Source organism: Amaranthus tricolor, chromosome 7 (assembly GCF_026212465.1).
Source record: "Amaranthus tricolor cultivar Red isolate AtriRed21 chromosome 7, ASM2621246v1, whole genome shotgun sequence".
In the NCBI taxonomy this organism is placed as follows: domain Eukaryota; kingdom Viridiplantae; phylum Streptophyta; class Magnoliopsida; order Caryophyllales; family Amaranthaceae; genus Amaranthus; species Amaranthus tricolor.
The window spans coordinates 25,780,257-25,924,435 of record NC_080053.1 but is presented as its reverse complement, the minus strand read 5'-3'; the positions used below and the strand labels follow the sequence as shown (position 1 = coordinate 25,924,435).

At 33.4% G+C, this 144,179-nt stretch overlaps 13 protein-coding genes across 14 annotated transcripts in view; 5 read left to right on the top strand and 8 right to left on the bottom strand.

Annotated features, from left to right (window-relative positions):
- Window positions 1-4,045, bottom strand: part of LOC130818654 (uncharacterized) — a 17,056-nt gene extending 13,011 nt beyond the window's left edge. The window contains exons 1-7 of the mRNA XM_057684814.1: window positions 3,995-4,045; window positions 3,868-3,897; window positions 3,038-3,181; window positions 2,776-2,849; window positions 2,557-2,691; window positions 1,840-1,891; window positions 1-3 (exon numbers count right to left, since the gene is read on the bottom strand). The exon at window positions 1-3 is cut by the window's left edge and continues 162 nt beyond it. Of these exons, the coding sequence (XP_057540797.1) occupies window positions 1-3; window positions 1,840-1,891; window positions 2,557-2,691; window positions 2,776-2,849; window positions 3,038-3,181; window positions 3,868-3,897; window positions 3,995-4,045 (489 nt within the window). The remainder of the gene's footprint in view (window positions 4-1,839; window positions 1,892-2,556; window positions 2,692-2,775; window positions 2,850-3,037; window positions 3,182-3,867; window positions 3,898-3,994) is intronic.
- A 2,690-nt stretch (window positions 4,046-6,735) lies between these two features.
- LOC130818653 (uncharacterized) lies at window positions 6,736-8,349 on the bottom strand. The gene has a single exon (XM_057684813.1). The coding sequence runs from the start codon at window positions 8,347-8,349 to the stop codon at window positions 6,736-6,738; it is 1,614 nt and encodes a 537-aa protein (XP_057540796.1).
- Window positions 8,350-17,203: 8,854 nt separating this feature from the next.
- On the top strand, window positions 17,204-27,098 carry LOC130817445 (uncharacterized). Of its 2 annotated transcripts, none has more exons than XM_057683152.1 (8): window positions 17,204-17,780; window positions 22,067-22,459; window positions 22,544-22,827; window positions 22,907-23,208; window positions 23,300-23,476; window positions 23,796-23,875; window positions 25,713-26,102; window positions 26,191-27,098. In XM_057683152.1, the coding sequence occupies exons 3-7, from the start codon at window positions 22,825-22,827 to the stop codon at window positions 25,757-25,759; spliced, it is 609 nt and encodes a 202-aa protein (XP_057539135.1). In that variant the 5' UTR covers window positions 17,204-17,780; window positions 22,067-22,459; window positions 22,544-22,824; the 3' UTR covers window positions 25,760-26,102; window positions 26,191-27,098. The 2 variants fall into 2 exon arrangements, with proteins under 2 accessions (XP_057539135.1, XP_057539136.1); XM_057683153.1 differs by having other exon boundaries at window positions 17,205-17,780; window positions 25,721-26,102.
- An 11,488-nt stretch (window positions 27,099-38,586) lies between these two features.
- LOC130817444 (60S ribosomal protein L35-like) lies at window positions 38,587-42,911 on the bottom strand. The gene is made up of 4 exons (XM_057683151.1): window positions 42,697-42,911; window positions 42,470-42,605; window positions 42,232-42,388; window positions 38,587-38,932 (listed from the first exon to the last, which is right to left on the bottom strand). Exons 1-4 carry the CDS (start codon window positions 42,698-42,700, stop codon window positions 38,858-38,860), a joined length of 372 nt encoding a protein of 123 aa, XP_057539134.1. The 5' UTR covers window positions 42,701-42,911; the 3' UTR covers window positions 38,587-38,857.
- Window positions 42,912-46,587: 3,676 nt separating this feature from the next.
- On the top strand, window positions 46,588-49,514 carry LOC130817443 (phospholipase A1-Igamma3, chloroplastic-like). The gene is made up of 2 exons (XM_057683149.1): window positions 46,588-47,236; window positions 48,088-49,514. The coding sequence occupies exons 1-2, from the start codon at window positions 46,734-46,736 to the stop codon at window positions 49,154-49,156; spliced, it is 1,572 nt and encodes a 523-aa protein (XP_057539132.1). The 5' UTR covers window positions 46,588-46,733; the 3' UTR covers window positions 49,157-49,514.
- Window positions 49,515-60,341: 10,827 nt separating this feature from the next.
- LOC130817441 (protein RETICULATA-RELATED 4, chloroplastic-like) lies at window positions 60,342-67,710 on the top strand. Its single transcript, XM_057683147.1, has 8 exons — window positions 60,342-60,941; window positions 64,269-64,337; window positions 64,967-65,098; window positions 65,215-65,268; window positions 65,384-65,428; window positions 66,125-66,264; window positions 67,093-67,218; window positions 67,324-67,710. Exons 1-8 carry the CDS (start codon window positions 60,405-60,407, stop codon window positions 67,382-67,384), a joined length of 1,164 nt encoding a protein of 387 aa, XP_057539130.1. The 5' UTR covers window positions 60,342-60,404; the 3' UTR covers window positions 67,385-67,710.
- A 1,359-nt stretch (window positions 67,711-69,069) lies between these two features.
- On the bottom strand, window positions 69,070-78,934 carry LOC130817442 (RNA-binding protein Y14-like). The gene is made up of 4 exons (XM_057683148.1): window positions 78,307-78,934; window positions 75,008-75,144; window positions 70,505-70,653; window positions 69,070-69,378 (listed from the first exon to the last, which is right to left on the bottom strand). Exons 1-4 carry the CDS (start codon window positions 78,587-78,589, stop codon window positions 69,333-69,335), a joined length of 615 nt encoding a protein of 204 aa, XP_057539131.1. The 5' UTR covers window positions 78,590-78,934; the 3' UTR covers window positions 69,070-69,332.
- A 7,746-nt stretch (window positions 78,935-86,680) lies between these two features.
- On the bottom strand, window positions 86,681-88,595 carry LOC130817440 (glucan endo-1,3-beta-glucosidase-like). Its single transcript, XM_057683146.1, has 2 exons — window positions 88,488-88,595; window positions 86,681-87,996 (listed from the first exon to the last, which is right to left on the bottom strand). The coding sequence occupies exons 1-2, from the start codon at window positions 88,579-88,581 to the stop codon at window positions 87,041-87,043; spliced, it is 1,050 nt and encodes a 349-aa protein (XP_057539129.1). The 5' UTR covers window positions 88,582-88,595; the 3' UTR covers window positions 86,681-87,040.
- Window positions 88,596-95,457: 6,862 nt separating this feature from the next.
- Window positions 95,458-98,647, bottom strand: LOC130817439 (glucan endo-1,3-beta-glucosidase-like). The gene is made up of 2 exons (XM_057683145.1): window positions 98,521-98,647; window positions 95,458-96,790 (listed from the first exon to the last, which is right to left on the bottom strand). Exons 1-2 carry the CDS (start codon window positions 98,588-98,590, stop codon window positions 95,694-95,696), a joined length of 1,167 nt encoding a protein of 388 aa, XP_057539128.1. The 5' UTR covers window positions 98,591-98,647; the 3' UTR covers window positions 95,458-95,693.
- A 12,876-nt stretch (window positions 98,648-111,523) lies between these two features.
- LOC130818652 (uncharacterized) lies at window positions 111,524-113,256 on the bottom strand. Its single transcript, XM_057684812.1, has 4 exons — window positions 113,225-113,256; window positions 112,888-113,008; window positions 112,277-112,819; window positions 111,524-112,204 (listed from the first exon to the last, which is right to left on the bottom strand). The coding sequence occupies exons 1-4, from the start codon at window positions 113,254-113,256 to the stop codon at window positions 111,524-111,526; spliced, it is 1,377 nt and encodes a 458-aa protein (XP_057540795.1).
- Window positions 113,257-119,830: 6,574 nt separating this feature from the next.
- On the top strand, window positions 119,831-121,506 carry LOC130818651 (uncharacterized). Its single transcript, XM_057684811.1, has 3 exons — window positions 119,831-120,286; window positions 120,367-120,510; window positions 120,589-121,506. The coding sequence occupies exons 1-3, from the start codon at window positions 119,831-119,833 to the stop codon at window positions 121,504-121,506; spliced, it is 1,518 nt and encodes a 505-aa protein (XP_057540794.1).
- A 2,534-nt stretch (window positions 121,507-124,040) lies between these two features.
- On the bottom strand, window positions 124,041-130,605 carry LOC130817438 (uncharacterized). Its single transcript, XM_057683144.1, has 13 exons — window positions 130,246-130,605; window positions 130,072-130,169; window positions 128,636-128,718; window positions 128,355-128,481; window positions 128,007-128,070; window positions 127,745-127,842; window positions 127,562-127,646; window positions 126,952-127,075; window positions 126,493-126,594; window positions 126,250-126,314; window positions 125,569-125,650; window positions 125,386-125,465; window positions 124,041-124,493 (listed from the first exon to the last, which is right to left on the bottom strand). The coding sequence occupies exons 1-13, from the start codon at window positions 130,488-130,490 to the stop codon at window positions 124,436-124,438; spliced, it is 1,311 nt and encodes a 436-aa protein (XP_057539127.1). The 5' UTR covers window positions 130,491-130,605; the 3' UTR covers window positions 124,041-124,435.
- A 4,280-nt stretch (window positions 130,606-134,885) lies between these two features.
- Window positions 134,886-137,724, top strand: LOC130817437 (ubiquitin-conjugating enzyme E2 20-like). The gene is made up of 6 exons (XM_057683143.1): window positions 134,886-135,197; window positions 135,729-135,756; window positions 135,842-136,069; window positions 136,150-136,213; window positions 136,898-136,957; window positions 137,300-137,724. The coding sequence occupies exons 1-6, from the start codon at window positions 135,091-135,093 to the stop codon at window positions 137,344-137,346; spliced, it is 534 nt and encodes a 177-aa protein (XP_057539126.1). The 5' UTR covers window positions 134,886-135,090; the 3' UTR covers window positions 137,347-137,724.
- Window positions 137,725-144,179: the final 6,455 nt, after the last annotated feature.

Below are 144,179 nucleotides of genomic sequence, written 5' to 3'. Positions count from 1 at the left end.
TGGCTAGTATGATAGTGATTGATTTGTTAGCTCATAAAATAACTATGTAAGCCGACTGTTACAAGAATATTAGGTAAAGTTAAATGTTGTATGAAAGCATTTCGTAAAAATCAATCACACATTCTCAAATAAGACGGTCTTAAGGTTATGTATTATCTTTATTTGGCTAGTCTATATACATTTAGTGTATTTAATCGATTACTTACAATTTTAAAATGATCAATTAGACAATTACAAAAATGAGTTAGTTATATGGGCCCATATCATGATAAGACTGGTTCATACAAGACGAACTGAAATTAATTAGGTTAAAAGTCAAAAGTCAATTAAAAAATTTATTTCTATTAGCTTTTCACAAATTATTGTGAGAAACTCTCTTAGAGACGGTCTCAATTGGGCTACCCAATTAGATTTTTTAAAAACACAAAGATAAAAATATAATGTAACTGCATGTTTACTTAATAACGTTTTAAGTTACCTCAAGTAGGAATTTAGGATACGACAAGTAGAAGTTGACATTATATCAATTGTCAAGTTGAAATTATAAGCAATCAAAAAAAATATAGTTGAAATTATGAGACTCAGGGAGTAAAAGAATAATGAACTTGCCTTGTTAGTGAGGTTTTCAATAAGGGAAGATTAAATGCAAGTTGCTTGTAAAAATCAATACAATCAAAACTTTTACTTTTTACATGTAGACAAATAAAATAAAACATAATGATTAATTAATTATTTTGAAGATTAACTGGATCTGAATTAACTCGTATGTAAAAAAGATCATATTATCAAGATTTATACACACATAAGCAAGAATTGATAGTAGTTAACCCAAACAAAGATATTATATTCCAACTCGTCTGAACACCCGAATATACATGCACCTTTAAAGATTGTACATGTGAGGATAAAATTGCTAGTAAAATTATCGTTTAAAAAAATTAACAATTAAAAGGATGTACTCCTATACCTTGATAGTTTTAGTAGCTTTTTGGGTGGCATAGGTTGTGTTATATAAATTAAACCACTCAAAACAAATAAAAATAACACCACTAAAAATATTGGGGAACTGATTATCTTTAAAGCCATATATGACTATGGATCAACCAAAGGGTTCTGCAGAAGAGTTGGCTAAGTATTTATTGGCTAAGCTGATCAAATCAAAACAGATTTCCAAAAAAGTAAATAAATTTATTATGAAATCATATACTAAAATGGTAACATATCAACATTTATTGACTTTCTGTTTTGGATTGGGCAACATGACATATTTCATTAATAATTGGTGTTATTCATGGATGTCTAAGGAGGAAAGAAAAGGATTTTAAATTATTATAAATAAAATTTCAGTTTATTGTTAACTTTAAACTGATGGAAAATTTAATAAAATATAGTCTTATCTAATAATAAGAAGGAAATAATAAGGAAATTCCTTAAAAGTTTAATTCAGTTAAAATTAGTATATTATTAGAAAGTAAACAGATATAAGTAAGTTAAATGCTGTGAAATCGAACTACAATATAGAGAAATGGGGATGGATGAGGGAGGAGAAACAAAGCTGAAATATTTTTTTAACATAAAATATCTTCCAATAAATTTTAACCTTTGGATATAGAAGTAATATATCATTCGACTTTCCAAAACAAGCGCGAACACCATTCTATTCATGATAGTGAGTTAGACACTTGATTCATCATTTTAACTCTTGGGCCCTCTCGAGATAAAATCGGGAATTAATTAACTCTTAATGACAAATATTATTTACAATTTCACATAGATAAAAAGGACAATAAATCATGAGTAATAGTTAATACTGTTAAAATATATAACATATCCTATAACCTCAACCATCAGCTTAAGATGATGATTGAGATCCCAGGATATGTTACATATTCTAACAAATACATATACAAATATCAAACTAAAAACATGATAGTGCTTCAGCTAGTCTCTTAAGAGACCGTATCTTTGAGAGACATATCTCAAACCCAGCCCATTAAAAATTAATGTCCACTTACATTATTCTTAATTCTTACTTATTGTATCCTTAATGCCTACTTTCAATATCTTAAATGTCTACTTACATCATTCTTAATGTCTACTTATAATATTCTAAAAAATATATAATGAACAATTTCAATTAGAGATGTCTCTCAAAGAGACCGTCTCAAACAAAAATATGTGATTGTACTTTGTAGTTCATCTTCCAGAGAATTTATAATACTAAAACAAAATATGGTCTTAATAGTGAGTGCTCCTCTGTCCCATATAAATTGCTATAACTGACTTTTTAAGTGGCAATTTTTTTGAGTCAATTTTAGCAATTTTAAACGGTGTTGCACTAAGATCTTACACCTGCAGTAGTACAGTTACAGACCAACTCATATTTTACAACGCAGGGTCTTTCAATTATAATGAGGCATATCATATTAAGTATATACAGCAATAAGGATCTTAAGGAAGATCTTTCGACATGTATAATCGAATTTCGTAGTTCTCAGAACAATATACGACTCACAATCGAAAGCACTATCGATAAAGACCTTAAACTTGGCTCACAGCTCCATCTTATCAACATTTTGGAGTAGGCACTTGGCATTATTAAGACGATCATTCATTTCCTCATTAGTTGTATCGATCATCCTCAGCTGTTTTATCTCTTCCTGCCATTTCTCCATCTGCTCCTTGTGGATCCTGTAACCATTATAAACACAAGCATAAGCAGAAGGAATTAAGAAACCTTCACAAAGTGAAAGTCAGAATCGGCATCCTGCATACATGAGAACTCGCTCTTCAAAATCCACGCTTAGCTTGTTGAACAGTGATTTGCCCGCTTCCAGCATCTCAGAAACCTGAACGAATAGATAGTCATTTCATTGAGCAATTTTAAATGTCCAATAATATAATTTGCAAAAGAACTCCGATTATCACTCTAAAAGTAGAAACTGTCATTAATTTGAGGAATCAGCAACTACAAATCAGATAAAAATTATTTAGACTAAGCAAGGGGGCACTAGTAAAATTCTGAAAGAATGATTACCAGTTGATTAAATGCCTCAACTTTCTCATGAATGTGAGCAATGCCAAGCCTCATCTCTTCTGACCCAGAGAAGTTCATCTCACTTTCTTCCTCTCCATTTTCTTCATTTATTTCACCTCTGACTTGGCTCATTTCATGCTCCATCTAGTAAAAGTTATTGAGAAATCAGCTGAACGTAAAAGATAAACCACATGACTAAGACTGAATTGTTTCACTACTCTTATTACATCTATCTTGCGCTTCCTTGTTATTTGAGTGTCATTCTCCTCCATGTTGACTGCTATTCTGCATATATATATATGTACATATTTATTAAAGTTCCAGACTTCTATTGCACACATCCCGCATTTTCTTCTTAGAAACTAACAAGGAAAAAAGAATAAACTATAAGGATGGTATATAATATATTGCTAAAAAAAGTTTCCATTAATTTATCCTATATTCAAGATTTTGCCAACATTGATTTTTCATTTAAGAATAGTGGCTCTCTAAGCGCAAATCCAAAGAGAAAAGGTGCCAATGTCTAATGCAATCGTTGAAACTAAACAGGAATTTTTAGAAAAGCAATCCACAATCTAAGGCCATGTAGATGTTCTTATAACAGAACAATAGGCTGATCTTCGGTAACATCATCTGAAACTTATGACCTGACTCATTTACTTAAAATATTTCCGTAACAGTTAACTTAATTACATGTATAGCATTTTTGAAACATGTGTATTGATCAAAACCTATCATAACTAATCAAACACAATCAAAAGACCACAAGAATTCAATAAGGTAATTTAGAATACTCATTACTCATACACTTTTTCACTCGATTATCCTACATTCACATTTCGCACAAACGACCAGCAATTCTATTCAATTCAATTCAAAAACATAATGTTCAAATGTGTATGAAAAATGACATAACCAAGTCTCCTTGACTAGATCTTCAAATTAAATAATCAAAACCAAGACATTTTCGTAAGAAACAAGGTGTATCTCAATATGCATAGGATTCATTAAAGAATCATGGTATTTGTTGGTGTTTTGGTGACTCGACTGAGTCTAAGGCATGAAGATGAATTAAGGATTTGGGGTGCATTCCAACGGCAGAGTCGGCGTGGGTGGTGTCTTGGTGGAAGACGAGTTGCTTTTACTTGCTGGAAATCAGAAACAGTCCAGAAGCAAAAGCCGACTCGACTTTTCTAGAAGGATACAAAACTCCGAGTTGGTGTTATGTTCTGGAAACATGAAAATTTACGTTTTGTCTAGAGTGTAAAGCCGACTCGGCTTGATTTGGTTGACCACAAAAGCCAAGTCAACTTTTTGAGCGTGTTAGCAATTGTCGATCGCTTGTGCGCGGGTTTTCCTTGTTTTGTAACCCTAATTTCTTTCTTTGGGACCCCTCTTGTAATTAGAGTTAGGGTACATAGAAACACAATACTGAAAAGGTGAGCAGCCATTAGAGTTTTCTAAGATTCATATTTGTAATCTTAGCAATTTTATAGTGAAACTTTGGTTCACGGTGCCCGTGGGCGTAGCTACCACATTGACGGTGAACTACGTTAATTGCTTCTGATAATTTGATGAATTCTGGTGTTGGTTTTTGTGGAAAAAATATTCTGATATATTATTTCATTCCTTAGAAGCATATCATATATATACATGAGCATTTGTTCAAAATGTAGTAACTTCTAAGAACATGGGTAACTGCCTAATATGTAACTACCTAAAACAAATTAACTGTAATGAATAAACAAAGTAACTGTAAATAAACTGCTTTCCAATACTCCCCCTCAAGTTAGGTCGTGGGATCACCGATGCCTAACTTGCATAAAGTGCTATTGAAGATCTGTGATGAGACTGCTTTTGTGAGAATATCAGCTAGTTGGTCTGTAGATCTAACAAATGGAAGGCAGATGACCTTGCTTTCTAGTTTCTCCTTGATAAAGTGTCGATCAATCTCTACGTGTTTCGTTCGGTCATGTTGGACTGGATTTTCGGAAATGCTTATTGCTGCTTTGTTATCACAATATAAAGGGCTTGCCTGTGCCTGGAGGAAGCCCAGCTCTCCTAGGAGTTTCCTAATCCATAGGACCTCTGTAATTCCTTTTGCTATCCCCCTGAATTCTGCTTCAGCACTGGACAAAGCAACCACCTTCTGTTTCTTACTTCTCCAGGTGACTAGATTACCCCCTACAAGGGTGAAGTATCCCGAAGTTGACTTCCTGTCGTCCCGATCACCAGCCCAATCAGCATTTGTGTAACCAATAAGGTCAAGGTTATCATTCTTTGCGTAGAAGACTCCTTTATTACTAGTTCCCTTTAAGTATCTCAGGATCCTCAGAACTGCTACCATGTGTTCCACTTGAGGTCGATGCATAAACTTGCTTACAATTCCTACTGCGTAGGCAATATCTGGTCTTGTGTGGGATAGGTAGATCAGTTTTCCCACTGTCCGTCTATAGCGATCTTGATCTGTTGCTTCTGCCCCTTCAACAATTCGTAGACCATGATTAGCTACCATAGGAGTATCTGCTGGCTTGCAATCTAACATGTCTGCTTCTGCTAAGAGATCTAAGATGTATTTCCTCTGATTGATGAAAATCCCCTTCCTTGATCTTAGGACTTCTATTCCTAGGAAGTATTTTAGTTGTCCCAAATCCTTCATCTCAAACTCTTGGAATAATTTGCTCCTAAGACGATCAATTTCCTTGGAATCGTTTCCGGTAATCACCATATCATCTACGTAAATCACGAGGCATGTAATTTGTTTTCCACTTCGCCTGAGAAATAGAGTATGATCTGAGTTGCTCTGTTTGTAGCCAAATTTCTTCATTGCTGTAGTGAATCTCCCAAACCATGCTCTAGGGGATTGTTTTAAGCGGTACAGAGCTCTTTTAAGTCGACACCCTTCTCCTTGGCTATACTCATTTGAATACCCTGGTGGTGGCTTCATGTATACCTCTTCTTCAATCTCTCCATGTAAGAAGGCGTTCTTCACATTAAATTGAAACAGAGGCCAATCTTTATTTGCTGCTACTGAGAAGAGGACTCGAATGGTATCAATTTTAGCCACAGGTGAGAATGTTTCCGAGTAGTCTACCCCGTAAGTTTGTGTGTACCCTTTAGCAACAAGCCTAGCTTTATACCGCTCAATGGATCCATCAGCATGATACTTGACTGAAAAAACCCATTTACAGTCAACCGTCTTCTTGTCACCTGGTAATCTGCACTTTTCCCACGTTCGGTTTTTCTGGAGAGCCATGATCTCTTCATCCATAGCTTGCTTCCACTTTGGTTCTTGGAGGGCTTCTTCAATGGTTTTCGGAATGGCACTGGAGTAGAGAGATGCATTGAAGGCAACAGCTGTTTGTGATAGTTGTTCATCATCCGGTCTACCGATAGGATATCGAGATCTCTGGGATTCATACTCAGGATCATATCTCTTTGGGGGTATTCCTCTTGTACTTCGAGGGGGCAAATTAGATTTCCTGGGAAAAACAACCCTACTTGGCACAATAGAGTCGGTGGATACATCAATGAAAGGAGAAGTAATATGAAAAACCATGATTGTCAGTATGTGGGGTTGGGCCCCATACATCAGAATGTACTACATCAAAGGGTTTGGGAGCACGAGTAGTTCTAGGAAAATAGGACTGCTTATGACTCTTCGCTAAGATACAAGTTTCACAATCTAGGGATGCAATTCAGTTCTTGAGAGAAGGAAAGAGTTGTTTTAGATAACCTAAGGATGGGTGACCCAAACGCCGATGCCAAGTACGCAATTGGTAAGCAGGAGATCCATGAGCAAGCATTGCACCACCTTTTTGAATTACCTCATCAACATAGTATAGGCCACCTCGTTCAGTACCACACCCAATGATCGTCCCTGTCCGAGCATCCTGTACAACACAATGATCAGAGGTTAAAAAAACAGTACAGTTTAAGTCCTTTGTTAACTGACTGACCGACAATAATTTATGAGACAAATTGGGAATGAGCAAGCAATTTTTGAGATGAAGGGAGGGAGAGATATTGACAGCTCCAGCCTTGGCAACCGGTACACATGCCCCATTAGCAGTTTGGATGTGGGTTCGGTTAGTAGGATGGGTGTATACAAAATCACTGGGGTCGAATGTCATCGTATCTGTTGCCCCACAATCAAAGATCCATTGAGAGTCATTGTTATGTCCAAGAAGACATTTGGGATTGTTAGTTTGTGGGCTGGAAGTGGAACTGGGCTTGGGTTTTGATTCTGGGCCAGATTTTAAAGAGTTGGAGGGGTGTAAGGGGGGTGTTAGGGTTTGAGGGCTATAAAAGGGAGGTGGAGGGGTATTTTGGCATTTGACCTTCCCTTTCCCTTCCCTTTGGCTGACGGCTCTTCTTTCTCTTTCTTCCCACTTCTGATTCTCACCATTTTTAGATCTATCCTCTGAGATTACTGTTGCTTCTCCTTCCTCTGTGCGCCATTCTCCTAGTTCACCTGAGTTTTGACATGATGTCGGCTGATCTGTGGTACTGAGGTTAGCCTTGCCGCCGGTCCGGCTAGCCGGTGCCTTGGTGGCGGCTCTCCTCTTCTGTAGATCGTCCCACCACTCGGGGTATCCCACAAGTTTGAAGCACCCCTCCTTGGTATGCCTGGAACCGCCACAGTGAGTGCATCGGAGTTTTCTCCGGTCATCATCTTCTCGGGTTCTTTGGAAGGGTTTGTTTCTCGTGGATAAACCCGAGCCAATCTCTGAGGGACTCGTTCCCGGTGATGAGACGCCGGTCATGATTTGCCGGCGTGTGATCTCTCGTCTGATTGATGCGTATGCCGTTTCCACCATCGGTAAAGGTTCACTATTGAGAATGTCCCTTTTTTCTTTGTCAAGACTATCATTAATCCCTGTAAGAAATTGATAGAGCCTCTGTCTTTGGATGTATTTGTTGAATTCTGTTATATCCTGTGGGCAATTCATCGGATTTGGCATTCTTCTATCTATTTCTTTCCATAACATGTTGAGCTTACCGTAGTAAACCTCGATAGTGTCGTTGTTCTGCTTTAAGGTTGCTGCCTTTGAACTCAAATCGAAGATTTGTAGTTCATCCCTACCACATCCTAAGAGGCCTTCGATCCCTTGCCATAGGCTGTGTGCTGTTGTGTAGTCCAGGAATTGATTGACGATGTCTCCATCTATGTTCTCGATTATCCACGCGATGACCATGGCATCTTTTTGTGCCCATTGGTTATAATTGGGTCTGATAGTGGTGGGGGTCTGGCAGTGATGTGACTGAGCCGCCCCCGGCCTCCAATTGCAACGTGCATTAATTTGCACCATTTTGTATAATTGTGGTATGTGAGTTTTTCTGAGATTTTGAATGATGTTGGGTTTTCGGTTTGGTTAGTTGAGTTGTTCATTTTCTGGAACATCTGAAACATTTGTTCCATTTGTTCCATGGACATTAAGGTTTGCTGTGTTTGTTTTTCTGATGAATCAGCCATTTACAAGGTAAGAACAGGTAAATGATGATGCCTTTCCGGATTCGAACCCTAAGGCTCTGATACCATGATAATTTGATGAATTCTGGTGTTGGTTTTTGTGGAAAAAATATTCTGATATATTATTTCATTCCTTAGAAGCATGTCATATATATACATGAGCATTTGTTCAAAATGTAGTAACTTCTAAGAACATGGGTAACTGCCTAATATGTAACTACCTAAAACAAATTAACTGTAATGAATAAACAAAGTAACTGTAAATAAACTGCTTTCCAATAGCTTCCGCTCTCTGCATAACAATAATGGTACCAAAGAGCCAAAGATTTCTCATCATCACACAACAAAAGACCACTAAAATCATTGCATCAGCAATCTCACGTAATACATTAAGTCGAACTTGATTAAACAAAATACATGACATGAATGTTTCAGAACATGAAGAAATCTTGAGCTTAATTCGAAAAAATCGTCATGTTTTTGATACAACTAAAAGTTACAGAATCGTAAGCCTAAATTGATTTCATCCTTTCATTTCGAACAATTAATGCAGATAGATGAACTCAAAATAGTAAAGCTAATTTGAATCACCAGAAATTTCACGAAAGCAACTCAATTATCAAATTCTCAGACTACAAATTCGACTCGATAGTCAATAATACTCTGAATTAGCGATACACTGCTGCAATTAAAATATTATATCAAATTTGGTTATCATTTGCAACTAAAGTCAGCAAAATTATAAAATTTACAGTCAGACGAAAACGGAAAAATCTAAAATTTTAGTGTTGAATAGTAGCATAAGTTACCTCGGATGATTCCAATTCGGTAATTTAAGCGAATAAATTGGATGCTGAGATATGTAAGAGACAATCGTAATCAGCAAAGAGAGAAATCGAAATTGAGAAATTCTTGGAAGGGATAGATATAAGCGATAGAGAGAGAGATCCGGTAGCTTGCTGAAATGCCCAGCGCCAAAATTCAATGAGGTGCAACCGTTCCTTATAATGTCACTCTTGTACTCTCATGTGTAGCATCGTGAGTCAAGGACTATAACAAAAGTTTTTACTATCTCGTGTTTTGAAGGACAATTACATGATTAATAATTGTTAATTTCAAACAATTAAATAAAAATTACATATACTTATCTAATTAATATTACGTAAATCTATATGAGAGCTTTTAAAAATAAATATTATAATTCTAATGGGATAGAAAGGAGTAATAAAAATAGGCGGGTAGACAGATTTACTTGCGTGTAATTTTTTTATGACGTTATACACAGTCAATCTTAAACTGACGTGTTTGACCACTTATATTTTAAAATTTTTTTTAAGTTTCAAACACGCGTATTTTTCAATATGCTAGAGTTGATCATGATGGACGACCTGCACATAAACAAGTCTGGTGATCATCAAATTGCAAGCGTTGTCATGATCACTTTCACGTGCTTCATATATTGAGTGTGGGGTTGCGGGCCTTGAGCTCAAAGTTTTTGATGACTAGGGAATTAGGGATGCATTAGTAGTGTGACTCACGTGGTTAAAGAGTGATCATCAATAATAGTGAAGGAATATTGATACTGACCTCTAGTTGGAACTGTTAGGGTAAGAAAGGTCGGTAAAATTTATAATGAAACATGTGATGCAAACATCATTTTTTGATTTCCAAGTTGTCCGAAATGTGAGATATTTTAATTAACAGTTAATCTTGTAAGATACCGTCTTTTAAAGAGACGACTTCAAAATAAGAAGTCTATATTCTTATTTCTCTTTAATTTGTATTAATTAGGTTATTTAGCCAATATATCTAATACGTCTCTACGAGAGACCGTCTCTTACAATAATTTGTGTATTTAATGAAAGGTGCATGTCCTAGCCTATTATGCCAAAGGTAGAAGGAGAATTGTTGAAGAGTATATGGTTTGTGAAAAGGTGTAGCAGTATAGGGAGAGGGGAAAAGAGGCTGCACAAGATAGTAGACGTTGTGTTTAGCCTTGCCAGGAAGAATAAGAAGTGATGTATTTTGGGAACAATAAAGTAGGAAGTAAAAATCAATACAACATGATAGCAAATGTAAGTAAGCACGGGGTAAAAATACACTATAAATATTAAAATTCTATTTATTTTGATATATATATATATATATATATATATATATATATATATATATATATATATATATATATATATATATATATATATATATATATATATATATATATATATATATATATATATATATATATATATATATATATATTGAGGTCTAAAAATAAATAATTAAATTAAAGCAAAAGCAATATAAACTAATGCCAACTAATATTTGATGCTCCTAATTTAAGGGGTCCTATGTAGTTAGACACATTTTACATACTCAGAACCTCCACTAACTATAAGATTTTGGATAGAGAGAAGATTATATTAATGATAAGTGGGAACTAAAATCGTTGTTGAGAGTGAGTTTGGGATAAAGAATGATATAAATAGAGTAATAGTTGAGAAAGGTGAGGTGATTTGACAAGGTGATTTTGGGGAAGGTAGGATGGTGGCAGGAAAGTTATGAGCATATTCAACATGTTCAACTATATAGAGTCCCGAAAAATTGAGAGTGTTAATATTAAATTTTATAGTATATGTTAAATATTAGAAGATACAAAATTGTTAGAAAAAAAATCATAATATTTAAAATTGTACAAGACTTTCAAAAAATTTGTTAATTTTTACTTCGTCACGTCTGAGCAGTTGGATTAAGAAGAGATTTGGTGCGAATTATAAGATATGATGCATTAGAGTCAATAATCTAGGAAGTTTGAGAGATTCAACCATGTGACATGCCATTTCAGCATAAGTTTGATTAAGTTCATGATTAGTTGTAGATGTGTTAATTGGGTAGTGTTGGGGAACGAAGACTAAGATCAGATATCACAAAATTTGATATGTAAAATTTTAAAATATTTTAAAATGGTTGTTAAATTAAGATGTCACACAAAACAAAATAATTATTACAATTTGAAAGTGCTATATGTAAAATATTAAAAGTAATTTTCATCATTATGAGTGGAATCTCATGGCAATAAATAATAAATTGATGTTGCACAAGTTATTTACTATATAAAGTTATATTTATATGTCCCAATTTGCTACATAATAAAAATTAAATTGATTTTTTTTTTATGTTTTATAGTAAATTTAAAAAGATATTTAGCATAATGTGCTGATCATTGCATTTTCACCTTTAACTTGTAAAAAATTCAAAAGAGGTGAGATTTGAATTTGCTTTTGTCGAAGATTGAATATAATTAATTAGCACTAAATATGATTAGTACTTAGTTAATGTGAAAAGATGTTTATTGGGTTAGAGATTGGACATAATATGTCCCTCTCTGGAGGTTGTCCTTGGGCCTTCTCCGACGCTCAAGAATATGAGTATATAAAAGGTGTAATAGTAGCGGCATTCTCGATACATGATTAACATTTAATAATAATAATAATAATAATAATAATATCTAATACAATAATGTAGCGGAAGTCTTAAATGTCGAACTGTAAAAAAAAACTTCAAATCATACAAACTAAAATTCTTTAAAATAAAATAGTAAAATATTACATCTGATAAGAAATATTGTTTATTCAAAATAAAAAAAAGAGATACATCATAATCAAGTCATCATGAAAGGTACAAAAAAGCAGCTAAGTTCTCGATATATAATAAATGTAGCGGCCTAGATCAAAACCTGAAGCTAAACCTTCCTGCAAAATACTGTCATCCATGATACGGATGACAGCCGTTTGAATCGGAATCAGTGCCTAATGCTGAGTACAAACTCCTCAACAATATAATAATATGACAATCATAATATATTCACGAGATATGCAAAAGTACATTGCAAGCCTTGATTTTAAGTTCCTCGGTTCTCGTTTCTCATTTTCAATTCTGGAATATTTTCAACAATTTTTCACTTTCATCACACGAATGTAAATAACGTATTGGCTACAGTCACCTACACCTGGTAACTATAAGGTTCATCCAATGGTTCTACTTACACCCAAAAATCACATTTGCAAAACACACATAATAATGACTATCTAATATATGTAAAGGTCTGGCTCGAGGAGGAACATGTTCCACACTCTAATTTCACTCCACCAATTTTTATGCTCGAGCTTCTACAGAATGAGACTCTCTCGGACCACCTGTCTAACCCCGCATTTCTACGTGCCAGGAAACACGGGCCGGATTACACGCTGGTCTGTGGTTCGACATTTTCTTACTATCAGAGTTATTCATCCAAGTACACATTATTTCAAACAAGACTCCATGTTATTTATTTCACATTGCTATAAGTCAACCCTACTCTAGTCAAACTCCAAATCAACATCCTTTAAAGGAAAAGTCAATATATTTGCTAATTCGATAATTAAGAGATTACCAAAAAAAAATTCACAAATAATGACAAGGTTGCAAGGGCTATATAATTTCTTTAAAGACTATATAAACTTATAAAACTGATGGAAAAATTTTTGTAATATTTAATAAGGAATTTTTATCGATTAAACATATAAATTAAATTAAAATCCATAATAACCAATTAAAATATTCTAAAAAATATATTAGATGTCCATAAGCTATATGAAATTAGTTTTGGACAAGAAAGTTCAATAAAAATGAGCCTATGCATTTTAACTAAATTGTTTTGTCAATTTACCGATAAACCGACATAAAATTATTAATGTCCTTAAATGTCCACGAAAGTTTGTCCAAGGGTTCTCATACAATGATACTGTTTATGATAGTGTCTCATAAAAATTTCAAGTCCAAAATAGTCCGTTTAATATTTATTTTATATTTTATCGGTTTTGGATTTACCGTTTTATTTAAAATTCACAAGGGTCAATAGATAGTCGTATAAGCTTATCCAATGATCAAATTCCAAACCTACTGACAATATAAGAATCTCATAAAAATTTCAAGTCCAAAATAGTCCATTTAGTATTTATTTCATATTTTAACATTTTTGAGTTTTTTCCGTTAAGTAGCCAACACTTAGTAAAAATTCATAAAAAAAATACAGAAAGTTTATATTCTGGTTCAAACTTATAGGAGACATAATAATATTATTTTATTAACTAATTTATCCATTAATAATATATTTAACCTCTTTTTAATATATTAGAACATATTTTATTACTTAAAATTCCATAATTGACCATTTTAATGAAATTATTTTATGAAAATGAACCTAAATGATTTTCTAACTTTTAACTACTTTAAAGTTCATATAAAATATACTCCTAAAGTTCCTAACCCCACACAAAATTTATTCACAACAAGAACTTCACAAAAACTTCACAAAACATCGTTTTTACGTATTTTTACTTAATAGAAATTCATAAAATTTACATGCATGAACATTAAAGTAAAAATACACATAATATATATATATATATATATATATATATATATATATATATATATATATATATATATATATATATATATATATATATATATATATATATATATATATATATATATATATATATATGTAACATCCGTTTTTTTTAAATAATAATAATAATAAATAAATAAATAAATTTCAGAAATTAAAAAAAAAATAAATAAATAACTCCCTATTAACAAATAATTTCCCACTTCTCCCTCTAAATCTTATAACCAACCCCACATAACTATTATAAATTAAACCAATTACCCTTAATTTCATTCACATTATTACTCACACTTCCTTTTTTCTCCTACAAACTCTTCCTCCATCTCCCATTTGCTTAAAAATTCAAGTCAAGAAAACGCAAGATTTCGATATTAAAGACAGCGAATTCGTAGACAAAGATTATTAAGAGCGTACATTGTCTAGGATCGCGTGACAAGGTAATTCTCAATGTCCATCTAATTAGGACTATCCCGTTAGTATTATGTGCTAAGTGATAATTAATGTGTTTAAATGGGTGCATGATTTGATACGAAATTATTTTGTATGATATTATGTTCTCAAATTATATTTTGTCAAACTTGAATTTATAATTACTATTTTGATAAAATTTATATTTTTTTATTTATATAACGAAATTAGATACGGTTTAATTCGAAAGAGAAATACTTATAATATTATTATTTTGATGAAAGTTATATTATTATTTTAATAATAATTTTAAATGCGATTGAATTTGGGAGAAAAATATTATGATATTAATATTGCAATTGAATATTCTTGAGATATATTTTTCTTGGGAAAACCTATGATCAAAAAAAATAAAATGTATAATGTATGTTTGATCATATGTTTGTGTGCTCGCGACTAATTATTAAAATATGTTAAATCACGTAAAGTGTAACATGAGGGAAATGAAGCTCTTATATTTGTTGTGATCCAAGTATAAGGGTGATGAACAGGTTGTCCTGTTTGGTTAGTATAGCTGCCGACAAGTATTATTATTTCTGATACTTGATACGATGTTTGGTCTTCCTTCTCAACCAATTTAAACAAAACTCAAGTTAGTAAGGTAATGGGCAAAAATTCATCTCCTTTTTTTTTAATGGACAAACCTTACCTTAAGAGAGAAAATTTGATGAACTTGACTTGAAAATGGATGATGTTAAGCTTGTTCTTCAAGGGATTCTTCAACTAAAAACATAAAGAACATAAGGAAAAAAATAAGGAAAGTTAGGAATGTGTTTAAGTGTGTATTAAGGAGGAAGGATGAGTAAAAATCAAAGGGACATGGGGAGGGGATATAATCAGCTTGTAGCGGCTGATTTGGGGGTTTTATCATGCTTAAAATCATGCTTAAAAATGGACTAATGGTGGTGCATGCAAGTCTAGGTAGACCAGGATAGGTGTAAGAACTTTTAGGTGGCTTGTGTAAGTGAAGATATAGTGAAATGATGATGTTTTCTTAGGGAAGAGAGGGCTAGTTGTAGGGGCTGTTTGGAGCTGATTTTTAACTTAAATTTATCCTATTTTGGGGCTAGTAGGTGTACATCAAAATAATAGGTAAGTTTGCTTAAGGTTTGGTATTGAAATTTAGCTTAGTTTGTATTCAAAATTAGCTAAAAATACACTTTAAAGTTGATAATAATATTCATAAATATAATTTGTGTCAAAATATATAAATCAAAGTTATAAAGTCGAAAAAAATAATTTAACAAAGTTCGGTTAAGAAAAAGAACTTAAAACACAACGTTTTGACGAAATCGTAAAATAAATAAATAAATAAAAATTTGTAATATGAAATAATAAATAATTTCTTAGAAGTATAAAATAGATTTTTGATGAAAATTAAAGTTGTAGAGTTATTAAAATAATCGTTACAAAATTGTTGTGGAAAACGAGTTTAAAACGTAGACGTTAATTAAATCGTAAAACGATTTTAAAATGTAACAATTCTAGTAATATAAATAATAACTAAGCTTTTTGGGCTATTTGAAAATGATAATAAGGTTTTAGGGATTTTGGCGGTTTGATTTTGGTAATCGGGTAATTAAAAAATTTTAAATCGGAGATAAAGGATAATTAATTGGATAATTGATATTACGAAATTGAGTCTGTTACAAAAGGAGTTTTTAGGAAGCTGAATCTAAAGTGTGTTGTAGCCTAAACTTTAAGGAACTTAATTAGGGTTTTTTGGTGGCATGAGTCTCTAATTAATTTAATGATATCAACTTGCTAGAGTAAGTGCTAAGATAAAATGATTGTTTGTTAACAAATGATCAAGTGTAACATTTGGCAAAATTAATATATAGAATCAGCTATGTATGCTGATGTGGTGACTTTCCATTAAATGCGCAATAGGACATATAATGTAAAATTTACGTTTTGCCTTTTTATAGAAACTTCTATGATCTATTAGCTATCTTTTCACGTAAGCTACCACAACTGTGGTAGCACCGTTGTCTCATTCTGCCATGATACAAGTGATAAAAATCTTACCCGTGTTAAAAAGTGGAAGGAAAAGTAGTACTTAACTATTAGCTAAATCTTACCCGTGTTAAAAAGTGGAAGGAAAAGTAGTACTTAACTATTAGCTAATCTATGTTCTCTTTGGTCATTTTTTTTAATTGAGTCAATAAATATTATTGTGATTAAATTTATCGAATATATGATTTTTTTAAATCAACAATTAAATGTTATTTTTATTTTTAATTATTTATTGAATACATAATTTTTTTCATTCAATTACATATATCAAATCCCATGTTAGGTATATATAATTACTATAATGAATTACATAAATATACTTTACTTGATTTAGCTCCTGTTTAAAAAAAATCAGATTTTAAATAAATTAAATATCACAAATTGTTGTAAGAGACAATCTCTCCAAGAGAAATATTTGATATATGCTAAATAGCCCAATTAATACAACTTGAAGGGAAAATAAGAATATGGCCTTTATGTTTTAAAGTCGTCTCACTGAGAGACGATATCTCACAAGAGTAGCTGAATAAATATTATCTTGTACTTCCTCCATTCCAAATTACTTGCAACATTAGAAAAATGACACTATTTATTCATCACTTTTAATTTGTGATTAATTTTTAATCTATAATTTATAATATAGTCAAGCGAGATCTTGCTTGATTCGTTTCAATGCAAAGATTATTAATATCAAATTTTTATAATTTTTTATTATACATAATTAAAGATATTAAAAATTGAATTAGTGTATTGAACACATCCCCGATGGGGCCGCCCCGCCTGCATCCCTAGTTACAACTTACAAGTATTTTAGAATGGAGAAGTAATTAAATATCATCCATTAAAATAATTTTATTTGTGATTCTTATTTTTTGAAGGTATATCAAGTATGGTATTTATTTTTTTTATTTTTCGGAAGTAAAAGGGAAGCGTGAAGATCATGATTCGTGAACCGTTTTGACGAAGACAAAGTAACGGCAAAATAGGACAACCACATGTTTTTTTGGTAAGAATAAAACTCCAAAAAAAATTGTATGAAACACGTGTACAGTGTATTACGGCAAGAAACACGTCTGAAACCCTACTCAAACAATATATACCTATCTTTCTCCGTCATTCAGTCGCCAACATTAGTACAGAAATAGTTCTTCCACTTTTTATCATCTTATGAGAGTCGATCTCTATATCTAATTTTAATGGAGATTTCATGTTACTTTGAGTTTTTATATACTCAGTCCTTTGGGATGGGGAGTTTTGGGAATTTATCTCTAATATATTGGTGGATGCAGGCAACTTGCTAACACACGTTGCAACCTGGAGCCTGCAGCCCGTAGGTACGTTTTCAATTCAAATTAATCTAACAAGCTACAATATGTATGGAGCTGTATTATCTATTGTTTTTTAATTATTAAAATTTGACATTTATTTTTATTTTTTGAGTAGTTGATTGAATTTATTTTGATTTTTCGATTTGGATTATGCTTAGTAATTAGAATTTTCCGGCCAATTTTTCCTGATTCATACGAAATATAGCTCAAAAGTATTGTTCGATTGATGTATCTTCCAATTTATAATCTCATATTAAGCTTTTGTTGTGAAAAATGGGGAATTTAACTGTCAATTAGACAAATCAAGTTTATCATCCCAAAATTTCTAGGCAATACAAATTGCAAGAATAGGCATGGCCACGGTCCGGGTTGGTCCGGTTCCGTTCCGGTTCCGGTTCCACCCGGTTTCGGTTCCATTTGGAACCTGTCGCGAACGGTTCCGGTTCCGGGCGGTTCCAAACGGTTCCTTGGCGGTTCATGAGGCGGTTCCGGCGGTTCCAACTCACGGGACGGGCGGGTCGGACCATCGGTTCCATTTTTATTTTTTCTTTAAATATTTATATAATAAAAAAATACTATAATATCGCGGACGTACCTTTGATGATTACTTGATTATTAGCGAAATTCATTGCATGTCAAGTTGTCATCGTTATTGAAATATTTACTAAAAAGAATGAAAAAAATAAATTAATAAAAAACGAATCAATGATAATGTCGATAAAGATGATTAATAAAAAAAGAGGGAGAAAATGGACTTGAACCTAGTACCCAAATGAATACTAAGCTGCCTATGTATCCCGAAGGAATCAAAGCCCACGTAGTTCTTTGTCATACCTTTTATTTATAGTTGTTGAATGTTGATTTATCGTTGTCGTTTGTCGGATTGATCCTATTCGTCTTCGTCATCATCATGTGGTTGATTAGATGCTTCCGCTGACTCTCCTCCTGACGATGATGCAGATGTATCCATCATCATCCATGGATCATCATCGTCGTCTTGATCATCATCATTCCTTAGTCCTTGTGTTCGAATCTTGATCCCAATCTTTCTTGTAAACACATATTTGAATACTATGTGGAGCAAGACGAGATCGCTTTTCGTCCAAACTCTTCTACCTGCACTAAAAGCAGACTCCGACGCAATTGTTGACGCGGGAATTGCAAGGATATCCTTTGCAATTCTCGATAAAATGGGAAATTTAACAGATTTTTCTTTCCACCACTCCAAAATATCATAGATACTTTGGTCTATTTCAAAGTGGTGTTTAAGATAACTATCTAGTTCTAAATATGAGGTCGAGGAAGAAGAAGATGATCCTACAAAACTATCATCTTGAGTCATTATGTTAGCTATTACCGAATTATAGTAAGAGGGACGTGCCGAAACGCTAGCACGCCTAGACATATCGCGTTTCGGGTTATATACACTAGCGTAAAAATCATAGAGTTCTACTAAATATTTTTTACATGTTCCTACATAATTATGTACATCAGTAGACGGGCGATCTAACGATTGGTAATAAAATCCTATTACTTTAGTAAGGACCTCAGTTTTAAAACGTGGGTCCAAAATGGTTGCGATTCCATAAATATAAGGAAATTCGGTAAAATATGCTTGCCATTTTTCCATCATATCTGCAAGAATCGGCCTCAATTTTGGGTTAGTATCTTCATGTGTATATTTAAGGAGATGATAAAAAATAGTAATACATTCACTTATTACTAAGTGAACGTTCGGTTCATAAACATAAGAAAAAATCTTAGTTGCGTGGTCATACGCTTCTAATATGTTATGTACACCTATAGCTAATTCCCAAGTGTCATCAGCTATGAAACTATCTGTACACTCACTATATAGTTGTGTTATTACTTGGCGATAAGCAATCGCCTTTCTTAATAAATCGTTGGTTGAGCCCCAACGTGTAGGAGTATCTAATGACCAATACACTTTTTTAAGTTGGTATTGGTCACATAATTGTTTATATCGTCTTTTTATCTTTTCGATCCTAAGCCATTTCACTATGTCCCTAATTAGTTCTAATAAATCACTTAATTGTTTTATGCCTGCTTGGCAAGATAAGTTAATTATATGCGCACAACAACGTATGTGTAATAAGCTACCCCCAAGAATTAAACTAAAAGCAGGTTCGTTAAACAAAAGTTCTATACATTTAATGTTCGCGGTTGCATTATCAGTTGAACAACAAAATATTTTATCTAATAAGTTCCATTCTCTACATATCTCTACTAATCTATATTTTATGTTTTCACCGGTATGTCTTTCTGGCATTGTCTCAAAAGCAATTATTCTTTTTTGCATAATCCAATTTCGATCTATCCAGTGTGCTGTTACACACATATAAGGTTCTAAATGTGGGGGAGCAGACCAAATGTCAGTTGTTATGCTAACCCTACCATTAAACGATTTAAACATTTCAACTAATTCATAGCGCATTGATTCGTATAATTTAATTGTGCGTCTTTTAAGAGTGCTCCTAGAGATTGCTCTATATTGTGGTTGCAAAGTTTTTCTATTGAGACGCTCGTATGCCCTACTTTCACCGTGGTTAAAAGGCAATTCATCACAAATTACATACCTAGAAAATTCATCAATCATGTCATTACGATTGTATCTAAAAGGCATACCTGTGATGGGAATGTCCCATTGTGTCTGTCGGCTTCCACTTGTGGTCCCGCTCCCGCTTGCTGCATGAGTTTCTTTTGTGATTCCATGCTTCTTTGCCAAATGTTTGTTAAAAGATTCCGTACCACCACCTAACACGTATTCACAAAACACAATAAATAAATGTTTATAAAATATGAATATATAATGTATCAATGTATTATGTATGTCAGTATGTATAAAAAACTTAAAAAGTATTTACCTCTGGCGAAACTGTATGAAACTAAGGGCTTTACTCCTTGACTTTCACAAATTTGACAAGTGCATAAGAAAATATCTGGATTCTCGGTTGGTTCTTTTGTGAAATACGACCACACATGTGAAACAGCTCTACCACTAGGAGGTGGCATTGCCGGAAAAGGTTGTCTTACTGGTTCATCTTCATCTAAATAAATAATTTAAAATTATAAAACTATAATTAAATAAATAAATAATTTAAAGTTTAATTAATTTGAAGAATAAAATTATAAAACTAACCGATAGTTTGGAAATTGACTCGTTTACCACGAGCTTGTCTTTGTTGTTGTTGTTCTCCTTGTTCTTCATGTGATCTTGTTGATGACTGTCGAGATATATTTATCCCAATTGGGGTCGTTGGTTCCTCTTCTTGTTCTTCTTCTTCATCAATTTGTATTTCTCTTTCCATTTCTTCTGCATAATTATGTAACTCCGGGTCGTACCCTTCCGGATAATTATGTTCATAATTATAATTACTAATGGAAGGTGTTGTTGATACCGACGGAGTAGAAGTGGCCTTTCTTTTGGACGAACTGGAACCTCCCAATGATTTTGCCACTTTAGTAACTTTTTTGTGACTTTTTTCAAAAATGAAGACATGATTGATAATATTGAAGTAATAATAGAAATATAGAATTAAGAAATAAATAAATAATTAATTATGTAACTAACTAAATTAAGAAATAATTAAAAGACTAATTATTTAATTATTTAATTAAGAGGACTAATTATTTAATTAAGAGAATAATTGCGTAATTAAAGAATTAAGTAGAGAGAGTAGGAGAAGAGATTAGTTGTGAATGAAAATGATTGAAATTAATGAGTATTTATAATGAAAAATGCAACGGCTAGTTCAACGGTCATAAACGGTAACTTTTGGCGAACCGGTTCCATGGAACCGGTGGGCCGGTTCAACCGGACCGGTCCGGTTCCGGTTCCAGAACCGGTTCCATGGAACCGTTGGACCGGTTCTCCCGGACCGGTTCCGGTTCCAAACCGCAGGTTTTTTACCCGGTTCACGACGGTTTTTTCCGGCGGTTTCACGGTTCCGGCAACTTTTTCCGGCGGTTTCACGGTTTCGCGGTTCGGGGCGGTTCGGAACCTGTCGCAAACGGTTCCGGTTCCAAGCGGTTCGGTTCCGGGTAACCCGCCCCGTGGCCATGCCTATGTAAGAAGAAGCATGTTTTCACAGAATTTTCTAATCAATGAGCATAATTTATAAATCATCACAAAAGACCGTATAATTTCAAAAAAATTAGAACTAAAAAAACCAATATCAAAACAACCCGCACTATAAAATTCTGCCATGTGAGGCAAACGATTGGTATTTACTTATACTAATTGTTATATATGTCACTTTTTATTTGAACAGATGGGCTGGAAGGAAAAAGAAGCTACGGAGGAGTTCACCCCAAGAGGCAATGTTGATGCATTGCATATGGTCTTAGGGAAAGACCATAGAGGGCGGGTAGTCGGAAAAGAAGGCGTCCGCGTGGGGTTAAAGAAGGCATTCGACAAAGAGTATGTTGTTACTAGATCCCGTGTTGCAGAAGATGGGAGCACCCACTGTAGACTTGGCAATCCGATTGTCGAGGATCAGCAAAGTCAACATGGGGATCCAAACGCTTCGGTCGAGCCAACACATGAGTCCATTACCCCCGTAGCACCCCAGCCCATTACTACCCCTGAAGGGTAAAATCCCACACCGGAGATCATGAATTCCGTTGCTCAAATTCCGGAGCCAACTCCCGAGCCAGTGGTACAGGTACATAGTTTTTAAATACATAAGCACTTATTAAAGTAAATTGCAACGTGTGATGCCTATTATACTAAAGGACACAATTTTCAGGAGACAACTCCTTGTTCTCTTTTGCTGCCTCAGTTAGGTGTTGCTAGTGATGACGACTTAACTGAGGTTGCATATGGTGTGGCACAGCCAATCAAAGAGGGTCAAACAGTACATTCGATGCCTGTTATAAGTGGCCACATCAGTGTGACCGTAGAACTATTCTAAAGGGGTTTGAAGATTTCTCACTCCCGATTCCACTGCCAGAATGGAGCCTTGAGAAATTATCAGACACCCTTGAAAGTTTCGTCACATGGCCATATGCTTGGGTCCGATTCACTACCATGGTAATAATTATTTGTATCTTATTTATTTTTATTTTTTTAATTGCATGCTTATACTAATTTATTGTATAAATTGAAATAGCAAAAGAGTCTAAAGGGCTCTAAGAGAGAGATCGGTTCCTCATCAAAGGTGTCGACTAGGTCAAAGTTGATGGCAATCACTCCAATTTTGACTGATGCGAAGCTAAAAGATCTCTCTCAAGATTGCAAATGGCTGCACACATGTGCATCTCGCATGTGTGAGGAAGACCCAATCGTTCTAACTCTGCGGAAGGAACAATTCTACTTTGTTGAGGGGCCATTTGTAATTATTGGTCCTAGTGACATTAGGCAATTTTTGAGAGGAGAAATGTTGAATGTAGCTCATATCCATGTCTACATGAGGTGATGTTCATTATCTTACAATTTGGGCATTATTGTTTAATTGTTTTTATTAACCGAATTATTGACAAAATTTTCTTATTCGTGAGTTTAGTGCAACTTACGAGGAGCTAAATTCTTTAGAACCTCTAATAAAAATTGGATGGTTTTTTCCTGAGTCGATTTTGGATAGCGTAAATGATCCAGATGACGTCAAAGCATACATTGAGACTGCTGTTAATAATTCCCTTGCATCTGAAGGCAAGTTCATTCTGGCTCCATATGTGGAAGAGTAAGTTTTATTTTTGAAATTGAACTTATCTTTTGATTTTTAAGTTCACTTAATCTCTAATTTGTTGATTTTAAATTTGCGTTTGTAGTTTGCATTGGATACTTCTGATCATATGTCCTTTAATGAACACTGTGCACGTCTTAGACTCATTACAAAAACCTCAAAGTCCGCCTCGCAATATAAAATTCAAAGCCTTGTTGAATGCCTACTTAATTTTATAAATTTTACCAATTTTATTTAAGTGTTATATATATATAAATAGTATTACATTAATGTTATTACATGCATTGATGTATAAATAGTTATACTTTTCCCATAGGTTTCAGCACAATGAAGAAAGTGCGTGGAGAAATTTGATCTATATCCAGAGCCACATTTCCGAAATAGACAGCAGTAAAGGTACACAACACTATTCGATTTTATGGGTTTTTAAGCTTTTTTTGGACTTTCGCGCATAAAGTATTTCAAACTTGGTTTGTTTTGCACGAAACTTGGCACACAACACTATTTGGTATATGTTATTGTGTTGAAGTGGTTAGAATAGAAAATAATAGTCATATGCTAGAAATTACGTGTTAAGTTGCAATTTTTTGGTTTTAAAGCTTTTTTGGCACTTTCGCGCATAAAGTAACTCAAACTTGGTTTGTTTTGCACGAAACTTGGCACACAACACTATTTGGTATATATTATCATGTTGAAGTGGTTAGAATAGTAAATAATAGTCATATGCTAGAAATAACGTGTTAAGTTGCGATTTTGTGGGTTTTAAAGCTTCTTTTGCACTTTCGCGCATAAAGTAGCTCTCAAACTTGGTTTGTTTTGCACGAAACTTGGCACACAACACTATTTGGTATATATTATTGCGTTGAAGTGGTTAGAATAGAAAGTAATAGTCATATGCTAGAAATTACGTGTTAAGTTACGATTTTATTGGTTTTTACGCTTTTTTGGCACTTTCGAAGATAAAGTAGTTCAAACTTGATTTGTTTTGCACGAAACTTGGCACACAACAATATTTGGTATATATTATTGTGTTGAAGTGGTTAGAATTGAAAATCATAGTCATATCATATGCTAGAAATTACGTGTTAAGTTGCGATTTTATGGATTTTTAAGCTTTTTTGACACTTTCGCGCATAAAGTAGTTCAAACTTAGTTTGTTTTGCACGAAACTTGGCACACAACACTATTTGATATATATTATTGTGTTGAAGTGGTTAGATTTGAAAATCATAGTCATATGCTAAAAATTACGTGCTAAGTTCCGATTTTATGGGTTTTTTATTTTTTTTTGGCACCAACATCTATTTTCTCTTAGTGCTTTCGACATGCTTATAATACTTGTTGATTGCGGCTACTACACTTGTAAATACATGAATGATATCTTACAATCCGTGAATGAGGTTGGAGTCGAAAAATAGATGCCGTAAGAATTTGTTACATTCTTAAATTATAATATATATTATATATTTACTATTATTGGTAAAATCTAATGTTTATGTGTCTTTTAAATTTATATTATATTATAAGTTTTATACGACATTCCAAGAGAAACACGCCCTTTGAGAGATGGGGAAATGCGCGAATTGAAAGACAAGATTGCCGCATATCTTGCTATTTTTTGTTCTTGGTAAATAATGTAATTATTTTAGATTTAGGACTTTAATTTGTATATGTACATATTATTATATATTCGATCGAGAGTTTACAAAGAGATTATTGGTGATTATTATTGGATTATAAATTGTACATTATTGAATTATTTATTACTATTAAACGAAAAAAGCAAATATATATATATATATATACATATGTTGCGGGCCTTCCTAAAATTTGCAGCATTTAGTTTAAGACTACATGCTGCGGTTTCGCAGCATGTAGTCTTAAACTATATGTTGCGGTTTTAGGGAGGGTCGTAGCATATGGTTCATTTTTCTGCTGCGGTTTTAAACCGCAGCATTTAAAAAGGCCATCTATTCCTATCACTAATGCTTGAGGCCAAAACCGCAGCATATTATGGCTAAAAGACCGCAGCCTTTTTTAAGATTTTTAAGCACTTGCTTAAAGTCGTTCAAGCTTGGTTTATTTGGCATCAAAATTGGCGCACAACACTATTTGATATATATTATTGTGTTGAAATGGTTAGGGTTGAAATTACATTCCTATGTTCTAATATATTTCAATTAAGAGCTGAAATAGTTTCCGAGGTGAAGCCTTCTGACAATGAGCATCATAGTGATACAGATAAGGATTATGATCTCGGGATGGAGAAGAAATAAGTGATGATCATGATTCCGAAGAAAGGGGTGACAAAGAGGATGGTGACCCATTCACTACATATGAGAAAATGACTGAAGAAGCTTCACCATATCCCATGGAGATAGTAGATGATCCTACAAGCATTACTAACATTGGGTTTGAGAAGACAAAAGGACGAGGTCCTACGAAAAGCTTCAAAGTCACAGAACCCATGCAATTAGAATACAATGCATTGGGTCAACCTTGTGGCAAATGGCGTAGGTAATATGGAAAACAAATCGGCATATGTATCCGTAAGATTTTCATATTGTGCGCATGGAACGAGGTTCCAGAGGGTTTGAAGAGCTCTGTATAGGATGATACTGTGGTAAGCAAGTTTAATATTTTTATTCATTTAATTACATTTTAAAATTAATTTAATTGACACTAATAAATATAATTTTTCTTTTTTGTAGAATCTTTTTCATATTGAAAATGATGAAGAGAAAAAGAATGTCAAAACAGGTTGGATCACTAAGAAATGTGCCCGTAAGACTAAGAAGGTCAAAACAGGAAATAAAGGTGGAGACTTATTAAGTGTTTCCCAAGCACCTACAAAGATGCTCTATGAAATATGAGGTTATATATCAAAGAATGAATGAGAAGTGTTTGTTCCCAAAAAACTATTCTCACCGAAGTTGTATTTATTCCATTATATTAGCTTTTGAGTTAATTTTATTTCTTTTGATTCAATCATTAAATTAATACATAACATGTGATTTCTATTGATAAATTAGAAAAAGCCTGATAAAGCTTCTGAATCAGCAAGTAAAAGGAAGTTTTATCATCGTTTGGGCCTCAAAACGTACGATGAGGCCCGAAAAGAGTGGGTGGATACGAGTTTATACCCCATCTGAGTTCCACGGCCTCATCTACGGCTATCTCTGCATCTGTAAATACTTCTACTGGAGATCAAGTGTGAAATTGGTAGTGCGGACTTTATTTTCGAGATTCCAATGGTTCATTGAGGGGTTATTTTGTGCACTCATTACAAATAAGTCTTGAATTACTATCTTTCTCTCTTTCTTAAAAAACCTAAAAACTGTACACAAATCTGCACCACCGCACCCTCCTCTGCTGCACCGCACCACCGTCGGCTGCCACTGCATAACAGACATCTGTCGCTGCTACTGTGTGGTGCTTTGACGTTGCTGCTGTGGGCTATACTGTAGGTGCTCGACAGTTTTTTGCTCTTCACTTAAACCCTAATCCCTAAAAATCAAAATTTTGATTTTGTTTAAGGTATTTTCACTCTTTATCCTAAAACTTAATATTAATCTTTATTGTTCTAATCTTTAATCTTAGTGTTAATCTTAAATTTTTAATCTTGTTGTTCAACATTTATTTTTAAATTTTGTTAAAATGTTGTTTTTTGATTTTTTTTGTTTATATTCTTTGAGTAATTGAATAGTTGTGAATGTTAAATTGTTAATGTGTTTGTATTTTGAATAATTGAAATGTTCTTGATTTTTTTGTATATCCTCTTTGAGTAAGAAATATTGAATAATTTGTTAATGTGTTCTATGTATATTAATCTTCTTGCTAGAATTCAAAAATCAAAATAATAAAGAGAAAACAAAAGAATATTGCTTCTATTTTTACAAAACATTTGAGAAAAGAAAGTGGTGATAAGTCCAATCCAACTCAACAAAGTCAAACACAATCAAATAATCTTAATCCTATTCTATCATCTATTCCTTCTCAAGATGAAGAGAAAGAAAGTGAAGCTAATACAAAATTCAAAACCCCAACCCCAACATATAAAGAAAGATTAACTTCCATAGATGTTTTGAATCTTCCTCAAGACATCGGAAAAAAGAGAAAAATGTCTCAATTTCACCCAAGTGACCGAGATATTTTTAGAAAAGAATATTGTTTAAGAAATCTTTGTCAACACTATATTCAAGATAAAAGTAAAGAAGGAGATAAAGATCGATAATTAAAGACAACTAACAATAACAAACTATGGGTAAAAGGGACGGGTTTAGTAATTTAAGACATGCATAAGGCGTTGCCAACTGCCCCTATCCCTGCTCAGGTCCTTGGAGAGGTGAAGTTTATGCAAGTCACTTTTAATCTGTTCCTCCCACGTTCTCCTAGGTCTTCTTCGAATTCTCTTTCCCTCCACTATGATCCATTCGATCCTTCTTCCCGGGGCGTCATGAGTTTTTCTCTGCACATGCCTAAACCATCTCAACCTGTTCTCTCGCATCTTTGCAGAGAGAGGTGCAACCCCTAACTTCTCCCTAAATTCCAAATTTCTTGTCCTATCCATCATAGTATTACCACACATCCACCTCAGCATACGCATTTCTGTTACTTTCATCCTCTGTTCGAAAACTTTCTTTATAGACCAACATTTTGTCCCATACAACAACGCCGGTCTAATTGCAACGCGGTAAAATTTACCTTTTAATCTCCTCGAGAGCTTTTTATCACAAAGCACCCCGATTGCTGCTCGCCACTTAAGCCAACCCGCTTGTATACGATTAGTAACGTCTCCATCAATCTCCCCATTACTTTGAATCACTGACCATAATATTTGAACTTGGACGTACATGCAACAACTTCTCCCCTTATGATCACCTTTGGCTCTCCTATCGATCTTGTCCCACTGAATTGAATTGTAAGTATTTTTTCTTTGCACGGCTTATGCACAATCCCTTATCCTCCAAGGCTTCCCTCCACTCTTCCAATTTACTATTAGACTGCTCCTTGGTTTCTGCGACTAAAATTATATCGTTAGCGAAAAGCATGCACAATGGTACGGTCTCCCAGATGGATTCAGACATTTCCTCCATAACGACCGTAAAAATGAAAGGACTTAGTGTTGATCCCTGATGCAGTCCCGCTTTAATTGGGAAAGACTTTATCATACCTACCGGTGTATGTATGTTAGTCGACATTCTGTCATACATGTCTTGTATTACCTCAATGTACCTTCATGAAATACCTCTATTCTTGAGGCTTTACCAAAGGATGCTTCGTGGTATACTATCGTACGCTTCCTCCTGGTCAATGAACGTCAGATACAAATCCTTCTTTTGTTCCCTATACTTTTCCATTAGTCTCCTCAAAAGATGAATTACCTCGGTGGATGATCTTCCTGGCATTAATCCAAATCGATTCTCTCTATTACCGTCTCTCGTCTTATTCTTTTCTCAATCACTCTTTCCCACAATTTCATATTGTGGCTTAGAAGTTTGATCCCTCTATAGTTCTCACATACGTGTGCATCACCTTTGTTTTAAACTGTGGGATAAGTGTGCTAACCCTCCATTTTTCTGGCATCTTACTTGACCTCAAGATGACATTAAAGAGGTTAGTAAGCCAATGAATTCTCTCCTCTCCAAAACCCCTCCACACCTCAATCGGAATGTTATCAGGTCTAACTGCCTTTAATCCCCCCATATTTTTGAGAGCTTCTCTTACTTCCGTCGTGGTAATATCAATAACCGACCTATGATACAGTGTTCTTTGGAAGTCCGAAGTTTTTCGAATTTCCTCCTTTAGACCCGTAGTCTCATTGAGCAGTTGGAAAAAATATTGATGCCATCTCAATTTGATATCCTCCAATCTAAGGAGTACTCGTCCACCTTCATCTTTAATGAATTTCACTGTCCCTAAGTTCTTCTTCTGCCTACATCTTGCTTTTGCCAACTTAAAAATATACTTCTCCCCCTCTTTGGTATCAAGATTTTGATAAAAGTCTTCAAACGCGCGATCTTTTGCCTCTGCTACTGCTTTCTTTACCGCCCGTTTTGCTGCTTTATACCTCTCCTTCTTATATATCCTATCCTCCTCTTCCGTGCCCGTTTTGCTGCTTTATACCTCTCCTTCTTATATATCCTATCCTCCTCTTCCGTGAAAGTCATAAGCTTTTTGAATCTCTTGTTTTTGTCCTATTATCTTCTTTTGCACTTCTTTGTTCCACTACCACGTCTCTTTGTACACCTTTGGTTTCCCCGTCGACACCCCCATGGTCGTCCACATTTGATTTGCATCATCTGATATAATTGGATAGCCTGATGTCTTGATCTTGCTCGACAAGGTTATGACCATATCCCCTTTAAGTCTACCCCACATGATCATTTGCCTGACCTTTATCTTCTTCTCAGTAATCTTTCTCCTTATACGAAACACTAGTACTAATAACCTATGTTGGGTGGGCATCTCTGTACCCAGCACGACCTTATAGTCCAGACACGAGCTCCTATCATCCTTCCACACTAAACAGTAGTCAATTTGGGTTGCATGCCCACCACTCTTGTACGTAATCAAGTGCTCATCCTTCTTTCTAAAGATCGAGTTTGCTATAACTAACTCCTTTGCTAACGCAAACTCAAGCAAGATCTCTCCACTCTTGTTCCTTACACCATAAACAAAATCGCCATAAGCTGAGTTATAGTTAACTGCCTCCTTACCTATGTGTCCATTAAAGTCTCCACCGATAAAAACGTTTTCGTTGGTAGGGATGGTATTTATAAGGTCACCCAGGTTCTCCCAAAACTCACATTTAACTTCCTCAACTTGGCCAACTTGTGGTCCATACGCACTAATGATTGATATGACCTCTTCTCCCACTACTATTCTAACTAGCATAATCCTATCATTGCATCTTCGAACTTCTACCACTTGTTTTAGAATATCATTAGCTACAAGGATTCCAACTCCTTTTCGCTTCCCATCCAAACCAGCATACCATAGCTTATAACTTTTTAAAACGCTTACGTTTTGCCCTTTCCACCAAGTTTCCTTAACGCAAGCCACTTGAATCTTGTATTTAGAAAGTTCAGTCGCTAACTCCAACGATTTGGCTTGTAGCGTGCCTCTATTCTATGTCTCCACTCTTAGTTCAACATTCTTCTTAAGTTACCCCTTTTCCGCCCCCCTCCTTGGACCTGACCTTAGGTTACCATTAGTCTGTCTAAACTCTATACTCGACTACCCGTGGACGAGACCAGAGTTAAAGGACGGTGACGCCGTTAACTCAAACACAAACAAGCCAAGACCCTACAAAGGTTAGAATTGAGACGCACACTAACAAGATAAATTAACAATAAATAAAGGGATGGATAGCAAAGCACAAAAAAAAAAAAAAAAAAAAAAAAAAAAAAAGCACCCAAAACAACTTCAAACACAGGGGGAACAACTAAGTTCAAGGAAGAAGCAAGCGAAACTAGTAAAACAACCAGAAAAACCAGACAAATTCAAATATAAAAACGTAACAACAAAGACAACTTGATCAAAACCGCAAAATAAAAATGAAGTTGATACACCTGCTACGAATACTGTCGGGCGACTTGTTGCTGGTCGACGACCTATTAAAACCTTCGGTGGTGCTGCGGCGAGGTATCGGTGTCGTCGGTGGAAGATAAAGTATCGTTGCTGCTTCCAAAAAGTAGCCGTTATTTAATTAAAAATTAGCCATTATGCTGAACCAAATTTGTGGAGAAGAGATGGGTTGATCTACTGCGATTTTTCCCCCAAAAAACACCGAACTTGGCTGAAAAAGGGGCTGTTGTTGGCTGTTTCTGAGGAGTAACCACTAAGAACAAGTGGTGGCTTGGAAACGATGCAGAACAACAATGGCCATCACGCGTTGAAGTTGAAGTGACGAAGTCAAAAACGCAATTCTGTGACAAAGAAACAAATTGACGAGTAAACTGAAAAGATAGATTCGCAATTTGAAGAGGAAGTATGAAATTATCTGGCGATTAGGATAATTTCAGGAAAATCAAAAGAGCACAAATCCAAAGACTCGATCGTCCTTGATGAATAAATATAATTAAGTTAATCTAGCTAATTGCATCACAATACAGAGAAGTATTCTATAATAAACACTCAAGAACAAGAGGAGAAACTTTTTGGTTAATGAAAAATAATTTTAACACACAAAAATTATTACAATTAGGTTTTGGTATTTTGTTTTGGGGATGAAAATAGAGTATAATGAGATTAGCTTCATTTTCACTATTTTAGGTGGTCTATTATTTTCTTAATATTTCTAACTCAAATCAAATAGAACAATTAAATTGAACTGAAAATAGTATAAATTATTTAAATTTTCCTCCAGTTATTATATGGTTTTAAGATGATATCTTATTAACCGATAAAATATATACATATGTCATCTTGGTATTAAACAATTGAACGATGAATTGATTTGAAAATAAAGAAAAAAAAATGATGACAAGGAAAATACTTGGATCACGAACGGTGGCATGGACAGTAAAATGATGGTGAAGCAAGAGTGTAACAATCCAAGAAGCTCTGTAGCCAGATGCTCCTGTTAAACAAACCACCTTATTCCCTTCTTTTCCTCTTCCTTCTTCACTCATCTCTTTTTCTTTGATTTGATTTATGATTCTCTCTTTCTATGAATCACTGCTCATTTCAATGAAAATTAATTGAATCACTACTTTTTTACTTCTCTTTCCCACTCATTTTCATTAATTGTTATTTAGTCTTGTAGGAAAATAGAAAATATAATGAAATACTGATATTATTTCAAGAATATTATATTTTAGAAAATTAGATATTTTTAATATTAGAATATCAAGGTTATTTTATTTCTTAATTATTTAGGTTTAGGTTAATATTTTGTTTCTTTTTTTTAATCCTTATTACTTATATAAATAAAAGTAGTACCTCTTATTATTGTTTAATACAAACCAAGTATTTAAAACCCAAATTAATCTTTTTTTTGCATTATAATTTTCTACAAGTCTGTCATACTTGCTCCTTTTAATGAACCACTGCTAATTTCAATGAAATTAATAGAAGTACATTTAATTACATTTTTTGGGCCGTCTCTTTCACTTGATATACTTTCCCGTTCTAAAATATTTATAACATTACGATCTTGTTTATCAATCACTCTTTCATTTTCATTAATTGCCACTAATATATAAGAAAATATATAATCGAATAAGATCTTATTTGAATAGTCTAATCCCAAATTTTCATGATATTAATTTTTTACTCTCTTGGATTCATTATTATTGTCCTATTTGATTTTTTGATCTTTTTTATCAATCACTCTGTATTCTATTCTTATTTTATGAGTTAAAAGCATGTCTTGTATGAGACAGTCTCACGATGAGACGACATCAAAACAAGAAGCTCATTAGCTAAAAGTTTTTATTATTGAGTTATTTAACTCAAGTATGAGACAAGTCTTATGGTGAGACGGTCTCATACAAGGATTTGTTTGAGTTAAAATATAGTCAAGTGAAATTTTTTTTGATTTGTTTCAAGGTTGTTCCTGTATGGTTTTGTAGGACAATTAATTACAAACTTAATACCCTGATTTGTGATTAATCAAGAGTCAAGTGTGGGTGAAAACCTGTCTTTGCTATCTCTCCAAGCTATGCAGTAAGATTTTTTGTGAAGATGGTTGTTCCTGTAAAATACAACAAGGAGTTAGTAGGGCCCGGAATGTTTTTTGGGAGACCCACTCCGACGCCCAAGTCAATATCAGTTTGAGATAAATTGCCTAATAAGTCCTTCCAAGAGCACTGTGGCTACAAGATGAATTAATACATAGGACTTTTTTAGACGTGAGGTCTTTGTGATTATTATCCGACAAATGTTCTTTTGAATATTAGTTAGAACAAATGTAATTACCCTCTTGTATTTATGATTATACTATTAATGTTCTTCTGAAAATCTACGTGGGTCCTTAAAATTCAATTGTGATAACTCCTCAGCAATAAATTACTTAGAGTCTTTTTAATCCCTCTTAATAGTAAAAGTTAGTTAAAAATTGATTACCCTATTTATATGCTCCTTGATGTGTATTTATAATCTATTATCGTGCATGTAGAACATTCTTTTGTTATTTCATCAATCCTCAAAATTCTCTTCCATGCCACTGTAGTTGTCTTGGACGTGTCAAGTTCCTCTTTACTTTGGTGATTTTTCCTTTACTTTACACGGTATTCTTTGCTTCTCCTTCTAACATGTGTTTCACTTACTTGTAATGATCTTCTATGATTGACAAGTGTCTTCCAACTGCACGTGACCTTCCATGCACTAATATTACTGATGTACGTTCAATGTTCTTTCAATTCTCCCAAATGAATGTTGCCGGATTACCCTCTAAACTTATTAATTCCTCCCAGATTATCATTAAATTAATTCTCCCAGATAATTTTCTGTCATAATTGCTTCTGACTAATATTTTACATATACAAAGGTAAATTTTATTAACATCAATATTTGATAATTTTTATTGAACATAATTCGAGATATTTATGATTGAACATGTGCATTGACAAACGTGTAAAAACCAAATGGAATAATAATAGTAAATAGAAGAGTATATATTTTTAAGTTATGTATAATTCAATATATATACAGAGAGTCTTGTATGAGACCGTTTCACCGTGAGACGGCCAATATAAGCAGTCCATTACTAAAAAACATAAAAAAAAACTATGAAATTTAAACTGTGTAGGGCAGCAATTTTTTTCAAAGACACTTTTGGGTTGACCCAATTGAACTCGTCTCATAGTAAAATAATCTCAATAAAGAATAAGTGATAAATAAATAATCAAACTTTCTCTAATACAGATGTACGGATGTACGGACACTTATTTTGGGAATTAAGTTTTCATGAAGCTTATTTTTGGAATTAAGTTGTTAAAACATCTTATTTTATTCAAATTTTCTCTAATCGTAAGATAATTTAATATGAACTTTACAATACTTAATTTTTTTAAAAAAATAAATGAAACAGTTATTAAGTATGTCATGTTCAGTTATATTTCAATTTACTTAATTAATTTTTTTAAAGATCATTAAATAGGTTGTTTGTATGTCCGTCTCACGGTAAAACGGCCTCATACAAAACTTGCCAAAAGTACCCAAGAGTTATTTTTATGTTCGCTTAAAAGCTAGAAAGTGTCCTTCACCTCTATTACCATCCGCCTTGAAGCAAAATTACCAGAGTAATTGTCAATCTACGAGGTTATGCAAAACATATATATGAGGTAGGGCTGCACACGGTCCGGTCTGGTCTGGTTTGACAGAAAAATTAGACCAGACCAGAAATTCCGGTCTGGAAATTTTTCAGACCAGACCAGACCAGTTAAAAGACCAGACCGGACCAGACCAGACCGTTCTAGAACGGTCTGGTCTGGTCTGGTCTACGGTTTTTTTTTTTTTTGAAATTTTTTTAATTGAGTGAGAATCTAAGATAAACGATAATCTGTAAACAAAATACATCATCAAATCCAAAATACATCATCATCAAATACATCAGCAATATCCTCCATCAAATACATCATCAAAATACATCAGCAATAGCGAATTGCCGACTTCATCCATGAATATGCATCATTGCATCAAGGAACATCAATAACTGAAGGAGCCAAATTGATCTTCGATAACTCTATACAATAAAAACAAACATCAAAAAATATGATTTTATAAAATAAACATAATACTAATCATGATATGAAAGATCAGATACCGTTCTCTAGTTGTGCTATATCCTCCAAGCACTCCTCAACTTTTAGAGAAGAAGCACGAAGCCAATCTTGACAAGAAATAAGAGCTTCTGCCATCTTTGGACTTAATGAACTTCGAAATGAATCTAGAACTCGACCTCCAGTACTAAAGGCACTTTCCGATGCAACTGTGGATACAGGAATGGCTAGCACATCACGAGCTACAAGAAAAAGAATTGGAAACCTTGAACTATTGTTTTTCCACCATGTCAAAATATCAAAGTCATCTCCATCTTCTTCTGTAACCTCATCTAAATACTTGTCCACCTCTGTTTTAGTCAATTCCCCATCCTCACGAGACTCTTTGAATTTTTTAAACTTAGATCTCATAAGTCCTTTTTTCGGAAGACCAGGTTCTACATCTTTGCTAGAACTTGAAGCACCATCACTTTGAACTATTGTTGCGGATGTGGAATGAAAGCCTTTGTATTCATTATATAAATCATAAAGGGCATTCTTTACCCGCATACAAACAACAGAAGCATCATTATCTTTTGTGTACATTTGTCTTATCCCAAATTCCACAGTTTCCCATTTATATCTAGGATCAAGTACAGCAGCAACATATAGCATAACATTTAGTTTTTTAGGATCCCCCCAATACTTATCACACTTCTCTTTCATTCTTTGTGCCATATCCTTAAACTCATAATTAGGACTTTCACACCATTCTTTTAGCAAACAATCAACATCAGTTATATCATCAAAACAACCATTACAAGTAACATATTGTGAACCAGACACACGCAAAGTTAAATTATAAAACACTTCTAATAATTGAACTAAGCTCTTCACTTGGTCCCAATCATCAGTAGTAGGCTTTCCTAAACCATTTCCATAACCATGGGGATCTAAAAGATGCTCATGAAAATTTGGATCTTCCCCATCATACCTCTCAAATGCCAATATAAACTTCAAAGCAATGCTTAACATCAAATAAGTTGAGTTCCACCGTGTGACCACATCAAGAGACAACATGTTTTTTGATGGAATCTTCTCATCCGAAACACACTTATAAAACTTTTCAATTCTAGATGGAGAAGATAAAATAAATTTAACAGCACCTCGAACTCGACAAACCGCATCAGTAACTAATTTAAGACCATCATTAACCACTAAATTCATGATATGAGCAATACATCTTACATGCAAATATTCTCCATTCAACACACTAGTTCCCCACGTTTTGACTCTTGTTTTTAAATAAGCAATTGCAGTGTCATTAGAACTAGCATTGTCAACAGTAATGGTCATCACATTTTCAAGACCCCAAGCAAGCAAACATTTCTCAATTGCCTTCCCAATGGCCTGACCTTTATGACTTGAAATTGGACAAAAGTTTAAGATTCTTTTATTTAACTTCCAATCATTATCAATAAAATGCGCAGTTAAACACATATAATTAATTTTTTGGATTGAAGTCCATGTGTCAGTAGTAAGACATACTCTCCTACAATTAGTTTTTAAAAAAGATTTTAGTTTCAACCTTTCATCCAAAAACATCTCGTAACAATCTCTAGCAACAGTCATTCTAGAAGGAATCACAAACTTATTTTGCATTTGTGAGCAAAAGTACCTAAACCCCTGGGCTTCAACAAATCTAAAGGGAAGTTCATCAACAATTATCATGAACGCTAAGCCTTTTCTACAAGCCTCATAGTTAAACATCCAACTCTTTATGTGAGCTTCTTGTTCCCCTTGTTCATTAACACTTGATTGAAAACTCAATTGTGTTTGAGTAGCATTTGATTTGTTATTGAGTGAAAATCTAGTACACTTACTTAAATGTGCTCTATAAGTACTAGTCCCATTTACACTAGGATTACACTTATATTCACGACCACAATAGTTACACTTACATTTCTTTTCCATGTTTTTGTTTGTAAATTTGGTGAAGTGATCCCATATGTCGGATCTTGGTTTCACAACTTTTTTCCTTTGTTTGCTCATAACTTCCTCCTTTTTGATTTCATTACCATCCTGATCATCCACTTCATTTTCATCGCAAACTAAAAAAGGTTCATCCATCGACATCGCAAACTACAATTAATCATCAACAATCTATTTAGTCTACAAACGAGTAATACCAACATATTAACATTCAACGTATCAAACGAGTAATACCAACATATTAACATTCAACATATCCAAATCATATATATATAATTTTGATGGAAGCATATAAAACACTTATTACACTATTTTACATGATATATATATCCAGACTCCAGTAATTAATCTTCACCATATCTTTCTTGCATATCAAACATTACATGATACATCTCACAGTCACAATTAATCATACACTTGATGCAAATTTCATATACATCTCCAGTAATTTCATATACATCTCATAGTCAAAGACATAAATGCAAATTTCAAAGTTTAAATTCTCCAGCAACATTAATAAATATGAAAACAAAAATTATTATATAGGATAGCCCATACTCACAATCACAAAACCTGTAAATTTTTAACCAAAAAAATCAAAAACCCTAAAAATCAAAAATTGATAAAAAAAACCCTAAAAATCAAAAAAATCAACCAATATACTTACATTACGAGATTCTACACTTGATTTCGTGGTGAATGGTGAGATTGGAGAATGAAGAACCACAGAAGCCTCGAAGAACCACAGAAGCAGAGGCGTCTTTGAAGGAGGTCGTTTGTCGATTGGCGTCTGGCGTCTGTCGAGTGTCGACTGTCGATGCTTGAAGAGTTGAAGGAAGCGAGGCGAGGTGACTGTGTCTGTCGACTTCAGAGATTTCAGATACTCAGGCGAGGCGAGGCGAGGAAGAGAGAAGAATGGGAGAAGGAAGCAGTCAAGCAGAGGTCGAGGTCTGATTCAGGAAATAAGGATTAAGGAATATAAGCTCTAAATCTAATCCCTAGACCATTAGAGTTTATTACGGTTTATTGGTCCGGTTTGGTCTACAAAATAAAAAACCGGGACCGGACCGTAAACCGTTTAAAAAAAAAAAAAAAACCGGACCAGACCATTCAGACCGTAGACCAGACCAAATAGTTAAATTACGGTTTGGTCCGGTTTGGTTTACGGTTTAGACCAAACTGTGTTCAACCCTATATGAGGTAAATTTTCAAAAAATCGACTTACGTTTTCAAGAAAGATGCACAATAAAATAGTAGGTTCGAGCAATTGCAAGTCATGGGATTTACAAGTAGATGCTAGGTGAGATCAATCATAGGTCGAGTTGATATATTATACCTAAACCGACATATTATACCCAAAATCCACCTGAACACGATAACACTATTTGTAACCATATAGTCCACGTATAATTAAGGATGAAATTAAGCCCTTATATCCATGTATATCACAAACAAAACTAGTTTGCTATGCCGTTTGAAGAATTACTCAAAAAACACAAGAATGTATCCATATCCACAATTCGTCATAAATCAATCACATTGCTACTTATGAATATGAATATGAATATATAAAAAGCTCCTAACACAAAATCAAAAGCCAGTAAACCATCTTTTGTCATAAGCCACTTTAAAATGATCAACAAACATCTGAACAACCTCTAGTAAGGATTGCCTAAGCCTAAACCTTGATGGCATACTTCCTCATAGGATAGTACATCTCCCTTTTCTTTTCCCTTTCGGTCTTCAAAGATGCCTGGAGAAATAAAGACAATATATCTTCAGTATTTAAGATCCATGATCTTCTAAACATCATAAAGAAAAAGGGTCAAACCAACAAGCAGCACAGCACAAATCTTTTTCTCCATGTCAAAACTTTAGCATACGGTCTTTCAGCAAATTTGTCTGAATAATGCACACAAAATAAACACCTCACAACAGCTGATCAATAGAATCAGTATTCAATTGATTACATAGCTAATGAAACTGCTTACCTCCCCAGGGATCAAATTTCGAATGTCATACAACACAACAATCTAGGATTGAAAGAACTAGTGTCATAAAAAAAACTAGACTTCTTAGAGTGGAATTGATTGTTTTTCATGGAAGGTAAAACAAATACAACCAACAAACTTCCTTAGTCCACTATAATTTGTTGAAAAGTGACAAGTGTAATTATTTGTATTAGCGCAAGTGCCAAAACACTTAATAATAATGATGAATTTAATCACTTAATCAAACATGCTTTAGCTTGTACTTTGGAGAAGGTTTTTGAGGATGTGTCGAATTATAATGAATTGGTGTTTCAAAGGATCAATGAGGTGGTCCGTGGTCGATATGAGGCAAATGATGCTTCACTAAAAGGTGGAACCATGCCTTGAACGAGGCAAGGTATAGGATTGAGGTTGCTCGAACAAGGCAATTCGAGAAACAAAGTCAGAAGCTGGCAGCATCAGGCTGCTCGTTCGAGCATAGCCTTGCTTGTCCGAGCAACAGCAAGGAAGGCAAACAGAAAGTCTCTGATCAGTGTGCTTGTTTGAGCAATATAAGCTCGCTCAAGCACATGCTTTAGATGCCATTTCTGACAGCTTTAGCTGCGGATTTGTGCATTAAGGGAGGTGCTTAATTCCTTTGTTAATGCTATAATCAATGTAATGTTTATTGTATGGTGTAATTGTGTGATAATGGTGAGTTATGAGGGAGTTCTAGAATAATGTATTCCTCCTTTATACAAAGATACATCATTCATAGAATCAAACCACCACAACACAAATTGGGAGAGGGATAAATACACAAGTGAGAACTAAGGTGTTTACCAAGAGTTTCTTACTATTGTTTTAGTATTTGTGATTTGAAAAGTTGTTCTCAAGATATGAGGGTGTCATGGACCAAGCCATTCCACGGCCCACAGTCCGTTATACATATTCTAGAAGGAGCAAACAATAGAAGGCAGCTACCAAATTCTGTCAGTAAGGGAATATTTCTGCTTTGCTAACGTTGAGCTGTACTTGAGGAGGGGTTCTAGAATATTGTACTTTCCTCTAAATAGTACAGGGAGGGATAGATCTTTGCTTATGCTAGTAGTATCTTGGTGAATTACCTTGTAGGAGTTACTAGGCCACTCGAAGAGCTCAGGGGAGTATACCGCTCTCTTATCATAATACAAGCATTCCACTATTTCTCTCTACTTTCTTATTTCTGTATTAATTCTTCTTCTCTCCTTTCTCTGTTCTTTGTTTCTGTACAGTGAGTTGCTAGCACTGCATTACAGAAGGTTATTTATATTTGTATTATTAAATCCAAATCATAAATAAAATCATTGTTGAGGAGGTATCCAAGATACCTCATAAAATCATTGTGTCATTGTTCCCTTGTTTTTGATTGTTATTCTCATCTTGCTTTTCATTGATATAACCTCATAAAGCTTTCATTTCAACTTGCCCTTATTCATGTCATTTACTCCTTTTGGTGATTGTTTTGGATGTTTTTCAATTTTCTTACACTTTTAGTGGAGTTTAAATGTTATTTCGCCTCTTATGATTATTATGTTTTGAGGTGTAATGGGGACTTTATGATGAGTTTAAGCTGTAGCGTGATAAGAAGTGAAGGCTATGAGAAAGAGCCTAGGATCTCTAATATGGGAACTTATGAGTTGTTTGAATAAGCAGTAAAAGAGAGTGAATTGTTCATTTCATGCACATTTGTCTGACATCAACAACCTCTAACTAGCTTTGTAGTATGTTTTATTAAAAATACTGATATTTTGCATAAAGATATTTTGAATATTAATATTAATTATTTTTTTTGTAATTTGCCTTTATTGATATTAATATAACTTTATTTTTATTATTATTGGATTTAAATTGTTTAATTTGTTAAAAAAATTTTAAAAAGATACAAATAATTACTAAATAAATAAATATGATAAATTAATTAATAGATTCTTAATATTTAATAATAATATTTATTAGTTTAAAATATTTAAATTGTACACATTTTATAAGCTACATCATCGACATAGCAACGATCAACGACTCAAAAAGGCTAATTTAAGTATAGAATAGGGGACAAAAATGGGCGAGGGAATAGGTGTTGCTAACTTGGCCAAAATGTGGCGATGGAAAAAGTTCGCCGCCATTTGGTAACAGGCTTGGTGACGAGGAAAGGTTGTCACCAAGTTGGCGACGACATTTTCCTTAGCGGTGCAGCATTTAGGGCAATCCGTGCCCAAAGACTTTTAGCGATAAGTCTTTAACGAAAGATTGACTTTGCAATTCCGTCACTATATCTCCATTCTTTTTAGCGAATTAAAGAAGGATAAAATGCTAATGTCCACAATCAATAGTCCATTTTGGGTGAAAATAAGATTGAATTCTTATAATCCAATTAAATTAACACCTTCATTGAAACAATGGCAACATACCATACCATCAAAATGATCACCCACAATCGCACTAAAATCAAATACAAAACACAGACATTTCGATGAATCCTCTTAGCAGCAAATAACTAATATACTATTAGGACAATTGGAGTGCACTTACTAGAAACTAGCTTAAGTGGAGAAGAATATGAATCGCACATTGATGTCTCATTTCACAAATGTGAGACTCAAGCATTATCCCCATATGACTAATAGGTGAATTAAGTTAGACAGCTACAACTACGAATCCATTAAGGGCTGTTTAATAATTGTTTTAAATGGTTGGAAATAGAATCAAATAAGCAAATCTATCACATAATGTTTTTAAGGTGTGCGTAATGTTTCCATTTTCGGCAATAAGTGATTCTTTAACTTTGTGTCAACAATGACATAGAAAGTAATAAATAAACAAGCAAATCGACCTCGTCTCCTCTCACATTTCTCATACTCTTACTCCTTCTTATACCAAACAATCAATAAAACCATTAGTCCATTACCCCTCTTTTATCAATCTCTTTCTATTTCATTTCTCATACCAAACACCTTCTAATCCTCATATTTTGCAATAGCAACTGACGTTAACAATAACATAACCAATGAGTATTGAAATTAGATGAAATGTGAAGCAATACCTGGTGCTTAGTTAGACGGCGACGAATAGCACGGGTCTTCTTTGGACGAAGATCAAGAGGCAAATACTTCTTGTTCTTGTAAGCTTCCCTCAATGCCGACTTTTGTTTCTGAGACATCACCGTCAATACTTGTGCGATCCCCAATCTCATCACCTTACTATTATTTTTATAAACATTCAATAAATCAGTTAAAATCCAAAATTAATAAAAAAATATCAAAAAGAAAGTGAATAATTACATCTTGGAAAGCTTGTTCGGTGCGCCTCCTGTAACCTTAGCAACACGAAGGAGGGCGAGCTCAGCTTTGAGATCCTTGAGCAGAAACAACAGGTCTACCTTCGTTTTCTGCCTCAATTCATGAACTTTGATCCGAGCTACGCATCATTTTCAACACATTTAATCAATTGATTAGCGTTTGAACAAATTCAATAACAGAAATTGGATAAGAGAGGAAGAGAGAGTTACCCATTTCGATTTAGTTGCAACGGCGACTATGAATGCTCAGGAACCCTAGAAATGAAATCGATAGTAATTAGATCTATGGTTGCTTCTTGTTTAATGTTTTTTAAACACGGCTGGTTCGGGTTATTTTTTTTAGGATGGTTCGGGTTACTTTAGAACTTTAGAAATAAAAGAATTTTTTTAAAATAAAAAATAAATAAATAAAGCTTGGTTCTAAAGTAAATATAACTTATGGTCTGTATCTAGGGAATAGTCGCTTCAAAGTGAATAAGTGTTTTGTATAATTGTATATTTGTATTCGAGCCTAAAGAACAAGAGTAGAACAAACTAACAAAGTAAAAAAAAAATTACTATGTATTAGTGTGTTATTATTATTAGCGAATAAATTAAAAATAAGTTATAATTTTTAAAAGAAAAAAATTAAATCAAAGAGTATTAGTGTTGGTTTGTTGTTATGAATATTGAACTCAACTTTGATGATTTTACATTATACCTCTTTCGTTTTTTTTAAACTCCTTATTTCCTTTTATAAATATTATTCATCAATTACTCTTAATTTGTAATTTGTTCTTAATCTATAAGTTAAAACTTAAAACGTAGTTAAATAAGATTTTGTTTGATTCATCTCAACATAAAGTATATTAATATTTATTTTTTATAATTTTTAATTATGCACAATTAAAGATATTAAAGATTAAATTAGTTCATTAACAAACGTAAAAAAAATTAAACGTTTGAAAATAAACAGAGAATACAAATTATAAATTTGTCTTTAACATGTCTTTTCCTTTCGTTAGTAACAACAAATAAAATTGTAATAACTTTATTTTGACTTATGTTTTACTTTTGTTCATTGTTAATAATAGCGAACAAGCTCTAATCTTAAGCTTAAACACGAATACACTTATTTTGAAAATTACTTTAAAATCAAACTTTTGTTTTATCAAAAAAAAACTCTCAATTTCAAATATTCTTACTTGGAAAGGTTCATGGGCCTTAGTTGTAAAATCTACCTGTATCATGTGCTACTTTTGTAAACAATATCTGAGTATGACGACTTCAAATAAGGAGTTTATTTTCTCATAATAAGTGATAGGTTATTTAACCCATATATGAGTCGCGTCTCAGTGAGAATAAAACAATTTATGTTTTATTATTAGCGTCCAGCTTGTATTGTATGAGACCGTCTCACCATGAGACGGACCATATTAACATAATTCTCTATTTAATCACTTTAGAATTTTATGTGATCACTTTAATACATTAAATATATATATAGGTTAGTCCAATAGAGATATCGTCTCATTTAAGAATTTTTGATTAGTGTTATTTATATGGCATTTTACTTGGCATGCATTCTTGACCTGTTAGTTAGTGATTTATGACTTTAAAGTCCGTTTGATTATCAGTATAAAAAATGTGAGAATACAAAGATCTAGATCCTCTGTTTTCAGATTAATATTTTATTAATCTATTTTAGGTAATTCTTTTAAAGAATCTTTTTATAGATATTATATTTTTTATATAATTAGCCTCAATCATCTTAATTTAATATCTTTTTTATATTTGTTTTTATATATTTTTTATATATTTTTTATTAACTTTATTTTAATATTTTTATATATTTATGATTAAAAAAATATGTTTCTCGTCACCACAATAATTATATCAAAGCTTTAATCCCAAAAGATTGAATATGTTTTCCATTAACTTTATCAGAATAATCCAATATTTTTATGATTTTCCTACAATAATCTCAACTATTAATTAACCATGAATAATTCTAACTTTATGGGGTATTTGCCTAGAGTAAAATTAAGTATCCGGATGACCTGCTATAGTAGATAATTTACTAAAAAAGTAAATTGAAAATTAATTTACATAATAAACTAAAAACTTTTATGACATTTATTTTAATTTATCTTTTTTGTTTAAAAAATAAGACTTGTTATAGCAGGTCATTCGGTTACCCGAGTTTGTTATAGGTAAATACCTATAAAAAAATGTTTAGGATTATTCATGGTTAATCAATATGTGTGATTATTATAGGAAACTCATAAAAATATTGCATTATTCTAGGTAATTTTTCCTAATTTAAATACTTGTGATCACCATTTTTATTTTAATGGTTATGGTCCTGATATTTTCTCCATTGAAATTATTGTTTAATAAAATTATATCTCTGTTATCTACTTTATTATTATTACTTCCATCTAAAATATGAGTTCAAATAATTTTGTTATCGATTCTTTTAATAATTTAAGTTCAATTATTTGATTTTACATTGAGAGTACTTGAAATAATCATTATTATCATGCTTTAACTATCTTTGATATTCGAGAAAGCCTATGTGATCTTCTCTTTGCAAGATATATGGCCTAATTCACTCGACCCTTTTTGATAAGTTCTTTTCAATACAGCTTTCTTGGAGAATACGAGACTTCATCTCTTCAAATCAAAGAAAAAAAAAAAAAAAAAAAAAAAGGTGTGATCCTCCGTCCCTGTATGATAAGATATATGAGATCCTTGAATAACTTAATCTTTTATCATATCATAAATTCATAATCATAAACACAAATTATTGTGAGGAATGGTCTATCCGAAAGACGCATTAGATATACGGGCTAAATAGCCTAATTAATAAAAATTGAAGAGAAAATAAAAATGTATGCTTCTTGTTTTGAAGTTGTCTTTTTAAGAGATGGTCTCTCACAAAAATGGATGAATCATAAATCATTAACCATAGATCATAAATACTAATAAAAGAACTAAAAATAACACATGACGATTTTTTTTTGTTTTGCCAAATATAGAAGTATAAGTTAATATAACTATACTTGATGTGGATGGCGATAATTTATTTTCCTGAATGAATTTATATTAATTCTTTAAATCTAAATAAGAATTTTAAAGAGATTAATTATTTGAAAAAATATTTTTACGTAAGTAAGAAATTATTTTTGAAAAATATATTGATTTAAATTATCATCATAATCATGAATATTAAAAAAAGCTAGAAAATAGCAAATGACAACTTCTTATAACCTGACAAATGTATTTATTTCGTAAGACTATAATTGATTGCATGGAAATGTATTTTTCTAAAAAAATTTAAAATTAAGTAAGATAAGTATTCAAAAGATTTCATTACATAGATTCTTTATACCAAAATAAGAATCTTTAAGGGATAATTTTTTCGAAAAAAAACCTTTTATATGTAAGTAAGAAATTATTTTTAAAAATATATTTATTTAAATTATTAAATGTTGTTTGAATTAGGTTAAAATTAGAACAAATAAATCAGTTTGGATCGACTCAAAATAAATTCAATTCATACATAAATAGTTGATTTATGTTATTTAATTGAATTTCAGAAGATCATCAAAAATATCTTTTAGTAAAATTTAACAGCTAAATTTGATTAAATATTTTAGTAAGTAATTTATATTGTTATCTAAAGTAATTATTTTATTGAAAAATATAGTATTTACGTACTTTTCTTAAACAATAAATTTATTTTTTTTGCAAAAATTTTATTTATATCTGTCTCTATACTCTATACCTAATTCTGTGCATTTTGCATAACTTCTAAACCAGTTACAAATAATTCTCGATCTCCTCCATAAATTCATTATTTTCTCTTTTAATCTCATATGTTTATTACTTTATCTCACTTGTTATATATTTATCATATTTACTAATAATAAATTAATATTTACATGATTATACTACTTATAAAAAAAATGTGCCAATTAAGTGAGACGATGGGATAAGGAAGTATTACTAACAATTTTTTATATAGGTATTGGGACCATTTTTAATGGCCTTAAAAAACATGTGGTATCCTCCACCCATCCCATCTTAGTCTATATAAGAGCACAATAAACTTCATTTAAAACAAATCAAAACATTTTCAAATTCCACAATTTAATTTGAGTTCATAAGAAAAAATATATAGCCATATTTGCATTTTTTAATACCCTTTAAATTTCTTTAAGCTATACCATAATTATAAATACATATTTTGTAATTATCTTTTTATGGCTTATCTACTATCCTCTCCTTGCCTTCCACAAAACATGCTACTAGAACAACAATTTCTCCAACATCAACTCTTCTCTAATTCATGGAACACCCTCGCAAAAAATCCTAAATACACTCCATTTTCTAGTAGATTTGATCGTGTTATAAACCCTAATAGCGTGATTAGAAATGCATTAATGAAAAGTTATGACGTATTGCCTAAGGCTGATGAAAGAGAACACGAGTTTCTTCTTGCACAGAAGTTAGAATTAGAAGAGGATCCTAGACTTTTGAGCGAAATATGGAGAGAAATCCAAGGGGAAAATGATTGGGAAGGGTTAATAGACCCTATGAACTCCCATCTTAGGCTAGAAGTTCTACGTTATGGTGAGTTTGCTCAAGCTTGTTATGATTCCTTTGACTTTGATCCTCACTCTAAGTATTGTGGATCTTGCAAGTATACTACTTCTGAGTTTTTTGACAAATTGGAAATGGCTCACCATGGCTATGATATTTGCCGGTATGTCATCTCCATTTCTGATAATTTTATTTCTATGTTGTTTGTGATTCTATAGTAGATGGCTTTATAAATTTTTTACATAAAAATAATTACTAGTAATTTATGGTATTTCAAAACTCATTTAATTTGCTATTTTGAATATTTTTTTATTAGTATGTATTTATTTTTTAATTTGTTAAAAAATTGAATGACTTAAATTTCATATCACAATAATAAATGGTTAAAATTAGATGAAACCCCCACAAAATATTTTGAAAAGATGATAATGTTTTGGTAAATGAATAAATAGACATAGATCTAAATTTATTCGCTAGACAAGCATGAGATTAGTGGGCATCTTGATCATCATTAACTTCTTGAAAAATGATTTAGTGGATGTCACATATTTGGTACATTTCAACTAACAAATCATAATTTGTATCAAATTTAATTTTTCTCATTTTTTCATTTTAGTATATGTTAATAAATTTGTTCTATTTTTATTTTGGTTATATTTGCACAACTTTTACTTTTTATATTCTCTCTCGTATTATTAAATACTCTATTACTTTAACCTATTATATTCAACTTCTTCATCTCTATGTCAAAAATATATGGGACAAAATGGCTGAAATTAAGGAGTATGGTACTTTTTAGTGAAATCTGAAACTAAATTTTTATTTATCACCTCTTTTTTTTTTTTTTTTTTTTCTAATTATAGTTACACTTATTGTTTTATTAGTTGCACTTATTGTTTTATATGAAAACTTTTTGGAAGGTGTAATTATAAAAAAAAAGTTGGTATATTTTATTATGGAGAAATTTCACACACTAGTTACTACTGTATATTCAATTGCATGCTCAAAATTTAGGTACCTTTATGCAACCTCAAACATCAATCTTGAGAAATTCTTCCAAAAATCAAGAAGCATTAGGAGCATATGGAGCCCCCATGCAAATTGGATGGGTTATGTTGCGGTCACAAGTGATGAAGAAGAGATACGAAGGCTAGGGCGCAGGGACGTACTCATATCATGGCGGGGCACGGTCACATACCTTGAGTGGTTACATGACCTCAAGAACATACTTCGTCCTGTCCACTTTAGAGACAACCCACACGTCCAAATCGAGTCAGGGTTCTACGATCTCTACACCACTAAAGAAGAAAATTGCAAGTATTGCTCCTTTTCAGCTCGAGAGCAAGTCCTAGCTGAAGTAAAGCGATTGGTAGAGTTGTACAAAGACGAGGAGCTTAGCATAACAATTACAGGGCATAGTTTAGGTGGTGCACTCGCGTTACTTAGTGCCTATGATATAGCCGAAATGAGGTTGAACATTATTCGAGATAATAATAATTGTACAAAAAAATTGCCTATCTCGGTGTTTTCCTTTGCAAGTCCTAGGGTTGGAAATCTCAAGTTTAAGGAAAGGTGTGACGAGTTAGGAATTAAACAACTTAGAGTCATCAATATCCATGATAAAGTCCCAACAATGCCAGGTCTCATAGCCAATGAGAAAAATGACTTGCAGAAATTTTTAGAAGAAAAAGTCCACTTTCCGTGGAGTTATGCCCATGTTGGAACTGAACTTGCATTGGATCACACACACTCGCCTTTCCTTAAGCCATCAGCGGACATAGGTTGTACGCACAACCTCGAGGCTCACTTACATCTCATTGATGGTTACCATGGAAAAGGCAAGAAATTTAGTCTTGCTACAAAGCGAGATATAGCTCTCGTTAACAAGGATTCAGGCTTTTTAAAGTCTGAATATGGAGTTCCCCCTAAATGGAGACAAGACCTTAATAAAGGTATGGTGAGAAATAGTGAAGGACGGTGGGTGGTCCCTGAACGACCACGAGTCGAGCACCACCCACCTGACACTGCCCACCACTTTGCGCTTGCCATGAAGGTTGCGTATGACCCACGTTTGAACTTCTAGGACTAGGATGGGTCTAAATGTGGTTTGTGGCTCTCAAGTTAGATTGTACAAAAATATCATTAAGTTGTTTAAAAATTATATTAAAAGGACCAGATAGCTACTTATCAGTGGATGTTGACAACCCATTGTTTCTCGATGTAGCATTTGTATGTTACGTCCTAAAATAGTACTACGTTAGGGGCCTCATAAATTTGCATTGGGGATCTTGGCTATTCAAGACTTGAAGTGTAAGTTGTTTGGAACTATGCATATGTACTTAATTATGCTATAAAATATTCTATAGCAAGCTCATACGCTTATACTTTTCTGTTTCATTATAGTTTCAATTAGAGGTGTTTATTCGAGTTATTAAGTTAATCTTGAGTTAGGTATTTTAGGTCGGTTTGAAATTGAATTTTGTGTCTATATTATATTTTACTAATTGTAAATCATTTTTAAACTCATGTCAAATCGAATTCAATTACAAGGTCGGATAAAATTTCAAGTCTTTGGGTCTGTTTCGAACACCTACAACTGATATTGTAATATTTTTTCATACAATATATCACTATTAGTTGTATGTATTTTAGATTGAATATGATATTCAAAACTTTTAAAAATCAGTCATTTAAATTTTTTTTCATGATATTAAAATAAATCTAATTATTGGCTAACTTCAAGGAATTCATGCTACTCTTATATAGTAACCTTCTGTAACTGATTCAGATTTTGTTTTTCATTAAAAAATTTAAAGTCTTTGGTGAAGAAAAACATAAATATGTATTTTTTAGAGAACACTATTTACTATCAATTATTTTAAGTTAATCAATAATTAAATTTATTTTACAAACATAAACAAAAATTTGAATTATTAATATTATTTTTCCTAAAAACTTTATTTTCAGAACACAAAATAATTATGGTTCATGATCAATTATTAGATGGAGACATTCATTTATTGTGTCACTTTTCCACAATTTTGCATTGAAATAAATATTGGAGTAGTAGACTAGTCTACATCAATCATTGTCCATTTTGTTCACTAAAAGAAAATGACTAAAGAAAATACCTATAACCTCCTCCAGCATAAGTCTTGTACTTCTATAAACTTATACAACACCTATTTAAAATTTAAATATTTTTTAATAATTATACTTAATTGTATTTATCAAGTGAAAAAACATATTATTTTTATACCTTTAACATTTATAAACGATAAAATAATATAAAATAATATATAGAAGTCATACAAAAGGTGTCAATTGGCTTTCAAAATAAATAGTGTACTCGTACTACTATTACTTTCTTCCACATTACTTCATATGAATTGGCTTTTAAAATTTCTAGTTTAAAATAATTATTAAATAAGCGAAGAAGTAACTTTTGAAATTAATGAAAAGCTTATGAAATTATTATATTAAATTAGAAATATTATTAACTTCTCTAATTAGCTGCGCAACAATATATTCGATTAAATTAGCTTTGAAACTAAATTATAAAATATAAAATTACGATGTATAAAGGACATGAAAATATATATATTACTCATTTCTATTCATCTTAAATGTCTTATTTTTTATTTGGTTAAGTCACCCTAAATGTCTAATTTCTATTACGAGTCATTTCAGTTGACTCAATTTTGAATTGGATCAATTTTAGATCAAATTAAGGACTTATAAAAAAATTTCTTGTCCTTTATTTTTTTTTCTAGAAATTTATAATAATTAAATTTTAGTTTTGTTGAAAATATTTATATTTATAAAAGATCAATATATTGATCTAGGGCTACAATAAAGAAATGTGAGCATTAAAATTTAAAAAATAGGCTACATGTGGGTTTTGACTAAAAATTAGTGTGGAACTTAAAATGCAGAAGTGGAATTGAAAATGGGTCAAAACTATCGAATTTAATATTTAGTTGGGTTTGACTCGATTGTTTTCTGTTTTTTGGTCAAGTCATTTTCGGATCACATTTCAAAAGTTGTGGGTTATGACACACTAATTTTTGGCCTGATCAAAATTTAACAGGTCTAGTTGTGACAAACAATTTTATCACTTCATCACTTATGTCATTATTTTATATCATTAACGGTAGGCTGAGGGATGAGGGACTATGCGAGAATCGAACTCGTAATCTTTTCTGAAAGGTGTTATACCAGTATATATTTGGGGGTTATAACATAATATATAGTTGGGTACATAATAGTATGTGTTTGAGGATATAGTATTTTTATAATACCAAATATATTATGGCCGAATATATATTATTATAAACCCATATATATTATCTTATAATCTCAGATATATATTGTAACAACTCTAAATATATTATGTTATAACACCAGATATATTATGTTATAACCACTAATATATGTTGTTATCACTCCATATGTATTATGTTATAACCTTAAATATATATATATATATATATATATATATATATATATATATATATATATATATATATATATATATATATATATATATATATATATATTGTTATAACTTCATATATATTATGTTATAACCCCTAAATATATGCTTGTATAACATCAAATATATTATGGAACCCCAAATAAATGTTGTTATAAGTCCAAATATATTATGTGACTTTTATTCTACTTCAGATGCGCGCGCCAGTTTTTTTTTAAAATTAACATAGATTAGATTTTGGCTATGCTTTTGAGACCCGTCTTTACAAAAGATGGTCTCAAGTATGAATTGTTGTTCTTAATTGTTTACTTACAATATTTTAAAAAATATATAATGAGCCGCACTAGTGGAAAATAACGGCTTTGCTGCTTATTATTTACTGTGGTTTTTGCATATACGCAGCAAAAAATAGGAATAGAACAAGAAAAAAAAAACATTAATTGCTGCGGTTCTATGCCTTGACCGCAGCAAATACTCAGTTGAACATATAAATGCTGCGGTTTGATGTGTGCCCGCAGCAAATACTATTCTCAAATGCTGCGGTTTAGGCCTTGAATTTTAATAACTGCTGCGGTTGTAGTCTTTAACCGGAGCAATTAAGTTTACTAAAATGGCGTCATTTATATTTTAACGTTTATATTTTCATGAGAAATAACCCTTCGGTTTCATTATACTGCACGCACAAAACGAACACGCATACTGTTTTCCTTCGTTCTCCTTATAATTCGTTCCATTCCAGACTTCTTCAAACTTCTCTTGTTCATTATCAAACTTCAAACTTCGAATTTTCATAAACTTCGATACAATACAACGGTTTTTTTCTTCTACTGTTCTTGTTCATCATCATTCTTCAAAACCGTTCTTGTTCATTATCAGATTAAACTTCAAACTTAGAATTTTTATAAACTTCGAACACATATACAGTACATCGGTTTTCTTCTATTGTTCTTCAAGGTATTATTTTTTCAAGCTTAATTTAAGTTCTTCAACCTTCATTATGTTTTAGGGATTTAGTTTTTTTATACTAATTTTTTTTCATTGTATAGGTTATACACAACCCACCAAAACCCACGAAATTCAAGGTATCTTTTTCATTTTGATTTTATAAGTTAGGTTTAAATTTGTCATACTTTATGAATGTGTATGTTGTTGTTGTTTTTAAGTTTTAAATTTATCATATATATCATGTTTTGTTATATTTTTAAGTAATTTCTTCATTTTATTTATCAATGTGTGTAGTTTTTATGTTTTAAATTTATCATAATTTATTATTAGTTTGTAAATTAGGTTTAATTAGGGTTGTTTATGGTTAAATGAATGAGTTGTTGATATGAATGTTAATTAGTTGTCCAAGTTTATGAATGTGATTTTATTTTTATTGTTTTTATATGAATATTAATTATGGTTACTATAATAAACATCATTTGGACAGTTTAAAAAACATTGTGTTATTATTTGGGTTAATTAGTGTTAAATGAATGATTATTACTTAATTTTGTGGTTATTTAGAGTTCGTTAAGTATATATGTTTAAAAGTTGTGTATTAATTTTGTTTTGAATCAATTAATCACACTAATTAGGATGACAAACGATCGTTCTTGGATGTATAGAAGCATTGAATCGTCGGAATTTATTGATGGCGTATTAAAATTTTGTAGTATTGCGGTTGAACATCAAGTTAGGACGGGGGGAGTTGGTTTTTATTGCCCATGTGTCAGTTGTGGCAATGTATCAAAGGTAGATAGTGTTGATATCCTTAGGGAGCACATACTTCGACGTGGGCTTAGGCCTCAATATCATGTTTGGGTTTGGCATGGTGAGGAGGGAGTTTACAAAGAGAAAAGTGTTGTTGAGGATGTCAATAATGTGGCCGATGTCAATGAGGATGTAGTAGATCATGTTGATGGGTATGAGACAGATGAAGAGAATGTCGATGAGGATGTGGATCGTGTTGATGAGATGATGGAGGGAGTCGAGGATGAGTTAGGAAAACGTCCTCGTGTTTTTGACTTGTTGACAGAGGCTTCTCAAAAGCCTTTGTACCCTGGATGTACAAAGTTCACCAAACTAACAACAGTGTTGACAATTTTCAACATTAAGTCAAAGTTCAATTGGAGTGACGCTAGTTTCACAATGTTATTAAAAGCGTTAGGTGAGATGCTTCCTCAGCGAAATGAACTTCCAAAGTCGACATATTATGCCAAAAAGCTCATGTGTACTTTCGGCTTAGAGTACCAGAAGATTCATGTGTGTCCGAATGATTGTGTGTTGTATCGGAATGAAAACGAGAACTTAGAAGAGTGTCCTAGGTGTGGGTTATCGCGCTACAAGCGTAAAGGGGCTCGGGATGCTAAAGGGCCCCCGGCTAAGGTATTGTGGTATCTTCCAATAATACCTAGATTCAAGCGCTTGTTTTCTAAAGGGCCCCCGGCTAAGGACCTTGATAGCTAGATCCAAGTACCGAGATTCCATTTCCACTTTAGCCTAGGTCCTGGATGCATAGGTTTAGTCTCCACGTGTCGTGCAAGGTGGTCTGGTCACTAGTTTGCTGCTGTGTCGTGAGGTCTGTATGCAGCCTTGTGTGGGCTCCTTTGGTATCTTCATTTCATACAACCACATTTGTATCAGATTTGCAAGAAACTTGGCACACAACACTCTTTGGTATATATTATTGTGTTGAAGTGGATAGAATTGAAAATCATAGTCATATGCTAGAAATTACGTGTTAAGTTGCGATTTTATGCGTTTTTAAGCGTTTTTGTCAATTTCGCGCGTAAAGTAGGTCAAACTTGGTTTGTTATGCACGAAACTTGGCACACAACACTATTTGGTATATATTATTGTGTTGAAGTGGTTAGAATTGAAAATCATAATCATATGCTAGAAATTACGTGTTAAGTTGTGATTTTATGCGTTTTTAACCGTTTTTGGCACTTTCGCGCGTAAAGTAGCTCAAACTTGGTTTGTTTTGCACGAAACTTGGCACACAAAACTATTTGGTATATATTATTCTGTTGAAGTTGTTAGAATTGAAAATCGTAGTCATATGCTAGAAATTACGTGTTAAGTTGCGATTTTATGCGTTTTTAACCGTTTTTAACACTTTTGCGCATAAAGTAGCTCAAACTTGGTTTTGATGCGAAACCGGGGCTGATTAAGGCCTTGGTTATGCAAGGATTAATGTTGTGCGGAAGCTTTGATTAATGACACAGACAAAAACTACAAATGATCATGAAAAGAACACGAAACAACCACAAACACTTAGACAATTCTGATTTACCAAACTGTCGAGCAGCCCTCCTTCAGCTCAGCTTCTAGGAGTCCACGGGGATTGTTCGAATGGTTTAAGGACCTTGATAGCTAGATCCAAGTACCGAGATTCCATTTCCACTGTAGCCTAGGTTCTGGATGCATAGGTTTAGTCTCCACATGTCGTGCAAGGTGGTCTGGTCACTAGTTTGCTGCTGTGTCGTGAGGTCTGTATGCAGCCTTGTGTGGGCTCCTTTGGTATCTTCATTTCATACAACCACATTTGTATCAGATTTGCACGAAACTTGGCACACAACACTCTTTGGTATATATTATTGTGTTGAAGTGGATAGAATTGAAAATCATAGTCATATGCTAGAAATTACGTGTTAAGTTGCGATTTTATGCGTTTTTAAGCGTTTTTGTCAATTTCGCGCGTAAAGTAGGTCAAACTTGGTTTGTTATACACGAAACTTGGCACACAACACTATTTGGTATATATTATTGTGTTGAAGTGGTTAGAATTGAAAATCATAATCATATGCTAGAAATTACGTGTTAAGTTGCGATTTGATGCGTTTTTAACCGTTTTTGCACTTTCGCGCGTAAAGTAGCTCAAACTTGGCACACAACACTATTTGGTATATATTATTGTGTTTAAGTTGTTAGAATTGAAAATCGTAGTCATATGCTAGAAATTACGTGTTAAGTTGCGATTTTATTCGTTTTTAACACTTTTGCGCATTAAGTAGCTCAAACTTGGTTTTGATGCGAAACCGGGGCTGATTAAGGCCTTGGTTATGCAAGGATTAATGTTGTGTGGAAGCTTTGATTAATGACACGGACAAAAACTACAAATGATCATGAAAAGAACACGAAACAACCACAAACACTTAAACAATTCTGATTTAGCAAACTGTCGAGCAGCCCTACTTCAGCTCAGCTTCTAGGTGCCCACGAGGATTGTTAGAATGGTTTAAGGACCTTGATAGCTAGATCCAAATACCGAGATTCCATTTCCACTTTAGCCTAGGTCCTGGATGCATACGTTTAGTCTCCACGTGTCGTGCACGGTTGGTCTGGTCACTAGTTTGCTGATGTGTCGTGACGTCTGTATGCAGCCTTGTGTGCAGCCCTCCTTCAACTCAGCTTCTAGGAGTCCATGGGGATTTTTAGAATGGTTTAAGGACCTTGAGAGCTAGATCCAAGTACCGAGATTCCATTTCCACTTTAGCCTAGGTCCTGGATGCATAGGTTTAGTCTCCACGTGTCGTGCAAGGTGGTCTGGTCACTAGTTTGCTGCTGTGTCGTGAGGTCTGTATGCAGCCTTTTGTGGGCTCCTTTGGTATCTTCATTTCATACAACCACATTTGTATCAGATTTGCACGAAACTTGGCACACAACACTCTTTGGTATATATTATTGTGTTGAAGTGGATAGAATTGAAAATCATAGTCATATACTAGAAATTACGTGTTAAGTTGCGATTTTATGCGTTTTTAAGCGTTTTTGTCAATTTCGCGCGTAAAGTAGGTCAAACTTGGTTTGTTATGCACGAAACTTGGCACACAACACTATTTGGTATATATTATTGTGTTGAAGTGGTTAGAATTGAAAATCATAATCATATGCGAGAAATTACGTGTTAAGTTGTGATTTTATGCGTTTTTAACCGTTTTTGGCACTTTCGCGCATAAAGTAGCTCAAACTTGGTTTGTTTTGCACGAAACTTGGCACACAAAACTATTTGGTATATATTATTTTGTTGAAGTTGTTAGAATTGAAAATCGTAGTCATATGCTAGAAATTACGTGTTAAGTTGCGATTTTATGCGTTTTTAACCGTTTTTAACACTTTTGCGCATAAAGTAGCTCAATCTTGGTTTTGATGCGAAACCGGGGCTGATTAAGGCTTTGGTTATGCAAGGATTAATTTTGTGCGGAAGCTTTGATTAATGATACAGACAAAAACTACTAATGATCATGAAAAGAACACGAAACAACCACAAACACTTAGACAATTCTGATCTAGCAAACTGTGGAGCAGCCCTCCTTCAGCTTGGCTTCTAAGAGCCCACGGGGATTGTTAGAATGGTTTAAGGACCTTGATAGCTAGATCCAAGTACCGAGATTCCATTTCACCTTTAGCCTAGGTCCTGGATGCATAGGTTTAGTCTCCATGTATCGTGCACGGTGGTCTGGTCACTAGTTTGTTGCTGTGTCGTGACGTCTGTATGCAGCCTTGTGTGCAGCCCTCCTTCAGCTCAGCTTCTAGGAGTCCATGGGGATTTTTAGAATGGTTTAAGGACCTTGATAGCTAGATCCAAGTACCGAGATTCAATTTCCACTTTAGCTTAGGTCCTGGATGCATAGGTTTAGTCTCCACGTGTCGTGCAAGGTGGTCTGGTCACTAGTTTGCTGCTGTGTCGTGAGGTCTGTATGCAGCCTTTTGTGGGCTCCTTTGGTATCTTCATTTCATACAACCACATTTGTATCAGATTTGCACGAAACTTGGCACACAACACTCTTTGGTATATATTATTGTGTTGAAGTGGAGAGAATTGAAAATCATAGTCATATGCTAGAAATTACGTGTTAAGTTGCGATTTTATGCGCTTTTAAGCGTTTTTGTCAATTTCGCGCGTAAAGTAGGTGAAACTTGGTTTGTTATGCACGAAACTTGGCACACAACACTATTTGGTATATATTATTGTGTTGAAGTGGTTAGATTTGAAAATCATAGTCATATGCTAGAAATTTCGTGTTAAGTTGCGATTTTATACTTTTTTAACCATTTTTGGTACTTTCGCGCATAAAGAAGCTCAAACTTGGTTTGTTTTGCACGAAACTTGGCACACAACACTATTTGGTATATATTATTGTGTTGAAGTTGTTAGAATTGAAAATCGTAGTCATATGCAAGAAATTACGTGTTAAGTTGCGATTTTATGCGTTTTTAACCGTTTTTGGTACTTTCGCGCGTAAAGTAGCTCAAACTTGGTTTGTTTTGCACGAAACTTGGCACACAACACTATTTGGTATATATTAATGTGTTGAAGTGGTTAGAATTGAAAATCATAGTCATATGCTAGAAATTACGTGTTAAGTTGCCATTTTATACGTTTTTAACCGTTTTTGACACCAACATCTACTTTCTCTTAGTGCTTTCAACAACCTTCTTCTTCCGTTGAATGCGGCTACTACGCGCCGAAGTATATGGACGATATTATAATATCCGTGAAGGAGTTTGGAGTCGGAAATATAGATGCCGTAAGTATTTGTTACGTTCTTAAATAATTATTGGTAAAATCTAATATTTATATATTAATCTTTTATATTTATATTATATTATAGGTTTTAAACGACATTCCGAGGGAAACACGCCCTTTGAGAAGTGGAGAGATGCGCGAATTAAAAGACAAGATTGCCGCGTATCTTGCTAATATTTGTCCTTGATAATTGTAATTAGTATAGATTATTTTTTATACTTTAATGTATATTATATATATATATATATATATATATATATGTATATATATATATATATATATATATATATATATATATATATATATATATATATATATATATATATATATATATATATATATATATATGTATCTATATATATATATATGTGTGTATATATATATATATATATATATATATATATATATATATATATATATATATATATATATATATATATATATATATATATATATATGTACGTACATAATAATATATTATATATACGAGCGAGAGTTTATTATTACAAAGAGATTATTGTTGATTATCTGTGATTATCATTGGATTAATCACTGTTATTACATTGTATTATTAGTGGATTATTATAAGGATAAAACGAAAAAAGAAAAAAAAATAGAAGTATTTGCTGCGGTCAGGGGCAAAACCGCAGCAAATAATGCCCCACTTATTTGTTGCGGTTTTGCCTCTGACCGCAGCAAATACCCCTCCTTATTTGTTGCGGTTTTGTTTTGACCGCAGCAAATAATGTCCATTTTTGCTGCGGTTTTTAACCGCAGCATTTAAAGTAGGACATTTGCTGCTGTCACTATTACTGTGGGCCAAAACCGCAGCAAAGAATGGCCAAAAAATCGCAGCAAACGAGGTTTTTTCCACTAGTGCCGGTCCATTTAGAGATGGTCTCTCAAATACACCGTCTCTTGCAAGAATTTGTATTTATCTTTTTGCCCCGGGTGCCCTTAAAAACTAAGAACCAACCCTGTACATATATACAAATAATCATAATACTTGTAACAATAATTATGTAAAAATCAATTTGAATGAAAGAAACGATTTTAAATCGATCCAAAACACCTAATTTAAAAACTGATCCAATAATTTGAATGAACATCTCTACATAAATGTAAGAAAAAGCTTGAGGCACGATAACAAAGACAAGATGAAGTTTTTTCATAAATAGAAATAGAAAGAACGTTAAAACATAACAAATGAAATATTTTTTAGAAAATAGGAATCGGAAAAGATACTTTCTTTGTGCTCCTCTTTGATTTGCAAAAGAGAGAAAGATGATAGTTTTTAAAAATGCAGTAATAAATGAAGAGAGAAAATGAATTATATGGATGAAATTAAAAGAGAGTTAAAATGCATGGATGAGATTAAAATATAATGGTAAGCCATCATCCAAAAATAAAAATAATGTAAATTAAGTGAGACGAACCAAATAAAAAATGCTACAAATTCAATGGCATGGAAGAACTATATAAACTAATACTCCCTCCTATTCACCACACATTTCTCATTTACTTTTTGGATATTATTCATCTCTTACTCTTAATTTGTATTTTATTATTAATTTATAAGTTAAAACAAAGTCAAGTGGGATCTTATTTGATTCGTCTTAATGCGAGGATTATTCACATCAACTTTTTCATAATTTTTAATAATACACAATTAAAGATATTAAAGATTAAATAAGTAAATTGAATAGAGTGTAAAATAAAAAAGATAAAAAAGACAGGACAACTCGTGAGAAAGAATAAGACTTTCTATAGTCAAGACACTCAGACTCAGACACAAGCTTGGCAATTGCCAATTGGCATCATGTTGACCCATAAACCCACGTGTAGACCAACTCTTGTGGTACCCATTAACTTTCTAGTTTGGGAAAATTTGAAATGATTAAGACAATTTAACAACAAAATAAACTAAATAAGATAAATTTTAACTTATTTTCAAAAGTAAGCGTACAAGTAGTAATTGAGAGCAACCACTTCACTTTCTTTTTACTTATGCGTATTTGCAGAGCATACTGTTCGCAGTTACTAACTGCGAACAGGTAATCAAAGCTGTTCTAAGTTACTAACTGGGAACTAACTGGAAACTGCTAGTTTGTTTATTTTTGACATGTTCGCAGTTATTAACTGCGAACACCCCCAAATTACAAATTTGGAATTACACACTTACTTCTGAAAATAAGTTGAAACTTATCTTATTTCGTTCATTTTGTTGTTAATTTGTCTTAAATCATTTGAAATTTTCTATATTAGGCCTGGTTCCACGTCATTTTAGTCCCACGTTTTCTGTCTCTCTAAACCTCAACAATGGCGATCGCCGCCATGGCATTTTCTTTCTGCTCTTCACCTACCTTCAACCTCAACTTTCCCGTTCACCTCCATCTTCCTCCTTCTATCCCTCCGCTAACCCTAAATTCCGCCATTAAAACCGTCACTCCTCTTTCTCTCTCCTCCAACCTCCTCTTTTCTTCTTCCTCACACATTCGTCGACACTTTCCTTTATGTAATTCCGGCGGTGATTTTGGTGACGGAGGGAATATCGGAGGCGGTGGTGGAGGTGGAGATGGAGGTCACGATAATGGAGACGAGAGTAAGAATAAGAAGGATGTATTTTTGGTGTTGTCGGAGATCGGAAGATCGTTGGATAGTTTGCCTAAGGATTTGGTGACAGCAATCGAAGAAGGGAGGATTCCTGTCGAGATTGTTAGGAGATATTTAGAACTCGAGAAATCGGCGTTTCTGAGATGGTTGCTTCAATTCGCAGGGTTTAAGGAAAGATTGTTGGCTGATGATCTGTTCTTGGCTAAAGTTGCTATGGAGTGTGGTGTTGGTATCTTCACTAAGGTCTGTTCTTGGTCCTGATTTGAAATGCTTTACTGAAAGTTAATTGTTAGTTTGATATACATTCGAATTTTTTCACTCCTGAGTCCTGGTTTGTTAACATTGTACTAATTTTGTCTTAAATCATTTTAGTGAAGAGTTTACTTTTCATTTAACATGCTTATCGTAGAAATTCTGGGATCATGAATTGTGATTATTGTGTAATGTAAGTTTTTATTATTACTATTATTATTAAAATCTTAAAATTTTTGTGTAAGTGTGATTTGAGTTTTTTTGATAGAAAGTTTATTGACTTGATTTTGGGGATTATATTTATTTATAGTTGGTGCAATATGGAGTGTTTTTAAGGGGTGGCTTAGATTGAGTATAAATATTTAGGGGTAAATAAAAGTCAAAGTAGGAAAACAATGTTAATTAGATAGAAGTTTAAAGGAATATGATCGTTAGATTGGTGGAATAATTGGTTAGAAGGTAATGAAAATGTATAAAACAACAATTATTATCCTCATATTTGGGTATAAATTTAACCTGGGGGAGGGTGGGGAATACTTTACTCCAAATGAATGAAATCATCAATCATTTTTATTCGTCCTTTTTATTTTAATCTCATTCTACAGCTTTCGCAAGTATTTCAATTACTTCATTTGCACCTCTACTTACCTTAAAATAGTTTGACTTTTTTTTACCCCTTAAATATTTATATACAATTCAAGCGACCCCTAAGAGTGAAAGTTTACCTTTTTGAGTGTTTTTAAGGGTGTGAAAGTTAAACACACTCTTTTAGGGGAGAATATGTTTTGTTAGATTTTTTTAGTGTGGAGGTTGTGAACATGGTGAGTTGGGGTATCTTGCTATTATTGGAGGAAGGCAATCAAGCATTTTCTAATCAAGATATCATTGGTTTGTTATATTAAGCTGGCTGATCAGTTATCAAGAATGTTTCCTGAAAAAAGGGAGATCATTTCATAGGCAAGTCGCTATGAATGATCACTTTAGGGAGTAAAGTATCGTGAATTATAATGAGTAGAGTAAGTTGTATGTGGAATATTTGTTGATAGAGATGACATTTACATTTTTTTGAAACTGTGGGGATTGAGCTGTTTTGGTGGTTTTTGTTGGAGCTCATCTCTAGCCTAATGTTCTTTTTCAAGGTCACCAAGGCTATTAAAAAAACAGAGGAGAAAATGAAGTAGAATACATTGAAGATTCAGAAAATGGGGGATTATTAAGTACTGTTGTTGTAGGTTTAAATGTTCCTATGAAGATTATGTGTTGTATGGGACTCGATATTTTATGTGAACGTTGATTGTATTGATCCCCTTATTGGTTTTCTTAAAGTTCAGGTTTTATCCCTACATGTATGTGGATTCTGGATTTCTTGTTGGGTTGCTTTAGTTAGCTTAAGATAAGAGCTTCTTTGTGAATGATTGTGGTAAGAATATGGATTATTTCCGTGAATCATTTTGTAAAGCATAGTCTGACTCTTGTAGCAGATCTGAATTGCTTGTATGACATGCACATTACAACTTCCATTGAACTGCAAAATTTTAAATAAGTTTATGAGATAGTACTTTTGTTGTTATTTTTTGGTGCTTGTTATGCTATAATATAATAGACCTTGGCGAAATTTCAAGCGAAAGCTCTATAATATAATGAACTTTGCAAAAGCATGTCATATTATTATATGAAAATCTTATTTTCATATCTTCAAAGTTAGGGTGTTTTGTATAGTCAAATGAAGTGTAATAATTTTGTATGAGGTTATAATCTTCGAAGGGGAGGAAATGTTTTATAGCTTACACTTTGGAGGCAAATGATAACATTAAAATTAGTAGATGAACGATCTAATTTTTTGGTGTATGAAAGGTCAAGTTGAGTTGTAAAAAGACAAAGTGGCATTGTAGTAATTTTGAGCTTGGTTTAATGGTTTCATTAAGTTTCTGGTGATCTAGGCTATTAGAAATGAATATCAGAAGGCCAATAGGATGCTTGTTTAATAATGGTTGGGTTATTCATTGATTTTCGTTGTTCTTTTCAAATATATTGAAGTATCAATGTCGGTAGTATATTAGAGTGCTGAAAGAGTTAGACTAATGTATGAATTAAACATATTGGTTTAATTTAAATGTACTTAATATAAAATAATGACTCATGTAAAGTCTATCACCCAACGGTTTTATGAAAAACCATGAAAGCTAATGATTTAAAAACAATAAAATAAATTGTTAATGTGATATTCTAAGCAAATATTCCCTTCATCCCACTCATTTAGCATCATTTGCTATTTCGATTTGTCCCACTCATTTTACTTCATTTTCATTTTTGGACAATGGTCCACCACTTCTTTTTATCTCATTCATAATTTTAACTTTCTCTTAATGTCATCCACACAATTCACTCTCTCTTCATTTATTACTAAATACTCATCTTTTTTTTAAAAACACTATTTCTCTTTGCTACTAATATAAAGGAATGGAATAGTACTTAGCTAATCGATATGCTTGGTAATACAATTGAGGAATTCTTGCTTAGATGCGAACAAATTAAAACACATAGTATCAAGTATCAAACTAGCGGGTTTTCTGTCGACATTGTCTTCATATTCATATCATCCTCCCCTTAATAAGATTTGGTCCAAAAATTCTTGCTATTATGAAAAGGAAAGTGATTACCAACGTTGAATTTTGCACGAAATCATCTGGTTATTGTCACCTTATACTTTAAGGACTTGAAAAGGACCATCGTCATGCGACATCGACTTATTCTTCCCTAAAGAATGTTTGGTCGTATGTCTCAGGAGTGGCTTATGAATTTCTTATCTATTATTGTCACATGTTGCGCATCATTTGTCTTGTGCATGAAAATGAAGTGTGCCATCGTAGAGATTTGATCAATTGCTACCATGATGGCATCTTTGCTTCTTTGAGTTCTAAGCAATCCTATGATTAAAACATGAGCACTTTTTATTAAAGTGAAGTTACAAATAAGTTTGACATTGAGGTTAAATCGAAAATAACCTCTTTCTCATCACTAACAAGGGAAAAATTGCATACATCTGAGTTTCGACACCCCAAACTCCGCCCTTGGTGGGAGTCATTTAATGTTATTTGGGTAATGAAATGTTGTTGTTGTTGTTGTTGTTTTATTATTGTATGAAAAGGTTGCCTTTGTTGGATGCTTTCTTATGCGTGCAACCTTTCTTATCACCCCTGCCCAACCTCTAAATCTTATTTCTTGACTTTCTTTTGCTTTCTGTTCCTTGTGAATTATATTGCTGTATATAGCTTTCAATATCTGTTGCTGATGCATTGGATTTTCTTATGGGTTTAGACTGCTGCAGAATATGAGCGGAGACGGGAGAATTTCTTCAAAGAATTGGAAGTTGTATTTGCCGATGTGGTATGTAATTAAGAAATATGCTATGATTTTCTGTGCGTACTGTCTATTTTCTGCTGAGTTCCATTGAACGGTGGTCATACACTTAAGTACATTCATCTGCATTTTGATGGTTGAAATGTGAAGAGAACTTCTATTTTCTGAACCTAAATGGTGTAATGTGTTTTATCATGCTCCTTTCTATTGGCTATTACTTTCTTAGGCCTTTCACGTCAACTTTCTGATAAAATTGAAATAGGTATCGAATCTAAAACTTGGTTTTCAAGGGTTTCTGGGTTTTCTATTCGTTTGATGGAAATGCAATATAGTTATTTTTCGAAGATAGTTAGTCTCCCTTCTAGCAAAGCTGGTATGGTACTTTACTTGCTGCAGGATTCTTTGGTAACAAATTTATGTTATATACCAGGATTGTGGAGATTTGCCAATTATAAATGAAAATGTGGTTAGCTAACATCAATTCTATATTAATAAAGCTAGGCTGATATTCTGTACGTCTATGATGTTGGTGAGTTCTCACTCTCACATCTGTGCCAGATTAATATAAGTTCATTGCATATTCATGGATTGATTAACATTGCGTGCTAGCGTGTTCTTGGAATTGTTTTCTGACTGTCTATTGCTTCTGTGAAAAGGTTATGGCCATAATTGCAGATTTCATGCTTGTCTATCTTCCCGCGCCAACTGTTGCTCTCCGACAACCACTTGCTTTAAATGCTGGACTCATTACGAAGTTCTTCCACAATTGTCCTGACAATGCTTTTCAGGTTTTTAACTTACGGAAAAGTCAGTTTTGGTTGATTAGTTTGCATTTTGTAAGATTTGGTGTATGACTGTATACTATCTACATTTTCATCTCTCATATCAAGCTTCTTTTTTCCAGATTGCTCTTGGTGGTGCTTCATATTCTTTGATACAGAGAGTCGGGGCTATAGTGGTAAGCAAATTGGATTTCGTTCATGGATTGCTTCATCTTAGTTTGACTTTTTAAGCATTGGATTGCGTGGAACGTTTGAGCCATATTTAATGCTCTAATTTATTCTTTTATACAGAGAAATGGGGCTAAGCTTTTTGCCGTTGGCACTACGTCTTCTTTGGTATGTTGCTTTCATTTTATTTTGTAAACCTCAATAATCCGTTTGGTTGTTGATGTTAAATTATGGAATAATTAATGAAAAATAATACTACTCCCTCTGCTTTCAAAAATTTTTCTACATTATTGTAACGGACAGTTTTAATTGCTTGACCATATCGGAATTTTTGTCACTTTTAGAAAGTATTTTTTTTTTACCTAAATGTCATTGGTGGTTACGAAACTACAAATTTATCCTCAATTGATTCTTCTTAGAATCATGATTCTTGCTTGATTCCGGGGTTTATTAAATGCCCTCTCTCCCTTTAAGAAAATTTTTCAAAAGTTTTCTTTCCTCTCCCTCTTTCTTTAACTTTTCTATCGTTGTTATGATCTTGCTACTTTTCTTCCATTACCATCACCAAACATCTCTGATTTCTTGATATTCTTAAAGATCACACTTTTGTCATCGTTTTAAGACCTAATTTGCGGCATGAAAAATAATTCTGGTGGTTCAAGAATGACGGATGGGAAAAAAATTAGGAATTCATTATTAGTTACATTTATATTTTCTATCATTTAAAATTTTCACCTCAACATATGATTGCATCTACCAAATTTTATCTCATTTTTGACCCATGGACAAACATTAAGATACAGAAGGAGTATTATTTAGCTCGGAAATACTAAAGCAACATGACTGTCGTGTTCCTATTTGCAGGTTGGTACAGCCATAACTAATGCTGTAATTAACGCTCGGAAAGCTGTTGATAAGTCGGCAGCTGACGAAGTGGAGAATGTCCCTATTCTATCCACTAGTGTAGGTTATGGTGTTTACATGGCAGTTTCAAGTAATCTTAGGTATGTTGAAGAATATTTTCAAAGTTTTTATGAGTTGAGACTTGAGCGTTTGCTGTGATAGTTTTGTCCATTAATCTAGTTTTGTTACAAAATTAAATGGAAAATTCCATATTTTTGATGCTTGAATTGGATGCAAATGCCAAATTTTGAAGTCTGGATGGTATCCGAACGGCGAGAAGTTGCTAAATCATACTTCTAAAATTTTTATTTGCTGTTAAAATGGTTTGGTTACTTTCTGTTTTTTAGAGTAGCACATCTAGCCATTCTAAAAGGTGTATTTAGATGGCCTAAGACCAACATGTTATCTGTCTGGTCTATTGAAAGCAAGGAATAGGACAACCAGTTCTCCATGGGGGTATTTAGCTGTGATTTTAATAATTACAGGCTTGCAGCCTGTAAGGGGTACATTTGCAGTAGTAATATAACCTATGCTAGGCCCTGGGGCGTATTTATTATGGTTGGAAGTAGGGTGTCCATTAGTGTGTTCAGACGGATTTCAGATATGATATTTGGCATGGTTTGCTTTCAGTTCTTGAATTTATGTAGATGCCTTGACAATCTGATTTTGATTATTATATACGGATTATTTTGGGCTGAGTTGGAACATACTTGGTTTAGGTTAATTGGGTCAAATATTGGACAAGTTTGGTTAGAATAGGTGTAGCTGTATGATTGTATCCCCATTCTTCAGAAATAGTTTAGTTTATATGCAAAATGTAATGCTCAGTGGTTTTTTTTGTGCATTTGGACACTTAAAGGAGCAGAAGAGGACACTGCAGTGAGAGTTTTCCCAGCTGTTAACCTGTTGCTAACTTTTCGTATTTACAGATACCAAATTTTGGCTGGTGTCATTGAACAACGGATACTGGAACCTATGTTTCACAACCAGAAGCTTATGCTAAGTGCTCTTTGCTTTGCTGTTAGGACAGGCAACACGTTCTTGGGTTCGTTATTGTAAGTTTTGCACTGCGCTTTCACGATTCATCCTATCCTCTTTCCCTTTTCATATCACCTTTCCTCTGGTTTTTTCATTTTTACATTGTTTTCTGTATCTATTAGATGGGTCGACTACGCACGCTGGATCGGTATTCAGAAAGCTCATGATGACGAGCATGCCTAAGAGTAGATCACATAACAAATATCAACATATTAGAAGGCTTGTGCCGCATTTTACCAGGTTATGATTTTTTATTTTTTGATTGAGGATGGAAAATCCAGCCATATGTCTGCGTCTTTTCTCCGCTTTTTGCACGTATAATTATTCATCAATGGCTTGAACTTCATTTGAGGTTCTCAGGAAGACTAGAAACATTGTAGGAAGAATGGAAATTGATAAACTGTTGCATTTTTTCTTATTTGCTGGCTCAAGTTTTGTTAATACCTCTTGGTTTGAGAATTTTTAGTTTATCAGCTGTGCAATTGATTGTTTTAAGTATTTATACTCAACTCATTCTCAGAGTATTTTTTTCTAGTATTTTACTGATGTATTTGTTTAAAATTTTCCATAATATAAGGACAAAAAATAGGAGGGAGTGAATATCTTATGTATTATTGATATTTTCAGTACTCAAGGATACAAAATGCTTTACATAGCAATTAAAAATATACTTATAGTGCAGTGCACACTTTAACTATTCTAATATTATTACAAAATATTGTTCATGCTAAGTTTTAGCAATTTAGGCATTCACTATTTGCCTTTGAACGTTCCCCTTATTATGTCTTACATATTCATAAAATAGAAGTTTTATTATAACATTTATAGTCTTAAGTCTGCCTTGTTAAAAATTCTTGTCAGGAAAAAAACTAAAACATAAGCAAAGGCAAAAATAGTACACCGGAAATATTTCTCCTCCCAAAAATAATGTGTTTCGAAAGTGGCACATTTTAATTTGGTGCACCAGTTGTTTTAATTCTTTGACATGAGGGATTTTGTGAATAAGTCAGTTGAATTGTCATAGTATTGAAAATGAAAATAAAAGTGGAAATCAAGATAAAGTTACTGACAATGAAAAAAAGAAAATGAGAATAATGAAATTTCAATAAATTATATATTCTCTAAGAGACAATGAAATTGAGAAAGATTATTATAAATAAAAATCTTTTACTTATTCTATCATGCTGATAATGTATTAAAAATTCAGGAGAATTAAATGATTCATATTTATACTCATTTTATGAGATTACAAGAGATAACGTTGAATCATTGCCAAAATAGAAATTCTTGTGAATTCAAAATAACTTTCTAAAATAGCAAGGATGTCATATTTAAAGGAACAGTGAGATTTTTAAAAATATACCAACCAAAAGTAGAATTTTTAGAGATAATTTATCCTAAAACTTATTACACACAATGTATTGTAGTTTGAGTCGATCAACTAAGATGTTGTAAATTTATGATCATTCATGTCTGAAGAAACAAAAATGGACCAAACTAATTTCAAGTACATTTTGTAGATAAAATGTGTAGAGAAGTTGATCTTGTATTGGTCTTAGTTCATGTGTATCAATCTTAGACTTAAAGAGACAATTAAGAACTACTGTTCACAAAGTCCATATAGAATTTTGTTTCTTCACAAAGTTGTTTGATGCCTTGTCTCGACTCTTAATTAACCAAACTCAGTACAGGGTAAGATAGGCATCGTTGTCTCTCTTTCGGTATTTGTTCTAGTATAGTTTAGGCATCATTGTCTCTCAATTAACCAATACACCCCGTGATCCCAAGATCATGGTCTAAACTCATAAGGTCAAGGAGCATTAAGTTGTGGAGTCATAAAATAGTGCAAAATCAACAAGTTCAAAACATCAGTCAAATGGTTAAACCTAATGCTCCATAATGGATTAAAAGGTAATGTACACTCAGCGAGAATGGTAAATTGTTCTTCGGACCATGCTCTTCCAAAAGTGAGGGATCCGAAAGCATGTACAAAGGATGAATCGTTCCTAACAATTACAAACTCAGAGATCAGCTATATGCATGACTATCTTGGCAAAACGAAAGTAGCTCCATCACACGCTTTCAGCTGAAAATCAGAAGGTATCCACAAACTCCAGAAGCAGATAGCTGTTTAAAATCTTCGTCTTGGACTCCTTGATCGGTTGCCACGTGGGGATCTGCATTTATTTAGAGTATAATTGTTATCATTTTTTGCTTGAGCCAAAATCATTTATCGTAGATACACCAAAAACAATGGCAAAAGCTCAATCTCAACAATGAGGTAAAATATATGAACCAAAACAAATCAACATGAAAAACCATTTCTGTAACAAATTAAAACAGCTGAAGGCACATATTTCACATTTGAAAAGTCCTGGCATGGCAGTGGAAGGAGTTGAGCTTAGTCATCCTATACCAACCAAGCCGACATCCCACCAGAGGCATGATTTTCGCATGACCCATGGACCATACCAATTGAACCATGCTGATTGCTGCCTATTGCCAAGTCGGTTTTGTTCAACACCCTCAATTGAACCATGGACCATAGAAATTGAGTCATGCTGCCATGGACCATAGCTTTGGCATTGCTATTTGTAGTATTGTTGTGAAAAACCGATAGCATAAAGTGGTTTTCCTCAAAGAAAACAGCAATTGGCCAATAAACTTGAGAAATGAGTATTGTACCCATTCTGGTTTTAAATTATTCTATCAGGAGTTGGGATAAATCATTCGGTGTTTGCATACATCTGAACCAAAAAGAAAACCTCACAGTGCAAAAACACGGCCATGTTGTAAAGTTTTTAACCTGTTTTAGGTGGTTCAAAGGATACCTCATGGTTTCGGATAGTATTTGGCAGTATGACAACAACCACATCACTCCCGTTACCGGATTACCGTTTCGGTTTACCACAATTGTGACCATTACCTCATTGTTGCAATATGCCTCTTGCCGGTAGAAAAGACAAATCAACAAAGCTAAACCATCACTTCTATGTGAAATGTTTTCACAAGCTGATTATCCAACAGCTAGGCTACTAATTCAACTCTCTTGATTCCACATCAAAAAAAATTCTACTCATACACATCTTCATTCAGATTGCAGAAAGCTCATGATTTCTTTTGAAAAGAAAGTAACAAGGCAAACTATGGATGGAGAAAAGCGACAAGTTAACATACAAACAACATCAGAAATGGACAAGAGAAGTCAAATTGGATCAAGTATAGATTCTGAAACAAGTTCTCAGTTCTGTCAATCATTAAACACAACCGAGAACTTAACAGATAACTGTTTAGAAGACAAACCTTCTCCGATTTCCCTTTCTCCTGTTGCAAGGCCCATTGCAGAAAGCCCAGTCAACATTTATCAACTGCTCAAGCAATTTAGCACCATTCATCTCTTTTATTGCAGCTTCTGCTTCTTCAAACTTCTCATACTCAATCAGTGCATAACCCTGCACGTAAATATTCTCAAACAGCCATACATGAGAAAAATGGGACTAGGTTATCGTAAGAAACTTGACATCTGTCAAACAAAAGCACCAAAATGGAGTTTCATGCAAACTTTCAACACATTCATACCGACAGTACGACCAGGTTACAGAACTTTATTGAAGAATCTAAAAAGGCAAATCAGGCTCAATCCTCACACAAGGTACATAGCTTACGCTTGTGATAATAAACTAACAAAGAAATTGTTTCTAAATAACCCTTGATTGTGAAAATCACCAACTTCACATAAGATATGCATACGATTTAGTAAGCCATAGCTCGTTTTAATCCGCACAACACGAATACGAAGAAAAATGCATATTGGCAGACCATCCGCCACTATACATTTGGAAAAAATAATATTGATGTGCCATTTGCAAAATATGACCTTCATAAAAGTTCTAAATCAATGACAATTTAACATTTGATATCTAAATTATGTGCAGATGAACATTATAATGTAGCTACTATACTTACAGAGTACTTCTGTCTAGCATATCAAAACCATGGCCATCATAACTTTCAATCCTTGCAAACTAAGTTTCCTTTGGCATTATACGGGTATATCTACAGCCTCAGAAGAAGGCAGAGCATTACAATTTTACTCGATACTTGCATAACATTAGGCAGCATTTACACCAAAATTCGTTGCTTTCTTCACAATAACATGTTCAACAGACAAAATGCAGTTTAACCATTCAAACAATTGAATTAAATATAAGATGCAATAAAAACTCGGCATGTGAATGCTTGTCACTTATTTCCGTCTTAAGCCCGGATAAAGGAGGATGGTGAACTTTAGGTTTGTGATAATTAGCTCAATAAAACTTAGCCACATCCAATGATCATGAACCAAAAATCAATTCTTGAGGGCATGTCCTATTAGCGATGTGCTACACTTTTTACGCCTAAGTGTAAAAGTATGCAAAGCTTGCTAGGTAGTCGTCTAGAAGAGACGCCACATTGCTTGAGTGTGGTGTCCAATGAGCAAGGGCCATAAAGCTTAAGCATAGGAGGTTGAGGAGAGCCAAGGGTCTAGGTCCATAAAGCTTAAGCATAGGAGGTTGAGGAGAGCAAAGGGTCTAGGTTAAGATTCGGATCCTGAAATAATGGAACAATAGTAGCTTGACTGGTAGATTTTCAGAGTTGATTGGATTGATGGAATTATGAAAAATTAACATTCCATGCCTACAAGAGACAAAATGGGCTACAAGAGACAAAATGAGTTAGAGCTAGGGCCAAAACTAGGATAGACAAGAATATAGATTGTGGTGCTAATGACAGGATAAAAATCAGAATGAAGTTGGTGTTATTATGGATTAATAAACATTGAATGATGTAGTAAAGGTATGCAGAAAGAACGATGGGATTATAAGAGTAACAATTCGACATGGTAAAGGTACTTTCAATGTATTAAATGCATATGCACTGCAAGTGGGAAGAGAGGAATCAATGAAAAGGAAATTTTGAGAGAATCTTGATGATATGGTACAAAACATAACATTGAATGAGAAGCTCCATATTGGAGGGAAATCGAATGGGCACGAATTTGTTGGTTGCTAACACATAGTTTAATAAGAGAGCTAACCACTTGGTGACTTTTAAAGTAAAGTAAACACAACCTAAATTGACTACATGACTGGATGATAGAGATAGTTGCCGAAACTGTAAGGTTATCTCATAAGAGTGTGTAGCCACCAAACACAAACTTGTTATCCTGGATGTTCGCATTAAAGCAAGATCAAAAGTAAAGAAACTCAAAGAGAAACGTAGTATTAGATGGTGGGGATTAAGACATGATAATGCTAAAACTTTTATTGAGCAAGTTGTTAAAGAAGTAAATTGAGAGATGACTTCGAATATGGAGGATACATAGACAAAGATGAAAATTTGCATCACACGAGATTTTAGAAGAATCAAGAGGTACTATCGTGGTAAAAAAGGATACCACGTGGTGGATTAAAGAGGTCAAGACTGTTAAGGAACAAAAAAAATGATATCTTGCATTAGAAAAATGCAAAAATGAGGAAAACGTGGCCAATTATAAAGGAATCAAAAACAAGACAAAAGTAGTTGTTTGCGAGGCAGATTTAAAAGTTTTTGAAGAAGTGTTTGACCAATTCCAAAAAAGAGAAAAAATATCTATAGGATGACAAAAAGGAGACATGCAAAAATTAATGATATAGACATAGTAAAGTGTATTAAGGGTAAGGATTAGAACATCAAAACAAGGATCAATGAAGGGACTATTTTGACGAGTTATTTAATTGAGAATAAGGAAATGTGGTAAAAGACATCCAACAAGATGTGACCAATAGGTTTAAGGATCGAAGTGTGCACCTAAAGTTAAAGGACAATTTTTACCAAATGACCATTAGACCAACGCTACTATATGATTCAAAGTGTTGGACTTTTAGAAATGAGCATAGTAGGAAGATGAGAACAGCGAAAATGCAAATTCTTCGATGGATGAACAGATATACCTTGAGAGGTAGAATTCAAAGTTAAGATATAAGAAAGGACTTAGAAGTCGCAAATATTGAGAAAAAGAAGAAAGAGAATCACTTAATATGGTTTGAATAGGTGCAAAGACGAAGTATTAGCAAACCCGTAAGAATGATAGATAGTTGGAACTCAGAGACTAAAAAGAGGGTGAGGTTCATCAAAGATGACTCGAGAGCAGAAGTGGAAAAAAATATGAAAAATGTGAACTTACAGATTGAGATGGTAGATGATTAAAATGAATGGAGAAGAATTCATGTGGACAACAATTGGATCTGATAGACTGATTCATATAGCCAACCTCAATCTTTTAAGATTAAGGCTTTGACATTGTGCAATGGTCTGAATGATTCAACACAGAATTAAGAAAATAGAAGAGGGTTATTGGCCGTTTAGAAAAGAAAGATAAAGGAAAGATTACAATGAGCTGTTTTCGAGCAACAGTGACTCCTACCACAAGGGTATTTCTTACAAATGAATTTTTGCCTCCATTACTACTAAATAGCTCAAATATATATAATGCTAAATTATACTTGCCACCTTCATTCAATCTAGCAGCTTCTTTCCCTAAGTTATTCCCTTTTTCTGTTATAACAGAATATGACTATTTGTAGTGTAAGTGTCACGTCATCATTTGCTGTTATGGGCTTTTAATTCCTTGTGCGCCTCCTTTGGTAGGTAATCAAGCTCTTTTCCTTGGGGTAAGGCATAGCACATTGTTGTTGTGATGCAATAAAACCTTTGGATTAACTTAGAGGAGAGGCCTAAGTGCTACTTTTTATTTGTAAAGATTTCCTTTAAACTCCTACAATGCCCCTACTAAAATCTCTTCCATCACATGCATACCTAATAACTTATATAGAACTTGATCAAAGATCTATCGTGGTACTGTTGTCCATGACCATCTTTGGAACTAATAATTTCTTAAGTATCCATCAAACGATGATTAAAGCTAAGCTATACCAAGACCAACAAAATTGAACAAGACATAAAAGATTAGCAGAGGCAAACAAAAGAACATTATCATCATTTCTCTGAGTTTTCTTCAGCGTTTCCTTTAAAACACAAAAGGGTACATGGTCCCACATTCTAAAGCATTATGTTTAATTATTGTTATTAAAAAGAGAAAAGGAAGACACAAACGTCAAAGAGAATAAATTGAAAGCAAAAAGAAAGAAAAAAAATAAAAGAAAAAACCAGCAAATTAAAGTCAGAAATTCGAAGAAAACGAAAAGTAGAAGCAAAAACTCGAAGAAAAAAAGATGTTAAATCGAAGAAGCCAAAAGAAGAAAAGAAAAAAAGGATAAAGAATCTAAAAGAAGAAATAAAGATATCCACAAGAGAGATGATGAAAGAAAAAACAAAAAAGAAAGTTACCTAGTGATGGTAGGGGCTGAGACAGTTTGCTTGGGACTTACTTGTTTAGCTTTATCTTTTTTTCGAAAAGCGAGACTCTTTTTACCTTTATTCTCTCTTCGAATGAGATTAACTCTTTGTTTTGTTCTATGCTATATTATTTAAAAAGGTTTATCACAACAGAATCCAAAAGTGCTCAAAGCAACAAAACGCAAAAAGCACGAGCCTTCGAAATCTAGCTAGTATAGCCAAGACTAAGAAAAGCGACTGTTCTAGAGCCTGCCATAGAGATGCACCTAGAGAAGAGCACATTTTAAAAATAATCCAATCGAAATCAAATAGATAAGAAATTCTTGGCAACCTATTCCATCTAACACATAAACCAAAACTTCACCATATACCGGCTAAGAATGGCCAACAAGATTTGTATTATGTATTAATAAGAAGCCACAATCTCACCTTGACAAATCCAGTACGACGATCCAAGTTCAAATGGAGGTTTTTAAGCTGGCCGAACTCTCCAAAGACATTATGGAGATCTTCTTCTTGAGCCTCTTCATGAACTCCTGTGACCAGTATAATCCAACCTTCGATTGCTGCAATCAATATCAAACAAAACCATTAAAAAAAATTTGTTACAAAGAAATCCCAATTGATCTAGAAGCAACCTTTAAGCACTACATTAGTGAAATTCATAACTACAAGCTAGACTCTACCATAACATGAGGACAATATGAGGAAAACTCAAATAATAGTTGGCACATTATATATCTCACTAAAGATCAATCCATTACATGATTTACAATATGTCATTTGTGGCCAAAAAGTCATTTAACTGCTTCAAATCTTTTAATCACTTTTCTAGCATATCTTGTAGCTTTCTTTTCTTCCTAATCATATTCCAGAACAACGACAAAGCCTTGACTACAAAAAATAGGAAGCATAAACTTCATTTCCCTAGGTAAAAATCGAAGAGCCCCAATTCTTCTTCAATTAAGAAAACAACTACATAGATATTAAAATAGAGTTTTCTTGATAATTTGCTTTTATATCCTCTCTCACTAAAAGTGAGAGCACAACAAATGCTTTGTCCAAACAAAACCTAAGAAACACTTTTCAATAGCTGTAGGGTTTGTAGATAAGAACCAAATAGTCTCCTAAAAAATTCCACCGGTAAGAAGCATCTGGCACCAAGAGATTTAATGGTTGTTGTTTACAATCCAAGATAGCATGATCTTAGCAGACCATCCAAGTAAACTAAAATTAAACTCTTTTCCAAGAGTGTTTCACATTCATGAGAAACTACATACAAGCTATAATAGACCCAAATATCATTTGTGGATATACAAAATTTCACAAGTTTCAACATAACTATATGTCCAGTTCCCTCTAGCTTATTTTTTTGGCCTTACTACCCAAATAGAATTAGATGGAACTTAGTGAGGTAATTAAATTTATGAGTCTAGATAATAGAAAATAGAAATGAATGAAGGAGAAGTTATGTAGATGACATGACTAATCTATTGATCCTTTTAGTTAACGCTAATCTTTTGGAAATAAGGTTATGGCATTGATTTAATACATGAAAGACATATACATATTATCCTCTATTCCAAAGCTCCACAAAAACTTTATGTTCTCAAGGTAATGATCTAAAACCTTTTTTCATTTTGAAGAAAAAATACATCAGTCAACACAAATAAAAAAAAAAAAAAGTTCACTAAAGAAACTTTTTATATCCTCTAGAACATCTAAAGCATCTCTCACTCTCATTGCACTTGATACACTAGCTTCTTTGTCACAAACCTGAACTAAAATGTAAACTATTGATAGAGGCAGGCTAACTCTTGTAAATACATATACTCTCCTGGCTTCTCATAATATTTTTATTTGGTTCTAAAAATTCTACTCCCTCTATTTTTCTCATTCACTTTTTGCGCAAATCTCAATACAAACTTAAAAATCAAATAGTTTAATTGTGAAATTTCAAAAATTCTAAAAAGTTGATATTTAGAAAATATATATTGAGACAAATCTAACAAGATTTCACATGAATATATTTTTTCATATAGATGGATGAGAAAACATAGTCAAAGTTTGACACTAAAATTTGTAAGTTCTATTTGAGAATTCGTAAGTTCTATTTGAGAAAAACATGAAAACAGAGGGAGTAATATAATGGGGTCATCAAAAAATTGCCAACTTAAACCTTATGTTATGTGGATATACAAATGTTTGTACATAACAAATACATGTTAAATAGTAGAATAAGGCCTATTAGATTCAGGAGGAAGAAGATAAGTTTAAATGGTTACTAAGTCACAGAAATTAATATGCAATAGTTGCCTCAAGAGTCGAGGATCCAAGAAGAAGATTCAAGAGGAAAAAATAAACCATACATAGTTCCTATATAATAGAAACTAATATACAACAGTAGTTGCCTCAAGAGTCGAGAATCCAAGATCCAAAATTCCATCACAACCTCCAATACAAAGAAAGATGCCTCCACAACCAAAATGCTCAACAAACAATCGCTAGAATTAAACCCCGTGAAAATAAATTGTGACAGAGATCCTAATCCATAAGAATGAAAACTTCAACGCACGTCGATTTTCTACTTCACAAATGATGAACTCGAAGGATATATCCATGATGTTCATTAAATATCTTGATCATATAATCCAGTAAGATTGATTCTTAAATTTGCTTTTAGTTTGAGTCAGAAACTTAAAATAATTTTCTTTTTCGGGAATAAACATCTAAGTCAAGATTTCTTTTATTTTTCCAATACAGTCCAAGTCATCCATTCTAGTTGTAACTTTCTATTTTAGGGTTCGATAAAATCTTGAGATAGTGAAAAGGATGGGCGGGAGAAAGGAGGCCAAGATCGTAAAAAAATTAAGTTTGGTTGTATTACTTGAGAAAGTTGTCCACGGCTTTCAACCTTAAGCAAGTTTGAAAACATTAAATTTGACTCGTGGTGTTTCTGTATCAGAATAGGAGCTAAGTTGCTTGATCTATCCCTCATTATTTTTGACATTCGTCATCACCATCCATCTTCCATCCTTCGTTCATCATTCATCATCCACCATCCAAAAAGCACAAAATACAAAACCCTTTAACCTCTCTCATGATCATCAACAATAAAAAATCCTACAGCCCATTGGTTCAAACTTTATTCTCAATAACCCTAATTCATCAAAATCTACCTTACTATTCGACATTTTGAACAGTTCCTCCCTATACTAAATTCTAAAAGTTTTGAATAGTTCTCATCACATCTACAGAAGTCTAATTTACTCATCTTCATATCTTTAGGAAATTTAGAAGTCAACCCAAGAACTTATGTCAGGTATATATGATAATTCTCTTCACATCTGGTTTCCAAACATAAAATTCATGTCATCTAAACCTTTCAATATGAAATCATAACTGCAAAATGAATCGGTAACTCTCAGAAAAAAGTCATACAATTTGTCTACGATATAATTACAACATAAAATCAATAATCATAACTTGAATCCACAATTAACGGATAAGAGAATATACACACAGAAATTAACACTAAACTCTCAGAAAATTCACTCCAAAATTCGAATTCTCCTTAAAGCATTGACCCTAAAGAAAACTCTGAATTCTAAAACCCTAAAAATCACCTAAAACCTAGCAAGTAGCAATGAAAGCATGAAAAGTAGAATAAATCCCCAGACATTTAACAAGTTAACGAACTTAAAAAAGAATGAGAGTAGAAAACTAACAGCGAGCAGGGCCAGGTCCGCCCTCAGAGTCAAGGGAATCAAAGTCGCGAGACGTCAAACGGGAATTTCGATCGGCGTCTTCTTCACGAAATCCACGACCTTTGGTTTTCTTAGCCGCAAAGCCGGCAGCTGAACCACTTCCAGCGCCAGTAATAGCGGATTTGAGTTTGGGATGAAGAGCACTAGGAGAACCACCATCGGCTTCAGCAACTACGCCATCTTCATCCATAAGATCGTCTTCTTCTGGTTCGAAATCAACCGCTTCTACATCTGCTGCCGCCATTGTTGTTGCTTCTCTCTCCTCTTGAGTTCTACGCTCAACTTCCTTTTCTTCCCGTTTTGCGAATTTCTGGCTTGGAGAGTCGATATTCAATAATAACCGACGAGTCTCAGCCCCTGATCCGACCAGGCCCGAGCAAATTAATTTGATTTAAATCCAAGAAAAAAAATATCCGGTTTGGTATTTGATCATATTAGGGTCTAGGGACGGTAACGGGTTGGACTTAGCTCAAATTATACATACTTCGATTTTGCTCCGAATAATAGTCAAACTTTTTTTTCAGTCCACCTTTACTCCGAGTCGAATTATGCATGCTCCAAATTTGCCCCTATTCAAACTCTCGGACCTCCAACGGAGACGAATTATTATCAAACTTTATTGTTATGATATTGTACTAATGATTTTTAAGCATACAAAATTAACAAAATATTTTTTTCAAATACAATTTAACAAAGACATATGTACTTTGAATTCAAGTTTAACAAGAGAAATAGTCCTACTATCACAATTTAACAGAATTTTCTCGCATCATCTCTTGATCTGATTTATCGTATTTTGATTGATTATTCTGAATAAAGATACCAAGTTTATTCTAATTAGAATTAGTATTAGAGAGAGCTTGAATTAGTCACGTCTAGAGTTTCAAAGGAAACAAAATATTGGGGTAAAAGTCAAATTCAAAGACGGATTCGAAGTCGGGTCGGGTATCAAATTTTTGATAAGGTCCAACTCCGGTCCGTCTCTAACTCGGACTCGGAAAGTAAAGTCGGATTCAGAGTCGAATAATTTTTTCCTCGGACTCGAATCGGATTATTTTCTCGGATCGAGCCGGACTAGGGCAAAAAGGAAATTTCCCGAGATAACGAAAAATCAAACGTTTTTTGGTTCATAAAGTTACGGCAAATTGAATTCCAAAAGTACAATACTATTTTGTGGAATTTTTTTAAGATTGCTACCACTAGCTTTTTGCAAAAATTCGTGTCTACCATGTAGAATATCTCAAAATAAAATTGGTACAAATAAGGTGAATTTACCAAATAAGAAAATAAAACAATTAAAAAATAACTAATAATTATGTTCCTATTATAAATCTATAGTTATCAAACAATGAAGTTCTTGATCCGGCTTTGTTTGACGCATCTTTAATTTGCTTTATTTTGAGTCTAATATTCGAGAAATGATTCTATTGAATATTATAATTACTTTGATTAAGAACAGAAAACAATTTCGCTTTAGTTAAAAGAGAGATTTGAACTAACTTGTATAGTTGTATTTAAGTTCAAAGAGAATTAGTTTAAGAATGATATAAAGTTTTATCAAAGTAATCCTTAGAAATTATGAATTGCCATTTCCTTTTACTTTTACTATTTGATTTACCTTAACTCTCTATTTAGATCGTTTCACCGTGAGACAGCTTTCACTCCAAACTATTAAAAAAATTGCTTCCTATACAAGTGAGAATTTAGTTTTCATTGTTTTTTAATGTTTTTTTTACTAGTAGGCCTTTTGTATGGACTCGTCTCACAGTGAAGCGGTTTCATATAAGACGTACGACCGATTTGATTTAAAGCTAATCCATATATTTGAGATTAACTCTTTGACATTATTGTACAACATCATATCAAATCAATGCAAACAAAAAGAAAAGATGAATTCATTTGTTGTTTCAAGTTTACATGAATAATTATAAAGAAATCAATTTAACTAAAAACTTAGATTAATTATCCACAATAGAAAATCTATCATATACTCTATCGATAGTTGTCTAATACTAACACTAGTACTAGAAATAATAAGTCAATCACGAATATTTGTAAATAATAGATGATCATATAAAGACAAAAATAAGTAACAATTAAATAAACACAAGAAAAAAAATTGAAAAAGCTTAATAAAAACCCTACCCTATCAAATCATACCAAGTAAGCAGTGATTTACTTGAAAATAAATAACGGTGATTTACTTAGCTCTCCTTCCCTAGTACTAGTTACTAAAGCTTTTGTTTATAAAAAATTCCTATTTAATCACTGTAATTTATAAAATCACTACAAAAATACAAAACAAATACTAATAAAGTAAACAAAATAAAAAAAATAAATTAAAATCTTAAAAACTTCATCCTATCAAATTCTTCCACATAAAGATGATTTATCAATATTATAAATTACCATTATTTACTTAGACTATATGTCAGTTTGTTCAGTAGCAAGTTGTATCTTTTCCTTTTGAAGTGTTTCTAACTCCATTGATACTAATAAATTTAAGAATTGCTTTCCATTTGGAGTCAACTCTTTCATAGATTTACAAGTGAAATCTGAAGGTTTATCTTCATAATCTTCCATCTTTTGCTTTTGCTTTGATTTGATGAAATCATGTTTAATGGCCTTTAAAAATTCGTCCTTTGGTAAATTTAACTGAATTATATCCTTTAACTGGTTGTCCCACTCGTGCATCTTGTTTTCAGCTAATTTAGCTGCTTCCTTATTCAGCTCATCTGTAGGAACAAACAAGAAGAAGTAAACAAAATGTTGAATGATATGATTCAAATTATGTTGGAACAAATGCAACTATTCAATGGTCGTTTATCTTTCCAACTTATTTTAAGTATAGTTTAGTTTAATATTGCTATTAATTCATACTTAATTCTCAAATTCCTTACTTCTTATCATAGTGATAAATAAGGCCACATCGCATTGCATCAGCCGCATTGTAAAGGTCACAATCGAGCCAAAATACTTAATGGTAAAAGTTACTATGTTACACAGAAAAAATATTATGACATGAAACTGAAAAATTATATATATATATATATATATATATATATATATATATATATATATAGGATCAAATAAGAAGGATTTTTAAATAAGAAGGATGAGAAGGATTTTTTTTGATTTTGTTTTGTTATTATATATACAAAAAAGGATACTATGTTATAAAGTAAGAATATTCTAAAAATTTATGTCATAGTTACTTTTATGTGTAACATATTTATATGATGTGTCTATCTTTTCTTAATTCTCGTGCCCATGCAAATGTAGCAATAATATCATAATAGAGAAAGTATATATATATATATATATATATATATATATATATATATATATATATATATATATATGTGTCTATCTTTTCTTAATTCTCGTGCCCATGCAAATGTAGCAATAATATCATAACAGAGAAAGTATATATATATATATATATATATATATATATATATATATATATATATATATATATATATATATATATATATATATATATATATATATATATATATATATATATATATATATATATATATATATATATATATATATATATATATATATATATATATATACATATATATACATATATATACATATATATACATATATATATATATATATATATATATATATATATATATATATATATATATATATATATATATATATATATATATGTATATATACGCGTACGTATGAAAATGTATGTTTTTTCTATAAATAGAACTTTATTTATATTGTTGAATGTAGGGCCGTAAAAAATTGACACGACCTGTAATACTACGTGAAATCGACCTGTATCTGCCTGTTGGTTAACTTGAGGTGCAATGACCTGTAACCGATCGAAAATCGACCTGATGTAGACTCGTATCCCGACATGTACCCAATTATTTTATACCAATAATCAACCAGTACCCGACTCGAGAACAACTTACACCCGAGATTGACCCGACAATTTGGTTAACCGAACTCGATGTGCACCCGACCTGTTACAACTTGAACCCCTCTTTAACCGGATAGGTAAAAATGACCCATAATCAACATCTCGATAGTAACCCAACAATGTGATTAAGCGATATAATTTGATTTAACCGTATCAAGTTTAATTCAGCTAATAATATGTTTGATTGAATTGAATCAAGTTTAGTTTGGCTAAAATTAAATAATAAATGCAGGCCTACAATCAAATCTTATCGATTTTATCTTAAGCTAAACCAAATTTGTCTAGTAACTGACAACTTTATTAACCAACTACAACTCTTCATTCTCCAATCACAAACGATTTCAACATAATTAAATTGTATAATAAACATAAAGTTCATTCCACATAAAACTCAATTGAATTGGATTTTAATCAACCCGAATCCCGAGAATAACTAAATACACAACTCAAAAATGATAAAATCGATCCGAAGTCAACCCGAACCAAAATAGTCCGAATTAACGTTAACCTAAAACAAAAAATGACCCGACCCATAGTCTAACCGAAGTCGATTCGACCTGCAGCATAACCGATTTGGATCCGAATTGTATTAACCGAACCCTATACAAATCCAAACTGAAATGGATATGATCCGAAACCGAGACCGACTCAGTGTGGTATTAACCCGATATAGACCCGTACTCGATTGGACTCGTAACTGAATTGATCTGATTCAAAGCGTTAAATTACCTAGGAAAAACCCGAACCCGAGAATATCCAAACCCGATGAAATTCGACCCAAAACCCAACCGAGTAACCGAATTTAACTTCAATAGATGATGTACTAGTATATACTTACAATTCTCAACTACAACTAAATTGTATAACTAATTTATTATTAATTAAATTAGACTTAAAAACGTTTAGACTTTTGAATATCCAACTATATTCACAAAATGATTTCTTTAAAAATGTTAATAAATAAACTTGATTAAAGAAAGAAATCGAAATGAGCTTAAGTTTTTATGCGTAAAAATAAGAAAATATTTTTAAAAATTAAAAAATAAAATAGAATATCCGGTATAAGATCCAAAAAGAATCTTTATACCAATTCGGAACCAAATTATGATTTTGATTGTCTGAAAATCAGATATTCGAATCCGAATCCATATGAAATCCGACATTGAGCACTCCGAGTAGCAACTAATAATTAAAGAAAGAAAAAAGTGTGATTGCGTACCGTCAGATGGATCACGATTGTTGACGGTAGAGTGAAATTTCGGAATTCTTGAAGGAGAAGCCATTATTATAAGTCTAATTAATCCACAATATATTATATTATTGGGGGATAATATTTATACTTGAGGATTAGGGTTAGTAAACACAAGATTATTTCCAAATTTTTAGATTTGAACTGATTTCTATTATCTTTTCGATATTTTAGGAAACCCTAATTTTCTATTAAGTCCGTCTTATTTTAAGATGATTTTTTTTAATATTTTAATACGATTTTAATCGGACTAGTTTAACTATTTTTTTAAATTAGCTACTTTTGAAAGAGACTATCTCTCAAAGAAACGACCTCAAAATAAGAAGCTTACGTTTTTATTTTCTCTTTAATTTGTATCTTAGTTAACCTGTATATTTAATACGTCTCTCGGAGAGACTGTCCCTTACAACAATTTGTGTTTAAAAACATGTAGTTACATTTATTTGTTTTCTTGTTTTCAAAAGACGCTTCCTGTTACGTATGAGTTCAATTTTTATTTTTTTAAAGATTTTTTTTGTTAATGGGCCGTTTGCATAGACTCGTCTCATGGTGAGACTCATACAAGATTAGTTGTTTAGGAAACAAGTCTTGTAGAGATGGTCTATCATGACATAGGCTCATACAAGCAACCAAATCATTGATTTATATATGAAAATTTAAAACTACATCTAAACTGTATTTTTTATTATTTTTTAATAAATTAATATTGGGTCAACTCATTAAGTTGTCTTACGATAAAGCGGTCTCAACAAAGAATTTGTTCAAAATTAAAATCATATTTTGTCTTCTCAAATACTCGCATGTCATTCTTATTTGATTTGCAACCGTCATAACGAATTGTCATATCCAAATTTGTTACTCCTATTTAATTTCCACTTGATTTCGCTTTTTGCATTCTTTTTGGATAATAGTTCTCATAACTTTTTTTTAAAAAATTTTACCAATACAAACATTTAGGGATGCTTGGATTTAGTGTAACTATTTAAGGAGTAAAAAGGTCAAAGTAAGAAAATAAAGTTAATAAATAAAACTAATGAAATTTGATTTTTATAAAGGTGAAAGAATAGTTGTAAAGTAATGAAAAATAAAGCTCTTAATTTTGTGGGGTAAATATTTATTCTAGAGGAGGATAGGGGAATATATTACCTCCATAATAGGGGAAATCATCTTCTTTATCCTTTATGATTTTTATTTCATGCTCATTTTATCTTCTTCACAACTATTTCAACTACTTCAAATAAATCTATAGCTTTCATTTCGTTAGTTTGGCTTTATTTCCCCCTTAAATATTTACATCCAATATAAGCTTGCCCTTAGTCTTTTATTTTCGTCCTCTTATTTTTACCCTTATTTAATATATCAACTAAAAATTAATATTTACGCCTTTTGAAAACGGTATAAATTAAATGGGACCAAGAGTAAGATTTATATACTTTCAGTTTTAGTTGCACTGCATGTGGATATACAATGAGTTTTTTTGAGTAGGTTAATTATAATCCGTTATCTAATGGCTTCTTGTTATAGGCTGTATTATTGCTAACAACTTTCTGGTTTTTTTAGTGTTGTTTTATTTTCTAATCCAGTGTATTTGTATTTTGTATGAGACTATTTTATTATTAGATTTGATCTACATATAAACAGCTTAATTAATATCTTTTTATTAAAAAATTAATTGAGTAAATAGAAAATTGTTTGTTTTTTAGTTTTTTTTATAAACTAAATTTTAGGTCAGCCCATCTTAAGTCGTTTACGATGAGACGGTCTTAAAGAATTTGTCTTCCTGATTTTAGTGTATATATAATAATAATAATAATAATAATAATAATAATAATAATAATAATAATAATAATTAAAAGAGGAAGTGTAAGAAGAATTTTTTTAATCACTATATATATACGAAAAAAGATACTATGTTATAAATTAAGAACATTCTTTAAATTTATGACATAGTATTTTTTTTGTATACATAGTGTCTGTAACACCCGAATTTCTTCCCGTCCTTTACGGTTTTGGTTTCGTTAAGGGGTCGAAAATTCAGGGGTATTATAGTGTCTTTTACATTTAAGTGTTTTTGGCTCGATCATAACCTTAGATTTTTTTTTTATCTTATTGAAATTATATGTGTAGAATGCTTTTTATCCTAATTATTTTGAACACCTTTCTGATTGGGTCCATATATATATATATATGTGCAGGTGAGAACTAGCAACCATTAGATGAAGATCCTACGGTTATGATACCACCCTTGTTAAATAAGATTAAAGCAACAGTTGCCGTTAGATTTTAAAACGGATGGATGAGATTAAATCTCTAAACTTACTGCAAGCTGCCTCATAAAAGCCCTAATACTAAAGAAGTCTGACATTTTCCAATATAAGTTTCTCTCTTTTACATTTTGAAATTCATATGCTTCTCCCCCAACTTTTTAGCAAAAATCTTATTCAAATTGATTTTAGTTAATATTTTTCACCTTCTTCTCATTTAAGGTATGTTAATAATCTTCACCCTCTAAATCGAGTCTTCATAAGGCAAATGGATCCATAAAAGTGTCAAAGAACCAGTTTCAAGTAAAAGCTTAAGCTAATGGTTGAGGTCTCAAGATATGTTATATACTCTAACACGCCTTTTTATATAAGACATTTTGGCTTCTTATAACATGTCAAGAAACCAGCTCAACTAAAAGTTTAAGCTAATAAATTTGATTAGAAATGATAACAAAAATGGTGAGGCTTTGGGTAAAAAGGAAGCTGAAAATTGAGGTACAGTTTAATGCATGTGCACCACCATTTACATCCGATTCGGCGGCAATGAATCAAAGTTTGTTAAAGCTGAAAAAAAAATAGTGTTTAGTATATAACATATCTCAAGGCTTCAACCAAAAGCACCACCTTTATTTAATGTAGCACCATATGGTTATTACATCATTACATGCCCTTTCTTGTGAATGATAGAATTAGTTAATTAAGGTTTAATGAAAAAATAAAAATGAAAATTGATTTTAACTTTTGCTAACAGATTGCAGGTAAACAAACAACACTATAAGTCAAATGAACCCATACATAGAATTATTCATGGTTGACAGATAATTGAGATTATTGTAAAAAATTCAATAAATGAGATGAACATAAATGGAGTACATAAATGCCTTTTGATTATCACTAGTAATAAGATTGAAATTTAGGATTTTTTTTACATATATCTAATTTCTTTTGACGAAAATTAAACTTCCAAGCTTACTTATTATATAGTTACTTCATTTCTAGTACAAAGTTTTACCTAGAAATTATTCTTATATATATATACTACACGTACATGGATACATATTTGTATACACATTATGATTCTTTTTTATACGGGGTAAGTTGAGGAAAGGGTAGGATTAGAGTAGGTAGCGAGAATCAAATCTAATTCTTTCCTTAAAAAAGTGCATATACAGGCATGCTTTAATTGAGTTAATATCCGATTTATTTTCCAATTTTACTATGAGTAATTTAGAAGTTAAGCTGACCGTACTTCGACTGTTGATTAGGGTAAAACAATCCAAAATTACGCTCAGTTTCGGCCCCTTGTTTTTGATTCTCATCAAACATTGCAAACAAATATGTCTCAATAGGTTGCCCTGGTGTCAAAGGAGTCCCTTGTTTCACATGATTAACCAAATTTCTATAATACATCTTTGCATTCTCGAACGTGGCAGCAAATCCACCCTTTGATGGCCATCCAGTCTCCGACCCGATGACACGTGGGTGGCGTGCACCCGCCCTTCGTAGAGCCGCATACACTGAATCCACCATTGCATCAAACAAATTATTGTAACCCAATCCATTATTAGGATCAACAAAAACATTTCCTTGTGCATTAAATAATGCATAATCAAGTGAAATGTCACGTGGGTTACTTACATATGCAAAATAAGGGTATATATTAACCATTAAAGGTGCATCATACATATTCATTAACCCTACAATTTGAGACATATATGATGGATCCCTAAATTGGGCATTAGAAGGTGGGTACGTATTCGTAACTAGGTTAAAATTAATCGCCGTAGAAACCTTTATATCATTATTAGATTTACTATTTAATCTTAACGCGTTTAGTGCATATAGAATATTTTGTATAGCAGGTGCGACTGATAAGGCCCGTTGGTCAGACGGGTCAATTTCATTTCCAACCACAATGTATTTGATCGATGATGCATAAGGAAGTACGTTGGCTCGAACCCATCGGTAAGCTGCACATCTACAAGACGCTATAGATTGAATATTTTCGTTTGCAACACCTAACATTAGTTTGACGTCAGTTCCTTGTAAGGCTTGAGAAGTGGATTGATCAGGAAAGTAAAGTCTCATCGCTTTTATGCCGTTGTATATATAAAGGTTTGCAACATCTTGTGATGATGGTAAATTGTTTGCAATCTTTCCATAGCTTACTCCAGTTTGTGCGTCTACATGGTAACATGATCATCATATTAATACAATAAGTCAAATTATGGTGCAATGTTTTGACTTGTGTACTTGTAATTTATAATAATCAATCACTACAACAATTCCTAACTTGCTTACTTACTTTTATATAGTATTATATTTAAGTTTTTTTTTTTGGTGTTTACTTAGTTTTAAATAATTGTATTCTTAATTAGCTTGTGTTTATTCAAATAATTCATAACTTGTGTCAACCTGTATATTTTAAGTAATCAATTATTTTAAATAATTTATTTACATTTTAATTAATCACTCTATAATTTCTTAGAAAAATCAACATCGTCTTCAAATTAAGAATAATTTACAAATTACAGTCTTAAAGTTTAAGACTTTTAAATAACTAATAGTTGTTATTATATTAAGCAAGTGCACAATAGTTATTATTATTATTATTATTATTATCTAAAATTAAATGTCACATTTAATTAGAATAAAAGAAAGTATATAATAATACCTGTGAGACGTACGGTAAAAAGCAAAATAAATGAGACGGCAGTGATGAACAGCGAGGTGGTAACGAGCATAGAAGGTGTGTTAAGGGTAGTCATTGCATTTGTATGTTTTTGATGCCGTTATCTATCCATTAGCCAGCTTATATAGAGCAGGCCGAGGGTATGGTGTGAAACACATACAATTAAGTCTTATTTTTAAGTTTTTTTTTTCTCGAGTTGGGGATTTATTTTAATGGTCATAATCTTCTCATCTTCTTTATAAAGGGTATATTTTATGGTTTATCATCTGTTCACAAATTTTGATCATAATTTTTATGAGTAAGATATACTGGATTAATATGTGATCATAGCTTTTAATGGTCATAACAGTTAGATGTTGGGTTGTTTGGCAAATGGTTGTTGATTGTTGACTATTGACATTTTTAGTTGGCTTGTTTAACCAACCGATTAACTATTTTTGTTAGCTTTAAAGCTAGCTGAATAAGCTAACTTTTTTATGAGACGTTTAGTAAAATTAAGTATTTGTTATTGGCCGTGTATTAGTGGAAGCATTAAACAAGCCATATGCCATTAAAAATGGCTAAAAACGTTAGCCTTTTAATTTTAATTTAAAAGTCAATTTTTCAGTTTGCATGCTAAATATTTACCAAATAAGTTTTTGATTTTTGACCAATTAGTAAGACAAAACTCAAAAGTTAATCTGAGAATCATTTATATCAAACAAAACTATTAAAACTAGTCAATATATAATTTAATATTGTATTTTCTTTTTGAAACAAAGTTCCCATATTATTTTGCTAATATGGTATTTGTCGTAGTTCAGCAAATGTGTTCTATTTGTTTTTTTAGTTATTATTTATCATCACTATTAATATGTATTTTATATTTTATTAATTTATTAGTTAAAACATAATCATAATAATACAATGTCAATTGTTATTTCTTCTACTAATATGAAATCTTAACCATTGATAGTTGATAAATATATTTAATACATAAACAAATTATACTCCATATAATAGCAAATGACTTCTAAAATTTATATTTCAAAACTAACACAATCTTAGATAGACAATATAAAAATTAAATAAAAATAAAGAAATTAAATATATCACATTATACAAAAACATCCGACTTATTTATGACCAAATTCATTTTGACAAATGAGTTTTAGCTTTTGATTTTGCCCTTATTTGTTGTCTACAGCTTAAGATAAATAAGTGAAAACGACTAGCATTTATTTATTTATTATAAAGTAGGCTGAAAAAATTATAATATTATGTGAGAATCGAACCTAAAACGTTATCTGTTAAAAGGCGGCTAGAGCTAGCAAGTAGACTTATATTTAGAGTAGTACAAATGAGTAGTGGAAATGTATGTGGAATATGCACTTGGAATTATGTAGTTATTATAGGAGTAATTAGATTAAGTGGGAGCGCGCAATAAGTAATATAGTGGGCTTAAAATTAATGACCAATATAAGAAATATTAAGTGGCTTAATTTTGTATTTATACAATATAAAAACTTATCTAACTAAAATATATTTAGTGGTGCCACAATAAATTTTCTTTTTTTCCATAAAATATCTTGCATTCAAAAAATCAAGATTGACGTTTGCAAAAATTAGTGGAAAATCATTTATATTCTTGCAGTGTGCTATCAAACTCACATTCCTCGAACAAACCAAGGCTGATCTTTTTAAATTAAGAGATGATGGAAAAAGTTTGGAAACTTTTTAGAGAATGTTTGCCACTTACGATTTAAATTTTCAAGAGGAAAAGGAGTCATGACTTATTTAAATACTAAATACAAGATAAAATTTTACGGATTTTATATTGCATCGGCTGTCCTGCTAATTGGATAGTTTTTGTGAGTATTAATATCTGAATATGAGTCGAGACTAGAGAGTGAGGAAGAGGTGGTTTATATAAATAAGATTGCATATTATTAGGGGCGTATTCGAAAGTCAATAACAAAGTCAATGTTGTAAAATTGAAAGTTTTGTAATTACACCCTTTAATTTTCCAATTTATGTCTATATACTGTGAATAATTCAACCTTTGTATATTTTTTTGTTGAAAATACCCATTGTTACATTTTTACCAGATATTTTAGGTATCTAGTAGTCGTTAAACTCAATTTCTTCTCGCTCCTTATGCTTCTTCATTGCTCAACTCTTTGCTAATAGATACCTACAGTAGCCGGTTAAAATGTGTCAATTGGTGCTGTTAGTAATAAATATATAAATGTTGGATTGTTTAGAAATAATTAACAGTAGGAATTATTTACAACAAATAAGCAAACGATTAGATTATTCAAGACGATTTTTCCCTTAAAAATGCTAAATAATTATTATTTGACAAGGAAATTTAAATTTGAACAAAAAATTCATAATCTTCTATAAAGAAGTACTTTAAATTTGCGTACGAACTAAAGTTACCTAACAAATCGACACAAAAAAATTCAGTCTACCATGCATTTATACCAATTCAAATTGGTTGATAAATTTCACTAAACAATACAATATCAATTTTATAAACTTTCTTCGGTAATCTATATGTCAAATGGGCTTTCCTTATTAAAAGGTGTTGACTGGGTCAAAGTCGATGACAATCACTTCAATTTTAACTGATGCGAAGCTAAAAGATCTCTCTCAAAATTGTAAATTGCTGCACACATGCGCATCTCGCCTGCGTGAGGAGAACCCAATCGTTCTAACCTTGCAGAAGGAACAATTTTGCTTTGTTGAGAGCCCATTTGTAATTATTGGTCCTAGTGACATTAGGCAATTTTTGAGAGGAAAAATGTTGAATGTAGCTCATATCCATGTCTACATGAGGTGATGTTCATTATCTTACAATTTAGGCATTATTGTTTAATTGTATTAACAACCGAATACTGACAAAATTTTCTTATTCGTGAGTTTAGTGCGGCGTACGAGGAGCTAAATTCTTGCGAACCTCCAATAAAAATTGGATGGTTTTGTCCTGAGTCGATTTCGGGTACTAAAAGCGTAAATGATCCAGATGACGTCAAAGCATACATTCAAACTGCTTTGAATAATTCCCTTACATCTAAACACACGTTCATTTTGGCTCCATATGTGGAAGAGTAAGTTTTATTTTTGAAATTGAACTTATCGTTTGATTTTTAAGTTCACATAATCTCTATTTTTTTGATTTTAAATTTGCGTTTGTAGTTTGCATTGCATACTTTTGGTCATATGTCCTTTAACGAACACTGTGTACGTCTTCGACTCATTACAAAAACCTCAAAGCCCGCCTCGCAACACAAAATTCAAAGCCTTGTTGAATGCGTACGTAATTTAATAAATTTTACAAATTTTCATTTAATTAAAGTGTTATATATATATATATATATATATATATATATATATATATATATATATATATATATATATATATATATATATATATATATATATATATATATATATATATATATATATATATATATATATATATATATATATATATATACATATATATATATATATATATATATATATATATATATATATATATACATATATATATATATATATATATATATATATATATATATATATATATATATATATATATACATATACATATATATATATATATATACATATATATATACATATATATATATATATATATATATATATATATATATATATATATACATATATATATATATATATATATATATATATATATATATATATACTTTTCCCATGCGTTTCAGCACAATGAAGAAAGTGCTTGGAGAAAGGGGATCTATATCCTTTCCCATGCGTTTCAGCACAATGAAGAAAGTGCTTAGAGAAAGGGGATCTATATCCTTTCCCATGCGTTTCAGCACAATGAAGAAAGTGCTTGGAGAAAGGGGATCTATATCCAGAGCCACATTTTCGAAATGGACAGCAGTAAAGGTACACAATACTATTCAATTTTATGGGTTTTTAAACTTTTTTTGGACTTTCGCGCATAAAGTAGCTCAAACTTGGTTTGTTTTGCACGAAACTTGGCACACAACACTATTTGGTATATATTATTGTGTTGAAGTGGTTAGAATTGAAAATAATAGTCATATGCTAGAAATTACGTGCTAAGTTGCGATTTTATGGGTTTTTAAGTGTTTTTGGCACTTTCGCGCATAAAGTAGCTCAAACTTAGTTTGTTTTGCACGAAATTTGGCACACAACACTATTTGGTATATATTATTGTGTTGAAGTGGTTAGAATTGTAAATCATAGTCATATGCTAGAAATTACGTGTTAAGTTGCAATTTTAAGGGTTTTTAAGCGTTTTTGGCACTTTTGCGCATAAAGTAGCTCAAACTTGTTTTGTTTTGCACGAAACTTGGCACACAACACTATTTGGTATATATTATTGTGTTGAATTGGTTAATATTGAAAATCATAGTCATATGCTAGAAATTACGTGTTAAGTTGAGATTTTATGGGTTTTTAAACTTTTTTGACACTAACATCTATTTTCTCTTAGTGCTTTCGACAACCTTCTAATTCCGTTGATTGCGGCTACTACACTCTCAAATTCATGGACGATATCTTAAAATCCGTCAAGGAGGTTGGAGTCGAAAACGTAGATGTCGTAAGTATTTGTTACGTTCTTAAATTATAATATATACTATATATTTACTATTATTGGTAAAATCTAATGTTTATACGTATCTTTTAATTTTATATTATGTTATAGGTTTTATACGACATTCCAAGGGAAACACGCCCTTTGAGAGATGGGGAAATACGCGAATTAAAAGACAAAATTGTCGCGTATCTTGCTAATTTTTGTTCTTGGTAAATAATGTAATTAGTTTAGTTTTATTAGGACTTTAATTTGTATATGTACATATTATTATATTATATATACGATTGAGAGTTTACAAAGAGATTATCGGTGATTATTGGTGATTATCATTGGATTAATCATTGTTTATTACATTGTACATTTTTGGATTATTTAATAGTATTAAACGAAAAAAGAAAAAATATATATATAAATGTTGCGGGCCTCCTAAAAAACCGCAGCATATAGTGTACTATATGCTGCGGTTTTAAGGAGGCCCACAGCATATAGTGTATGACTATATGCTGCGGTTTTTGGGAAGCCCGCAGCATATAGTGAACTTTTCTGCTGCGGTTTTAAACCGCAGCATTTAAAATAGGCCATCTGCTGCTATCACTAATGCTTGGGGCCAAAACCTCAGCATATTATGGCCAAAAAACAGCAGCAAATAAGGTTTTTTCCACTAGTGATTCTCCACGAAAGCACACTGTATTAGTGCTAATGTTTCCTCTAGGAACTTAGGCACCCTATTTGCCAACACATTACTCAGAGTTTTATAATTGCAGGACCTCTTTTGAGAGACCATCTATACTATAGACGCCTCTCAAAAGAGCCCAACCCACATTCTCAATATTAAAAAATAAAATTTAAAAACTAACGCGCGCGGTTAAGCTTATTTGGAGTTGGTGTTATAACCTATTGAAGTTGATGTTATAATCTATTAAAGTTGGTATTATAACCTATTAAAGTTGGTATTATAACCTATTAAAATTGGTATTTGGAGTTGGTATTATAACCAATTAAAGTTGGTATTATAACCTATTTGGAGATACCAACTATAATAGGTTATAATACCAACTCTAACAGGTTATAATACCAACTTCAATAGGTCATAACACCAACTTTAAATAGTATTACACAATGCGCATTTTTTTAAATTTTTTTTGCTAAGTATTAAATGGGCCGGCCCATTTGAGACGCGTCTCTTATAAAGAGAGTCTCAAGTAAGAATTTGTGTTATAATTGCTCGTTGTTACTTGTTTAGGCTTATAGACCTAAAATCTCTTGTCTTCTTTAAGTGAAAAATGGAATTAAATAATTTTTTTTTAAAAAAATTCCCAAAATAAGTACCGGAAATTTTAATTTCCCAAATAAGCATATCTGTGTCCGAGCCTTAGGTTAGAGCATGTTTGCTGTTACTAACGGCGAACAAGAGAAAAAACATTATAACACGACTTTATTCGTTGTTACTAACAAAAAGAAAAACAATGTCATAAGGTTTAAAAACACAAAAAAACAAAAAGTTTGTCGTAACAAACTAAGTTAAACAGAAGAAGAAATAATTGACTAGAAAAGATAACATTAGGTGCAGGTGCAGGTGCCCCCGAAAGGATTGATGCTGAAGAAACAATAGAAGTAGCAAATAAGAAGATATAAATACCACATAATCATTCTTACAGGCTAGCTGAGTTAGAGGTGAGCATGAAACATGTCCCCAACCCATGATCCAAACACTAACTACATTTTGTTGTGAACTTAAAGCAAGAAAATGACTTCCCTTCACTTGGTTGACACAAATTGTGTTTTAGACCATAATAAACTATGTTAAAATGACTCATTTAATTATTTACAATTTTTATTCATTTGAAATTGCAAAAGACGTTTGTAATCACCTATTTGTTATAACCTATGCCGAAATCATTGGTTTGTTGTAAGCCACAAGTTCTTACAAATTCAGCCTTGTTATGACTTGTAGTATTGAAGTATTTATTTTTTATAATAGCAGTTATTAATAAATTATCTAAACATGTTAAACAAAGTCACCAACCGTTTTTCTTTTAACAATGTTTATATTAGTCAAAAATAAACAACTAAGTGTGGTAAAATTCTACTCTTATCACTCCCTCCCTATTAGGCCAAGTATAAAAGCATTAATTACTTGCCAACCTTTGTTGAATTTTAGAGTATTTCTAGTAGTATAAATAGTATGTTTATCACTTGCATTTTCATCATCCCACCACAACATTCTTGAGTGGTAAAGCAAAAGTAAGAGTAATATTTTAGAATGAGTTGTAAGAATAAGAGTGAGCTAATACAATATAGTAATAGTATATATATTGTATTCTTATATGTTTCTAGTGCTATTAATATTACTTTAAGCATTAATTGTTCAATACCATTTTAAATTTTACTTTCCACATTATTATTTTGCTATCTCTTCCACATAAATATACGGTCTATTATGAGACCCACTTTGGTATTACAGTACAACTAGAAGAACCTTATTAACTTATAAAAACCTTCCCTAGTGATTCCATCTTCATCAAACCCTAATCATAACTTCTATAAATAAAACGACTGAGACACATTAAATATGCTGATGACAACGACTAACAACCACAAAAGTCAAGATCACCATACTTAGGTTCTTGATCAGGTGTAAAAAGTCCAAAATTACGCTCACTTACATCACCAATTTTTTCATTCTCATCAAACATAGCAAACAAATAAGTCTCAATACCTTCCCCTGGTGTCATAGGACTACCTTTCTTCACATGATTAATCAAATTTGTGTAATAAATCTTAGCATTTTCAATTGTAGCAGCTTCACCCCTAATTGATTCTTCCCCACATGATCCCAACTCATCTTTTACCATTACCTCATCTTTTTTACCCAATTTTCTCCCATGATGAAATTTACCTTTAGAAGGCCACCCACTTTCTGACACAACAATCTTCACTTTCTTTTTCTTCTGTTGGTTTTTCTTACTGTTATTAACCGCCAATTTTTCAGTTAACGAACCATCTAGAACCTTCTGAACAGCTACATACATTGCATCATATATCGCATCAAATAAATTTTGATACTTTAACCCATTATTATCATCAATAAAAACGGTCCCACATGCCTTAAACAATGCATAATCAAGTCTAATATTTTTTGGGTCGTTTAAATAAGAAAAATATGGTTGAATATTAACCAATAAAGGTGAATCATTATCGACTAAAAACTTAATTATTGGAGTAATATAAGTTAAGTTTTTAAAACGAGAATCCGAGGGTGGATATGAATTCTCAATCAAGATTGTATCAACGGCCGTAGAAACCTTAATTTTATCACCTAAATTATTTTGATTAAGTGAATTAAGGATACTTTGCATGGCTTGTAATATAAAGGGGGCTTGTGGATCAGATGGGTGTATTTCATTTCCAACAGAAATGTATTTAATTGAATTTTTATAAGGAATAATGTTGGTTTGGACCCACTTTTTAGTGAATGATTGGTTGGATGCTAATTGTTGAATGTCTTCATTAAGAGTGCCTAAGATGAGTGTAATCCATGTAGATTGTAATGCTTGGAGTGTGTCTTGGTCAGGATCATATAGTCTCATTGCTTCAATTCCATGGTAATCATAGAGATTTACTACTTCTTGCGCACATGGTAAGTTTTGTCCTTTTCTTCCATAACATACTCCAATTGTTGCTTCTACATTTGATCACCAAAAGGTTTAAGTTAGATTTATTTTTGTGGTTATAGTGTCAGATCTAGGAAAAATAATATTTTGTAAAATAAATTTATGGGTTTTGAACCTGGTCACTCATGTGAAAGGCAATACACTAATCAACTCATATAGGGTATATTTACATATATTAGATTTTATTTTGGATTTAAGTGATATTAACTGACCTAAATGAGTACACACTTGATCTGCTGCCCATGTGTGGGCACATATTATCTCGTTTTTAGATGTATTCAAAATAGACAGGCATTTACTCCATGATATAACTTTGAACCGACTTCTAATTGGATTTACAATGATATATATAACAACTAATTTACAATGATATATATATAATAACTAATGTTGACACAAGACTCATTTTTAAATGATCTGAAAAATCTTACCCGAATAAATACATCTACTTGCTTTCAATATATTAACAAAAAATTTTTAAAATGAGTGATTTTATAGTAGTTAACTTTTAAAAGTGACTGATACATTGATCTGATGTACTTAACTATTATATAGATCATTGTATTACTAGATCTAAGTTTTTTATTTTTTTGATTGATAAAAAATTAGACAACGCAAACGAGATTTTTAAAAATAGCAAATGACCTATGTTTATATTTTGGCACAAAGTGAAAATTATTTCAAAGTAATCGCCAATAATAAATCTCAATTGATATTATATCTAGTTTTGAAGTGAATGACAAAAGTTAATCTCATAAGTTGGGAGTTGTAAGCTAATTTACCAAGCTACATCTGATAATAATAAATCAGCTAGTCTCTTGAGAGATATATTTTAAGTCCAATTTATTAAAGATTAATGCCTACTTACCATATTCTTAATGCCTACGTACATTATCTTTAATGCTTATTTGTCGTATCCTTAATGCATATTTTCAGTATCTTTAATGTCTACTTACATCATTCTTAATACTTAGGTACAATATTTTGAAAAATATATAATGGTAATTGGTCTCTCAAAGAGACCTATCTCTCGTAAGAATTTATGATAATAAATACCTTTATGTCATTTACTAAACAAAGCCTCAGATAACTAAACAAGAGCACATAATGTGTGCCTAATTAACTAAATTAATTACTCCATAAATTGAAAACTAAATTAATTGACATACACAACTGATTGAGAAATAGATTTTGTCATAGTTGAAATAAACACCACTTTTCTCCAGAAGAAACTTAGATCAATTCTCGCTACTTTTTGCCCCTAGACTTCTCTTTCCCTCAGCTTATCATGTACCCTTTAAAAGATCTTGATGCAAAATTATAGTTCTAGAGTATATGCCAAAAATCCCATAAACTAGTATTGGTTTATGTTAGGCCATGACAATTTGCCACATGATCACTTCATAGGCCCACTCGTGTGGATACACTCATTCGGGTCCACAAACCCACGTGTAATGAGCACCGACTTACATACAATACACGATGAGTTACACTCTTTTCGAAAATCATATGGTCTTAGGAGGATTACGCACCAAACATTATGTATAAGTCTACAACCCACTATTTATGTAGAATCTTCCTCACATGTAAAGTAATTCTATACAGACCACTAAGCTTTAATCACAGAGTACACTATTTTTTCATTGGATTACAAGTAGGCGAACGAAAACCAAAAGCAGAGAGTTAAATGAGATTCCAACCATAGCAATAATAAAAATGAAAGATAGAGTGAGAAAGATACCTGTTTGGAGTATAGTCAGCGTTAATATCAGCACTCCAATAACAATTAACATTGGATTGGTGGCAGCCATTAGAGGATTATTATTGCTATTTGAAGATTGCTATTAACAACTCCTATTAGCGGTGCTATCGTACTTTCATATTATGATCACTTTATATAGTGAAAACCCAAATACATTTAATTGCATTTAAATTTTATTTTAAATTGTTTTATTTACTTTATATTTTTTTTTGAAATTTGTACCGAATAATTACATTTATTATTCATCTGTTGTGAATAATCCATACTATTGATTATTTCTAATAATTCAATCTTTGTATATTATTTGCTGATAATAGTCTTTTTTACATTTCAACAGGCTAGTGTAGGTATCTACTAGCCGTTATTCTAACTTTTTCTCCCTCTTATATTTTTTCGTTGGTCTAACCCTATTCCTCTTTGGTGGTAAGTACATATTATAATAGTTGGTTAAAATGTGAAAAGGGTGTTGTCACCAAATAATATACATATTTTGAATTATTTAAAACTAATCAATATTAAGAATTATTCATAGCAGATGGAAAATATGTGAAATTATTTTGGACAATTTTTTCTATTTTTTTCCTTTTGGTGATGATCTTTACTATTTTATGACCATACTTGATATAATACTATTATAAATTAACATTTACACCTTTAAAATATGCGTTAAATCCAATGGTACAAAGAACGTATGCAATAGAGCATTCATTACGTCATTGAGTTGATTTAGGATAAAGAGTTTCGGGTTTTCAAAAATGAAATTAATTTTAAAATTATGTCAAAATCAAATTTAATTATAAAACCTAGCTAATAAATATCCCATTATCGAATCCCTTCTCAACAACTACTTGTATAGGAAGTTATAATAATTGACTCAGCGGCAAAATAATTAAATATTGGAGCATGCATATGCGTTGGTTGGTAAGCAATAATCCAATAAACAATGTAGAAAGAATTGTTTTGTACTATAATACTTTGATAATAATAATAATAATAAGAATAAGAATAAGAATAATAATAATAATAATAATAATAATAATAATAATAATAATAATTAATAAGTAGAAAGTATCGACAAACGTTCGAAATTCCTTCTAAAGTGCATGAGATCACTAGCGCACGGGTAAAAGAGGGTACACTTTTCAATTTGACGAAAATTATTTATTTTTAAATTTTTAGATTTATTACAAGTCGAATTCAACCCAATGTGTGAAATTAATCAATTATAATAAGTTATTAATTTTTTTTCACCCACACTCAAGAAAGTGTCGTCTAGAAATAATAATGCACTGATTTTTAAATGAGACGGTTTCACGGTGAGACCATCTCCCTTAGGCTAGCCCAATATATATTTTTTGTTTTAAAATGATCACTTATAAAGTTAAAGTGATCACTTATAATTTTAATATAATTATTTTTTATAGTCTAGAATGATTATTTATAACCTTAAAACGATTGCTTATAATCTTAAAGTAATTAATTGAAGAAATAGACTATTATATGAACCCGTCTCATAGTGAGACAGTATTATACAAGATAAGATAACATGATAAAAATGAGCATCACTTTACATTTTTTTTTTCACCCAAATTGGGCCTTAGGTAATAAAATTATGCCCTAAGTAAATAATTATATTAGCCCACCTTCCATTTAAAATAAATAGAACACTCATTTAAATTTTGATTTTTATAGAATTTTATAATCCCAACGTAGACCATTATTGAAATAGTTAAGTTAAAGTTGAATTTGATGTTTAGGGTAAAACTTATTAGGAGTTTTCAAATTTACACATTGGTTTTGTCTAATTTTTCTCATCTGAATTTATTATAATTGTCGTTCTTAGTTTATTTAGGCAAGCGTAAGGATGATTACAATCGTTTTCAGGTTAAACGAATCTTTTGAGCCAAATATAGAATTTGGAAAATTTATATACTAAGTCGTGCTAAATTATATTTTAGCAAAATTAATTAAGTAATCAATTTTTCTCATCAACCTGATGACAATCACTTTCAGGTTAAACAACTATTAAGTCAAACGGTAAATTAGAGCATATAACATATCAAAGAACTAACTGGTTGAGTTGATTTCTTGACATGCTATCAGAGTCAACATGAAAAGACGTCACGAGTTAAAATCTCAATTATGCTTAATTTAAAATGAAATTATTAGCGTCATGTATGTGAAAGATCCGTATTGCATCTACATTTCTAGTCTAAAAGGCTTTTGTGTTAGAAAAGAGGAGACGTATTATAGTATATAATATATCATAGAGCCTCAACCATTAACTTAAGCTTTTAACTAAGTTGATTTTTTAATAGGTTGAATCAGAGTAATATTTTTTATTTCATTGTAAGGATACTTTTCTACAAATAAGGTACTTGTTTTGATCTCAAATAAGTGGTGTAAAGGTGGTTGGAGCACTTAAAATGCAGCTAGATATAATTGAGAAGTGCAAAGTAGTGGGAATGTTACGTGCAAATTAGAATTCTAAAAAAACAACGTGAATCGTGACTTTATATGAATATGGTCATTATTTATTGGTAGTGCCTAATACTTTATGTCTTTATTGGTTTAGACGAACATTCATTATTATACTGATAGGGTTTTCAAAATAAATTTAATGATCTGATGTTTATTGGACTTTATAACTAAATTTAATTTAATCCGATTTCAAAATGAATTAAAAATATGTAAAAATAAATATGGATATAAGACTTAATTTTAAACAGAGATTCGACATCAATTTGATGATCCGAATGAAGACCTCTATTGCAGATTTTGGTGGAAAATTACACACGTAATTTTTAGAAATTAATGATCATTCCCTATCCTTTTTAATTTTTAGATTGACAAACAATTTGAGATTTTTTTTCTCTAAATTTAACAAATATAGATATAGAAAAATAAATTTTATGTTATTTTTGTGATTACTTGATTTTTCATATTTAAATAAATACTTATCGTTGGAGTTTTGGTGTGACTTTGAGTGCACCAATGGTGTATGATGAGGTTGGTGGTGTGTGGATGTGTGTATGTGTGTGTATGATGATATGAGAGTCATTATAGACTTTATGATGAGCCGCTCGACCCACACTATGGCATGCTCGACCGAGCCAGTTGGCTCGACCAGATCAGTGAGCATTCTGATCTGCTGCTCGACTGGAATACAAACCGCTCAACCAAGGCCATTTCACTCGACCGGTCAAGCGAGGGTTCAAAATGCAGTCTGTTTTCTTGCGCGATAAGTTTTACGGGAATGTTTTAATTTGGGCCTTTGCCCAGTCATTGGTATATAGCTACTACTATAAATAGGAGTCTCATACACTCACTTCAATGTTGATTAAAACCCTAACTAAACACAAACCCTTCTTCTTTATCTTCTCCAAGTGTGATACTTCTTTGCAAGAGCTCTTGAAAACTCCTTTATTTCTTCACATAATCAAGTAAGCTAACCACCACCGAGGACGTAGCCCACATGGGGTGAACCTCGTAAATCTTGTGTCTTTGATTTTGCTTTCTTTCTTATTGTTTCTCATTGCTTATTATTGAAGTGTTGTTTACTTGCATTGAACACCCTTGCCATTGATCTTAGGTATATACTAGAGATAAAGATTAAAACTTTAGACCCTAGTGTGTTTGTTTTATCACTTATCGTGCTTCACAAATCAGAAATGCATTATTCTTATCATACAACGGAATAACCATACATCATTGGACTTGGGTGCTATAGGATTCATATTCCTCTTCCTCAAACATTCCAAGGTATTTTAATATAATAAAGAGATTTCTTGCACTTAATTTTTGGAGGAATAGGACAAATAAATTTGAATGTCTTCTATATTTCTTTTAATATTTGCCCTCAATTAGTCTTTAAAAGGGTTTTTAAAAGTCCAAAGCTAGCTACCTTTTATAATAAAAAAAAAAGTATCGTGAATAAACTCTCTTTTATACAATTTTCTACTATACTCTCATTTATTAATAAATAGAGATGTAATTACATATTATTGGTATAAAATTATAATATTTCTTAGAATACATAGTTTTTTTATTGGAAAAATTAGATTGTTAATATAAGTATTAATTAAAATTCTTATACTTTTTTAGGCAAATATGGGTAATTTTTCAACAATATTTTTCTATTGATTCTTTGTTATCTCAAATTAATTTTTTATTATCATATATATTTTTTCTTTTTTGATGAAATATTTTAGAAATTAAAATTTTAATGAAGAAACTTTATTAATTAGTAAATACTTCGACGTAAAAATAACAAATATATATTCTAAGAAACTTTAATTGCAAATTTTATGTAGCTTTTAAATTCTAAAATATAATATTCTAAGAAAATTTAAAAGAACATATATTATTGTGATAAACGTATATTAAGAAAAGACAAGCTAAGCTTGTGGATGTCAAAAGATAAGTATAGCATTAAAGAAGTATATAGGAGCTACTTTGATAGCCACCAGAAAGCTGCATGGAGTACATTCCTATGGAACAGAGCTTCTCCTCCAAAAGGTAAATTTATCCTTTGGGAGATCCTCCTTAATAAGCTGAAAACCAAGGATAAGTTATTCCAGATGAAGTACTTACAGGAGGACTGTTGTTCACTATGTAATACAGCATTTGAAACGGTAGCACATATCTTTTTCACCTGCCCTTTTAGTGCAAGATGTCTCACGAAGTTGAGTAGGTGGCTAACTCTTCCAAGCCTTCACATGGATATCAATCAGGTCGCTAATTTTAAAAGGTGTACTGATTGTTTCCATACGAAGATTATCATCTCTAGCTTGTGCAGTCTTTGTTACCATATATAGCGGACTCGAAATGAGGCTATTTGGCTCCTTAAAATGAACACAGTGGATAAAGTCATCGAACGGATCAAGTGTGAAATTAGAGCTAGGTTTTATGCTTTATATCCTGTTGATAAACAGTAGTTGCTCCAGAGGAAGTATATTATGCACTCGGCTTCTCATTTTGGAATTGTTCTTTTGGGTCCCTACATATATGCAATGCCGGTTTTTCGATATGTTGAAGACTGTACTAGTGAAGAAGTTGCACTTCAACCCTTCTTGGTACCTTAGATTCATTACTCTCAACGTTTACGTTGGTAAGTATAACATTTTATCTCTTTCACATGCATCTTTTATTATTACTAGCTATGTTACTTGGACTCGGGTATTGATGTTAGATAGTGGTACATGTCTAAGTGTCAGATACTTCAAAATATTCAATTTATGCCTAAATGAAGTGTCTAAGTGTCATACCAATGTCCGAGCGTCAAGAATCGTACATGGGTACGTGAATCAAGATAAAAGTCCAAATAACATACTGAATAAGCTGAGAAAAAGAGAGTTATGTAAATATCGAATCCAAGACTTTCCAATTGAGACACGATATGATTCTCTTTACATGTTCAATTATCATTGTCATGGTACTGTTTTTTAATTAATTAATTTATTTAATAATTAGCATCATATTACCAAAATACCCTTTGACCTTTTCCGTTGACCTTGACTTTCGGTCAATGGGCTTTTTGTTGAATGTCCCGACCTCCTTGGATGGCCCATGAGCTACTCACTTCCAGATGCCCTAATTTCCCTCCAGAATAATAACCACCTGTTTGACTCAACTTCCCACTCACCCACATTCTTTGATAATCCTTCTTCCAAGGTAGATAACCGCCCACTATCTTCCACTTTCCTTCATAACCACCAGCTGCTACCCATTACTCCCATGATCTTCCTCCTTTCCTCTCTGGAGTAACTTCCTCCTTGAAACATTATAAATAGGGACAACCATCAAAGGGGAGAAGATATCTGAAACAGCTTTCCTAGAATCCTTGCTTACACTACTTCCTTAAGCCTTCCCAACCACTAGCACTAGCACTAGCAATCTCAATCCCGACCTTCCTTCTTGCATTCATTCCACGATCAGTCATTCATTAATTTCCGATTTACGTTCTGACTTGAGCGTCGGAGGGGTTTTCCGGGAGGTCACCCTCCGGACAAGGCTAACGTGTCGTGTTGCAGGAATTCAGGTCGCTTCCTCTCATAAGCCGCTTCTCTTGATCACACTTCTACTTATCTCCAGGTATTTCAAGTATATCCTACTTCCCCGTTTCATTGCCGAAACAGCTTGGCGCCGTCTGTGGGGAAGTGTACAAGAAGTCATGGCTCCCAAGAAGAACCCGACTCAAACCGCCACCGTGCATAGCACAGACACAGACACTTCAGCGGGTCACGCTAATAATCAAGCCGTGACTCGCCGTGATCTGGACATGCTAGCGCGAAACCTCACGGCCGCGTTCTCTGAACAACTCCGCGCCGTCATAAACAATACCCCTACTCAACAACGGGTACTGGAAGACATGGCGAACCAAATAAAAAACTTAGAGGAACGAATCGAGCCCCGTCAAGAGATACCAAAATCTCATGAATCTCAAGACGGGAACTCGAGGACTTCCCATTCCAGTAGACGCAATAAAAATAGGCGGGAAAGGTCCAGAACTTACCCGCACCATAGCAAGACAGGTACACGAGATGGCGAATCCAAAACCGCCACTCCAGATGCCCGAACCTTCATAGAGAGCAAAAAGCGAAAGACGTCTGAGAGCGTCCAATCCCTGGTAGATAAAAGAAGGGAGGAAAGGAAGAAGGCACAACTCGCCGGGTCTAGCCGTCCCCTCACTCCCACCTCCATGCCGCGGAATGAGGACGACAAGAGTGTCCTTCCTGAAGAGCCCATATCATTAGTCTCTCCCCTGGCCAGAGAGATACTGAATACTCCCAATCCCGGGAAAATAAAGGTACCAAACATGGCTGCTTTCGATGGCACGTCATGCCCGCAGGAGCATTTGACGGCGTATAAGAATCTTATGTTGTTGTACACCACCAACTCATCGTTATGGTGTAAGTTCTTTCCAACTACTCTTACAGGAGTAGCTTTGACGTGGTACACCTCCCTTCCCGGAGGAAGCATCCACAACTTTGCCCAACTAGAGGGCAAGTTCTTGGGCCACTTTATAGCCTCAAGAAGGCAGGAGAAATCAAACTTCCACCTGCTTAGTGTCACTCAATTGGAAGGAGAGTCCATATCCTCATATCTTAAGAAGTTCCATGAGGCAGTGCTGGAAGTGACTGATTTGGAGGAGTCGGTTGCCCTAAACGCCCTAATCAACGGAATGAAGGCCCAACGGCTGAAGTTCCAATTGGTTGAAAGTCAAGTAAAGACGTATGCAGAGGCCATGAAACAATGCCAAAGTTATGTCACGGCGTCAGAGATATGTCAAGCACATGATCCGAAAAGGCGAAAATTTGAGAAAAAAGATGTCGGGCCCCCCCATCAATCCTCACGAAGCAGGGAAGAGCATTCTTCGAGGAGAGAGCAGAATTACATGCCGCGTCGTCCTACGCCGCCGTCTGATATGGGACCTCCACGAGCCCGACACGTATACGTTACAGAAGGAGAAACTAGGACGCGGAATCTGGGAGATGGAGGAAACGACCCCATATTCAATCGAAACAGGAGGGACATTTTCTTCGCTGTTCGAGATCAATTGCCAGCTCCACCTACAGTTACCACCCCCTCTGATAGGCGCAACTATAATCTGTGGTGTGATTATCACAAAGAGCACGGCCATACTCTGGCACAATGTCGTGAACTAAAGCGCATCTTGCATCAGTTGGCTAACGAGGGAAAACTGTCCAGGTTCCTCAACAGGAGAGATTATGATGCTGGAAGAGAAGGGGAAAGGAGGCCATGGCAACAGAAACGCCGATCCCCCAAGAGGAACGAAGCCAGACGCGAAAGTTCCGACACTCAAGGAACTATCAACATGATTTTTGGGGGATACACCGAGGAATATCCCACTATCCGCGCGGCAAAAAACAGCGTCCACACTTTGCTGAAAGGACCTCCCATGGCCGCATCTAAGGGACCGGTCATGAAGTTCGATGCCACGACCTCCCAACCGCTGCAACAACCGCATACCGATCCCCTGGTGGTCTCTCTTAAAATCGGGCAAATGAAAGTCAGACGGGTGCTGGTAGATACGGGAAGCACGGCTGATCTTATTACAATGGAGTGCTTAAGAAAGATGAAGTTCGAGGAAAAGCACTTACAACCCCTAGACAAACCACTGATTGGGTTTGGAGGGAGTCAGGTCATTCCGTTGGGCACGATCATTCTCCCCGTACGGGTAGGGGAGAGAAGTGAAAGCCGGACCATGCCCATACGGTTCACAGTGGTAGATCTCAACTTCCCCTACAATGCTATCATGGGGCTCCCACTCATTAATAAAATCAAGGCAGCAATCTTTCCCCATCAACTCTTGCTGCAATTCGAGACAGATAATGGACAAGTTGGCATTCTCAAGGGAGACCAAGTGACGGCTCGCCAATGCCTCGTCAACACCCTGAAGCGCGGGTCCTCCGAGACACGAGCAAAAAGAAAAAGGGAAGACAATGTCCCAGCTGTCATGAGCGTGTACAAGGAAAATCTCAGCACGCATGAAAGGCCTCGCCCCATAGAACGATACGAGGAAGTAGACATGTTCGAGGGGAAACAAATCAAGGTAGGGAAAGATCTTCCTAGCACGGTCAAACAGGACATAGTGGCCACCATTGCTGAGTTCCGCGACGTCTTTGCTTTTTGCACGGAAGAAATGCCTGGCATCCCTACCAGTGTCGCGTATCATAAACTTGACATCAAACCAGGCTATAAACCCATAAAACAAAAGCTACGACATCAAGGAAGAGAGCGGACTGAGGCCGCCAAGGAGGAAGTCGAGAAGTTGTTGAGAGCCGGATTTATTAAAGAATGCAAATACTCTGAGTGGCTATCCAACGTTGTCCTGGTGAAAAAACCGAATGGCAAGTGGAGGATGTGCGTCGACTTCACGGACCTGAATAAGGCGTGCCCTAAAGACGATTACCCACTTCCAAAGATTGATCATCTGGTGGATTCTACAGCAGGCCATGCATTATTAAGCTTCATGGATGCCAATGCCGGCTATCATCAGATTCCGTTGGCAATTGAAGACCAACCTCACACGGCCTTCATTACCAGCATGGGAGTCTATTGCTACAAGGTTATGCCCTTCGGATTAAAAAACGCGGGGGCAACTTATCAAAGAATGGTCAACAAGGTCTTCCAATCTCAGATTGGACGGAATTTAGAAGTATATGTAGATGACATGATCACAAAAAGCAAACAAGCAAGTCAGCACGCCGCAGACTTACGAGAGACGTTCCTTACCCTTCGAAAGCACCAAATGAAACTCAATCCTGACAAGTGTGTGTTTGGAGTTACCGGAGGGAAGTGCCTGGCTGCTCTTGGAAGATTTCTTTCCAAGTCCGCGGATAAATGTTTACCCTTCTTTAAAACAATAAAACAACAGAAGTTCGAGTGGACAGCAGAAGCAGAAGAGTCCTTCCGCCAACTTAAAGAGCACCTGTCCACCTTGCCAAAACTAGTTTCGCCCATCAAAGGGGAGAAGCTAGTCCTATATGTCTCTGTCTCCGAATATTCGTTATCCGGAGTACTGGTTGCGGAAAGAGAAAAGAAACAGCTTCCTATATACTATATAAGTCATGCATTCCGTGGCTCGGAGGGAAACTACGGTGAAGTCGAAAAAGTCATATTCGCAATCGTCATGGCAAGCAGGAAATTGAAGCCCTACTTTCAATCCCACCAGATCATCGTCCGGACTGATCAACCTTTGAAAAAGATTCTGGAAGGGAAAAACAAGTCAAGCCGCGTCACAGATTGGGCAAACCAGCTGGCGGATTTCGGCATCGAATATGAGCCTCGAACGGCAATCAAAGCCCAAGCTCTGGCTGACTTCATTGCTGAAAGCACTCTCCCCTATCATCCTGAACCCAATCAGGAATGGAAGTTGTATGTAGATGGGTCCTCTACCCAATCAGCAAGTGGGGCTGGACTCCTCATTGTGTCTTCCGCCGGGGTCCGTATGGAAAGGGCGGTCAGGTTCGAGTTCGCAGCATCCAACAACGAAGCCGAATATGAAGCATTATTGATGGGACTGAGAATTTGCTACGAAACGGGAGCCAAAAAATTGTCCGCCTTCTCCGACTCCCAATTGATTGTTAGACAAGTAAACGGGGAGTTCGAAGCTAAAGATGACAGCATGAAAATGTACCTGCAGCAAGTAAAGGAATTTGTTCAAAAATTCGACAAGTTCACGTTGGAGCACATTCCAAGATCCCAGAACGCCCAAGCTGATTCCCTGGCAAAGCTTGCCAGCTCAGCAGAAACATCCGCGGCTCGAGACATAATCTGGGAAGTGCTTCCTAACCCCAGCATCAACTTCATGGTCGATACCATCGACAGATCAGAAACATGGATGGAGCCATACATCGAATATTTGCGGAGTCAGACGCTTCCCCAAGATGAATGTCAGGCCAAAATGCTCCGGAAGAAAGCCAGATGGTTCGAACTCCACGAAGGAACGCTCTACAAGAAGTCATATACACACCCCCTCCTGAAATGCGTATCCCCTGAAGAAGGAAACTATATCCTCCGCGAAATACACGAAGGTGGATGCGGTATACACCAAGGAGTACGGACTGTCATTGGGAAAGTCCTTAGAAGTGGATATTATTGGCCCTCACTCCGAGAAGACGCGGAGTATTTGATCAAAAGATGTCCTGAATGTCAGTACCACTCAAAGATAGGGAGGAAGCCATCTAATTACTTGACCGCCATGCAAGCCGTCCTGCCTTTCGACAAATGGGGCATGGACCTCCTTGGCCCCTTCCCTCCGGCAAAAGGGCAACGCAAATTCATCATTGTGGCCATTGATTATTTCACAAAATATGTAGAAGCGGAAGCCCTTAGCTCAATCACGGACAAACAAGTCTGTCAGTTTATATGGAGGAATATCATCACAAGGTACGGCATCCCCCGGGTGATCATAACAGATAATGGAAGGCAGTTCGTCAGCAAGAACACTATCGAGTACTGCGACAAGTTTAACATCCAAATCAGATTCAGTTCAGTATCCAGGCCGCAAACTAATGGTCAAGTAGAGTCCGCGAACAAAGAGATCCTGAATGGCATTAAGAAGAAGATAGAGGGGGTCAAAGGTAATTGGGATGAAGAACTACCAGGCATCCTATGGGCAAGTCGAACAACCATCAAAGACGCAACGGGACATACACCTTTCTCTTTAGTATACGGATCTGAAGCCGTGCTCCCAGTTGAAATAGGCGTACCCTCTACAAAGGTCACCTACTACTCACACGACGAAAATGAGGAAGGTAAAAAAGCAAACTTAGATCTGCTGCCAGAGACAAGAGGAAACGCACTGCTGAGATCAATAGCACAAAAACAAAAGATGATCCGTAGCTTCAATCGCCACGTCAAAACCAGACGCATTCAAATTGGTGATTTAGTCCTCCGAAAAGTAGAAGCTACGGGAAAGATCGTGGAGAAAGGAAAGTTAGGGGCCAACTGGGACGGACCTTTCAGAGTCACCCACGTCGTCAAACCAGGAACCTTCGAACTGGAAGACATGAAAGGGAAAAAACTACCCCGACCATGGAATGGAGACCATTTGAAAAAATTCTTCATTTAATAAAATTTGCAAGGGGCAATCGACAAGCATCAGCATAAACAGCCTCATCAGGGACAGACTCATCAGCACCAATCCGCGACTACAGTCCTTCCGCAACATAATTGCGTTGTAATTCAAAATTACTTCAATCGTCGCTTGTATCCTTAACAATCATTAATAAACAGGTTTTATTTTCAGATTATCCGGCTCTTATGTTCGCAAATGTTTGGTAAAATTCTTTTGCAAATCTTATTAAATCAGTAATATCCATGAGTCGGACCCTTGAGAGGGGTCCCATTATCAAATTATTTTGTCACTAACGAACTTGTGATACCTATAAGTCGGACCCTTAGGATAGGGTTCCAAGACCAAAAATCACTTGAAGTATCTGACATCCGTTCGTAGCATCGATAAGTCGGACCCCCAGTTTGGGGTCCCTATAGTTCAAAATATTCTAAGTTCTCACAATGATGTTTCCCAACCGGGACATCGATAAGTCGGACCCCCAGTTTGGGGTCCCTATAGTTCAAAATATTCTAAGTTCTCACAATAATGTTTCCCAACCAGGACATCGATAAGTCGGACCTCAAGTTTGGGGTCCCTAGAGTTCAAAATATTCTAAGTTTTCACAATGATGTTTCCCAACCGGGTCATCGATAAGTCGGACTCCCAGTTTGGGGTCCCTAAAGTTCAAAATATTCCAAATGATGTTTCCCAACCGGGACATCGATAAGTCGGACCCCCAGTTTGGGGTCCCTGAGTTCAAAAGAAAATCCCAAGTCTCCAAATAAGATAACCCGCAACCGGGACATCGACAAGTCGGACCCCCTTACTGGGGTCTAAAGGCTGAAAATATTCTAAGTACAAATTTCCTTGATGTCGCCTGCGCGTGACATCGAAAAATCACGTCCTCTAAGTATTATTCCGCAGCATCGGAAGAGAGAAGCCACGGCTCAACGAATAAAAGCATGGATACCACGAATAAACTCCATAATCAGGGATATATACATCAAAATATTCAAAATACAGAGTTGAATGTTTGCAAAAATCAAAATTACAAAATTGCAAGATTATACATCTTCCAAAAAAGCCTCGACGTCTTGATCCGGCGGCAGAGGAGGCTCGATCCTTCCCTCTTCAAGACTGGGAGTGAAGCTTACATAATCTTCAACGTTAAACGGCTCCACCCCGATCTCGGACAGCTCTCGGGATAAGCCCTGGAGGTTCCTACCTTCGTCAATAATAAGATTCGATAAATCAAGGCACAAAACCTCCAGGTTGGAGAGCGTCAAGTTTTCCGGGACATCTGACGCCGGAGGAGAAGAGAGAGCTAGCTGATCCAAGTCGAGGCATAAAGCCTCCCTCTCAGCCTCTGCATCCATCCTTTCGGACCAGGCTCTCCTTTCATCCGCATCCCAAGCAGCGTCGACCAATACCGCCGACTCCCCCGTCCAAGACAGGAGCAAGGTTGGACAAGGCTTCACTTCCCTTCTGATCAGCAGTTTGCTGAAGAGATGTAAAATCCATGCCCAACTCTGCGGCAGCCAAACGATACTTTTCGTCACTGATCAGGGTTCCGGCTCTCACCATCTCCGCCGTCAGATCTCCAAGAAACTTCGACGCTTCCGGCTCATCCGAAAGAAGCCAATCTCGAGCCATCCGGGCCTTCCTGGTTAAACACAATTTATACACCTTAGCCGCGGATAGGATCATCTTGAAGTAGGCAGAATCAGTCGATACTTGCTGCATAAGTTGCTGGTTCTGATGAACGAGCTTGGCATGTGTATCCATCAGCAAGCCGACTTCATGGCCGAGGCTCGCAGACCAGGTGGAAGCAGCATCTAAGTTCTCGATGGTCTGGTCCAGCTGCTTCCTTGCCCTTTCCCGCCATTGTTCGGTCCTGACCAAGCGCTCTTTCAGCTCAGAACACTTGGCCAGTTTCTCTTTTAGGCCCGGCAAGTCCTCCCGCAATTTTGATAATTCGTCATTCAGCTCCTCACAGCGGGAGGTAAGGGCGGCAATGGTTTCCTGGTCCGCGGCACTTTGACGGTTTGCGTCGAGCTCAAAAGCCAACCGTATGAACGCCTGCAAAGAAACGGCAACTAAAGAAATCCGGAAACCAAGTAATGACACTACTAAGCATAAAAAAGTCATTACCTCTGCCGCCGAAGCTTGTGCCTGACGCACCCTGTCACGGGGGGGCATGGATTCTAGTAGGTCGACGTCCACCTTGCTGATTAAGTTGGACGTCGCCCTGTTAAAACGAACAATTAAGCCCTTATGCCCCAACTCCGGAAAGGGTGTCTCGTGTCGAAAAGGGAAAACTTCCCGACGACGATAAACCTCAGCGAATTGTGATGAGGGAGCCGCGGAAGACTCCCCCACCTTCTCTTTCCCCTTGTTCGAAGCTGGCCGTGGAGAGTCCGAAGGGGGAGACGCCTCCTCCTCAACCGACCCTATGCGGAGAGGTACGGCCGTAGGGATCGTACCCACAGAGGGCCTCTTGGCCGAGCTCTCCTTGCGGGAAGAAGAATCCCGCTTCCTCTTCTTCTTCCCACTCTTTTTCACCCCCCTTGTCTGTGGAGGAATCACCCTCTCAGATTCATCGGGGATGTGAATTTGTTTTCTCTCTTCGAGAAGTCGGAGAGCCTCTTGCTCTGAGGGCACGTCCTCCAGACCCTTCTCTACAGTCGCCGAGTCCTACAAAAGAAAAAGTTAGGAAGAATCAACAGAAATCTTTCATAACGAAGAATTTTGTGAAGTTATACCTTCGGAGGAAGGGGAAGAGGCTTATCCTCGGGTCGCTGTATGGCCCCTTGAGCAAGTCTTAGAACGCTGAATTTCTTCATCAGCTCCGGACTCTTTGCTCGAAGATTCTCCTTGGCTATCCTTGTAAAAATCGCGAGTTAGAAACAGTTAAACATATCATAGGAAAGAAAAGGAAGAAACCCGACAATTCTTACTCCGATCGATAGCCAAGCTGATGCCGAATGACGAAAGGAGGTTCTCGTTCTCCAATTCAGGGCGACCAGGTATCCAATTAAGTTGGACGTTCATTGGTTTCCTTCCCAATTGAACGTCCATCTTTGCGTACTCTATGATCACCGCATCACTAAAAGAACACTGCGGGATCCCATTATTAAAACCCGCGAGGTTGGGTTTAATGTCAAAAGAGGTCTTGATGTTCCATCCCTCTGAATTATACAAAAATGCAAATTTCGTCCTATACCCCTTCTGGTTATCGGGGAGGTCTTGGACTATCTTCAGTCCTCGACGGTGTGTAAAAGTAATCCAGCCACAGCCGTATGATTGCGAATTACATAGGCGGGCTCTGAATATATATCTAAAAGCTGTGAGTGTTGGTGGCACGGCCAAAACTTTGCATAGGATCAAAAAGGCCACCATACAACCCCAGGCGTTTGGGTATAACTCGGGCACTGAAATGTTCAAAAACTCTAACACCTCCCTAAAAAACGGGTGAAGAGGAAATCTGAGCCCTAATTCAAAAGAAGGAAAGTATACAGCTATACAATGTGGGGGAGGAAACCTAACGGTGTCATAATTCCCCGGGGTAATAATGTTTATATTATCCTTCAAACCCCATTTTTGAGAGATGGCCTCCCGGCGGTTGTCTAGATCTCTTTTGGTCTGTAAATCAATGAAGTAATTTAGGGGCCCGCCGTTTGGAATGTAGAATGGAGGAGGAACTGGCGCTGCACTCTCCCTTCCAGAAGACTCGGCTGATCCTTCAAGGTTTTCCATATCTACATACAATAACCCTTCTAGGTCAGGATTTATTCGCGGCAAGTAATTTGGAAAGAAAGCAACGCTCACTTCCCAAGGAGCAGTTTTTATAATCTCCGGAGGGTATATAGGGGATACAGACGACTCATCCCCATCTTTTATTGGTTCATAATGGGGGGTAATTCTCACCGAACTACTTTCATCCGAGTCATTCATTGGTAACCCCTTTTTATTAAGACGCCTACGTACTATCAAAAGAGTTTCCGGCAAGTTAGTAGGGTTGGTGTCTGAGTTAGCTATAGTCTCTTGAGTAGCCGCGACATCCATGTTAATAATAAAGTAGTAGTCGAAACTTGTAAAGAATAAAGACTAAATTCATAAACAAATTCAAAGTTCTAGGCTAACATTCAAGAACAGTTTGAAGAATAACTTGAAGAAATTCGAAAAATCTGGGAAAGTTTGAATACCTTAAAGAAATTTGAAGATTTGTCAGAAACTTGATGAAGATCTGTCAGAAACCTTGAAGATCTTCGAAAGATTTGTCAGAAGTTTGAAGGAGGGATGAAGATTGTCCGAGCGTTTCTCTACTTTCTCTTTCTTGCAATTTGAAGATTTGAGGGAGTTAATGAAGATTAGGTGAAATGGAACTATTCCAACTACCCTATTTATAGCGGCAATAAATGCTTCACTTGGGACTTGAGCATTCGAACGAAAGGGTGGAATTCCGGAGGAAAGCTGGGAAGTCGATAAGTCGGACTCCCAATAAGGGGAAGACAGATTTTTCTTAAGTGTTTAGTAATGACCGTGAAGTCTATTAGTCGGACCCTGGTTGAAAGGGTATGTTGCGAAATTTTTCTAAGTGTTAACTCTTGAATATAGCCGGAAGGTCGAAAAGTCGGACCCTCAATTAGAGAGAAACGTCATAAATTTGTTTGAATGTCAAAGCCATCCCACCGGTGGGTCGACGAGTCAGACCCCAGGTAGGGGGGAGCAGGTAATTATTCAAGTCCTTTAGCACTCGAATATGTCCGGAGAGTCGATAAGTCGGACCCTAAACTGAACCTCCAGAAAGGAAAATCATTTTAAGTATAGAGATTACCCATTCCTCCGTCCGACTTATGGACACGGCGGGTAAAATGTGATGGAAGGAAATATGAAAATATCTCAAGGGTCAAGGAAATCTGTGTGATCGATAAGTCGGACTCCTTGGTGCACCCAGTCATAATGTAGAAATTCCATGTATGAGAGAAGTCCCATATTTCTGTATGATTGAAGACACGGGTCTGCGAGCTGGTTCCCCGTCATAAAAGAGGAGGGGTGAAAAGTAAAGTGGCTGATTCCCATATTTATCCGTGTGGTCGATAAGTCAGACCCCCAAATGACCCTAGTCCAGGTGAAAAATTCTAAGTATAGAATCTCTCATGTGTGTCCGTGGGATTGAAGATGCGAGTTATGGGGCTCATTCCATATCATGCTAGAATAAAGGAGGCTGCTTTGACCGAGTGCTGAACATTTTTAAAGATATCCGTGTGGTCGATAAGTCGGACCCCCAGGGGGTCCTCCTCTTTCTTAAAATATTCTAAGTGTTGAAGAGGGATTCTCGTGCTAAATTCGCGAGTAAAGACACAAACTATTAGTTCGCGGCATAGTTCAACCATAGGGGTAAAAATATCTTGAGAAGAATGCAATGCCGCGTCATTACTAGGAATCCGATTCGTAAAAACCCTTGGCGTTACGCGGCATCAGTTCAAAACAGACAGTTGATTTAATCCGCATAGTCGATAAGTCGGACCCTCCTTGGGCGTTTTGTTGAGAACCTGATTTCTGCGATATCAGTGAAAGCAAGGGTCGAGACATGATGTCGCGGAATCTAGATCCCACATTCACTATTTCGCTGTTGTATTATAACGCGTATGGGGCTACTCCGCGGCATACTTCAAGCCGCGGCTTCATATGCCCGTTTGACCCGTATTCAATACGTTCTTACCTGACAAGCTTAAAAGGTCATATCTTTTTCATTACAACTCGGAATTCAGCACAAGGACTGTCGATTCAAAGCTTGCAAACTCAATTTTCAAGATCCATGAGGAGCTTCGCCAGGTCGGGTATATGTTTTACCTCATGGGGCTTTTGAATGTTCTCTACGATCATTAAATCAAGCTCCAATGGGCACCTGTTTTTTCCGCATAAAGGAGGATGTTTCTAGTCGTTGTGGCTCTCCCCTCACATCACCCTTCATGCGTGGGGCTAAGTGTCATGGTACTGTTTTTTAATTAATTTATTTATTTAATAATTAGCATCATATTACCAAAATACCCTTTGACCTTTTCCGTTGACCTTGACTTTCGGTCAATGGGCTTTTTGTTGAATGTCCCGACCTCCTTGGATGGCCCATGAGCTACTCACTTCCAGATGCCCTAATTTCCCTCCAGAATAATAACCACCTGTTTGACTCAACTTCCCACTCACCCACATTCTTTGATAATCCTTCTTCCAAGGTAGATAACCGCCCACTATCTTCCACTTTCCTTCATAACCACCAGCTGCTACCCATTACTCCCATGATCTTCCTCCTTTCCTCTCTGGAGTAACTTCCTCCTTGAAACATTATAAATAGGGACAACCATCAAAGGGGAGAAGATATCTGAAACAGCTTTCCTAGAATCCTTGCTTACACTACTTCCTTAAGCCTTCCCAACCACTAGCACTAGCACTAGCAATCTCAATCCCGACCTTCCTTCTTGCATTCATTCCACGATCAGTCATTCATTAATTTCCGATTTACGTTCTGACTTGAGCGTCGGAGGGGTTTTCCGGGAGGTCACCCCCCGGACAAGGCTAACGTGTCGTGTTGCAGGAATTCAGGTCGCTTCCTCTCATAAGCCGCTTCTCTTGATCACACTTCTACTTATCTCCAGGTATTTCAAGTATATCCTACTTCCCCGTTTCATTGCCGAAACAATCATCTTGGCTCTTAGTTTGTTTTTGAATTATAAATTTCTTATTGGGATTGGATATCATAATCAAATTTGTTGGAAATTTTGACAGCATTCACAATGATTGTTGCAATTACATTCCCCTTCTTTGGTGGACTTCTTGGGTTCTTTGGAGGGTTTGCCTTCGCTCCTACTACATATTTTGTAAGTAATACTCCACTTATATTGACAATCTTAATAAACCAAAAACATGAAAAGCTGGATGATTGTGATAGTATTTAATATATTGAGGGCTTAACTATCACCTGATCAAGCTAATGGGTGAAGGTTATATATGCCCATTTAAACGAAAACCCTTTGGAATAGAAGTGTAGATAGTATACATAAGTTTCTTCATATTTAGCACTAATAATTTTACTTTAAAGGAGGGTGGATGTGATTTAAACCCATAAATTAGGCCTCTGATATCAATTTAACATAACCGACTCAACCAAAAGATCAAACTAATGATATATTAAGGTCCAAATCCCGATATATATTATAAAAACATGTTACAAAATTAGAAGCTAACCCTTGCTAATCTCCATAATAATTTTTACAGTACAAATTCTTGTATGAGACAATCTCACCGTGAGATGTGTTCCATACTAAGGTTAAATAGTCCAATAATAGAAACTTTTAACTAATAGACCTTTTGTATAGGCTCGTCTCATGGTGAGAAGGTCTCATTCAAGAGGGGTTGTAATTCTTAATCTTATGTTAGCATCTAAACTAAAGGAGTACTTAATGTCATATATTGTGTAATGATTTAAACTAAAGTTTTGTTTGTGATTGTCATATATTTTCAGCTTCCTTGCATAATGTGGCTTGCAATCTACAAAACCAAGAAGTTTACCCTCTCATGGTGTGCTAATTGGGTATGTCACTCTTCTTTTGTTACTTGATGCAATGCAATTGATCAATGTTCCTAAAACATTTGTGTAAAACTACAGATTTAATTTTGCATTGTTCTTGGAATGTTATTGATGTGTTAGCCCCGATTGGAGGCCTACGAACGATCATTTCTTTCTGCGAAAACGTATAAGTTCTACTCTTAAGACGTCTTCAAACCATGGCGAATTGGAAGAAATATGTGTATGCTACAACATTGGGGTATTTGTTTGATAATGGCGAAAGGGTTTGTCATGCTATATTGATTGTCTTGTCCCAGTTTGATACATTTTCTAAAGTTTTCAAGGAGTTAATTTCTTTCTCTTGTGAAACAATGTGTGGTGATACCCTAATATTTCCCATTGTCCTTTATCATAAATAAACATTGACATTAATATAGTTTGAAATTATTTGAAGTGAACTGATTTTGATGAGAGTTTCAGAATTGCTCTCTACTCATTATATTTTAACAGTCATTTCATCTCATAAAAAAAAGAAAAATTCTATAAAACTACCTATTCTATACCTGCTTTTGCATAAAACTACCTTTTCTATTTTTTTTTTCAAAAAACTACCTTATGTAATAATATTGTTTGCAAAAGAGTACCTATTAACGGATTGGTTAGTGTTGACCGTCAAAACTGACGTTGACTATCACGTGTGAAGCACGTGACCAATTAATTTGTGCTTCCTTCTTCATTGCTGTGCTCATCATTTCAGAATCCATTTTCGAATTCCATAAGCTTTTCTCTTCTTCTTCGAAGAAAGCGGGTTATCCTCTTCGAAATAGCTGTTCAAAGCTCTTCAATTCGCTCTCTTGTTCGTTGAGACATCTTCCAACTGAAGCGTCTAACATTTAGAGGTATGTTTCACCACTGAATTACGGATTTTTTCTTCTTTTTTTAAATTTTCTGTTGTTTGTAATGTCGAGCCTTCATTTCAAATGCTGCTTTAATTTTTGTTATTAATTTCTTGTTTTTATGTTGTCATTTGTTAATTGATTGTTGTTGCTTGAGAATAATGTATAATGGTTCCTTAAATTAGATAAATCTGTAAAATGAAGAAATTGAAAATCTGGAAAAAAGCAAGTACTTCGAAAATGCAGCATTCTGAGTTGGCAAATGAGTTGGTCAATGTTAGGAAGGATGAGGTGGAGCTTGAAAGAAATGATGTGGCACATGAGGTTGTGGATGACCTGGAAAGAGCAAATATAGTTGTTGATGTTGGGGAAATGGGACCACCAAACACATGTACGGGTTATAAAGAATGTATTAGTGCTAACCCTAGATCTGAAACAAATAACTCAGATGCTATTTCAACCCTAAACCTTACACCATTTGAGAGAGGTTTAACCCTACAACAAGAACTTTCTGAATCTGAGGTTAGCAGTGATGATGACTACAATTGCGGTGATGAGGATGAATATGAGCATGATTCAGATTTGTTTGCAGAAAATGTAGTTTATGGTCTTGATGATGTGTTTATAGGTGATGATGAAATTAGATTGTTAGTAGATAAGGAGGTTGATGAGGAAAACAATAGAGACATATACGTTAATGATGATGAATTGGAGCTTGAAGATGTTGATTTGGGTGCATTGAATGTTGATGAGGAAGGTATAGCAAGCTATCCTACATTCAATCCTGAGGTTGATTTTAAGGGTAAGATCGTTTTGTCTTTAGGCCTTAAGTTCCCTTCTACATATGTCTTTAGAAAAGCGTTAAGGCACCATGCTATTGAATGTGGTTACAATTATTGTTACCTGCATAATGGTAGATCTAGGATAACTGTTTATTGCTACAATAGATGCGATTGCATTAAATCGAAAGGTAGAATTGTGAACTGTGTTTGTGGGAACGATAAGAAGTGTTTTTTTAAGGTTCATGCTGTGAAGTTGAAAGATGAGGAGACACTTCAAATAAGGAGTTATTTTCCCGAGCACACTTGTGCTCACCAACACCAAAATAACAAAGTCACTGCTTTGTATTTAGCTGAGAAATACATACAGGATTGGAGGGAAAATCCAAATTGGGAATTAAAGGCATTTAAGAAACGGGTAAACAGGGAGTTAGGTTGTGAAGTGAAATATTCTAAATGCTACATGGCTAAAAGAATTGCAAAGAAAATGTTAGTCGGTGATGCTAGTGAAGAGTATAGCAGGGTGTGGGATTATGCGGAAGCAATAAGGAGGTATAACCCTGGAAGCACTGCAATCGTCAAATGCATCGGAATAGAGACACCTCCACCCTTGTTTCAAAGGATGTATATATGTTTGCCAGCATGTAAGGAGGGTTTTGTTGCTGGCTGTAGGCCTATTATATGTGTTGATGGGGCGCATTTGAAGGGACAATTTCCTGGGATTTTGCTTACCGCTGTAGGTAAAGATGGGAACAATAACATCTTCCCTGTTGCATGGGCTGTCGTCGAAACAGAAAACGTAGAAACTTGGACTTGGTTTCTAAATCTCCTTGTCGAAGACCTAAAGTCGGTTAGTTCATCAAGTAGTTGGGTGCAAGCAGGATGTGAAGATTTTACCTTCATGAGCGATAGGCAAAAGGTATGAACTTAGTTGTTTGATTTCTATAATTTGTTTGAATTCTAATTAACATTCTAAATGCTAATGTGTTCACAATGTAGGGTTTGATTGAAGCTTTAAACGCAGTGATTCCTGAAGCCGAAATTAGGTTCTGCTGTAGGCATATATGGGCTAACTTTAAGATTAAGTTCCCTGGAGAGTTGTACAAGCATCACTTTTGGAAAGCAGCAAGAGCTTACAACAAGGTATGGATGTTTCATAATTTAACTTTTACAGTTTGATTTTAGTGTTGAACTAATTAGTGTTGATCTTACCCTTTACAGTTTGATTTTGATAGAGAAATGAATCAAATAAAGAATATTTCTGTTCAAGCATATGAATATCTAGCTGCTATTCCTGCTAAACACTGGTCTAGGCATGCTTTTCCTATTAGGAGTAAGTCTGGGATGTTGTTAAATAATTGTTGTGAGTCATTTAATAATGTGTTAGTAGAAGCTAGGGGAAAGCCCATCATTTCTCTTATGGAGTGGATTAGGAGATATGTGATGCAACGGAGTGCAGCCAAAAGAGAAGGATTGGGTAACTTTAGAGGTGTGTTAATGCCAACAATCTCCAAAATGATTGAAAAAAATTCAAAGGAAATATATGGTTTGAGAGTAATCCCAGTGGATGTGTCTGAGTTTGAGGTGGACGATGATGAAAAAAGTTACGTTGTGAATTTGACCAATAAGACATGCCTCTGTGGAAGTTGGAATCTTCTTGGGATCCCTTGCAAACATGCCATGGCTTGTATTTGTATTAGAAAATTGGATGCTACTGAATTTGTCCATCAAGCGTATCTTGTAGAAACGTATGCAAAGACGTATGCTCCGAAGTTTTATGGTATGCCAGGACGCGAAATGTGGCCGACAACCACTTTAGCAAAACCTCTTCCTCCACCATTTCGAAAGATGCCTGGAAGGCCTAAAATGAAGAAAAGAAAAAAGGAAAACGATGAAGGTAAAGGAGGTAACAATCCTGTAAATGTTGTTCGAGAATTCAAGCAACGAAGATGTGGTAATTGCGGTAACTTAGGCCACAACAAAAGAAAATGCAAGAATCCAGCAAAATCAAATCCAACTGGGGGAAATTCAAAGGGTGGAAGGCCTAAAATGGGAAATCCTTGCACCAGCAGTCAACAAACGCAAACCGGAACAGCAACATCCACTTCATGTATAGTGGATCAACAAAGTCAAATATAGAGCTGTATTTGAATTGATAATGTACTATGTTTCTTTGAATTTAATGTGCTGAATTAATGTAAGACATATACTCTATTTTTAGAAGAACAGCATGTAATCAAATGTTCTGTGGAGATTTGTGCTTTGCTGAATTAATGTAAGACATACACTGAGATCAATGTGATTGTGTTGAGTGTGCTGTGCTGTGCTGTTCATAGTGGATCAATGTTCAGATCAATGTGATTGTGTTGAGTGTGCTGTGCTGTGCTGTTCATAGTGGATCAATGTTCAGATCAATGTGATTGTGTTGAGTGTGCTGTGCTGTGCTGTTCATAGTGGATCAATGTTCAGATCAATGTGATTGTGTTGAGTGTGCTGTGCTGTGCTGTTCATAGTGGATCAATGTTCAGATCAATGTGATTGTGTTGAGTGTGCTGTGCTGTGCTGTTCATAGTGGATCAATGTTCAGATCAATGATATTTGTGATTGTGTTGAGTGTTCATTTAATGTGCTGATTGTGTTGAGACATACATGTTGTATGTGCTGTATGTGTGTATCAAAGCAACTTGCTGAATCAGCTACTAAGGGTAATCAAAGCAACATGCTATATGTGCTGATTAAGATCATTACATTAGATATGTGTTGTATGTGTGTATCATGATCAATTTGCAGAAGATTAGATGAACATGCCATGACAGCAACTTGATGAATCAGCTACTGAGTAAGATGCTACTGAATCAGCTAACAAGGGTAATCAAAGCAACATGCTATATGTGCTGTATGTGTGTATCAGGATCAATGTTCAAATCAATTGATCATTACAGTACATTACAGCCTTGAATCAATTTCAGATCAATGTTCATCATGTGCTGAACTGATTTTGTTTAAGGCTGAATCACAACATTAACCATACACATTACAGCAAAAACACCAAACACACCAAAAACATCAAACACACAGCAACCACAACAACCCACATTACATTAACCATACACAGCAAAAACACACCAAACAAACAAACACACCAAACAACAAACAGCAAACACAACCTGCAAAAGAAATTAAATTGACAAAATAAAAGATTAATTCATTCAATGATCATGAACAATTTACAATACCCAAATCACTGTTACAATTATTCTTAAATAGGTCCTAAACTTCAAATAATAGCCTTGATTAATACAACAAACACTAACAAAAAACAAACGAAAAACCCTAATGCAAAGCTTGTAAACTGATTTCCATGCTTCCTCTCAATCATCCATTTCTTCTTAATCCTTTTAATTTCTGAAATTGCTTGTTCCTTTTCATGTTCCAAGCAACAAACCCTTGATGTCAAGATCTTGATTTCGGTTGTCAATTGTCGCTTCTCCTCCACAAGCTTGTTCGTCACTTCTCTTTGCCAAACAGCCATTTCAGGTTGATCAACCCATTTAAACTTCTTGCATCCCCTCCAATTTGTATCAGGATCATAAAACACGCAACTGTTAAACCTTCTTCCTGGATTATCCTTAGTCCATGAAACCCTCATTGCAAAGGGAACTCCACAGCCACAGATTTCAGGTTTCGAGTTTTGGGTTGAGGAAGAAGATGACATTACTAATTACTAGCAAAAATTTAAGGTTTTTCGAAGGAAAACGAGATTAATTTAGGGTTTTTTGAAGAATAAGGGGAGTAATTTGGGGGATTTCGAAGAGGAAAGGGAAAAATTAGGGCTTTTTTCGAAGGAGGAAGGGGAAAAATGGCATGGAATTTCTGAAATGAAGGAAGGGATAGATATAAAAGGGGCACGTGCTTGCCACGTGAAAGTCAAACGTCTATATTGACGGTCAAACATTCAAATCCGTCAAATGGTACTCTTTTGCAAAGATAAGTATTACATAAGGTAGTTTTTTGGAAAAAAAATTACATAAGGTAGTTTTTTGCAAAAACAGGTATAGAAAAGGTAGTTTTATAGAATTTTCTCTAAAAAAAAAAGTGATAATAAATTTACTATTAGAAAAATTGCTTTGGACAACAGAAAATAGTGTAGCTTGCAACTACATAGTGTTCCATATACCATTTGACACTGGCTGTCACTTTCATTTTGTGTTGCCTAAAGGTGTACCTTTCACCTTGTGTCTCCCAAAGGTAGCGCACAAGAACCTCAGTACACTAGCATAAAAGTGGTAAATTACTTTTGTAGCTATTTAAAAAATTTATCTAAGTATTACTTATAGACCTTTATTATACTTAAATGAATAAAAAGATACTTTCTTTGTTCTGTTTTATAAGAATTTTGCATAAAAACTAAAAAATGGGTATTATTTTATTAAAAAAAGAATCATTATAACCCTAAAAAAAATACTTTCTTTGTTCTATCTTATATTGCAATTTATTTCTAAAAGATTTTTTTTTTTAAATTTTGTGGGGGTGTAAATTGGAAAATAATTTTGTTGTCAATGATATTTTAAGAAAAGATTTGAAAAAAAAATTGATTTACAGAAGTACTTCAAAACTTTTCAATCAAACAACATTCAGCGTAAATTGTCATGGTCATGGACATCAGCCCAGTATCGAACACAAAGTCAGCGTAATTATAATAACAAATTTGCAAATTGAACATCAATCGTTGTACACATCTTAATCATTTACTAATTCCACCAGATGTTTTTTCAACAAATCTAAAAGAATGTTGACATTGCCACTTGCCAGATGCTAGAGCGATCCATTTTTACTAATCCACTCCCATGTCGAAGAAGCATAAAAGAACGCCGTTCACTGTGCACACAACTCTAGTCTTGATTTCAGAATGGTATTTAAGATGATCTGCAACCTTCTACTGTTTGCCAAGCTTTTTTAATGATTTCATGCACAGAAACAGCAAGGTAGAACGGTTGCATCATTGTAGTCCGGTGTGATCCTACATTTCAGATCCTGATAAAGGCTCATTGGTAGACGGTCGAGCACTTCAGACATATATTCCTAAACCAACCTCTTTCGGGTCAGTCTCCACCATCCAGGGAGGCCTATTCCAATAATCAGAACAGAGATCATGAAATTTGTAGAGGATTCAGCGAAACTACTATTTCTAACCCTAACTAACAGATCACGTTTGATATGAATCATTTTGTTTGGAACTTAGCTAATCAGCATGGGTGAAGCTACATTGTGGCCGGGGGAGGCCTAGCCCCCCTTGCCGATAATATAATTGTTTGTATTTTTTACTTTGACCCCCTTTACTAATATGATATAAAGCTTAAGGAGTGCAAAATATAACAAAAATTACTATAGGTTAATGGTTGGAGTAATACATTAGTAATCTAAAGTTCAGGGATCAAACCCTAATTTAAACTACTCTTAATATATTATAGACTAACAAATTTATATTAAAATGTCATTAAGATTTATCTTTTATACTTTTACATTTATCTTTTTTAGTGTGTGTGTTTATATTCTTGCTATCTTAATTTTTAGTGTGTGTGTTTATATGAAGCTAAAAACACTTTTTTTTTTCAAAAGGGATTATAGGGAAGTTTCAACTTTATTTGTTAAATACTATAATTTTTGCTATAGTTCAAGTTCCTTTCAGCCTACATGATTTTAAAATTTTCATGGTTTAACTAGTTTTTATATAGTAAATAATTTGCTAGTGTATCAACAATTTGTCCCTCCCTAATTCAAAATCATCGCTTTGCCCCTGCTAATTAGTATCGAAGTACTTTTTTGCTATGCAAAATTCTATGGAATATAGTAGTCTTTATATGAAAATCTTAAGGTATCAGTATTAATATAGGTGGTGAAGAAAATTCTTTAGATTAACTACTTAAATTCAAAAAGTGTAATATTCAATTGGGAGAAACTAACAGGAGTATATAAAGATTTGGTCAATTTAATAGCTCAGTAGTAAAGAATTTGTACTTGTTCATCACAAAGTTGATCGTTCCTTGAGCAGCACGCTCCAATAAGACACTCCGTGCCTCCAATGCGATTCCTTCAGGCTGTATACCAAAAAAAAAAAGTACATGTTAATATGTGAATGAAGAAAACATGGAGGTATCAGAAAGTTAATAAGTCGTAAGTAAAGATTCTTCAAGTATATACCTCTTCAGGAAACCATACCCCAGGCTGAGAACTACCCTCTAGGACAGCAAGGACAAATGAGGCAGTAGATACTCCAACCGATCTGTAAATGTGTAAGACAATCATATGGTGAATATATTTGGGATGAAATTAGCAATTATAAGCCTATAAAGCAATGACCCACTACAAGCAATGTGCGAAAAAGATCTCTGAACAACAGCACAAGTACACAAGATGAGGCTAGAAGATTTTTTCATCTTAAACTAGAAAAACTATTGTCCTGATTTATCACCAAGTAGCAATGCCTCAAAAATAACAGCCATGACTTGGAAACCGTGTTTTACTTTATAAAATGTAGCTCAGGATAATTTATCACTACCCACGCTCTAGTTATTTTATCAGTAAATACATGTTTATTAGTATCCATAAAATTCTACATAATAATCAATGAGCATTTAAGGATGGAAATCAGAGATGCTGATAGGTGATAGCCATTCATTTCTGAGAATTGTTTCTTAACAGCTAGAGAACAACGGTGCTTCATAAAGTAAATAATAATCTCCATCCTAAATGATTGAACAAATTTTCATTTATTCATTTGCTTGTTGATAGAAATCGATGTATTCCAACTTCCAAGTCATACAAACGTTAGAAGAGACAACTAAACCAGCATGACAGGTGACACGAAACTATAAGACTTACATAGACAATCTCTTATGTGTGAATATACCAACTGTATTGCGCCCATCTGAACATTCCAAATCAACCTGTCAAAAAGAATTATTAGAACTCATTTGTGGAATCAAACCAGGAGAAAAGCACTGCTGGATCAATCAGACAAGGCTCTGAGACATATTGAAGCACTGTTTAGCTGATAATATTTACTCTTGGAGAACTTTCAGAAGAAAATAGCAGGTATAATACTAATGATTAATAGCATCTTACCCTCATTGAGACACGCTCCCCAGCAAAACCATCAACTGCCCGAACTACCGGATCAAACAAATCAACCAACTGCTGGACTTTTTTTCTGTCCCTCAAAAACTCCTGTGCATCACAAAAAATGATTTGTGATTAAATGGCATCCGATCACCTAATTGCAGGAACCTACAGGATCTTTTGAGTATGCCGCCTAGAAATATACTACCAATGAGCACACATTTTGATTTAAGACTTGCAGCGTTCTGTGAATTGATGCTAAAATAGAATAAGGAAGCAGTAAAGCAAAGCCTCTAGCATGAATATTTAAATCTATTTATGTATGCTAAATTGAACAAATAATCAAATACATACACTCACTTTCTTAAGTACATCTCTCTAATTTAGATGATCTCTATTTACTGTTAATCCACTAGCACAACCGAGCCACAAGAAAAATTAGCAAAACAGAAAGCTATATTATACCGGTGATAGAAGGTCTGTCATAATGGCCATTCCCCAGTTCCAAAAGAAGGGTGCAGTTCCGAATCTGGCGCTGACAGTTGGTACCCCAAGAACTTCGTGAGCACTTCGTACCTCAGGCAGGTTCCTGGTGAAATATTACTTTTGCATATAAATTTGGGGAACTTCTGCAGTGCTAAATTCATGCCATAGATGACAACACAAATGAAGCGAAGCTCTAATTCTGATAGAATCTATTTAAATAGTAACCATAATTTCAGTTGCAGAAAAAGACAGACTAGTCACACCTTCTAAGCCAGAAGTGGATGCACACAAGTATGTCACAAACACGAAAGCGAATGCGGGGCTCTAGTCTTTTAGACGTCTATTAATTCCAACAAGATATGGGAGGTAATAACTAAATAAATTCAGAATTGTAGATGCATCTCATGGAATTAGCTATTGGATAAGGAGATAACAGGAAGGTTTAAACCAATTACAAACTACAAGATATACAGGATATGTGATTTTTGTTAAAGATATAAGAACTGAAAACAACGGGCATGGGAAAAAACTTAGAAATATATCTCTTTTGATGATAATAGTGCTAATAGTTGCTACTTCAGTAACTTACAGCAAAAATACATCCTTCTTTCTGACCCCTTTTCCAAAATCCACATTAAGCATCCCACTATAAGGCTTTAGCTTGACCTTTTCACCTGTTCCCAAAATAAGACATCACAAGATAAATGATGAATTCTTCTATAGTAACTGGTAATACAGTAAAAGACAAGAAACAAAATGGGAGATAGAACACCTTTATTGTAGGCAACAACCTCTTCTCCTAATAGTAAAAAGCTTGTAGATAATATTGTCGGACCAGCACCACCAGTACCCGCAGTATAGTATGAGAATCTGAGAATAACATCCAACATATAAATTTCAGTTACCTCACATAAAGACATGCCTCCATGAAGGCATAAAAAGGAATAGTCGATCAAACCAAATATTAACAGGAAAAATAAAAATAACACCAGTTACCAAATACATCATCAGATAGTCAGGAAAGGAAAAGGCACCTGAGTCTTTCAGGTTCACCCTTGCCTTCATCTCTTGCCGCACGGACAAGCTCTGCAGCCATCACTGTATAATAATTCCAGTTAAAGAAAATAAAGAAATAATGTCAATCAAACCAAACATTTGCAGTAGAAAACACATTTATTGGTTAACACTTGTCACTTAGGCTTGCTGGGTAATCCTATCTTAGGTTTTTAGCAATGTTCACATCACTAACCAAACCTTAACAATATTTAACCCTGTAACAAAAGAAATAGTTTAATTCTATAATGTCTTCAACATGTTATGCCCATGTTAAGCCAAAGTGCAGATAAAAAAGAATAATAAAAACATTGCGCAATGATAAAGACCATTGCTCACTCCAGGGTAAATCCCAGCAGTTGTGATAGCTGGAATGTTGGCAGCAATAGCATCTTCGCAGAAAGATTTGGCACGAACTGCATAACTCGTATCATCACAAACATCAATATATGCAGTCTGTAGGAAGACCCATAAAGTATGCATCAATTAAGTATCAAAAGGCATCATAAAATTTGTATCAACTCTCAAACATGGTGAACGAAATTAAGAACCAAAATGCATGATTCATCAAAATAATCATGTAAGCTCTTAGATAATTACCTCATCTCACCTTGGTACGAATAGCAGCTTCAAGTACAGTACATTTTTCTGCCTGCTGAAAAGGCCCTGCAGTATGAACTACAAGATCTACATCTGCAAAGCATGCAACTAATTTTCAATATTTCCATAATGAGTATAACACATTAGAGACCCAAGACAGGCTATCAAGACTTGACCATAGAAGTATCAAGTCAGAAAAAGTAGATTTAACAGGAACAATTATTCACTGCCTCATAGAACAACCGTGACTAGCTAGAAAAAAATCAGCTTACTAAAGTGGATTTTGCTACTTAGCAAAGTTCCAAATTAAAGCTATCCAAAATTTTGAAAACATGGTTTCCTTGAATGTTAACTAATTGTTAATTACATAGAATCTTTTTCATCAGTGAAAGTATACACATATTTTTACCACAATCCAATTCCTCTTTGTTATTGGAAAAAACCAATTTGTTCTTACAAGGGTGAGGTTGAATTCATCCAACCTCTACGCTCAGCCAAGTTAGAGCCACTTAATTGCATTAAGTGATAAAATATCGTAATTTATTCAATTCCCAGTAAATTCATAACATTCCACTCTTTCTTTCTGATAGCAACCTGATTTGGTTGCCAATGAAATAATACAACAATCATAAAAGTACCAAAATAGCAGAAAACAACCAAAGATTCAGTACACAGAAGAACGAGTAGTGAGAGAGAGATAGGTGATCAAAAAATCAACCTATTTCTAGAGTATTTACAACCATAACCGTTGGAGTTAGTAACTTGAGAGTGCACCACGGTGTAATAATATGGTTTTCGGGTCATTAGGAGATATGTACGTTGAGGAAGTACAAGGTGATGAGTCACTTAAAATTGCAGCATGGTGCTCGAACAAGGCACCAAAACACCTTGAGTAAGGCAGCGAAATGAATAAGTCAATAATAGATTGAGGGGTTCTGATCTAGATGTGCTCGAACAAGCAGTGGTCAGCCTGATGCTCTCTGTTTTCTGTTTCTTCAGTTTTGCAGCTGGTTTTTTAATTAATTTGTGACATGGGAATTCTTCCCAATCATTAGCTACCAACTCCTACTTTAAAAGGAATGCTCTACACTAACCTAGTAATCATTCTAAACTAATACATGGCCTACTTTCTTCTCTCTCTTTTCTAGTGTAATCGTCCTTTGTATTGAGTTTTTTGAACTCTATTGACTACCATTAAGCAAAGCTAACACTATCGAGGACGTAAACCAAGTTGGCTAAACCACGTAAAAGTTTGTATCTTTGTTTATTATTGCACTTATTTCCTATTGTTCATTCCTAGTTCATTGATGATGGAGAGTCTTCCTACTATTTTTCTTCGGTGATTTTAGGGATAAAGCAACAAGCCAACAACCTTTAGGCCCTAATATTGTTGCATTTCAATAACCAAGCACAATTATAGGAAAGAAAAAAGTCTCAAAACATTACCTTGTAAAGAAGCTTCTAATGCATTTATATTGTTGATATCAACCTCAACAAATTCCGATTTCTCGCCAAGCTTTTTCACCATTTCTGCACCTTTCTCACTTCAAAAACAGCACAAAATCAACAAATACTTCCAAAAAAATTCAATCAAAAACAAATTCAACATAAAATCTTTACCGATTACGACCACCGACAATGATCTGAAGCTCCGGAGAAAGTTTCGATAACGCGACTGCAGTGGAACCACCGACTCTTCCAGTACCGCCTAAAATCAAAACCCTAGAATTTCGAATTTTATCATCGTAACTTGAAAATTCAATTTTCGGCTTATTGATAACTTCCCTCTCCTTAACTGAGTTTGCAACCGCCATTAACGGCGGCGCGAAGGTTTTCAAGTGAATCAGCGAAAAACCTCCCGCCATTTTTGTCACTCCCCCTGAGAAATGAATGACGGAAATTTTGTTTGGATGGATGGAAAGACCGTTCGTTAAACAGCGAAAAAATGGATTAGTTGATTCAGTTATCTTTGTTAGTGATGTGGCGGTTTTTGGATGGATGGTTTAGAGTTTGTATACGTGTACATTTTCAATGTACATGATCAAAAAACTATACAAATACTCGCAGTCCGTTTAGTAAGTGGTAATAAACTGTGGTAATAAAAATGAAAAATTAGAGTAATTTTGGTTGAAAAATCTCTTGTTTACCATTCATTTTAATGCATTATCATTAGAAGGAGTGTTATTAAGTGGTAATGAAAATTTGTAAATAAAAAAACTTTTTTGTCTTTAAAGTTTTATTACCATAGGAATGATATGAAACTTTTATAAAATTTTACACTATAAATCATTCCTATTACCACCATTAAATACTACAAACAAAACAGGTCGTTAATACACATTCTTTTATTAATTTAAATTAAATACTTTTATATCATTATTTTTGCTAAATAATAATAATAAATATATAAATGTCTATTTTACCGTAATTTTTTTCTACTCCATTTCTCAATACAAACAAGTATTGTATGAAAGTCTCACCTTGAGACGAACTTATATAATCAATTAATTTCTCTAATTTATCACTTTAAAATTATAAGTAATCACTTTAAATTTATAACTAAACATTTGTATTATAAGGCTAAACTTGGCTATTTTCAAATTATAAGCGATCAAGAGTTTAATTACTCAATCAAAATCTGATATGTTTTTCCTTCTGGATCGAGAAATGTGAAAGATCCTGAGAATCGCGCCTAAAATCATCCCAAGTGCTGCTAATGTGGCTACTAAACTATTTCTTTGGAAAGCTCCTACTAAGATGAGAAATTCCCGATAAAGCAGGTAATTTTCCACATTTGATTTGAGTCTATAATATGTACTCATAGTCAAATAAATTTGAGTTTATTAAAAATAAAGAAGCATTTAAAAAAAAAAGATTCAAAATTTTCTCAACAATAATCAAAATTTTATTTTATGGAAGGCTACAATTGATTTTATTTTGCATTATTATTTTTTGATTAAGGTGATTGTATTATTTATTTTATAATTTATCTTAGAAAACTATGTATTGAATATTGTAAAATTACTACTGAAATTTACTTAATAAATTAAATTAAATAATTATAAACTTAATATTTGAAATTAATTAAAATAACAAATTGTATTCTGACATTACTTTCGGATCAATAATACTTAGCTACCAAATTAAACAGTTACAACTACCCCCATTTACCTCAATGGCTATTGTTATCCATAGCTACTCAGACAGTTAACTATTATTGTTATAAATGGTGTGACTTGAGTGCACATTTGATGTGTACATTCATGTGTGTCTTTTGAGATGAAATCCTATGAGTGTGTTAATGTGGGTGTTTAAATTGGTAACTTAATTTTTGTAGTGTTTAAAGTGTGATTTAATACTTGAAGTAATCATGGAAATAATGTGTCTTGATAATGTTTAATGAAGAAGTGCAAAAGATTCTTTGAAGATGCTTTGTTATGTTTAGTTGAGCAGAAACTGACAGAAGGGATACTGAAGGTCGCTCGACCGAGTGAGCCCTTGAGTGGGTTGAGCGAACAAACAGAATACATTCAGTAACCTGTTGTAGCCCACTTGACCAGGCCGCTCGACCAAGCGAGCCTCTATTCTGGTAGAGTGGATCTTCTAACGATTCATAAGCTGCTGTTTTTCGTCCCTTTAACTTCTTGGAGCAGTTTCAAAGTGGTTAATACTCAAAATTAAGGTTGTAATCTCATTGAATGTACTTAGTATTATAAATAGAGAGCTCTCATGCTCATCCAAGACATATCAAACACATCAAACACAACCCCTAAGCCAAACACATAGCCTTTTGTTTTGTCTCTTATTAAATTGTAATACTTCATTTGTTAGAGTGTTTTACTCTATTGAAATAATATAAACAAGAAACTACACAACACAGGGGACGTAGCCATCATTGGGTGAACCTCTTTAAATCATTGTGTCATTTTGCAAATTTTATCTTATCAAACGTTTGTTATTTCTTTCAAATTGTTATCATTCATCAAAGTTCTTAACATCGTACCGATCTTACAAATTATTTCAGTTATCTCACAATTATACTTTGTGCCAAACTAGCTTTACATCATATCATATCATATATAGTTATAAAATCAAGGGAAATTTCATATGGTAGCATCCAGTTTTTACGAAACACCAGTGGTAGCACTTTTGTAAGATTTTTCCACATAGTAGCATCCAGTTTATGCGCTATCTAACTGCCGTTTATGCGCTATCTAACTGCCGTAGCATTTTCCGTTAAATTCTTGTTAATTTCCGTTTAATTTATCATTTTGTAAGATTTTGCCACATGGTAGCATCCGGTTTTTACTCAAATGTTTAATTCACCGATTAATTTATCAATCCCCTTAAATGTTGTAACAATTAAGTAGATATGTATTAGTGCTTGGAATGCACCTTTTGAACTTATGAAATGCACCTTTTAAGCTTATAAAATACACCTTTTGAATTATTTATTAGTGTTTGTAATACACCTTTGAACTTTATAATACCAATAATTTGAATGAAAATAAAATTGTTACAACATTTAAGGGCGTTGATAAATTAATTGATGAATAAAACGTGTACATGATGAGTTAAATACTTGAGAGCAAAAATTGGATGCTACCATGTGAAAAAATCTTACAAAATGATGAATTAAATAAGAATTAACAAGAATTTAACGGAAAATGCTACGGCAGTTAGATAGTACATAAATTAGATGCTATCATGTGAAAAAATCTTACAAAAATACTATTATTGACAATTTATAAAACTTAGATGCTACCATGTCAAATTTACCTAAAATCAAATACAATCAAATATGTACTTATAAATGTCCGCTGCTATATATGCTATAGTGTCATTAAGTCAGCTAGTTTCTTAATAACAAGGTAATATGAGGATAGATTGTATGCGCCTTGGCCACTCCTGGGCTCATTGCAAATAGAAAACAATAATTAATTTAACAATAAAAATAAACCAACATTGATTATTATTTAAAATTTAATTTCATTCATTAATATTTATTAAATCGATGAGAATTAAAAGGTTTGAATGAGTTGAGATAAATTTATTTGGGGAGGAGTAGTTTTGAAAAAAATAAAAAAAGTTGACAAAATTTAAGAAGTGTAAACATTAATACTTCTAATGAAAACATGTTTGTGTTACCCCATCTTGACTATGTTACATCATATTTTTGTAAATATTTTTTAAAAATGGTGGAAACATTAAAAATTGCATAGATAGAATTATAAGATTGAAAAAAAATAACAAAAAAATATAAATAAAAGTTTTTGAAAAATGGAGGAATGAAAGTTAAAATAAGATGAATCAAATAAAACTTAAATGATTTTAAGAGATTACACTATTCATAAAATATAAGAGTATATTTAATAGTGACAAAAATATTTGGTATTCCTATAAAAACGAAAAAACATTTGAGTTTAAGGAGTAATATGATAAAAAGAAGTAATTGAAGTAAGAGAATATCTTAGCTTCAGTTTTTCATACAAACCAAAATTTAAAACCAAATGCAAAATATTAGGAGAGAAAAATATTAAAATATTCTCACTAATTTATAGAAAAAGAGACATTTACTTTTTGATACTATTTACTTATTACTCATAATTTGTATTTTATTCTTAATCTATAATTTAAATATAGTCGAATGAGATCTTGTTTGATTCGTCTCAATACAAAAATTATTAATATTCATTTTTTATAATATTTCGTTAAATATAATAAGAGATACTAAACATTAAATAAGTACATTGAATAGGGTGAAAAATATATATCCCCTTTTTGGAGGGAGTAATTAAAACTTTTGGTTACCACTAAATATTCTCTTTTAAGTACATTATGATTTTGCAAAATTTATTAATCTTAGTAGGTCAAAGAAACATTGTTTCATCTCAAAAAAGCAACATTATTTGATTTTCAATACTGTGAATAGTCAAAAGTTCCTTAAAAAATTTTAACGCCAAAGCAATCGGTTGAAAATAATGTATATAGTGTTTAAGGTTAAATATCCCGATACTTAGAGTGTACAAAGTTAAATGATAATTAAGGTATTTTGAGTCAATTGGTAATAATTAGGAGTATTTTATACAAATGTTCCATTTAAATAAAAGGAAAACAAAAAAACGAATATTAAAAACTAGCCGTTGGAAAAGGACGCGTAGAATGACTACGCCGCTTAGCTCTAACGTTCTAAAAGCCACAAAAAGCATTTAAATATAATCCCTTCTCTTTTTCTTTTTTTTTTTATTATTAAAATCTGTGTTTAAATCCCACACAATCAATCATCTTTTTCACGTACCTCTCTTCATCCATTCTTTCTCTCTCTATAACAACAACAAAGAAGAAGAAGAAGAAGAAGAAGAAGAAGAAAGAGATTGATTTTCAAATTTTAATTCATACTTCTTTGAATCTCTTTTTCTTCTTCTTTGAATCAACGATTGATATTCCTTTTCTATTTCAATTTTAATGGCGACGATGAACAGTGGATACTCAAGCAATTCTCCGGCTGTTCTTCCGGCGAAACAAAACGTCGCTCCTGCTAAAGCCGCTGATACACAATCTGTTCTTAAAAGGTCTATTTTCTTTCTTTTTAATCAATTTTTATATTTTTCTTCACATTGTGTTTCTTTGTTTTCATGAATGGGTATATTTCGCATATAAGAGATTTTTGATTATTTTTTGACTGCCAACCATTATTTAAAGTTAATTTTCTCGATTTGGATTTTTATTAGATTGGCTTAATTTTTTGTGGGTTTTGTAACTGAGGAACTGAATTTCGATTAGGGTTTTCAATTACTCCTTTCTAAGGAGTATGTAAATATATATCAACTCTTTAGAATATTGGAGATTCGATTACCATCCATCATTAATTTGGATTCATTTATCTGAGTTTTGATTAGATTAGCTTAATTTTGTGGTTTCTTATCGTTTAGTAATTGAAATTTTATTAGGGTTTCCAATTGGGGGTTCAAAAATTTCCCCCCTTTTTTCCATGTTGATTTAACTGGGTTTCAATCAAATTAGCTTAATTTATGATCAAAAATTAGCTTAAACCTTTTCCTCCATTTTCTAATAAGTTCCTTTTTCTTGTGTTTATGCAACAGATTGCAGTCTGAACTAATGTCCCTTATGGTAACTAAATTCTAATTATTTATTAATTCAACCAAATCATAATTAATTATCTGAACTTATAAATTTTATTTTCTGATGGAATCAGATGAGTGGTGATCCAGGAATATCAGCATTTCCTGAGGAAGACAACATATTCAGTTGGAAAGGGACAATTGAAGGAAGCAAAGAAACTGTTTTTGAAGGCACTGAATACAAACTTTCACTTACTTTTCCGGCAGATTATCCCTTTAAACCACCTAAAGTGAAGTTCGAGACCGGTTGTTTCCACCCTAATGTGGATGTTTATGGAAACATTTGTTTGGACATCCTTCAGGTTAATTTTTGATTTATCCCTTCACTAGTTATGATTTAAGTTCAATAATCTGATAGATGTTCTGTTCAATGTTGATGTAGGACAAATGGTCTTCTGCTTATGATGTAAGAACTATATTGCTCTCTATCCAAAGTCTGCTTGGAGGTAATTTCAATTCTCCTTTTTTCTTTTTACTGTTTAGAATATAACATATCCTCTTAACAAAACTATAACCATCGGCTTAAGTTTTTGGTTGTGTTGATTTCTTGACATGGTATTAGAAGCCTGTGTGATAAGAGGTTACGGGTTCAAATCTCAACCACCCCTCATTTAAGTGGAATATTCGGTGCTTGTGTGTATCCATACTTCTAAACCCTATGGGCTCTCATGTGAGGGGCGTGTTAGAGTATATAACATATTTTGGGGTTTGAACTTTCAGTTTAAGCTTTTGGTTTTTTGGTTTAGTTGGTTCTATGACAATTTCTCGCTTCGTTATAGTTTTGTTACACTTTGACCGAGACCGAGAACACTGAGCGCTTTTTGGTCAAAATTTGACAAACAAAAAATGAAGGGTTTTTGGTATGTTAGTGCTCAAAAAAATGTTCTTTTGTTGAGCTAAATGAAGCATCTTTAATGCATCCTAATCAAAGTGCAAAAGGCCAAACTAAACAAAACAGCCCCAAAAGGGGCAAACAACCAAGAACCTAAATGAACTCAAACCAAAAAATGTTTGTCCTACTTATTATTTATTTTTTGATTTAAGTTTGGTATTTGAATGTGATCAATTTTTTTGATGAGATTAATTTCAAATATCTAATCTTTGAGAGTTGGTTTTAATTGCAATTACAGAGCCTAATACCAGCTCACCATTAAACACACAAGCAGCCGCACTTTGGAGCAATCAAGAAGGTTGGTAAACTAACTGTGTTTGATTCTTTTTCTTGTTCTTGATGATGGGTTTATTATTTAGTATTACTTCCTCTGTTTCATTATACTTCTATATTTGACTTTTTATACAATCAAATACTTTATTTTGATCATTTATATTATGAAAGTATGTAATCAAATACAATATTTTTTTCTTACACATTAGCCGCAATATATAGAATAAGCTTGAATGATGAAAAGTGTCGTAGTGATAATTTTGAACAATATGAAGTAATATTATTATGTTGATGATGGGTTTATTATTTGGTATTATATTATTGAATATATTTTGATTGAATTTGGTGGATTTAATTGGTTTTGCAGAATATAGAAAAATGGTGAAAAAGCTTTACAAGCCATCAACAGTTTAGGATTGGTGAGTGTTAGATGTTAGATGATGATAAAGTTGGGTGGTTTGGGAGCACAATTGATTGAGTGTTCAAACCAAAAGACAAAATTCTACCTGTTTACAACGATTGTGCCAATCATTTGTTCTGTTGCGCAAGTGAAAAGTATTGTTCTATGGCAATTCACAATATATTTTTTTCTTTAATAACCAAAATTTGTGTTACGCCTCCACTTTGTTTATGTTAGAAAGATACTACGAATTTTAGGATGTACCTTTATGTTTTAAATATAATATACTCCTTGAGTGCTACTGGTTTTGCTGGTGGTTGTTTCAATTGTAGTCTCTACACTTTCTTAACAAGTTATATCTTTAAATATGCTTAAATTATTATTGTGCAAAATATTGCCTCCAGGTAATAATTCAATACATAGATATCATTTGATTTTATTTTTGATTTACCCATCAGTTGACAATGAACTCTGAGAACGGTTCTTTATGTTCAATAACTTTTATCTATAAATCTAGTAAGATCTCAAGTCTAGATGTTAAAAAATTATTTTTATTTTGTGTTGTTTTAATTTAAAATATACGGTATTACTTTGCCAGTAGGCGTTACAGTAAGATCAGCTTGGTTATTAAGGTTGTAAAATTCTATGTTAGGAAAGTTTCATGTCTTGATAGTAGAAAAGGATTGTGTGGCCTAAAGGCGAAGTATTTAAGAGGGATGAAAATGGCAAGTTCTAAAGGAGTTGGTTGCTGCTTTGGGTTCACGGTTTAACTGTGAATTCCTAGCTTGCTTTTTACAAACTCGACCCCTTTTAAACTCATTGGTCAATTTATCATTTATCCATTAATGAAATGATATGACGATTTAATCTTTAAATATTCACACCCGAAATGTCAAGAACACCCAACCCTATTCGATCTCATCAAGTCTAATAATATAAAAAAATCTCCGGTCATCATTGAAACAGTCGCATTCTTATGAGATTTCATTAGTCCTTTTTAGCGCTTAATATATATATATATATATATATATATATATATATATATATATATATATATATATATATATATATATATTCGTTACTAATTATAATTTAATTAGTGATGGTAGTAAATTGAAAATTTTCTACGATGATTAGAACTTTGTTAATTCGTAATGTGGTTATGAATTATAACAAGTAACGTAAACTTTGGAGGTAAAACTTAAAATTGAACAATTACTCATAACAGTTCGAGAAAATTTTAACTATTACCTGAGCATATTATTTAACCATGATGGGAGTAAATTATATATTTCATACACATATACAAGTGATTTTTAAACATGAAGTACATGTTACATAACTTTTTACACGTACAACAATTTTTACCCACACCTTAAACTATCTTAGATAAACCTTTCCTACACTGTAATAGATCAAATTGGGGACAAAGATCACCTCCCAACAACTAAAACCAAGCAGATATAGCTACCCCATTTTCCTCCATTGCCTGCTCTTTATTCACTTACACACACAAGCTAAATGTTCTACCTAAGACCCCCTCTTGTCCTAATCAATATTGGGCATCATTAAATGCATGCAAAGACCAAATACAAGGGCCAAAGAATATAATTTCTCCTGTAGAAAATCAGCTCCTCTTTCATCTTCATTTCACTCATAAATTGTCATTTAATACACTCACAAACTCATTCAAACAACTTCCCTCAAATACCTCTACAAGTCCTACATTTTTCTACTTCAAAATCTCACTAAAACCACATGAAAACACCCATTTAGAGCATACTAGCTGCTTTCCAGATTAATAAAATCATTACTTGTATAAATCTATAAAAGTTGAAAACTAAGAAAATTTATTTCCGCAAACTTATAAATTTTCTTACTTTAAGAATTTAAGTAAAATTATGGGACTTGATTAAGTATGTTGCTCAACATAATAAGTACACTCCAAATATGTTTAAATCATCACAAGAATTAGTTTAACAACTCCAACTAAGGAAAGTTAAGTGCATGTTAGAAATCCAAAATTATTATTAATTTTTGGATGAATGCAATATGTTTAGTTGACAAGTTGGAGTTGAGACTTGAATGACAAGGACCCGAAGTTGGAACCACTTCTAAGAACGCATAGGAGCTTACGTGGGAGCTTACGGAATAATTATATAGGCTTGGAGTTGAGATATGTCACATGGGGTGATTTTTGAAGGATTTAAGAACAAGTTGGGAAAGTTGTGTGTATAAACTTGTTTTTTTTAAATAAAATTCCCAAAGAGAAGTTCTTAAATCTTGAAAATTGATGTCAAAATGATAATTTTGAGTATGAAATAATTTATTACATGTACTATTATTGTGGGCATCATGCATGTTGATTTTATGAATTGTTGTATGTTTAAAGGAATGTTTAACACTACTTTGTGAAAGTTATTGTGATTGAAATGATTATATGAACTTTGAAAATATTTGAAATTTATTTTAAAAGTAATTTCCAGTAGCTATATGTTAAGAAAATTTCTTGAATATTTTTTGTTGTTGAAATTATTCGTTAAATTGATATTTTAATGGATTTTAAGGTGTTAAATACTCTTATTATAAAACATGGTATTAGATAAACTCTTCATCATCAAAAATAATTAATAAAAACATATTATAATGTGTCACACAAGATTTGGCCAGAATATATTTAGTTTGGAATTTTTCATGATTTTTGAGTAATCGTTGAATTGTTTATCTATAAATTGTAAAATAGTAAAATATAAAATAATTACTAAATAAAGGCATATGAACTAAATTTTTATCACATACTCATATGGAGAGTATGTAAAATTAATAAAATTTTGGGAAGATTTTGTTGACATTTAAGAACCTTAATAAATTTTACTCGCTCATTAATAATCGGTAAGTTAGAAAACGGTAAAATATAAAATAAATATTAAATGACATTTTTTGGACATGAAAATTTTATTAGAAACGCATATAAACATGAGATACATGTACAAAAATTTATATGGATTTTCTGACCATATATGGACTTAATTAAATACTATTCGTTTTATCGGTAAAATAACAAAATTATGTATTAAAAATACCTCAAGTGATTTGTAATGGTTATTTAAAATTTTATATCCCTTAAAATAGTTTCTGGAACATCATAGAATTTTTATATTATTTTATTCGAACTTAAATAATTTTAAATCGATTTTATTTTATTTATCGATAAAATGCTTATACAAAATAATAAATATCATACGTAACTTTTACAAGTTTAAATGGGCTAATAAAAGTGTTATATTATTAATTATTTACTAATTTTTCAAATTAATAGAAAATATTTATTTATTAAAAGGTGTAATATTGTTAATTAAATTTGGGTATAAATAGACCTATATCAAAAATTTATAATTATATTAATAACCTACTGCCTCATAGTATAAAATAAGTTTAACTTAGATGATTTATAAATTTTACGGATTTAAGACACCATTTAAATAACGGTAAATACCTAAATTGTCGAAAATAATCGTAAGATCGTTATAAATTCGCATAACCAATTATAATCTAATGGGATAACCTTAAATTCATTTTAAATAAGGTATTATAATGAATTGATTAATTTGGGCCTTGTTGGAGAATTAATATATATTTTGTAAATCAATCATCGATTTTATTACAGGCAAAACTATCTCGTATTTAAGAAAATAATGTTTTATGAAATCTTCGATAATGATTTTATAGACTTATGAATTATATTCTAGTTGTTTTGATTGAATTTCAAAATTCTTTTAAGTTATATTTACTTTAGGAAGGATTGAAACGAAACATTTTAGTGGTTTTCTTTGAAAAATCATATTGAACTTTAATCAGTTTTTGTTAAGATGCATTTTCATACATGCTAGTGATGCCCCAATTTAATACAAAGTAGGGGTGTTTAAAATTGGGTACCGGGTCTACCCGGATCCGGAAATCCGGGTACCCGATTTTTCGAGTACCTAAAAATGTGACCCAGTTCCAACCCGGTTTAAACCTGGTATCCGGATTTTGGATACCCGGTTTTGTCTATTTCCTAACGAATTGTGTTTTTTTTTTCCTTATTTCTTTTAACATTTTTTTTATATAAAATACAAATTCTAAGTTGTTTACATGATAGATTTAATTAATTTAGAATTTTAGTGGATATAAGTTGTTTACATGATAGATTTACCTAATTAAGAATTTTATTTTTTAAAAAAATTGGAGCTAAATTAGGCAAAATATTTATGTAATTTATTTTAACAATTTCATACTAACTTAGAATTTGTTACATATAATTGAATGAAAAAGTGATGTGTTTGATAAATAATTTTAAAAATTCAATATTTAATTTTTTCTTAAAAAAATCATGTATTTGATAAATTTAATCACGATAATATATACTTACATATTCTATGAAGTAATATTTTTATATATTCTATATTAATATATCCGTGCATTGTACGGGTTTTTATACTAGTAATAAGATGAAACTAAGTAACGCAATATCTTTACTAACTAGTTATTACTTTGGTGATCCTAATTAAATTCTAATTATCAAGGATAATTTTTGTAAATTTACAATCTAATTGCCAATACCACATTAAGAATAAGTCAAATTCTTGAGCTGATCATCGGATTAGATATTTTATGAAACATGCTATCAATCTAATAATTACTGAAAACACTTATTTTGAAATACGTTGTTTGAAATATGATTTAAGGACAATAAAAAAATATTATTTAACACATTACTTTGAATTTTAACACATTTAATTTTCTTAGGGTAAAATGATTATAATATATTAATTATATCAGATATATTAAGAATAAGCATTTTAATTTTTATTTTTTTTTTAAAAAAAAGGGATACCGGGTACCCGGTTTTACTAAAATAGATATTCGAATCCCCAAATATCCAGTTTATAAACCGGGTACCCGGTCCGAAATACCTGATTTTGACAAATCGGGTTAATTATCCGGTTTTTTAAACCGGATAGCGTATAATCCGGGTCGAGTTTTAAAAACCGGGTTTTTTTGAACACCCCTAATACAAAGGTTATGTTTGATGATATGATTATGCTAAACATGTTTTACCCATGTGGAAAAGATTATGATTTGATTTTGCTAAGTCGCAAATAAAAGTATGTTTTGCTATATTCCAAATAAAAGATGTTTATCATATGGAAAAAGTTGATATTTTTGACTTTCAAATGCTATTGAAATTACAAGATTTATATTATATACAAAAATACTTTAGCCTAAATGGCCGGTACATATGCCACGGCAAATATTGTGTGCATGATTAAACGGCTCACCAACGCTGTGCGCGTATTGTTCACAATACCATTGTGTTACACTTGCCGAACACGTCGCGGACGGTAGAGCGACTACCAAACGAGTCACAGGATGACTCATAGAGTACCCATGCAAACTTATGATATGTGTTTGAAATTGATTTGAATCCATTGATCTTATGATTTATAATGAAAAATGAGAATTTAAAATGACTATAAAACCATTGAACTGGGTTTAAATGATAATATGATTTATCAAATGAACAGACATATTTCAAAATGAATTTACTCAAATTAAAAAGGTTTTAATAACTTGTTTGACTGACACTAGTGTGTTTATATTCAGCCTTTTTATTGATACTGTGCTTTGTATATTTTTCTAATGGTTTTATTTTTAGAGTAAACCCCTATGGCACCTCGACGGAGAATGGATATGCGAGCGGAAGATGAACCCTAGTTGGAGTATGATTCCCCTTTTGTTTAGATCTCTTTATTGTATTTGAGAGACTATTAGTTTAGTTGTTTACGTTTGGACTATTTTAAGGATGTAATTTAAACTTTGGACTTATTTCGATTTGGTTGTAATTTTCCTTTATTTTGAACAGGTAAGACTTTTGTTATATTGCATTGGTTTAACCTTTAAGTAACCCCTTATTTGTGTCGATAAAATTAAGCTTCCGCTTGATTAATACTAAATTCCGGTTAGTGTTTGCCTTTATAATTCGAGGCGGTTACAATCATCTTATTTCATCATCATTCAAGCCTTCACTCATCCATTCTTAACCGGAAACCATAAGTGTAATTGTTTGCTTGTTTAGGATTATGTTAGGCCTTAGTGAATAGGCACACAAAAGCCAAAATTTAATTAGAATTGCTTAAGTTGAATCTGTTATATTATAATCTACAAATGTAACAGCATCTTGATGGACAATCATGAGTTTTTCAAGACGGACAAGGCTTCTTTGGTAGTAGCTGAGATTACTGCATCTGAGGCCTTAGGCAAGTAATAGTATTTTCCTGCACAAAAAATTTAAATTTGTATCAGTATTCACTAATCAGGATGTTTGGGTTTCAACCTCCACTAAGCGCAGCTATCAGCTTGGGTTTTTTTGACTGCGCGCATCCTCTTTACATTTAAAGTTGAGTTTTACATTTATAGTGCATTTTATTGATTTATTAAAGTGTACATTTGGAGTACATTTAGTAGCACCTTTGCCTAATCAGGTATATATTAGATGAGGTGTTACATGCACTTTTTAGTTATGTGAAACTGAACAAGATGTTAGCAATCAAAGGTAAATAAAAAATAACCTCTTAATACAAGAATAAGATTGTATATATTCGAACCCCCTTATCCCACTTAGGTAGGTGCGTTTTGTTATTGATATTAAAAGGAGGGAATGCTGATCACATTTGATGTAATTTGAGTACGGAAACTACTTGCCAAGGTTTATGATCATGCTTATTATACTCTAATCGTTTGAATTCTTGTTCCCATCTATTACCACAAAGGTGGTGTCACATGATGGGAAATTGTGGAGAAAAAC

Coding starts and splice junctions, on each gene's coding strand:
- LOC130817441 (XM_057683147.1), top strand. CDS start 60,405: ATGGCGATCGCCGCCATGGCATTTTCTTTCTGCTCTTCACCTACCTTC. Junction 65,429..66,124: donor TTGGCACTACGTCTTCTTTG/GTATGTTGCTTT, acceptor TCCTATTTGCAG/GTTGGTACAGCCATAACTAA. Junction 66,265..67,092: donor GCAGTTTCAAGTAATCTTAG/GTATGTTGAAGA, acceptor TCGTATTTACAG/ATACCAAATTTTGGCTGGTG.
- LOC130817438 (XM_057683144.1), bottom strand. CDS start 130,490: ATGGCGGGAGGTTTTTCGCTGATTCACTTGAAAACCTTCGCGCCGCCG. Junction 130,170..130,245: donor ATTGTCGGTGGTCGTAATCG/GTAAAGATTTTA, acceptor CTGTTTTTGAAG/TGAGAAAGGTGCAGAAATGG. Junction 128,482..128,635: donor AAGCTGCTATTCGTACCAAG/GTGAGATGAGGT, acceptor GTCTTCCTACAG/ACTGCATATATTGATGTTTG.
- LOC130818652 (XM_057684812.1), bottom strand. CDS start 113,256: ATGGGATCCCGCAGTGTTCTTTTAGTGATGCG. Junction 113,009..113,224: donor AGTGTTCTTTTAGTGATGCG/GTGATCATAGAG, acceptor GATTTTTACAAG/GATAGCCAAGGAGAATCTTC. Junction 112,820..112,887: donor CTCTTCCCCTTCCTCCGAAG/GTATAACTTCAC, acceptor TTTCTTTTGTAG/GACTCGGCGACTGTAGAGAA.
- LOC130817442 (XM_057683148.1), bottom strand. CDS start 78,589: ATGGCGGCAGCAGATGTAGAAGCGGTTGATTTCGAACCAGAAGAAGAC. Junction 75,145..78,306: donor CGGACCTGGCCCTGCTCGCT/GTTAGTTTTCTA, acceptor TATTGATTGCAG/CAATCGAAGGTTGGATTATA. Junction 69,379..70,504: donor AGAAAGGGAAATCGGAGAAG/GTTTGTCTTCTA, acceptor AAATAAATGCAG/ATCCCCACGTGGCAACCGAT.
- LOC130817437 (XM_057683143.1), top strand. CDS start 135,091: ATGGCGACGATGAACAGTGGATACTCAAGCAATTCTCCGGCTGTTCTT. Junction 135,757..135,841: donor CTGAACTAATGTCCCTTATG/GTAACTAAATTC, acceptor TGATGGAATCAG/ATGAGTGGTGATCCAGGAAT. Junction 136,070..136,149: donor TTTGTTTGGACATCCTTCAG/GTTAATTTTTGA, acceptor ATGTTGATGTAG/GACAAATGGTCTTCTGCTTA.
- LOC130817445 (XM_057683152.1), top strand. Junction 23,209..23,299: donor CATATCCATGTCTACATGAG/GTGATGTTCATT, acceptor TCGTGAGTTTAG/TGCAACTTACGAGGAGCTAA. Junction 23,876..25,712: donor CGAAATAGACAGCAGTAAAG/GTACACAACACT, acceptor TGAGCATCATAG/TGATACAGATAAGGATTATG.
- LOC130818651 (XM_057684811.1), top strand. CDS start 119,831: ATGGCTAAAAGAATTGCAAAGAAAATGTTAGTCGGTGATGCTAGTGAA. Junction 120,287..120,366: donor TCATGAGCGATAGGCAAAAG/GTATGAACTTAG, acceptor TTCACAATGTAG/GGTTTGATTGAAGCTTTAAA. Junction 120,511..120,588: donor CAGCAAGAGCTTACAACAAG/GTATGGATGTTT, acceptor TACCCTTTACAG/TTTGATTTTGATAGAGAAAT.
- LOC130817440 (XM_057683146.1), bottom strand. CDS start 88,581: ATGACTACCCTTAACACACCTTCTATGCTCGTTACCACCTCGCTGTTC. Junction 87,997..88,487: donor TTTTACCGTACGTCTCACAG/GTATTATTATAT, acceptor GTTACCATGTAG/ACGCACAAACTGGAGTAAGC.
- LOC130817443 (XM_057683149.1), top strand. CDS start 46,734: ATGGCTTATCTACTATCCTCTCCTTGCCTTCCACAAAACATGCTACTA. Junction 47,237..48,087: donor CATGGCTATGATATTTGCCG/GTATGTCATCTC, acceptor CTCAAAATTTAG/GTACCTTTATGCAACCTCAA.
- LOC130817439 (XM_057683145.1), bottom strand. CDS start 98,590: ATGGCTGCCACCAATCCAATGTTAATTGTTATTGGAGTGCTGATATTA. Junction 96,791..98,520: donor GCTGACTATACTCCAAACAG/GTATCTTTCTCA, acceptor GATCAAATGTAG/AAGCAACAATTGGAGTATGT.
- LOC130818653 (XM_057684813.1), bottom strand. CDS start 8,349: ATGGTGCAAATTAATGCACGTTGCAATTGGAGGCCGGGGGCGGCTCAG.
- LOC130817444 (XM_057683151.1), bottom strand. Junction 42,389..42,469: donor CCGAACAAGCTTTCCAAGAT/GTAATTATTCAC, acceptor TAAAAATAATAG/TAAGGTGATGAGATTGGGGA. Junction 38,933..42,231: donor GCCGTCTAACTAAGCACCAG/GTATTGCTTCAC, acceptor TTATTTCTCCAG/GCATCTTTGAAGACCGAAAG.